The 109886-nt window shown below is 36.6% G+C and overlaps 2 protein-coding genes and 1 pseudogene across 6 annotated transcripts; 1 reads left to right on the plus strand and 2 right to left on the minus strand.

Moving 5' to 3' along the window:
- Window positions 1-1030: 1030 nt before the first annotated feature.
- LOC149792450 (secretion-regulating guanine nucleotide exchange factor-like) lies at window positions 1031-38052 on the minus strand. 3 transcript variants are annotated; one of them, XR_016423569.1, is made up of 11 exons: window positions 37938-38052; window positions 36162-36297; window positions 34836-34991; window positions 32852-32934; window positions 27576-27651; window positions 24089-24187; window positions 18823-18894; window positions 12145-12312; window positions 8223-8372; window positions 3771-4018; window positions 1031-3729 (listed from the first exon to the last, which is right to left on the minus strand). XR_016423569.1 is itself a non-coding variant. In XM_089971030.1 (10 exons), the coding sequence occupies exons 1-10, from the start codon at window positions 37998-38000 to the stop codon at window positions 3834-3836; spliced, it is 1188 nt and encodes a 395-aa protein (XP_089827156.1). In that variant the 5' UTR covers window positions 38001-38052; the 3' UTR covers window positions 1031-3833. The 3 variants fall into 3 exon arrangements, 2 of the variants coding, with proteins under 2 accessions (XP_089827156.1, XP_089827157.1); XM_089971030.1 differs by having other exon boundaries at window positions 1031-4018; XM_089971031.1 differs by lacking the exon at window positions 34836-34991 and having other exon boundaries at window positions 1031-4018.
- Window positions 27943-30199, minus strand: LOC149792451 (uncharacterized; annotated as a pseudogene).
- A 293-nt stretch (window positions 38053-38345) lies between the features above and the next one.
- Window positions 38346-108208, plus strand: LOC149792452 (nuclear transcription factor Y subunit alpha-like). Of its 3 annotated transcripts, XR_016423570.1 has the most exons (11): window positions 38346-38445; window positions 49625-49726; window positions 70975-71258; window positions 74395-74550; window positions 76827-76886; window positions 84093-84321; window positions 86492-86655; window positions 89263-89433; window positions 91731-91865; window positions 99412-101434; window positions 101496-108208. XR_016423570.1 is itself a non-coding variant. In XM_089971032.1 (10 exons), the coding sequence occupies exons 3-10, from the start codon at window positions 71046-71048 to the stop codon at window positions 99505-99507; spliced, it is 1224 nt and encodes a 407-aa protein (XP_089827158.1). In that variant the 5' UTR covers window positions 38346-38445; window positions 49625-49726; window positions 70975-71045; the 3' UTR covers window positions 99508-108208. The 3 variants fall into 3 exon arrangements, 2 of the variants coding, with proteins under 2 accessions (XP_089827158.1, XP_089827160.1); XM_089971032.1 differs by having other exon boundaries at window positions 99412-108208; XM_089971034.1 differs by having other exon boundaries at window positions 70975-71195; window positions 99412-108208.
- Window positions 108209-109886: the final 1678 nt, after the last annotated feature.

Genomic DNA, 109886 nt, shown 5'->3' on the forward strand with positions numbered 1-109886 from the left:
TACATGGAAAGAGAATTATTCTAAAATTCTAAATGCCAAGGAATGCATGTACCAAGATTTAAATGACCCTTTTGAATGGTGTTACAATGTACATGCCAACAATACCCATGCCTAAGAATAAGATTAATGTATGTTAACTTGAGATGAGTCTGTTCTAAGGACAACAAGAACCTTTTAATAATTAATGTTACTTTTAAATGAATATATTAAATGCTTTGAATTTATATGTAGCTTTCTTACTGCATTTACGCATTTCTCACAGATACGTTCCCCTTCTGGAAAGGCCACCCATCTTATGTGCCCACTTTCCTGGTGTAAAAGGGGTGGCCATATAAGAGGGGGGGACTGGTCTTGTAGCACAAGAGTCTCACTGGTAGAGTATCTAAAAATTCACTGGTTAGCAAGAGAGTCAGTGGTAGAGTTGTTGTTGTAGGGTTTAATGCCATTTTTCAGCACACGATAGGCTATACATGGCGGACAGTATTAATGGTGGAGGAAGAACCCAGGAAAACCCTGTAAAGAACCAACGACCCACAAGAAGCTACTGGCAAGCTTTCTTACATACCCACATTAAACGAATCCGAGATTCGAACCCACACAAAGGTGAGATGGCAGTGATCCATAATGGAGAGTGCTTTAGACCACTCGAGGCCCCCCACTGGTAGAGTAAAAATTAACTGGTTAGCAAGAGAGCCAGTGGTAGAATATAAAAAAAATCACAGCTCTTATAGAATAAGAAGAATGTAACTATTCACTTGCAAGTTTTAGATAAGACAGACTTTGTGGAGTTGCGACTAATATAGCTATCCCTTGTATACAACTTTAGTTTGAACCAGACAAAAGGGTTATTCACTAATGCATAGACTCTCCATGACAGTGGTAGGGTATGCAGTGTTAGCCATGTCAATATGTCCCTCACCTTGCTAAGGCTTTGCAATTGTGTTTTAACCACTATGGTGGGGCATCTTTGTTCTGTCAAGTATTTGGAATGTTTTTTAAGCAACAAAACAGAAAAGCTAAACTTTTAAAATCAAATATTTTAAAATTTATTTCCATGGGCAATGAAACAGATTTCAACACAAACTATTAAAAAGACGACTTTATAATGGCTGTACATAATGACCTATAATATGTACTGGCAGCCTCCCTTAAGACGTGTAGCACTTTTGACAGAGCAATGTAAAAACGATCATCTTCTACCAGCTATATCGTCATTGTTAGATGAACCACCAATATTACAATTTATGCTGAAATAAAGTTCATTTCTTGCTCTTTTTAACTGTTTGTTTGGTTTGTTGATAAAAATAAGAGAATGAACAGTAATTTTCATCAAAAAGAAAACCACAGTTTCATTGTCGGGCACGATTCGGTCAGCTGAGCGCCTCGCAGTGAAAGCAAGAAATATTGCCTTCGCTAGGGAAATTCCATTTAAACTCCGAAGTCACCGGGTCAACACCTAAAAATAGCACCACATGGTAGAGCAGGGAACGGCCTTTATTTTCATATAAGTTTGAAATATGTATGTTTAAATTAACTTTTCTTGGTAAGCATTCAAAAAATAGGTTCATTTTTCCGGCTAAATATCTCGGCCATTTTAAAAAATTGATATATGATACCTATATGCGCTAGAAAGCCCAATTTTCGCTGAATTTAATGATATGCATGGCTTCGAGATCTTATTAAAGGCAGCCAATCGCAAGCATGTAAACCGCAAGGTCATATTCAAATATCTCGAGTCATGCCCTGTGAGGTGATTCCGAATGAAATGGCTGACCTCTCATCGACAGGTGGTCCAGATTTTGGTCTCATTTGTGAGAAATTGCAAAGCACATTGGTAAGTATTGTTTTTCTTGCTTTTCCAAACATTCATGAATATTTTTATGCATTTCTTTTAATTTTAATGGATTAAATAAGATACTCTTCGATAAAATGCGTGTATACTGCGACAGGAAGTTCACAATTACCGTAATTTAACCTATCTTGCATTCAGAGACTGCGAGAGTGATTTAATTTTAATAAATAGCAACTACCTATATTGATTCGATGAATTAGTACAATGAGTGAATAATTAATCATTCTGTTCATAAATATTTTGTTTTTTTGCTCATTTCCTCACAGCTATTGGACGTTTATAAACCGGAAGTAGGTTTCTGTTACGATGTATTTCTTCGTTCTGTTGTTTTCATCCAAACATTTTTCTTGGTCGAAGTTTCGTTGTTATTTTTAGTTGGTCTCTCTGGGAAATCAACACTTTTATACTGTTATCATACACAAATAGTAATTAATCTCTGTATGTCTGTCTGTTTCTTTGCTATAAAAATAAATAAAAAACACATTTCCATCCTCCCAATCTAGCAATCAATCATTCAATGTCATGATTTGGTATTATGTATAAATATATCAAAACGCTTTTTGGTAAAGTAAAATAAAACAAAATATGCTCACAAAGTTAAACATTTAAAATTCTACCACCTGAAGATCTCAATCTAGAATATACACAAAAAAAATATTAAAAGTTTGATAATTTTTGTTTACAATGTTTAAGTTTCAAACTGTGGAAGAAAAAAAATCAGTTTCCCAAATCTTGCACTGATACAGGTCTTATAAATTATTAACTGTGCTGTTTTGCACTTTTACAGAGAATGAAGACTTCCACCGTATGTCTATGTGGTTCATTAAAAAGGGCAAAGGGATAAAAATAGCCCTTGAGCATCAAGAGCAAGATGTCATGACCTTCAAGTTTTTGATCCAGCTCCATCAGCTTAAAAGTAAATTTCCGGTCACTTCTGATCAAATTAAAGAACTTTTTGAAAAGATTTGCTCAGCCTCATGTCAAGATGATTTTAGGCATACAAATTTGCAGAAGGAGATACATCATGCGCTGACAGCTGCTGCAGGAACAAATTTAGAATCAATTTCTGAATCAGATGTTTTGTTATTTCTTAAAGTTTTCCTGCAGTATTTGTTTTATTGAGATTTTGATATTATGCAAAGCTGACTGGGAATTTTCCAAACAGACATGACATTTTGATATTGAATTTGTTATGTAACATGAATTTTTATATTTCAATAAAATTTTGTTATTGGTTGTGCAGATTTTACTTTTTTGTGTGGTTGTATGTTGACGTCATGTAAGTTCTGCCCAGGGGGTAGGGAGATGTTTTTTTTTTAAATCCACGGAATGTAGAATCATTAGATAGATTACAGCAATCTGAACACAATACACCTTAAATTTTAAAAATTGATAAATAAATGGCCAAGATATTGAATTTTTAATATTTGCGGCTGTATTTGCCGCTGACCAGTTTAGTGAAGATCGTTAATTTGGGGGGGTCTGCTACATTGTTATTTCCGATAATTGAGTTCCCAAAAAAACTGAGCAATGTCTCTGTATAGAATGTAAGAGATCTGGAAAATTCCAGACTTAAACTGCAATTAGTTTCGATAATATCAACTACTTAATTTGGCCATTTATGTAATTTGACAAATTTGAAGAAAATCTCTGCATTTTATGAAGAATATTTTTACCCATAACTTTTGAACCAGACGAGGTAGACATGTAATCTTTGTTCTGTTCTCTTAGTTTTATAAAGATCTATCGATTGGATATAAAATTCACACAGAATTTCTAAGTTGAAATTTTGGCTGCCAGTACACACCTATAACCTATCAATAATGAACTATAACCTATCAATAATGACCTACAACCTATTACCGATCAATAATGACCTATGACCTATCAATAATGACCTATGCATATACATAATGACATATAACCTACCAATAATGACCTATAACCTATCAATAATGACCTATAACCTATCAATAATGACCTATGACCTATCAAGAGGTTGCATATTATCTGTCATCATGAATGAGTGCCCTGCTCCACAGCCAATAATTTTTAGTTGCATCTTGGGTGGAAGCAGAATTCTGAATGGAACGTGAACATTAGTTTCATCCTCCGTACCACAGATGCCGTGTTCATTCCAGCCCCATGACAGAAGATCACCTGATTCTGCAAATGAAAAATATTGATTCACTTCAAATTTGTAAAGTTACTGAAAATTTCCTGGTATTGTAAGTAAAATTGTAAATAAATGTGTTTTTAAAGAAATACTTATTTGAAGTTTGCTTAACTGTGGTAAAATGTCAAGTCCAAAAAGTTTTTAAAGTAGTCTAAATAAGGTCACAGTCTTCATACTGTAACAAGGCATTAGAACTACAGATATTAAATTTGGTTTACTTTTGCTAAAGTTTTGTTTATATATCTTGCTTAGATGTTAAATATACATGAGACATTTCCAAAAATAAATTCAGAAATATTATTTTTTAGATAGTGGGACAAGAGTCCCAGGTGGGCCTGACATCACTCACTTAGATGTGATATGTTAGCTTGTGAAAACAGAATCACAAATGTACTGAAACTGTAGAGAGAAAAAAAACTTGAATCTAAAATTTGTTACATTTTTAATGTTGGCATAATTCATCATCTTTCAAAGACTATCTGACCAAATATATCCAAGAATTTCAAATGTGGTCAAGTTTTAGCAATAATTTTCTGCAAATAAATTTATAAACTTAGTGTTTTTACAAGAAACGTTTTAAAGCAAAAACTTTTTGTTGCATTTTATTAAATATGTAAAGTAATTATATACTTATATTTATTGGTGTGTATCAGAGATGCTTTTAGTTGTTCAGCCTAGAAGATATATTTCATTATTAGTAAATTCCCATACTGCTTTTTGTGTGCTAAAACCCTCTTCATCCACAAGACTAACAATTCAAGCTAGTCTTGTGTACTGTCAATTTACTATCAACCTAGAGTGTTACTTGCTGTATCAGTTTTTATATTTTTATTCACTTTAAATAATCATTCAATAAATGCTTCATAACTTGTTCTATTGAAATGTATGCAATTTGTAAAATTATATATTGTATTGTCCTCTGCCTTTTCAAAGAAAATAGGGAGCATAGCTTTTATGTTTCCATCCATCCATCTATCACACTTTCATTTCCAGTCAAAGACAAGTCATTTAAGATTTTGGTATCATTATATTTCACTATCAGCTGTGACATGCATCACATTCCAGGTGCTATCTTCAAGGTTCTATTTTCTATCCACTTTAGAGCTCTTTGAGATCAGGTGGCACTCAACAATTTTGTTTCTTGCATAGGTTTAGATTTTTAAAGTAAAAAAATTTTTCTCGGTTTTCCACAATTGTTATACAGGATATTTAAAAAAGATCTTTTATATATTTGCTATTGTTCAAAGAACTTTTAGTTCTATTTATTTTGGTGTATGATTAATGGGTGTAATATGGTTTACAAAGTAAATACAGCTTGGCCTTACTTCATATGTGAACCTATAAAAAAAATAGCTAACTCCGCTTGGACGTTTTTACTTCCTGGACAAAAGAGTTAAATTGTAAAACAGCTGACAACTTTTTAAAAATACATTTTATATGGATGGTAATTCATTCAGTGCACTTTCAGAAGATGATACTGTCCAGTCTGACAAAATTTGTTTTGCCTATTTTAATAACTGCTAAGGATGGTGTACTTTCAGACCGATTCAGGCCGATTTTTTTTTTATGGTTAGGGTTAGGGTTATTAGCGGATGCTATTCCAGGAACCATATGACAAAAGAGGACAGTCATTTTGGTTAGCAGTGTACTTAGATCATATACATGTATAATTTCCACAGTAATTTCAGCCAAAGTACATGAGAGTAACATAGATGTATGCCAACATTCTCTACACTGTGCATGTTGCAAATGTGAACAACTTCACCTTGCATTTGTCACTCAGAAGTTCATAATATCTGGTAAGTGCTCCCTTAAGTAATGAAACCTCATATATTTATACATCATTACCAGATTCTGTTTAGGCTGAACCAGTCAGGCAACCAGTCAGGCAAAAGATCCCCTCATCAATACAAGACCTTGATAACATATATTTATTCACAAACTCTAATCAAAATCCAAGTGGAAATATAGCCTTCAGAGTGTTCACAATTTGAACCAATCAGACGCTACATTTCCTCACTGGATGTCACTCATAACTGAATTCATCCATGATCCTGATCATATGAAGTTTCATCAAACTATGATCAGGAAATAAAGGCTATTGGGTGTTCAATAATGAGTGATGACAGATAGATGAAAATGAACAAAAGATGCAGGGTGAAACATTTGGCCAAGTGAGCTAAAAATTGCTTTAAGTCTGAAAATCGAAATCGGCTCTCAGCCAAATTTCATTATGCAGACTTTAGCTCCATCCAGAAGAAACCTTTAAAAAAAATCAATTCAAACAAGTTCAAAAATGTGGAGGAAACAAAATGAGAAAACTGCTAAAATGGCCTGAAAATCTAACTGGGTCATATTTGCCACAAACCATGCTAGCAATCAAAAAGTCGAAATAGTTTTGGTAAAAAGAAACTAAAATTTAAAAACCAAGAAAATATTCCAACTGTTAAATAGTGGAAGTTTTAAAAAACCAATGGCAATTTTTTGTTCAATGCCAAGCCCATCCCTGGTTGTATACCGACTAATCTTATTCATCAACCTTCTATGTACAAGGCTGAATGACTACATTACAGGGTTCATATTTCCACACAAAAATGAAATTCAAGGACTTTTTCTGGACTTTCCAGGACCTCAAAAATTAATTTCCAGGACTTCAAAGTTAAAGTGAAAATCATACATGGCAAGACAAACAATACAAATCCAAAAAGCTGAAATACAGATGAAACAACCATGCTGATATTCCAGGAACCATATGCCCCCCACCCCCAAAAGGTCCAAAATTATTTTATCGTGTGTGTCATTTGGATTTTAATATAGTTTTAACAATTTTCCCATCATATTGCTACAATGTCTGCAGTGTGACAGCTTATAGTGATGTCTAGCTCCAGGGCATCATGCGGCAGACATGTAGTGTAATGTCCCGCCCAGTCACATTATCCTGACAGAGTATGAATCCTGCTGTGAGCTGATGTAGAGTTCTTCACCGAGTTACAGAATCTTCAACTCTATTGTTCAAATCAAGTCAAGATCACTGAGTGCTGGAACTCTGTTCTTGTTGCTTTGAAATAGGATTCTAAATATCTGTACCTAATCCGACTTATCAATTTACATTCTTGTACCACTTCATTGAGAGCAACGCCTCCTGGAATGTTGCAGAATAAATTCCTATATTTACTGGAATTGCATATTTTAATTCTTCCCCCTTTTCTTGTCACCAGTCCTACCAGGTACCACTTCCTCGATGAGAACTCAATAACAATACCCCTGACAAAATTTGCTGTGACCCAATTTAAAATTACGACTCCATAACATCTGGAACTCTGAATCAAGTACTCTAAAAAGTATCTTCCAAGACATCACCATTACAAATTGATTCTCAAAAATCGTTCAAACCTGTAATCGCTATAGTGATAACCAGATTTATCGGACAATGTTAACGACATCATCCTGTATCTCATACACAAAATTATATCATTATTTCACTTAGACTTGTGATCTTATGGATAAATATGAAAGTCCAGTTGCTTTTATTGAACAATTTCATTTTACCATCAATTACTTATTTTGGATAGAAAACATTCGGTCTATAATATTTATGCTTATGTGGAAATTTACATAAGGGCAAGTGACAAAACTTGGTCTTGTGTACATGACAATCATTCATATCTGATAAAAGAAATGGTTGGCCAGATCAGTGAGATTACAAACCTGAAATAGCTAAGCTAGGTTTGGCCAGATCAGTGAGATTACAAACCTGAAATAGCTAGGTTGGCCAGATCGGTGAGATTACAAACCTGAAATAGCTAGGTTGGCCAGATCGGTGAGATTACAAACCTGAAATAGCAAGGTTGGCCAGGTCGGTGAGATTACAAACCTGAAGTAGCAAGGTTGGCCAGATCAGTGAGATTACAAACCTGAAATAGCTAAGCTGGCCAGATCAGTGAGATTACAAACCTGAAATAGCAAGGTTGGCCAGGTCGGTGAGATTACAAACTTGAAGTAGCAAGGTTGGCCAGATCAGTGAGATTACAAACCTGAAATAGCTAAGCTGGCCAGATCAGTGAGATTACAAACGTGAAATAGCAAGGTTGGCCAGATCAGTGAGATTACAAACCTGAAATAGCAAGGTTGGCCAGATCAATGAGATTACAATTCTGAAATAACAAGGTTGGCCAGATCAGTGAGATTACAAACCTGAAATAGCAAGGTTGTGCTCAGATCCACAGCACAAGGCACGAGGATGTACTAATTCCAACTTGCAAGGCACCCAGTCACATGACTGATCATGTGATCTTCCCAGCTGTCCATAGTCGGCACGCCCCCAGCTGTAGATACTCCCATCTTCTGAAATACAAGGATCTTTACAACTGAAAACAGACACTGGAAGGAAAATAAATGGCTTGTAACAAACATGTTTTATTAAATGAAAAAGAAAAACAACCTATTAGATGTTTACCAAAGTTTTGCTTCTGGAACACTTGTAAAGGACAGTTTTCCACTTTTTTAATGCAATCAAATGATTTTCTAATGTTTGTCACCCATGAAAGCATTACTTGTCCATACCATGATGAAGATAAGTCCATTCCAGTTATGTAACATGTTATCATTCGGTTTATGTGACAGTTATGTAACATGTTATCATTCAGTTTATGTGACAGTTATGTAACACGTCATCATTCGGTTTATGTAACAGTTATGTAACATGTCATCATTCGGTTTATGTGACAGTTATGTAACATGTTATCATTCAGTTTATGTGACAGTTATGTAACATGTTATCATTCGGTTTATGTAATAGTTATGTAACATGTTATCATTCGGTTTAAAGTGACTCCAATGTTTTGATGAATTTATAAAGTTGTTTATGATAATTTTGATGTAATATTGATTTTGTATAAAAAATACAAATCAAGGCTCACAATGGCTTGATAAAACATTGAGTTTTGAATCAGTAATTATTATTTTACTGTATTGAAAAGAGGTAGATTCCCAGTCAGCTGCAATTAGTTAGCATCTGTATATAGAGATGTGACAGCCTTATAAACAGATTTGACAGCCTTATAAACATACATGACAGCCTTAAAAACAGATCTGACAGCCTTATACAAAGAGTTGATAGCCTTATAAACAGATCTGACAGCCTTATACAGTTTTGATAGCCTTATAAACAGATCTGACAGCCTTATACAGTTTTTATAGCCTTATAAACAGATCTGACAGCTTAATAGTTTTGACAAACGTATCAACAGATCTGACAGCCTGACAACCTTATAAATAAATCTGACCCCCTCTTATGCAGATCTGACAGCCTTATAAACAGATTTGACAGCTTTATAAACAGTTTTCTCATGTCTCCATAAGCTTAATTTAATTTTATTATTTTTACTAAATAGTTTAAACTCTTTGTTTGATGTGATTTTTGTTGCCAATATTCTGAATCTTTATTGCCACAATGATTCAAATTTATAAATCAACAAATCACTGACATTTCCATGTGTAAATTGCATTGTGTCCATGCATGAAGGGTAAATATGAATTTTGTGCACTTACATGGATGTTGAAAGTGTGGCCATTTTAGAAGAGTATATTTTAATACAAACTCATCAGTACTAAATGATTCTAGCCTTACAGTGGCCAACCACTGGACGTGGAGGGGGAGGGGGCAAGCCATCTAAGATTGGATTGCTGCACCATGAAACAACTCATAAATACCTACTGTGAGGCAACTAATAAATACCTAATGTGAAACAACTCATAAATACATACTGTGAAACAACTCATAAATATCTACTGTGAAACAACTCATAAATACCTAATGTGAAACAACTCATAAATACATACTGTGAAACAACTCATAAATACCTAATATGAAACAACTCATAAATACATACTGTGAAACAACTCATAAATAGCTAATGTGAAACAACTCATAAATACCTACTGTGAAACAACTCATAAATAGCTAATGTGAAACAACTCATAAATACCTACTGTGAAACAACTCATAAATACCTACTGTGAGGCAACTCATAAATACCTACTGTGAGGCAACTCATAAATACCTAATGTGAAGCAACTCATAAATACCTAATGTGAATCAACTCATAAATACCTACTGTGAGGCAACTCATAAATACCTAATGTGAAGCAACTAATAAATACATACTGTAAGGCAACTCATAAATACCTACTGTGAGGCAACTCATAAATACCTAATGTGAAACAACTCATAAATACCTACTGTGAGACAACTCATAAATACCTACTGTGAAACAACTCATAAATACCTACTGTGAAACAACTCAAATACTTACTGTCAAGCAACTCATAAATACCTACTGTGAAACAACTCATAAATACCTACTGTGAGGCAACTCATAAATACCTAATGTGAAGCAACTCATAAATACCTACTGTGAAACAACTCATAAATACCTAATGTGAAGCAACTCATAAATACCTACTGTAAGGCAACTCATAAATACCTAATGTGAAGCAACTAATAAATACATACTGTGAGGCAACTCATAAATATCTACTGTGAGGCAACTCATAAATACCTAATGTGAAACAACTCATAAATACCTACTGTCAAGCAACTAATAAATACCTACTCTGAAGCAACTCATAAATACCTACTGTCAAGCAACTCATAAATACCTACTGTGAAGCAACTAATAAATACCTACTGTGAAACAACTCATAAATACCTAATGTGAAACAACTCATGAATACCTAATGTGAAGCAACTCAAATACCTACTGTGACACAACTCATAAATACCTACTGTGAGGCAACTCATAAATACCTAATGTGAAGCAACTCAAATACATACTGTGAAACAACTCATAAATACCTACTGTGAGGCAACTCATAAATACCTAATGTGAAGCAACTCAAATACATACTGTGAAACAACTCATAAATACCTACTGTGAAACAACTCATAAATACCTACTGCGAAACAACTCATAAATACCTACTGTGAGACAACTCATAAATACCTACTGTGAGACAACTCATAAATACCTACTGTCAAGCAAATCATAAATACATACTGTCAAGCAACTCATAAATAAATACTGTCAAGCAACTCATAAATACCTAATGTGAGGCAACTTATAAATACCTAATGTGAAGCAACTCAAATACATACTGTGAAGCAACTCATAAATACACAGGGTGAGGCAACTTATAAATACATGATGTTTATGTAGCATTCTAAATTGGCTTCTAAGGTTTTTATTTCTAGAGTTACTTTCTCATATCAATATTTCTTCTGTGGGTTAGATGCAATAATGAAGACTTTTGAATCTGTAAAGAAACTGGGCCCTTGAGGTAAGAATTAGATATGACATTTCAAGAACTTACAATGATTCAAATTGTAAAACTTGATTTGTTTGAAAACAAGGATACAAATAAGCTTTAAATAAGCTTTTTAGCAGATGTATATATTTATATATTTTGCCAATAATGTTCATAGTGACTAGCATTCATTATTTAGATACTAGCTTATCAATGGAGTCGGTCTCATCTAGCTGGTGCTGATGTGGATGTAGTGTTTACAGCCAAATCAAGGTTTGTCCAGCCACTGGTCTAGTTGGTGACTGGTTTATCAATGGAGTAGGTCTCATCTAGCTGGTGCTGATGTGGATGTAGTGTTTACAGCCAAATCAAGGTTTGTCCAGCCACTGATCTAGTTGGTGACTGGTTTATCAATGGAGTAGGTCTCATCTAGCTGGTGCTGATGTGGATGTAGTGTTTACAGCCAAATCAAGGTTTGTCCAGCCACTGGTCTAGTTGGTGACTGGTTTATCAATGGAGTAGGTCTCATCTAGCTGGTGCTGATGTGGATATAGTGTTTACAGCCAAAATCAAGGTTTGTTTGACCAATGGTCAAATTAGTGACTGGCTTATTATTTATGAGCCACCCTAACTGGAAATGGTTAAGTACTGTTTAACGGACACAAGAATTCCCATATTTAGGCCACATTGCAAGAAGATGTGTGCCCCACTACAAGGCTGTTTGTGACTGGCTAACAACTACCACAGATTTTGTCAAGTTCAAGGAGTGGGACATATTGTTTTAAGATACTGAACTTATTCCCATACTCACTTGTAACAGCCAAAAGATGAGTCCAACCACTGGTCAACTTTGTAACTGGCTGATCACCAAAGTAGCTATTGTCCAGTTGGTAGGGGGTGGGAACACACTGGACGCTTCCAGGGTCCTGGGTGGTCTGGCCATACTTGTTACAGCCCCAGATATACAACACACCAGCACCTAGGGTAAGATCAGAAGGATAAACATAACTAGTATGTATATATGGGATTTAACAGCAAGTCACAACAATCCTGGCTAGATAGTGCTGATGTACATTACAACAATCCTGGCTAAATAATGCTGATGAAAAGTTAAGTTCCAAAAACATGTAAAGGTGTGAATTAACATAAAAGCTTTCGGAAGGTAAACCATTTCAAACAAGACTAAACACGTCCTACAAGAACAAATATAAAATGTAAAGTTGTTATAAAATTCTTTAAAAGGTATACAGGTGTAATAAAAGATAATGGTATATAAGTGTAATAAAAGGATATACAGGTGTAATGAAAGATAATGGTATACAAGTGCAATAAAAGGATATACAGGTGTAATAAAAGATAATGGTATATAAGTGTAATAAATGGATATACAGGTGTAATAAAAGATAATGGTATACAAGTGTAATAAAAGGATATACAGGTGTAATAAAAGATAATGATATACAGATGTAATAAAATATCAAGGTATACAGGTTTAATAAAAGATAAAGGTAAAGGAAAAATAAATCTTCAAAGTATGAAGTCCAAATTATTTATACAAACTACATTCTTGTTTAAAAAGTACAAGACTTTCTAAAGTGGTACATCATCAAGAAGTGTCTTAAGAGTTCATATCCAAAACCGTGTGTCCCATAGATAGGGAGTAAAAGGAAAGTCATCCAATGCATCAATCAATGTAACAAACAATTTGTCTTGTCCAACTGGTCAGATTTAAAAATTTCAGCAGCCCACAACAATAAATATATTCCAGTAAAGGTGATATCACTCCATGTTGGGCAGAACTATGTAAAATATCTTTTCTTAATTGATTAATGTGAGAACTTTTTAAACAGCAGTCAGAATGGGAACAAAATTGTGGAATTCAGAAACTTACATGTTAAGTTGGTGCTGACAACTGCCAAATAAAATAAATAATTTGTGATTGAAATATTGTTAGTCTGTCTATTAACCCTTTACCTTATAGAGTGTATGGCTTTGTAGCCATTCGATACAAATGTAGCAAAGTTACCCAGTGCAGTGTGCTATAAATAGAACACCTGTTACCTATTCAACTCCATACACATAGGCCTGCATGGTGACTATTAAGCAATGTAGTGTATGTTACATTTAACATCAATTTTAACCATTTTACATTTTAGGTACACATCTATTATGTATGGAAAAATCCATGAGATGAAGGGTTAATGAATCCACAAATTTCTTTCTATCATCAATTTTGTTTGACAATAATTTAATGATAGGGTAGCCTGTGTTTTTTACCTTGAAGTTGCTGATTTCTGCTAGTGTAATGTATTTTCATGACTGCAATGGTCAATTAATGGTTTAAATTTCTTGACAAAGGGACATCCATAAATGTGGAATCCAGAAATAAATACAACTCTATTTTTTACAGTAGTTTGAAAATAAAACTTTCAGAGAAAGGGGAAATTGTACAAGATAATACCAGCTGACAATGGATACTGAAAAAAAATCAGTACTTTTCTAAGCACACTATACAATCATGTCACTACTTTTCTAAGCACACTATACAATAATGTCAGTACTTCTCTAAGCACACTATACAACCATGTCACTACTTTTCTAGCACACTATACAATCATGTCAGTACTTTTCTAGCACACTATACAATCATGTCAGTACTTTTCTAAGCACACTATACAATCATGTCACTACTTTTCTAAGCACACTATACAATCATGTCCCTCTTTTTCTAGCACACTATAAAATCATGTCAGTACTTTTCTAAGCACACTATACAACCATGTCAGTACTTTTCTAAGCACACTATACAACCATGTCAGTACTTTTCTAAGCACACTATACAATCATGTCAGTACTTCTTAAGTATTGCAACTACTTAAAAAGTTCTAGTGCCAATGTAGCAATGTCTTCAAACAGCGAAGCATCAAATACTCCAACAGGATTTTGTTAAACACCAAATATTTTAGGATTTTGTTTTACAAACTTGTTTAAAATGGGTTTCTATACTGTGCAAATAAGACAAGTATATATCTTCATAAATCTCAGAAATACAGATTTGAAGTCAGTTTTCCTAATGTTTGCCTAACTTAAACTATCACCATTACCACAAGACATTTAAAATATGCAACTTAAGCTGAAAAAAATGTAAAATTAATCTAAACTAAAAAGTAGGGTAACTCTTACTACAAGTGACCCATCTCTAATGACCCTTGACTAATTACCTTTCACTAGTGACCCTTGACCTTTTTGACACTGTAATTACTTGGTCTCTTTGATATCCACTGCTTAAAAAATTATTTGCAAGTGTATGTTAACAGTAATCTATTGATATAAACTGAACACAGTCCACTGCCATAAACCAACTGTAATACACTGCCATAAAACAGCTGTAATACACTGCCATAAACCAACTGTAATAAACTGACATAAACCAACTGTAATACACTGCCAAAAACCAACTGTAATACACTGCCATAAGCCAACTGTAACACACTGCATAAACCAACTGTAATACACTGCATAAACCAACTGTAACACAGACATAAACCAACTGTAACACAGACACAAACCAACTGTAATACACTGCCATAAACCAGCATAAACCAACTGTAACACAGACATAAACCAACTGTAATACACTGCCATAAGCCAACTGTAATACACTGGGATAAACCAACTGTAATACACTGGCATAAACCAACTATAACACACTGCATAAACCAACTGTAACACAGACATAAACAGGGATGGTCCTGGCTTTTAAAAAGTTGTCGCCAAAAAAATCGCCAACCTCAATATTTTGTCGCCAATTTTCAAAAAGTGTCGCCAGAACAAGTAGTGTACATTTTTTCAAGTGTTAATTTGGTCTATTAATGTAACAGGCAATGAAAATTACAAAAGATGGGTTAGTTAATACTCTAATTACAACAATCATTAACAAAATGTTACAAAGTGTTACATGAAGATCTGTCGCGATTTTAGGGCTGCCCACTTGTTGAATGTAGTTTCAAAGTCTAAATTTTCACATCTGTACATGCTGATTCTCATTAAATTCTCGAGAGATGAGATGCAGAGTTTATTTCTGATGTCAGTTTTTATGAGGTTCATCTTACTGAATCCACGTTCACAGTCTACAGTGCTGACAGGTGACACCAGTAGTCTCTCAGCAGCCCCCCCCCCCCCCCCCCGGCTAGCTTCACAAAACTTGTAGTGAATTGCTTCCTAAATCCCAAGAATGATCACTGAATGCTGTATAAATTTTCTCGACAAGCAAAATAGGATCTCCATTCCCACGAATGAAACTTACTCGAGTCAACACCTGGCAATACTGGACCGTATATATAAGCATAAATTCACACCCAATTTAGGGATTCTTTCACTCCTGTATTTTGAGAAATAAATAATTATTATTAATTATGCAAAACCGTTTTTTTTTTTTTGCTGTTTCTTGTTGCGGAGTGGTAACACGGATTGATGGCAAAAGGAAAAGATCAATGAGTAAAATGCTGTACTGGCGACAGATATAATTGTGATTGAGATTTTTTCCATTTGCTTTGTATTTATACACAGTAGTCGGTACTTCAAAGGTTATCAGTTTTCTATGAAGGTTCAGCAATACTATTGTATTGGTATATGTAAAAAAAAAACAAAAAAACAGAAGGATTAGCCATTCAGTTAATTGTATCTGTTCTATTCGCGTCTTCAGAAGTCGGTCAGTTGTAGGTATAGTTCGGTAGCATGATTGACTGTATCACAGCATACAGTACTCAGCCCAGATGTCAGCATAAGCTGATTATGATGTAACAATGCACTGTAAAGATGGGGTTGTCAATACGAACAAAGGATCGTTTGTGTAACAGATTGATTCCAATGCATTGCTTAGTCAAGCTTGTGGCTTCCTTTCGTTCTCCCTTTTAATTTATCCAGTCCAAATCCATGATTGTATGTACAAATTAAATAACCAAAAAGTATGTCGCCAAAAAAATCGCCAGATGGGATATTTTTGTCGCCAATAAGGAAAAAAAATCGCAATTTGCGACATTGGCGAAGCCCAGGACGATCCCTGCATAAACCAACTGTAATACACTTCCATAAACCAACTGTAATACACTGCCATAAACCAACTGTAATACACTGGGATAAACCAACTGTAATACACTTACACAAATGAACTGTAATATACTGACATCAACCAACTGTAATATGCTGGCATAAACCAACTGTAACACACTGGATAAACCAACTGTAACACAGACATAAACCAACTGTAACACACTGCCATAAATCAACTGTAATGCACTGCATAAACCAACTGTAACACACTGACATAAACCAACTGTAACACACTGCATAAACCAACTGTAATACACTGAATAAACCAACTGTAATACACTGAATAAACCAACTGTAATACACTGCCATAAACCAACTGTAATATACTGCCATAAACCAGCACCAACCTATGTACTGACAAGCTAACAGTAATCCACTGATATAAACTAATAGCACTGTACCGACATAAACCAACTGTAATATACGGACACAAACCAACTGTAATAAACTGACACAAACCAACTATAATACGCTGACATAAACCAACTGTGATACACTGACATAAATCAACTGTAATACAGTGACATAAACCAACTAATACACTGCATAAACCAACTGTAATACACTGACATAAACCAACTGTAATCTACTGATATATGCTAACAGTAATCGATTGACATAAACCAATAGTAATTCACTAATATAAACAAACAGTAATCCACTGATATACAGAAGTAATTTACTAATATAAACTATCAGTTACCTAATGATATAACTAACAATAATCCATCGGTATAAACTAACTGCAATCTACTTATATAAGAAATAGGTATCATCATTTAAAATATTTACTTAGCACAAGTTTTAATAAGAAATATAATACAAATGGAATCTCATTAAAATTATATAAAGTTACACCTTTAACAACCTGTACAGCAGTTGAAACCTTACAGATATTAAACTTTAAAACAAACTGTTACAAATTAAATACTTGCAGTGGCCCCGGTGTTGGGACAATGTTTCAAAATAAATCGTATTTATAGAGGGGTGTACAGTCATGCAAAGGAATGAGATTCTGCCCTTGACATATAATCTCAAAGTGGGATTTTCTTATCTCAGGCACAGACATGGCTGATTATTATTCTCATATTCTGGATCAAAATGCATGGGGTGTACACAAAATGGCCCCCAAATGGTAAGGTTTAAGTATTCAAAATCATCCCGTAAACATGTTTTGATCTTGAAAAAGTGTACAGGATGCGGTGAACACTGTAAACCTGGCAAGCATGATTAAGCATACATGGAAAACTTCAGTTCTGAAATTAAACAGAAAAATAACAGATGATGAGATGATATGACATCATATGTAATGTCATCAAAAGAAGTCAGAGCAGCAATACACCAATCAAAATGCTATTATGGCATCATATAGTAGGATAAAAGCCATGTGAGAAACAGGATAAGGATTTTTTGCATGGGTGTTCTGCCTGGACAAACTTTATCCACAGTGACAGGGGATGTGAGAAAATCACAACATGGCTTCTCAGGGCTATTGAGAAAAAGCAAGAAAATCATAGGACAGCTTCTCCAGAGCATTAAGACAAGGTGAAAAAGTTATAGCATGGTTTTGCCAGACTGATGAGACATGGTGAAAAAGTTGTAAAAAGTTATAGCATGGTTTCACCAGGCTGATGAGACATGGTGAGAAAGTTGTAAAAGGTTATAGCATGGTTTCGCCAGACTGATGAGACATGGTGAGAAAGTTGTAAAAAGTTATAGCTCAGTTTCGCCAGGCTGATGAGACATGGTGAGAAAGTCAGAATATTGTGTTCTCTCGGCTATAGAGACAATGGTACCACTATGGGAACACATCTGGCAAGTGTTTACCACCTTGTCTTGATTGTAACACTTTGTCTTGATTGTGACACCTCGTCTTAATTGTGACACCTCGTCTTAATTGTGACACCTCGTCTTAATTGTCTCACCTGTCTTAATTGTCACACCTGTCTTAATTGTCACATCTTGTCTTAATAGTTTGTCAATTTCATAAAACTATATGAATCAATATTAAATTTCTATACATATTAAAGATACCAATTTTTAATAATCAAATGATAAATGATGCCAATATCAATGTCATAAATTTCCGTACTTCAACAATAAATAAACACAATCTGTCCATACAACTCACATATTAAATGCAAATATTCCTTGGATTTTTTTCCTATAGACAAAAACACATTTTAGAGATGAAGGAAGAAGGGTAACTTAGCAGGATCATGTACATTGGTTAGTTAACAGATAACTCTTACATGTGCTGGTTAGTTAACAGATAACTCTTACATGTGCTGGTTCTTGGGCCAATGAAGTTTGAATAGTGTTTTCCATGTGCTAGCCAGGGCCCAAAATAATTCAAAGCACATTTTGAATTTCTTACCTGTGTTCACACCTGTGTGATAGGATCCTGCTACAACATCGAAGATCTGGTTGACATCCTCAGGAAGTTTGACTGAAATATATCTTAGTCGTTACCGGGCTTAAGTATTCTGATGTATTTTCATTGAAAACATTGTTTGAAGGTCTAGTTTAAATATAAAGAAAACATTTCTATGTCAGTGTCTGACCTATATTCCATGCTATGATATACTCCCACCACATCCACCCCAACATGTAAAACAGGCAAAAACATAAACAGAAACAACAATACCTTAACTTAATCTTGATACATGTTACCACCGGGATATATAAGGGTGTGACAATTAAGCAAAACAAATGAAAATCAACAAATCATAATTTGATTACAATTTCAAATGATCAATCATGATATATGAACTATTCAAGTTTTTTTCTTTGGACTATTTTGTTTTTACGCTTTAAATTCTAACTATTTCACTGCATCACAACATCTGTATTAAATCAATGACAGACCATTTCAGACTTGTACTCTTATTGGTCCTGAATCACCAGTATCAGCCAATCAGGGTTTCTGCCAATCAGCCAATCAGAGTTTCTGCCAATCAGGGTTTCTGCCAATAACCCAATCAGTTTCTGCCAATCAGCCAATCAGAGTTTCTGTAAGCTTAACCATTAATAATGATGTAGAAAACAAAACCACCGTATATACTCGCATATAAGCCCGTTCACATATAAGCCGACCCCCCAAACTTAACAGGTATAAACACTAAAAAGTGCATGACCCGCATATAAGCCGACCCACAACTCTGAGACATCTCAAGATGCATGAGGTACGTTCTAAATGTGTTTATTTAGGCAAACTTATATTTAACAAAAATTACATGTATACTTAAGTAATTTATTTAATTTTCTGTTTTCTTATTGTTTCTGCGTAAGTTAGATTTGTGTATAATCTGATCAAACAGTGACAAGAATTTAGCAATCACACTACCTCTCCCTTTTGACTCGATTATATTTTGTAAAAGCATTATTGCATTGGACATCATCACAACCTCACAACAGCCAATCAGAGTTTCTGCCAATCAGCCAATCAGAGTTTCTGCCAATCAGCCAATCAGGGTTTCTGCCAATAACCCAATCAGAGTTTCTGCCAATCAGCCAATCAGAGTTTCTGCCAATCAACCAATCAGGGTTTCTGCCAATAACCCAATCAGGGTTTCTGCCAATCAGCCAATCAGAGTTTCTGTCAATCAGCCAATCAGGGTTTCTGTCAATCAGCCAATCAGGGTTTCTGCCAATCAGCCAATCAGAGTTTCTGCCAATAAGCCAATCAGGGTTTCTGCCAATTAGCCAATCAGGGTTTCTGCCAATCAGAGTTTCTGTAAGCTTAACGATTAATAATGATGTGGAAAACAAAACCACTGTATATACTCACGTATAAAGCCGTTCACATATAAGCCAACCCCCCAAACTGAACAGGCATAAACACTAAAAAGTGCATGACCCACGTATAAGCCGACCCACAACTCAGAGACATCTCAAGATGCACGAGGTAATTTCTAAATGTGTTTATTTAGGTAAACTTATATTTAACAAAAATTACATGTATACTTAAGTAATTTATTTAATTTTCTGTTTTCTTATTGTTTTTGCATAAGTTAGATTTGTGTATAATCTGATCAAACAGTGACAAGAATTTAGCAATTACACTACCTCTCCCTTTTGACTTGATTATATTTTGTTTATGCATTACTGCATTGGACATTTTATATCAGTGCACCAGTAATTACGTTTTTTCTTTGCTTTGAAATTGTAATTACCCAACACTTTAAAATGTAATCCCAGTATGACAAAACAACGAATGTCAATACGGTTTGATTCAATGCTCGCAATTAGACTACTGTACGTATTTATATATTGGCGCCACTGCATGTACATTGTAGATTTGATTGCGTGCTGAATTAAGCACATCCCATGGAGTCGAATCATGGGCACCATAGCGCTAAACTTTAATGATATTTTCATAATACAATATTGAAGTTTCAGAAATAATGCTTTGAAAATTATGCTGATATCGCAAAAAGATGAGTTGTAGTTTGCTTTGAAGTAAGTGACCTTACACCGTACCTGTCAACTTTCACGCCAGAAGGGAAAAAAAAACCCTCCTGATTTTGAGAGTCGCTCCATGCCTACCTCCTGATTTCATATCTTCCGATTTTTTGCAGAGAACTCTCAATTATTACATTATGTCTTTGATTTTCATTTCTTCTAAACAAGAAAAGTCTTACATGTTCTGTTGTATCACCTGTGAATTATTGTTGTGACAAAATAATTACTTTACCAGAAAGAAATCGCTTCTTCACTAAATAGAATGTTACGTTTAAACAGTATTCACATAAATTACTTTTTATTCTAAAAAAAAATAGAACAAAAAATAAACCACAACATATATAAAATCGTTCACAATTAATTTCAGTCCCAAGAGTGATCACTACGAATGCTTTAACTCCATATGCTAAAGCGCCATTCCCACGAAAGAAACTTATACCATATATGCCAATGTTAATTACACTGCTTAAACTAAAAGAAGGAATGAAAATATATACCATGCAGCAACTGTGTCATCAAAAAACTAATTCGAAACACGTTTTATAATAAACAATACTAAATGCTTTGCGAGTTGATAATAATGAAATAAGGTTGGATATACAAAGAGGGGAAAATAGTTGCAACATGTAAGGTACCATGAGGCTGGTTATTTTGGTAATTTAGTTCAACAAAATTGGGAATCCTTTATTTGCCAATCAATTGCTGGTGCTTGCATAACACACAATAGTGTAGAACATGGTTTCTTTGAATTCTGATGGAGGGCCAGTCGTTTTCACAACATAGCTGCATCGATAAGGATTAACTTTTAATTAGTCATGCTAGCTTTCTTGCTTGTTTATTTAAGACTAATCTTAGCTATTGTGCAGTTTGACCAAAGCTGACCAAAATATGAAAATATGTCATGTCCTGGGGTAAAATATGGTGCGTCACAGGGAGAAATTGGAAGTCTTTTTGCGAATTTCACGTATATTGGACCAGGAAGAATGATCAATATTTAGTGAAAACAAGGCTTGAAAAATGCCATGAGAAACCTCCCGACTTTAGGTCCCAATCTTTTTTATTCAGTCTCCATACTTGGCTTTTGAAAAGTTCACAGGTATGCCTTACACTCCATTTTACAAAATTATGGTAATTGTGTTAATATTTTGGAATGAAAGGCAATTACACATAACTGTACTTGTATAGTTGCCAGTCAAAATTCACTCTTATCAGAAGCCAGTTTCAGGGTTTTGATTAACAGGCCTGTATTGCTGTCACAAAACGAAAGACAAATTCGCTGACTATCAACATAGGATACGCTGAAACATCAAGCTTTCCGTTGTGTGGAAAGTTATGATGTTTGTTCAGCTAAAACACAAGACTAAAATTGATTGATGTTGATCTTAGTTGATCTCTGAGAATTTTAGCCTTTATTATTACCCCTCTTTGTGGTTTTGTGCCTTGTACAATTAAACGTGCATACCTTTTTTAAAATATTACCTCAGTTTGTAGGACTGCTTATATCATTGAAAATGAGTAACTCATGAGCACGTGATCCAATGTAAATGAAACAGCTATTAAGGACTAGCCGAAATGTCATCTGGAAGAATGCAATTTGGTTGAAACAATGAATAAACCAAAATCTGCATCTCATATGTTTGGGAATAAATAAGGATTTAAGTGATGCTATGCATGCTTTGCACTGTGTAAGGACTGTACATTATAGTTCAGCCTAGTCTCCCAGGTAAACTCAACTGTCCTGCAAATTATGAAGTCTGTATTTACCTTTATTTAATTTCATGTTAGAGAAATCAGAAAATATGCACTTGCAAAATAATAACAAATTCAATCATAGTACTTTATAACAGTTTAACAAATGTCAGGTTAACGAAAGTTATTTTTTATATGCCTGTGTCTTATAACATGGAATTTTCTTTTTACTGTTTCGTGTCCTAGGATTTACAGCCATTACAGTAGACACCAAAAGTATCTAAAAACTGTCAAGTTTAGACATCGGTCCGCAGAGAAGCTGACCCACTTACTTCAAAGCCTTTAATTTTTCCTAAATTATTCAGCTTATATGCAAGTATATACGGTATGTTTTCAAGTTTGTAAAAATGACATTTTTCGTAACAAAAACAGAAAATATCAAAATCAATTAAAAGAAAATTACTGGCTTATTTGTCGATTTTTAACTTTCATATAAATACTAATACAGTAGTCCCCCTCTTATAAGGCCACCCCTAATGCAGCAGGGAAGTGGCCTTATAATGAGGGTGGCCTTTCTAGAGGGGGATGACAAATGCGAATAGTAAATACATACGAAGAAAGTCACAAGTACATTTAATTCTAAAACATTTAATATTTTCATTAAAAAATAACATGCATGTTGTGAAATAAATGTAAAAAAAAAACTGTTTCATCATTTTCAAAAGAATGCTATGAATAACCATTGATATAGTTTTAAAACTATAATTATGTTACAGATCACATCATCTGTCACTTTGTTGGCAACAGTCTAAAAAACAAACCAGTCTCATCACAATTAAAAATATCCTTGCAGTCATATCCCCTGCATATATCGTTTAGTCTTTTGTTCCAGTCTTCGATGACTTCATTATTAACATCAGTTGATTCTCCACTAAGGATAAAAAACTGGCGTCCAAATACGCATAATTAAGCGTTTTCGAGATCTCTGAAATTAATTCTTATTTAGAACTTGCAAATTTTAAAATATGGATTATATTTTTACGGGCATTAATCACTATTTTCAATGATAAAACGAGCAATGTATCAAGGTTTAATTTATCAATTCTTATCGTAATTTTTTCATGTTCAGCATGTTTTAAAGATATTTTAAATACATTTTCTCTGGAAAAAATCAGGAGCCAAGACAGACACCACGTTATAAGCGGGATCGCGAGTTATCCAGGCATGAGTTATCGAGGGAGCGGTGTAATCAATAACGAACAATGAAACTGCCCCCAAAATGGCTGAGTTTTCATTGTATTTTATATTTAAATCAGAGGGTGTCAGACAATTCATGTTTTTCAGCATATAATGGTGTGAGGAGATGAGAGAGATTACATAACTATATACATAATGAGAGGCTATTTAAACTGCACTGTTTTTATCTTATATTCATATTGCTTCCATCTGGAGCATAACTGATAGCAAATTCAATCACCTGCACGTAATACCTTGGTAAGGTGTGGGTAGTTTGTCTGGTATTTCTCCTTCTATTAGTATCCCTAACTGGCCCCTTTTACCGTGGCCCCAGGTAAACACCTCTCCTGAACCTGAAATGAATAAAATAAAAAAAGCAAAGCATGCACTTCAAAATTCAATATGTACTAGCCAAATATCATGCAACAGTCCAATAACAGTCCATGTAATGACAATACAATCCAATAACAGTCCCTGTTATGATAATACAATCCAATAACAGTCCCTGTTATGACAATACAATCCAATAACAGTCCCTGTTATGACAATACAATCCAATAACAGTTACTGTAATGACAATACAATCCAACAACAGTCCATGTAATGACAATACAATCCAATAACAGTCCCTGTTATGACAATACAATCCAATAACAGTCACTGTAATGACAATACAATCCAATAACAGTCACTGTAATGACAATACAATCCAATAACAGTCACTGTAATGACAATACAATCCAACAAGTCACTGTAATGACAATACAATCCAACAACAGTCACTGTAATGACAATACAATCCAATAACAGTCACTGTAATGACAATACAATCCAATAACAGTCCCTGTAATGACAATACAATCAAATAACAGTCCCTGTAATGACAATACAATCCAATAACAGTCACTGTAATGACAATACAATCCAATAACAGTCACTGTAATGACAATACAATCCAACAACAGTCACTGTAATGACAATACAATCCAATAACAGTCACTGTAATGACAATACAATCCAATAAGTCACTGTAATGACAATACAATCCAATAACAGTCACTGTAACGACAATACAATCCAACAACAGTCACTGTAATGACAATACAATCCAATAACAGTCACTGTAATGACAATACAATCCAACAACAGTCCATGTAATGACAATACAATCCAATAAGTCACTGTAATGACAATACAATCCAACAACAGTCCATGTAATGACAATACAATCCAATAACAGTCACTGTAATGACAATACAATCCAACAACAGTCCATGTAATGACAATACAATCCAATAACAGTCACTGTAATGACAATACAATCCAATAACAGTCACTGTAATGACAATACAATCCAACAAGTCCATGTAATGACAATACAATCCAACAACAGTCCATGTAATGACAATACAATCCAATAAGTCACTGTAATGACAATACAATCCAATATCAGTCACTGTAATGACAATACAATCCAATAACAGTCCATGTAATGACAATACAATCCAATAACAGTCCCTGTAATGACAATACAATCAAATAACAGTCCCTGTAATGACAATACAATCCAATAACAGTCACTGTAATGACAATACAATCCAATAACAGTCACTGTAATGACAATACAATCCAACAACAGTCACTGTAATGACAATACAATCCAATAACAGTCACTGTAATGACAATACAATCCAATAACAGTCACTGTAAAGACAATACAATCCAATAACAGTCACTGTAATGACAATACAATCCAACAACAGTCACTGTAATGACAATACAATCCAATAACAGTCACTGTAATGACAATACAATCGAATAAGTCACTGTAATGACAATACAATCCAACAACAATCACTGTAATGACAATACAATCCAACAACAGTCACTGTAATGACAATACAATCCAATAACAGTCACTGTAATGACAATACAATCGAATAAGTCACTGTAATGACAATACAATCCAACAACAGTCACTGTAATGACAATACAATCCAATAACAGTCACTGTAATGACAATACAATCGAATAACAGTCACTGTAATGACAATACAATCGAATAACAGTCACTGTAATGACAATACAATCCAACAACAGTCACTGTAATGACAATACAATCCAATAACAGTCACTGTAATGACAATACAATCCAATAAGTCACTGTAATGACAATACAATCCAATAACAGTCACTGTAACGACAATACAATCCAACAACAGTCACTGTAATGACAATACAATCCAATAACAGTCACTGTAATGACAATACAATCCAACAACAGTCCATGTAATGACAATACAATCCAATAAGTCACTGTAATGACAATACAATCCAACAACAGTCCATGTAATGACAATACAATCCAATAACAGTCACTGTAATGACAATACAATCCAACAACAGTCCATGTAATGACAATACAATCCAATAACAGTCACTGTAATGACAATACAATCCAATAACAGTCACTGTAATGACAATACAATCCAACAAGTCCATGTAATGACAATACAATCCAACAACAGTCCATGTAATGACAATACAATCCAATAAGTCACTGTAATGACAATACAATCCAATAACAGTCACTGTAATGACAATACAATTGAACAAGTCACTGGAATGACAATACAATCCAATAACAGTCACTGTAATGACAATACAATCCAATAACAGTCCATGTAATGACAATACAATCCAATAACAGTCACTGTAATGACAATACGATCCAACAACAGTCACTGTTATGACAATACAATCCAATAACAGTCACTGTAATGACAATACAATCCAATAACAGTCCCTGTAATGACAATACAATCAAATAACAGTCACTGTAATGACAATACAATCCAATAACATTCCCTGTAATGACAATACAGTCCAATACCAAGGAAATGACAAAATCTATGTTCAATTCTGATTGAAATTTCTCAAATACTGATTTCTCGAAAATGCAAGATTTGTATTTTAAACAGTGAAACTGTAGTAGCTCAGTTGGTACAGCGTCAGGCGTGTAATCCAAAATTCACAGACACTCTACCTCTCCAGGTCAATCAGGGTTGGCTGCCTATGAGTGACTTTAGAAAAAACAAACATGTAGCACACATTTCCTATAGTCCAATCAAGTGCCACTAAAAACAAACCAACAATCCTAGAAGGGCCCAGAGTGGTTGAGTGGTCTAAAGCTCTCTCTGTTACGGATCACTGCCATCTCACCTCTGTCTGCATGGGTTCAAGTCTAGGATTCGGCCAATGTGGGTATGTGAGAAAGCTTGCCAGTAGCTTCTCGTGGGTCAGTGGTTCTTCCCAGGATTTTCCTGGGTTCTTCCTCCACCACTAATACTGGCTGCCATGCATAGCCTATCGTGTGCTGAAAAATGGCGATAAACCCCACAATAACAACAACAATCCTATATTTTAAACTCTTTATCAATAGACCTGTGCTACACATGGGTTAAGGACTCAAATATATTCATGACAATCTCCCTATTTATCAAGTAAGCAAATTTCAGAAAGCAACTTTAATGTGGGAAACAACTTTCATGTGGGAAACAACTTTATTGTGGGAAACAACTTAATGTGGGAAACAACTTTATTGTGAGTAACAATTTCATTATGATACATTCAACCTACTTTCCATTCAATTGGGTCCAACATTTCCTCATAAGATGCAATAATTTTTGACAGATGTGGAATCACCCAACTTGTTTAATAAATTCTGTTTTGTTCTAATACCTGTGATGGCTACAGCATGCCTCATCCCTGCTGCAACGCTGGTTATATGATAAGTGGAGCTTATGGATACACATGCCTGAAAATAAAAAATACAATCCCTAAACACGACAAAAATTAATATTACACACAGTATCAAATGTAAAATTTAACAATTAATGCTGATAAATGAAAATAATGTTTTTACTAGCAACAAATTTTGGTTTTAATACCCTTTAGTTAAAACCATAGAGTCCAAATGCAGTTTAACATCTTGCTTCAAATTACTTCCCTTGTTGGCTGCTTTAGGATCTAGGACATTACAGATTTAATGAAAACCACAGCAATAGCAAAATGGAGATTTAATCTTAAAAAAATTATTAATCTCATCTCAGTCGTCCTAATAAAGAATATTAAAACTATTGAGAGAAATATGTAAACCAGATTTAAGTAAAATGTGGGAAACCCAAATGAGACCCATATTACTGAGACCGCTAATGAGACAACATACCCAAATGAGACCCGTATTACTGAGACTGCTAATGAGACAACATACCCATATGAGACCCATATTACTGAGACTGCTAATGAGACAACATACCCAAATAAGACCCGTATTACTGAGACTAATGAGACAACATACCCAAATGAGACCCATATTACTGAGACCGCTAATGAGACAACCAAATGAGACCAATATTACTGAGACCGTTAATGAGACAACATAACCAAATAAGACCGATATTACTGAGACTGCTAATGAGACAACATACCCAAATGAGACCCATATTACTGAGACAGCTAATGAAACAACATAACCAAATGAGACCCATATTACTGAGACAGCTAATAAGACAACATAACCAAATGAGACCCATATTACTGAGACCACTAATGAGACAACATAACCAAATGAGACCCATATTACTGAGACAGCAAATGAGACAACATACCCAAATGAGACCCATATTACTGAGACCACTAATGAAACAACATAACCAAATGAGACCCATATTACTGAGACAGCTAATGAGACAACACTCAAATGAGACCCATATTACTGAGACAGCCAATGAGACAACATACCCAAATGAGACCCATATTACTGAGACAGCTAATGAGACAACAAACCCCAATGAGACCAATATTACTGAGACAGCTAATGAGACATAATAACCAAATTAGACCCATATTACTGAGACAGCTAATGAGACAACATACCCAAATGAGACCCATATTACTGAGACAGCTAATGAGACAACATACCCAAATGAGACCCATATTACTGAGACTGCTAATGAGACATAATAACCAAATTAGACCCATATTACTGAGACAGCCAATGAGACAACATACCCAAATGAGACCCATATTACTGAGACAGCTAATGAGACAACAAACCCCAATGAGACCAATATTACTGAGACAGCTAATGAGACATAATAACCAAATTAGACCCATATTACTGAGACAGCTAATGAGACAACATACCCAAATGAGACCCATATTACTGAGACAGCTAATGAGACAACATACCCAAATGAGACCCATATTACTGAGACTGCTAATGAGACATAATAACCAAATTAGACCCATATTACTGAGACAGCTAATGAGACAACATACCCAAATGAGACCCATATTACTGAGACAGCTATTGAGACAACATACCCAAACGAGACCCATATTACTGAGACAGCTAATGAGACAACATACCCAAATGAGACCCATATTACTGAGACAGATGAAACAACACTCAAATAGACCAGGTTGATTTCCTAAATACTGATCATTATTCATCAAACCTATGAAAAGTAAGGTCACATATGACTGGAAAAACAAAGTGTAGGGTACAGAACATTTACTTGCCATGTACATATAATCAAAAAAGTGTTTTACTTTCCTCTGGAAACAGATCACCCATAATTAACTCTAGCATTTACAACATGAAGTGCAAAGCATGCATGAATAGTGTGACCCATAATTAACTATAGTGTTAGTGTCATACATCATTACTTAGTTGCTGTTACAACCTTGTTACATACTCTTAACACTTATCTTTCCTACAACCTTGTTACATACTCTTACCTTTCCTACAACCTTGTTACATACTCTAACATTTACCTTTCCTATAACATTGTTACATCTTTAACATTTACCTTTCCTACAACCTTGTTACATACTTTAACATTTAACTTTCCTACAACCTTGTTACATGCTCTAACACTTACCTTTCCTACAACCTTGTTACATACTCTAACATTTACCTTTTGTACAACCTTGTTACATGTTCTAACATTTAATTTTCCTACAACCTTGTTATGTACTCTAACATTTACCTTTCCTTCAACCTTGTTACATGCTCTTGTTGTTGTTGTTGTTGTTCTAGGGTTTAACGCCATTTTTCAGCACAAGATAGGCTATACATGGCGGCCAGTATAACTGGTGGAGGAAGAACCCTGGAAAACCCAGGGAAGAACCACCGACACACGAGAAGCTACTGGCAGGCTTTCCCACATACCCACGTTAAATGCTCTAACACTTACCTTTCCTACAACATTGTTACATACTCTAACATTTACCTTTCTTATAACCTTGTTACATACTCTAACATTTACCTTTCCTATAACATTGTTACCAGGGATCATCCTGGGCTTCGCCAATGTCGCAAATTGCGATTTTTTTTCCTTATTGGCGACAAAAATATGGCATCTGGCGATTTTTTTGGTGACAGACTTTTTGGTTATTTAATTTGTACATACAATCATGGATTTGGACTGGATAAATTAAAAGGGAGAATGAAAGGAAGCCACAAACTTGACTAAACAATGCATTGGAATCTATCTGTTACACAAACGATCCTTTGTTCATATTGACAACACCATCTTTACTGTGCATTGTTACATCATAATCTGCTTATGCTGACATCTAGGCTGAGTACTGTATGCTGTGTTACAGTCAATCATGCTACCGCACTATACCTACAACTGACCGACTTCTGAAGACGCGAATAGAACAGATACAATTAATTGAATGGCTAATCCTTCTGTTGTTTTTTTTTTTTTACATATACCAATACAATAGTTTTGTTGAACCTTCATAGAAAACTGATAACCTTTGAAGTACCGACTACTGCGTATAAATACAAAGCAAAATGGAAAAAATCTCAATCACAATTATATCTGTCGCCAGTACAGCATTTTACTCACTGATCTTTTCTTTTGCCATCAATCCGTGTTACGGCTGCAGAGACTTAAACTCCGCAACAAGAAATAGCAAAAAAGAACAGTTTTGCATAACTAATAATAATTATTTATTTCTCAAAATACAGGAGTGAAAGAATCCCTAAATTGGGTGTGAATTTATGCTTATGTATACGGTCCAATATTGCCAGGTGTTGACTCATGTAAGTTTCATTTGTGGGAATGGAGATCCTATTTTGCCTGTCGAGAAAATTTATACAGCATTCAGTGATCATTCTTGGGATTTAGGAAGCAATTCACTACAAGCTTTGTGAAGCTAGCCATGGTGGGGGGGAGGGCTGCTGAGAGACTACTGGTGTCACCTGTCAGCACTGTAGACTGTGAATGTGGATTCAGTAAGATGAACCTCATAAAAACTGACATCAGAAATAAACTCTGCATCTCATCTCTCGAGAATTTAATGAGAATCAGCATGTACAGATGTGAAAAATTAGACTTTGAAACTGCATTCAACAAGTGGGCAGCCCTAAATTGCGACGGATCTTCATGTAACACTTTGTAACATTTTGTTAATGCTTGTTGTAATTAGAGTATTAACTAACCCATCTTTTGTAATTTTCATTGCCTGTTACATTAATAGACTAAATTAACACTTGAAAAAATGTACACTACTTGTTCTGGCGACACTTTTTGAAAATTGGCAACAAAATATTGAGGTTGGTGATTTTTTTGGCGACAGCTTTTTAAAAGCCAGGACCATCCCTGGTTACATACTCTTACATTTACCTTTCTTACAAACTTGTTACATACTCTAGCATTTACCTTTCCTACAACCTTGTTACATACTCTAACATTTACCTTTCCTATAACCTTGTTACATACTCTAACACTTACCTTTCCTGCTACATTGTTACATACTCTAACATTTACCTTTCCTACAACATTGTTACATACTCTAACATTTACCTTTCTTACAACCTTGTTACATACTCTAACATTTACCTTTCCTACAACATTGTTACATACTCTAACATTTACCTTTCCTACAAACTTGTTATGTACTAACATTTACCTTTCCTACAACCTTGTTACCTTGTTACATACTCTAACATTTACCTTTCCTACAACCTTGTTACTCTAACACTTACCTTTCCTACAACCTTGTTACCTACTCTAACATTTACCTTTCCTACAACCTTGTCACATACTCTAACATTTACCTTTCCTACAAACTTGCTATGTACTCTAACAATTACTTATCCTAAAACCTTGTTACATACTCTAACATTTACCTTTCCTACAACCTTGTTATATACTCTAACACTTACTTTTCCTACAACCTTGTTACATACTTTAACATTTAACTTTCCTACAACCTTGTTACATGCTCTAACACTTACCTTTCCTACAACCTTGTTACATACTTTAACATTTACCTTTCCTACAACCTTGTTACATACTCTAACAATTACTTTTCCTAGAACCTTGTTACTCACTTTAACATTTACTTGTTGACACAACCTTGTTACATACTCCAACTAGGGGTGAAACAATCAATTGATATAATATATTTTCCATATTGATATATCAATACAAGAGGCAAAGAATTGATACAAATCTTACCTGAAACAATTGTTTGCCTTTTTATTACTGTTTGGAAGCATTTTTTCTAAAAACCTGGATGACAATGGCATACAATAGGTCTATGTTGCCTATAATCCGCATACTAGAAATACAACCATTATGTTAGCACACATAAAATGGCACCACCCTACTGCACAGATCTTCTAAAGATAAAAAGACCACCAAGATGATATGTGTAATGATAATGTATCGTATTGTAATGATATTGTATTGTATTGTAATGATAATGTATTGTATTGTAATGATATTGTATTTTATTGTAATGATAATGTATCGTATTGTAATGATAATGTATTGTATTGTAGGTTGTGCATCGTGAATAATATGGATGTCAGGCAGAGGCGTACTGTTTCACCACTATCACTAACATTTACTTGTGCTACAACCTTGTTACATGCTTCAACATATTTTACTTTCTACCTATTCTCTGTTAACTTTGGCTGCGTTACCTACAGGAAAAGGTGAAAACTTCCCTCTGTCAGTACTTCCTAGCTGACCAAATGCATTTGATCCCCAGCTGTACAACTTTCCTGTGGCTGAAGGGAGAAAAAGCAGTTTTCACACATTTACCATATATACTCACTTATGAGAGTTCAACTACAAATTGCACAGACCCAGATTTGCCATCCAATAATGCACCTACAGACCTGGATTATGCATTACATTAAGAGTAATTGAGAATATACAATACATTCTATAAAGAACAAGTGATTCCCCCATAAGGCCCCTGATTATTCTGCTGCCATGGTTACAGGCATGGATCCTACTAAATTAATCCATCTTAATCATCAAATAGTTCATTTATTTCATTTTAATTTATGTTTTTGGTTAATGAGAACCAATTATAATGTAATTCCATACCATTAAATACTTAACATTTGTGTCTGCACTATCAGGACACAGCAGTCAGTACATCCCTCAATATAAGGTGCCCTCGCTTATAATGCAGGTCCCTTTGTATGACTTCCACAGAGGGCACCTTCACTTATAATGCAGGTTCCTTTTATCACTTCCAAAAACAGCACTATAAAGTAGAAGCACTGTTTTTATTACTGGACATGAACATCATACTACTGAGATTGACTTTCCTCTAGTAGCTAATCCAATATGATGTTTCATTAGTAAAGTGACTGCTTGAAACAAAATCCCACAACCTTTATTATTCCTTTGTCACATATGACTAAAATTTGTCAGCAAAAACCCGAAATTCAAGTTCAAATCCCAATCCATACTCCCGAATTAGATGCTGTATCAAATTCCTATCAAAACCAGTCTTCAGAGTCCTAAAAAAATCAGCCAATCAGATACAAGACCATATCATGGATATGCAAAGTTGCATTCATAGTCATACTCAACTGACCAAGTCTGATCAAATTCCTATCAAAACCAGTCTTCAGAGTCCTATCAAAACCAGTCTTCAGAGTCCTATCAAAACCAGTCTTCGGAGTCCTAAAAAAAACAGTCTTCAGAGTCCTAAAAAAAGTCTACTGATGAAAGATAAGCTTAGTATGGTGTAAAGAGTCAAATGATGAAAGATAATTGGCTTCATTTCTTGAAGTAGATGACTCTTTAGCTTTAAAAAAACATGATAGTTGGTCAAGTATTCTTAATGAAACTTCAAACATTCTACTTCTAAATAAATAAATAAAACTTTAATAATCAACTTGAACATGTACTCTTGGAATTATTAAGCATGAAACTCATGCTAACTATGTTACTTCTGGTTTAAATTTATGTAATGAGAGTCACACTTTATCTATCACATTGTTAAAAAAGATTTATATTCCCACTTGTAAGTTAATCACAGACAAACACACACACACACACAATTCATTGAAGCAAGTGTTGTGAAAGAAGTCAGAATAGCTTTGTAGTAAGTAAGTGGGCAGGTGTAATAAGTTGGTGGGTGTAGTAATTAAGTGGGTGGGTGCAGTAAATAAGTGGGTGGGTGTAGTAAGTAAGTGGGTGGGTGTAGCAAGTAAGTGGGTGGGTGTAATAAGTCAGTGGGTGTAGTAAGTGGGTGCATTCAGAGAGGAGAAAAGATTCTAATGTTCTCTCGACATTATGGCATTTAAAACCAATTATTTGACATATAACATACCAGTGGCAGCCAAGGACATGTAACATACCGGTGACAGCCATGGACATATAACATACCAGTGACATCCAAGGACATGTAACATACTAGTGACAGCCAAGGACATGTAACATACCAGTGACAGCCATGGACATGTAACATACCAGTGACAGCCAAGGACATGTAACATACCAGTGACAGCCATGGACATGTAACATACCAGTGACAGCCATGAACATGTAACATACCAGTGACAGCTATGGACAGGTAACATACCAGTGACAGCCAAGGACATGTAACATACCAGTGACAGCCATGGACAGGTAACATACCAGTGACAGCCATTAACATGTAACATACCAGTGACAGCCATGGAGAAATCCCAGCCTCCTGTTACTCCTACAACAGATTCATCTTGTAGCCTAGTAACCAGTGTTGGTACAGCAACATCTGATGTGTTTCCCAAGCCAAGCTGACCTCTGTTGTTAGAACCACACAACCATATCTGATGTTTACCTGCAAGAAACACCAATCCCAATTAAGCCAATATTCCCATTCATATTCAGTTAGTGCTCTACAAGGTCCTTGTGCTATCAGTAGTGTTCTACAAGGTTTGTTCTGCCACTAGTGTTATATAATATTCTTGTACTGGCAGCAGTGTTCTATAAGGTTTTTGTACTGGCAGAAGTGTTATATAATGTTCTTGTGCTGGTAGTAGTGTTCTACAAGGTTTGTTTTGCCACTAGTGTTCTACAAGGTTCTTGTACTGGCAGTAGTGTTCTACAAGGTTTGTTATGCTCTGTGTTCTACAAGGTTCTTGTACTGGCAGTAGTGTTCTACAAGGTTTGTTCTGCCACTAGTGTTCTACAAGGTTCTTGTACTCTTGTACTGGCAGTAGTGTTCTACAATGTTTGTTCTGCTCTAGTGTTCTACAAGGTTCTTGTACTCTTGTACTGGCAGTAGTGTTCTACAAGGTTTGTTTTGCCACTAGTGTTCTACAATGTTCTTGTACTGGCAGTAGTGTTCTACAAGGTTTGTTATGCTCTGTGTTCTACAAGGTTTGTTTTGCCACTAGTGTTCTACAAGGTTCTTGTACTGGCAGTAGTGTTCTACAAGGTTTGTTATGCTCTGTGTTCTACAAGGTTTGTTTTGCCACTAGTGTTCTATAAGGTTCTTGTACTGGCAGTAGTGTTCTACAAGGTTTGTTATGCTCTGTGTTCTACAAGGTTCTTGTACTGGCAGTAGTGTTCTACAAGGTTTGTTCTGCTCTAGTGTTCTACAAGGTTTTTGTACTCTTGTACTGGCAGTAGTGTTCTACAATGTTTGTTCTGCTCTAGTGTTCTACAAGGTTCTTGTACTCTTGTACTGGCAGTAGTGTTCTACAAGGTTCTTGTACTCTTGTACTGGCAATAGTGTTCAATAAGATATGTATTCTGCCACATGAAGCAACAATTAGTCAGTTGCACTTGCTATTTTAGGCTCTGTCCATTTCAAATTATTTTTGTTAAACGATTTCATTTGGAAACATTATTCTTTAATCTTTATTCATATCAAACAAAATTAAAAATTTGTTCCCTTTTAAAGTGTCAAATACTTTATAAGTGCATGTCATTTTTAAAAAAATGTTAACTTATTTACTGTTACAAAGTGGATTATATTTGTTTAATAATTCAATTAGCCACTAACCTGTCAAGATCAAGGTATGACCACCACCTCCAGTTATCAGTATGGGAAGATCTGGCAAGGGAAAAGGAGTTATCTCCCTTGGTTTCAGAACATCTTCCTGTGTTCCATTGCCTAGCTGCCCATAGGAATTTGCACCCTGAAATAAAGAACAGTAATAATTAAATCTAAACTCAATAAAATCAGATGCATACAGAGCAGAACCATGTATATCTGAAACTCAGAAGCATTTTCAGGGAATAATGTTAACTATGTAACCATGGAATAACGTTAACCATGGCATAATGTTAACCATGTAACCATGGAATAATGTTAACCAAGTAACCATGGAATAATGTTAACCATGTAACCATAAAGAAAACTTACTCCACAAAACATTCAGGTTGTTTCACACTCATTTTTAGGAGAGGGGGCACATGACATCTCTGCGTGCCCCCAACCAATAAGCTCTGGTATTGTAAAATTTACCCCCAGACATAACATCATATGACAACTGCTGTTCAGAATGTACAGCCTCATTGGCAACTGTCATACTGTTGAAAAAAATAATTTCTCTGGGTTGCTGTCATTAAATTGTCTTTATTTTAATGAAGACATTGAGATCAATTATGTCACTTGTTTATCCAACTGTGTATTCTTTAGTCTGAGTACCAGCAAATTCATTGACCAGTTTCTCTCGTACAATATTTGGTGCACATGAATAGTGTATCGTTTTTCTATACTTGCCCATCTGTCTGTTTGGAAACTGTCAAAATGGTCATATGGATGGACACTATTTTTGAACATGGTAAATTGTGACAAGCAGCATACTGTCACAGTTTGACAATGGCTTTCAGATGTGGTATTCTTTGTCACTTACCAGCATTTAATGTCATTGCCTGTACATTTACCAGCATCTATTATATTTACATTGTCCACATCATTACTGGCGGTAAATATGACTATTTCTATGTATGCTTACCTAACATTAAAAACATTACCAGTATTGCTACTTTGTGACATTTAATGCAACACACTGCACATTTAATGTGACTCATATCACTATTAAATGTCGTATTTATTGATGGTCACAACATTTACAAGTTGTACAGATGTCTCTATGTAAGTCCGATAAATGACACACCACCCACCCTCCCATCCGTATCAATACTGGATGGCTTCTATCAGTATCAGTACAGATTTGGGGGGATGAATCATCTGGCTGCCAGCATTTTCTATATGCAAAATCTTCATCATTGTGGCCATAATTATCATAATTTAATTATTATTTTCTCATTTACATATCAGATTAACAGATTCAACAAGGTTAGAGTCAGGGTTATGACAGCAAAAAGATATATTGTGTCATACAAAATAATAATTAACCTTTTAAAAAAAAAAAACCAGAATATTCCTTCTTTGCTCGTTTATTTAATTATATCTTTCAAATTATGTGGCGCAACTATGTGAATAGATTAAACGTCATTAGCTAAATGTTTAAGACAGCATAACCCCGACATAGTCCTACAATGTATGACATCTACCATGATATTGATGTTTTTGAATCAATGTCTTGCACTGTAGCACTACCCCAGCACAGCGTGAAAAAGCTGAAAACAACCCTATAGAGCCCCATCGCTCAGAGATAATCAATAAGTATTGCACGATTCGCGTATGTTCAAGGTACTTTTTACTACGCGAGATAAAAGTCTCCTTTAATCAGCTTGAGTACCAGACGATGAACAAACTGTTGCTCAATTTTCAGAGAACCGCCTAACAATGCCACATGAGCGTGCCTACCCATGACCACAGCGACAAGCGTTTGTCTGTCTGTTGCCCAGCCCACTCAGCCCTCCCCGCCATGCAAGGCCAAACGAGCAGCGAAACAAGCACCTTGTTGTCATTTGATAGGAAATAAGCAACAATCACGTGACCAACATCGCAGCCGTTGATTGGCATTGAATACTAACAACAGAACGATTTAGCCATTCTATCTAGTGAGAAACATTTTAGTAAGTGTGAACTGAAATAGTATTTCTGACACCGATTATTGCTTTCAATGAAATGAAAACATAATTTATTATTATTCGAATATTTTTATATAAAATTAAACAGCACTAGAAAACATATTGAAGAACAATTAAAGCTATAAAACAAAAGTAGGTCACTTTGTATACGACGTATGTCTGGTAAATGGAATAGCACCAATGGCGACTGAGTTGGAATATCCATTTGGCCATGATTCGTCGTCCATTTCGTCTTGATTTCCCTAGCCAATCACCTCCGGAGGGGGCGATTTTGTCCCTCTGTAAGTCCTTTTTATTCGCTTAAGCAATATACTTAATGTTTTGAAAATAATCTCTCTTCCATAAATGTCTTATCACTAAATTTTGTTAGTGACCTTTCTTTATTGTATCGCACCAGCTTCAGTCTGTTTCATGATGCAGCTTCGTTTGTAGAGACAAAGCTATTCATGGTGATACATTGTAATAATCAATTTAACAGCGGTAAAAAATGTCACACAAGGTTTTCACGCTAATTAAGTTATTAGGTTCAGTTTTAGTTCTCAATTTCGGTAGTATATTACCCACTTTCTTTGACAATTACTATAAATAGACCTCGGTCTGCTCAGGGAAAGTTTTATTTCCCAATCTTGAAGAAATTAGGAAGTAGGATATCCAATTAGTGGCACAAGTCATTGTATTCCGTCTTCCTTATTGAACTAACTTGAGCATTTATTTCCTGACGCATAAATGAATGCTAAGTAAGTTCATTAATGTCTTATTTTTAATTTTGGTTCGGAACTAATGGTTTTGTATTGAGTATATGATTGGTTAGTAAAATCACAGGTACTCGTATCGTTGCTTACAATTGACCTGTCATACATGTACTTCATAGTTATTATATAGTACATGTATGGCAGGTCAGTCTTAAGCAACGATACTAGCACCTGTGAGTACAATGTTAGTACCGTTTTTGTCACTGACGTTTGTAATGAAGAAACAGGTTGTATGTTTTAATGTTTCCAATTGCTTACTTTAAGGTTTTCATTTGCTTACTTTCTGAATGAACAGCTGAGATAAATGAACATCTAAAAATTTACTGTTATTACTTCTTACATTTGACAATACAAGATGTTCTTCATATTTACACAACTTTGATACTTTTAAGTTATTTCTGGGTGGGCCTTTCATTTGCTTTAAGCTGTGATATTATTATTGTGATAAAAACAGCAAAACGTGCTTTTGTTCCATACATTATCAATCCCAAAGTGATATTATTATTATGAAAAAAAAAGAAAGACGTGCTTTTGTTCCATACATTATCAATCCAAAGTAAACTTTTAAAATCCTGATAATGATACGATGCATGGCTTTGGTTTTGAGAGGAATTTCCTTATAGGTGCCCACTATGTTGATAATATTAAATAGTATTAGTTTCATTGCAAACCTACATATGATTACAAACATTTATTTTTTTTGTTCTGTAATTAGTTCACCAATCAGTAACATTCATTCTTTTAAAATGAAATTTAATATCCCCCCTCCTCCACATATCCTGATTCAGTAGCTGGTAAAATAATTAGATGTCATTGACCTTGCTGCTGTGCTTAATGGCTAAACATTTTAAGTGTAAAAAGAAAAAAAAATCTTAATTAATATGAAAACTTTCATGCAGTCTTTAAGATAATTCCACAGGTACTGCAGTGGAGTTCTATGAACCTAACTCTAATGACAAAAGTTGCTGACTGTTATTGATTAATATTGTAATGAAAATGAGTGACAAGATTATGGTTACGTGCATAACAAAGGTAGATAATTCTAATCTGTTTCTAAATTTTTGATTTATGTAACATTGTGTATTTTACCATAGTCTCCTTACTAAATGAATCTACCTCATTAGTCTTACCTCACCTCTATTTGCTTTTTTAAAAATATAACGTGTCTCTCTTGAAGACGTTATCAGTAAAGAACTTCAGTCAAGATACTTGAACAAAATTTGCATATGATATGTCCATGGACAGACAAATTCAGAACAAAGCATGACCTTGCAAGTGTGGTGCTAATTTGTCCTATTCAGTTGTATTCAGGTGTGGTGCTAATTTGTCCTGTTCTGTTGTATTCAGGTATGGTGCTAATTAGTCCTATTCTGTTGTATTCAGGTGTGATGCTAATTAGTCCTATTCTTTTGTATTCAGATGTGATGCTAATTAGTCCTATTCTTTTGTATTCAGGTGTGGTGCTAATTAGTCATATTCTATTGTATTCAGGTGTGATGCTAATTAGTCCTATTCTGTTGTATTCAGGTGTGGTGCTAATTAGTCCTGTTGTATTCAGTGTGATGCTAATTAGTCCTATTCTGTTGTTTTCAGGTGTGGTGCTAATTAGTCTTATTCTGTTGTATTCAGGTGTGATGCTAATTAGTCCTATTCTGTTGTATTCAGGTGTGATGCTAATTAGTCTTATTCTGTTGTATTCAGGTGTGATGCTAATCAGTCCTATTCTGTTGTATTCAGGTGTGGTGCTAATTAGTCCTATTCTGTTGTATTCTCAACTCGTATATACATTTTTCTCAGGGTAAATTGTATCAGCATGGTGTTTTTATTTAATTCCAGTCTGCATGATTAAAATTTTTGTTTTGAAATTCGGATTTTATTCATGGACCAATAGAATCACCATAGTCAATTTTTTCTGATTCTGCATAAATTTCAGTGATCCAACAAAATCTCAAACAAGACAGTTTAGGTATTAAATCATTTGTTATTCATCTACATCAATTTCAAACACTACTGCATTATGCGATCTAGGTCCATCCTTATTTTACTTGGACGGCAGAATGCCACAGCATGATGTTTTTATTGGGTTTATTGTGAGTCAAAATAGATTGGAGGCATCAGAGAACCTGTTCACAATTTCCTGTAGGTGAGTCTCTTCATGGGCCGTGATGGCACAGTCGTCTGCAAAGAGTGCTTCAGTGATGAGTCTTTTTAGCATCTTGGGTTTTGCAGCTAGGCACAGAGATCACACACTGATCCATCCAGTTGATATCTAATGTAGATACCAGGGTCACAGATGGCATGGAACAGTACCTGTGTGAAGAAGAGGTTGAAGAGTACTGGAGTGAGTACACAGCCCTATTTGACACCATTAGATATGGGGAATTTTTCAGAGGGTTCACCGTCAGAAAGAATCTCTCCAGTTATGTCATCGCGAAAGAGCCAGATAAGGTTGGTAAACTTCTGAGGACAACCAAGCTTCTTGAGTACTACCGACAGGGAATCTCGGCTGACTGTATTGTAAGCCTTTGTCAGGTCCGTGAAGACAGCATACAGATTCATGTTTTGCTCAAGGCACTTCTCTTGGACTTGTCTCACTGCGAAGATCATATCAATGGTGCTGTGGTCTGGGTGAAAACCACACTGAGACTCGGTAAGGTTATTTTCTGATACTGCCACAATATGCCTGTTGAGAATGATGTGAACAAGTATTTTGCCAGCTATGGAGATGCCTATGTAGTTACTGCTGTCCACTCGTGTGCTTTTATTATTATAGAGGTTCGCCTTTGTTGCGTTGTGGAGGTTGTCTGGCATCTTCTCTTCCATCTGGATACTGATTAGCACATCGTGAAATGCCTCTAGAGTCTGTTGACTGTGAGCCTTGTACATCTCCGCTGCCCTGCCACAGTTCGTTTGTTTAATGGCCGTCCTTAACTCCTCTATCATTGGTGGAATATCCAGTTGGTCGTATGTTGGTTGCTGGGGTTTTTGGTCAGGAACCGATTTGCTGACCGAGGAAGGCAGGTTTAGGGGCTGACTAAAGTGTCTTTCCATCTGTCCTTAATGCCAGCCTTGTCTTTATTAGCGTACTGCCAACTGCAGGAAGCAAGAGGCAGAGCCACACTCTGAAGGGCCGAAGATTGGCTTGATGGCATTGTATAACTCCTTGGAGTTGTTTGTGTCGGCTTAGCATTAAACTTAGCTTACCTTTCCCATCACTAGTCATGCATCTTGCGGATTTCTTTCTGAGCCTCAGCTTGATAGGATTTCAAGCAGTCTTTCTTGGGGATGGAGTTTGGGTCATTCTGCTATTCCATGAATTCTTTGTTCTTTCTGGCAAACAGATCTTCAATGGCACTGTTGTTCTTGTCGAACCAGTCTTGATGGGTTCACTTCTTGGGGCCCAGAGTCACCATAGTTGTTTCTCTTATCATATCCCTGAGCTTGTTCCATTTCTTGGAGGCATTTACATGTATAGGTCCGTTGGTGGACAGCTTGTCATCTAGGCTCTTCTGGAAATTAAGCTGGGAGGAAGGCTGCTGGAGTTTCACAACGTTGAATCAGGGATGGTCCTGGCTTTTAAAAAGTTGGTGCCAAAAATATCGCTAGCCTTAGTATTTTGTCGTCAATTTTCAAAAAATGTTGCCAGAACAAGTGAATATTTTACCAAGTCTATTGATGTTGTTGTTGTTATAGGGTTTAACACCATTTTTCATCACTAGAGATAGAAAGAACTCGGAGAAAACCCAAGAAAGAACCACTGAACCATGAGAAGCTACTGGCAGGCTTTATCACATGCTGGCCAAGTCCGAGTCTTTTAATGTAATAGGCAATGAAAATTGAAAAAGATGGGATAGTTATTACTTTATTGGCAACAGTAATACAGTCATAATATTACAAAATAAACCATTCCATGACTGTTTTGCACTACTTCCATGGTCTTTGCATCCTGCATCACCATTAGTGCATAGGTATGGTTGTTGTCACCTGAAATAAATGCATTATCAAATGTAAAATATCTACTTTCCTGACATCTACAGTTTGTCTGTCTGTTTCTATCTTTTAAAAAAAATGGAAACATCAGGTATTAAGCAAATCTGTTATGTATATTATTTTACAAATAATAGTTTTGTAAGGAACTTTAGTTAATGACATTTTAATACTAAAATCTATGATCGTACTTTGCGCTATAAAATAAGTGACTATAATGCGACCGTCCGTTTCATGCATTCATGAATGAAATGCCCTCCCCCCCCCCATTTATGGCTAGCTTCACAAAGTACAGCTCCACCAACCAGGAGTTCAGAAATTTGTTTTTGCCCCACTTTACTTGCATTTGCTTATAGTGAATTGCTTCCTAAATCCCATGAATGATTACTAGATTTTTTCTTGACAAGCAAACTAGGATCATCATTCCTACAAATGAAATTTACATGCATCAACACCTGGCATTAATGTACCGTGTATAAGTATTAATTACCATCATTAAATTAAAAGAAGGAATGAAGAAACACATCACAGAGCATATGTGCCCCCCAAAAACTAATTTGGAATAAATACGCTACTTAGTAAAGAGTTTTATTTGCATATATGAGTTAACAATAAGGAATAAGGTGGGATATAAAATATGGGAAATACTTATCACATGCATGGTAGGTTGAGACAACATTTGAACTGTTAACATAAATTCCCACCCATTTCAGGCATTGGTAGTTACAACAAAAAAAAGGCATTGTTTATTTGTGAATCAGTTGCTAGTGCTTTCACTCATTGTAGAACAGGTGGTTTCTTTGAAGTATGTCACCTTCAGCTGTTGTGCATTTTGGGGACAGCAGACCAGAATATGAAATGGGGACATTTTGGTGGGGTATAACGCATTGGACTGGAAGAAATGGCATGTCCTTTGAGAATTTCGTGTATATTGGACCCAAAAAGTTGGTGAATGTTTAGTGAAAACTATGTCTAAATATGCTGCAAAATACTTCCCGATGGTAGGCCCAAAATTTGTTTTTGAAAAGATTTTACAGTATTAACTAAATTTATTCAATTACTATTCAGATTTTTAACAAATTTCTCTGTACATTTGAAACTTCAACACAGATGGGGCATTTTTCGTTGGAAGTTGAAAGTTATTGAGATTTCTTGGAACTATTGGAATTGAAAAGACTATTAGAAAATATGAATCAATTGAATTCAGTTTCATTAGTCTCTCATTGATACCAACTGGCATGTCCGTATGCTGCTTCAGAAGATTTGATTTGATAACCAGGTTGACTCCGTGGATCCTGTCTTTGTTTTGGCCTTTTCTTTTCCAGAAGAAGGTGTAGCATTCTCTTTATCCATGAGAGTATGGATGAAATTTTTTGTTTGATGGTGTTGACCTTAGATATGGATGATCTTGCCAGCCATGGCAAGCTGGCCAGATTTTGAAGGGCAGGTTTTTTAGGTCACCTTTTCTAGGCCCCTCCTTATGCAGGGTGAGCAGTGCTGTCCTTAAAAGGTCTGCTCTTTCACCCTGGATGTTATCGAACTGTTCTGCTGCCCTGGATACAGAGCAGAGCGACCACTTGTCAAAGGGCCGCCTACGTGCAGGTATCTGACTAGAACTCCCACTGGTCATCTCCACCTATTGCTTCAGCCAGTCACCCATCACCGTAGGACTTTGGTAGATGCAGGTAGGGAGTGATGAGTGTCGTGATGGGGATGAATGATAGGTGCACAACATAACCTTTGCATGAAGGAGATTTAAGTGAAACAGCCTTTGCACAGAGACAACCTAATTCTCATTATTCCCACTATAAAAACGAAGTCATGTGGACAACGTTCTTTTGCATACCAGGGCCCAGCCACATGGAATGAATTGCCCACTGAACTTAGACACAACGACACAGTGATCCCATTCAACAGTGCTCTTAAAACTCACTTATTTTGACTGCAAGAACAAACTTAAAGACCTAATAATGTTTCCTACCTTAAATATTTTCTAATTTCATGGTGTTTGATTTTTTTTTTGGTAATATTATCATTATATGTTTTTTATGTTAAAGGTGTTGTTTAATGTTGTAAAGCGCTTAGAGCTTCTAAATATTAGGCGCTATACAAAGTCCTCAATATTATTATTATGTTTATCAATCACTCTGTACCGTCACTATCTACTGGTATCTCTGTCTTTTGTTCTCTTTCTGAATATATTTTAAAGTAATTACATTGAATAGTTCATACTGTGCTCAGCAATAGTTATTTTGCCAAAATATGTCGTGCAACAAGCACGAACGGCAAATAAACCTTGACATTTAAAAAAAAACTTTGTTGTAGCATAAATTAAAACAGAAAAAGTTGAACTCATTCTCATATGCACAAATGATTAATTCTTACCCGAGTTCTTGTTCTTAGCAAATTTGCATGTAGAACGAAAAGTGTAAACAAACAGCACTCACCGCATTTTCTTTTGTGTTTTGTGTGTAGCATGATGTCCCACCCAGTCACATTATCTTGACACCAGGCTGACCAGTCCTAACACTAACCTCTTAATGCTGAGCGCCAAGCGAGGCAGCTGTTAGTACTATTTTTGTAAGTCTTTGGTATGACTTGGCCAGGGATCGAACCCACGACTTCCTACATCTGAGGTGGACGCTTTAACCATATCATAGCGATATGACTGAAATATTGTTAAAGCTACATTAAAACTCCAAATCACAAAGTATTGGAGCTGAGTAAGTGTTAATGGAGGTACCAGTGAGTGATCTTGAGACCAAAATGCAAGTCAGATATACATGTTAGATAAGCATGACGGACAATCTCCCTTTCAGTGGTATTGTGAATTAAATGTAGAAAGTACAGAAAACTGATACCAATTAAAATACAATTAAAGTAATATGCAGTTTTCATTTCTTTCTCAAATCAGTTTAGCCCTGCAGATTGTCTGCTACAAAACCATGTGTCCATATGTAGGGTTATGATGAACTGAATAAATAAGGGGAAATAAATGAAAATAAGAAGTAATGATATTTAATTGAATCCATCTTTCTGCACACAGGTTATGGTATTGAGGGAATAAAAACCCTAATACAGCATTATGGAACATATCAGAAATCTGGCATAGTAGTCAGTAAACGACTGATTGGAGAAAGTAAGCTTATGTCAGTGACAAATTCCATTTTAGAGCAGACGTATCCAAAAGATAATATCTGTGAGCACTGGACAGTTGTACATTACAGTCATAAATACCCATTTCCGAACATCTTCAAGCAGACAAAGCTAGCTATGCATATACCCCTTCAAAAGGAAAAACAGAACAATATTCATAAACAGAGAAAGAACAAAGTATGCTCAGAAATAATTAACAGATTAATTTTTATACAAATAGAGGTGACATCTTTTAATTTTTTGATTTCTGTAGAGCTCTAAGAAAGTGGACAGATATTGAAGTGTTAGGTAAATATTGAAACATTGCCGTTTCTTCCTCTCCTTCCGTTTTTCTGCTCTCCCTTGTTTATTTGACAAAGGAGGAGGTCCTCCTTAAGATGACATCCTGGAACTGTCCCTCTTTTAATTATGCATTGGGAGCAAATTTGGAGTTTCTAATTTTAAGCAGAGATATTGAACCAGCTAATAAAGGTACCAATGGAATAAATAAGGAAAGAATCAGCGATGGGCCAGATTTCAAACCACTCTAGTTTATCACCTTGTGTAAATTTAAAACAAAAATATTTTATCGAATAGGACTGTGTTGTCAGTACAGTAAAACCTGTTATGAGAGACCGCCCCTTCTGCCAACCAAAAGCGGTCTCTCAAGACAGGTGGTCTCTCATAAGAGGTGTGTGAAAATGGACTGGTTTTCAGGGTCAATAGTTAGCATTGTTGAAAAATAAATAATACCCATACTCACTGTACATGTATCATATCCTTTATTCATGAATCTTGTTAAATAATGCATGCATTCCTCTCAAAATATCTTTATATAATAAAGATATACATCTATCAAACGAGAATAAAATTTATGTTTCAACATCACATTAATATATACAAAAAATTAACAGATATGATGTATATATCTTATTTTATACACTTATTCACTTGTTTTTTTTTTTAAAGAAATCCATTATACTTCTTTGTTGACATGTTTTACTCAGCTATTTGGTCTGAACATGTATCTCAGTTATTGCCCTTTCATGAATCAACTTCCCACTTACTGGTATGTTTTTACTCCTTGCGACACAAAACCACTCCCATACTCGCTCGTTCAGATCTCCGTAAACTGTCCGTCGTGCCGTGGCATATTTCCTCTTTGCTTGTGCACCTTTCTGCCATTCGTTTCTAATGGACTTCTTGTCTTTGATTACATTTTGAACTTGCGTTTTACGGACGCTTAAGCTGACAGCTATTTTGCGAGTGGTCTCGTCTTTTTCATTTCTTTCAATGACATTAATCCTTTCTTCCAGTGTTAAAATTTTTCTTTTTTTCAGCGGAGATTCTGCCGTTGTTATTAGTGTTGACGTTATAAAGACTATCGGTTTTGATCAGGTTTTGGGGAATTGTGGAATAAATATATATTATGTACCAATGAATGAAACCAAAAGACATAATTAACTCGTCAGGAAACAATACTGTACATTTATTCTGAGACGAAGTTTAAATCAACAGCGTTATAGCTCGATAAACAAATGTTCCGACCATCTGCACCCACGTAAACAGATTGTGGCTTGGTGAAACACTAACAAAAGAAATAAAAAATAATTTTAAAAAAATCCGGAAATGATTCTCACTTACTAGTATTAAAGACAATGAGCTCATTCACCGTCCAGGCATTATGGATTAACTGGAAAGCAAACGACGTACTCAAACCAACACTGAAGCCCTTTCAAACGATTTCTCACTTGGACATAAGGACTACCGGCGTTTTGTGAGTTTTCATACAGATAAAGAAAAAATACAAACCTCTAAATTGACTGCGTATATCCATCATTACTCCCTTTGATGTTACTCTTACTGGCTATTCACATGACTTCGGCACTACAATGGCGGTTAGTGACATGTACTTTAGTCTGGTTTACTGCAGTTTACAAATGACACCGTACGCTGGAGTTGTAAATTTCACAAAACTGGTAAGACAAATTATTTTTAAATACTTTATTAGAGCAATCTTTGCTATTTATGCAGTCTTTGTTACAAAGGATTAAATGATGGTTAGAGGTGTTTATCCCGATATATGGTTGTTCAACTATAGTGTTATTTAATGTGCACTTTGTTTGCATACTACATTTATCCCGAGCTCTAGTGTTTACAAAGGATTAAGTTAAGGTCAGTGGTGTCAATCTGTTTTGATTTTTTGGCGATGCGGTCGTTCATAGCAGTGTCAAAATGCATATTTTGCCAAGAAATCGCGGTCGCTGGTCGCGTTCAGCAGGTGGTCGTTCATAACAGAGCGTTTATATAGTAAAATCGATCCGTGCATTACGATTGTGGTCGGAAATGACAGGTGGTCGCTCATAGCAGAGGTCGCGCATGACAGGTTTTACTGTAGTTTTCCTTCTTCACTAATAAATGCAAGTACTTGTGGTCACACCAATCTTTTGCATTTAAAAAAATGTGATAGATTTTGTTGGCATTCATCCTCATGCCTGTATCTGGATTTGTTCTAGAGGAGATTTCTCTGCATTATTTCTTCTGTTCTGAAGATAGCATCATAATATCTTCCAAATTTAATTGAGACATCCACAGATCAGAGATGAAAACATGGTTGGCAGTTAATTAGGTTCTCACAGAAATGCCCATTGACATGTTTGTAACTATAGATTGACATTTTTCATGTTGGAATACAAGAGGCACATCACATTTATGATTATTAAACTGAAACCAAATTAAATTATACAACTAAAACACAAATTTCACTTTACAGAACTTATTTCATTGCTATTTATATCTTACAGTGTTGCCACCAGTAAGTATTAGTGACATTATCACTGGTTGAAAATAGACTTCATCTGTATTGGCTAATAAAGGTAATCCTTGATGTATAAATTGCTTGTTTTACTGTCTACAGCTCCATGATTATTCAATGCCGTCAAGTTACATCAAGTAATTTGATTTGGTTGGTTTTAATGGCACATTATTGGCCATATCATGCAGAAGAAAATGGGAGCTAGATGCTTTTCCAAAGGATATAGACAGCTGATCTGTATGGGAATTGAACCCAAGACCCTTGGATTGTGATCTGTGTGGGAATTGAACCCAAGACCCTTGGATTGTGATCTGTGTGGGAATTGAACCCAAGACCCTTGGATTATGATCTTTATAGGAATTGAACCCAAGACCCTTGGATTGTGATCTGTATGGGAATTGAACCCAAGACCCATGGATTATGATCTTTATGGGAATTGAACCCAAGACACTTGGATTGTGATCTGTGTGGGAATTGAACCCAAGACCCTTGGATTGTGATCTGTGTGGGAATTGAACCCAAGACCCTTGGATTGTGAGTATAACACTACTGTGGTAAGCTGAACTTAATTTCTGGATCATCAGATGATGTTAACATTTACAGTGGCTACTGGAGACAATTAAAAGCTTAGTAGCAATGTACTCACATTTATGCTAGTTATGTTTCCACTCCCAAAATTTATTTATTGATTTGTCTCAATATGCACTTTTTGTTTGTGATGTTGTTTTATATTCTGATTCAATTTTCATTACGTATTTCTTGTTCTTTCAGGTTGTTAGCAAGATTAAGCCAATACAAACCCAGGGAAAATGATTCCTGATTGAAAACCATCCTGAGATACATATAGTTGTCGTTCAATCATTCGGTTTAAAGGTTAGTGATCTAAAACAATCATTTAACAAAAATTATTAATTGTATAAAGTTGGTATGCAACAATTCAAGAGTAATTGTTTATTGATTTTTTAAAAAGGGCTTAAAATTACATTGATTGTTTGAATTTAGGGTGTCTGGTAATGATGAACCATACTATAAACTTTAAACTTGTTCACGTAATAAAAATTGATTACAGAGACCATCATTGTGGTCTGATAGGGCGAGAAAAAAAAAGCACATTTTGATGTGAAATTTATCTCAAATTAATAGGGAGACCATGTTCATTATGTTTGCTTATGCCATTTATAAGGTTGGAGCATATGAGAATGCACTTCAATGTAAAAGAGTTTAGGAAGCCACATTGTTGTTCTTGTAGTATTAATAAGCCACCATTGGAAGTTCACCAAAACTGCTTATCAAACTGGGCCATTGGTACTTATCAAAATTAGGCTTGAAATTAAAGATGCCAATAGATACCCGGAAACCTGCCCATTAATAATAACCTGGGTAATAAAATGAACAAATGGGTACCTGTTAAAAGTGTTCCAAGTTCAGATTGAGACACAAAATAATGATTACAATTCGAGGCTTGTGTCGTGTGCTCATTTATTCTTCATCACAGTGGCTCATATTATATTGCTTACAATTGACTTGTCATACATGTACTGTATAATAATACAAGGGTGGACACCTCATTTCTTGCGTGACCTATTTAAGAATCAACACTGATATTTAAAGCTAGACTGTCCTAAATTTGTGTCTGTCCATGGTTCATGCGCCATTTTTCTTGCGGTTTTTTTTGAGATCCTGATGACATTACTAGGTCATTACCTTTTTTTGACAGTGACAGTAAGTACTGATTAAGAAATATTTGATGAAATAACATTTAAATACGTGTTTCAATTCAGATTAAAGAAGCACAGTATAAATGTGTGATGCCATTTTTCCTCGTTTGTGGCCTTGGAGTGAGTACTAGCTGTTCAAGTCGGCCACTGTTCACGCGTTTGTTTACTGGACTCTTTTTTTTTTTTTCTTTTTTTTTTTAAGCGGTAATTCAGGCATACTATTTTCATGGTAAAGGCAACACAAAAACTTGATTACCGTAACATGCACTTTTGATTCCATGTTAGGAAAAAATAAACAAAATGAAACCACTTGTCATAGATTCATCCTATTTTAATACTACATACATAGCTGACCTCTTTTCAAAAAATAAATGGCTCCAGATAACATAAAAGAACAGGCTGTTTCGGTGTGACAGTTGGATGATATATGACTGAAAATGTTTGAGGAGAAGGGATTTTGTTAAATGTTAAAAAATGCTGCACCCCACCTTTGTTAAGGGACGAACCATGTCAAGTCGACAATACTTCAACAGTCATCATTTGTGGACTTATGACTATTTGCGAAAGTTACTGTAGACATGTAGACTAGTTAAAGTGAGTGTTATGCATAAATAATTTATCTGTTTCTTTCGTGTCTATATTCTTTTACTAACTACTAATCCACATAGATTTATCCAATTTGTGAAAAAAAATTAACTGCAGATCCAGGTAAGAAGCGGATGTAAATTATGTTAAAAAAATTAATCTGTATTTTTTCATATAGTTTTCTGTAATTATGGCATGTAATATATAGATTGCTATATTAGTAATAAATTATGCTTATACCTCTCTTGGAGGTTGGCATGTGTGAACCTAACAACAAAGCAGTTCAGGTTCACATTTAATACAATTTCCCTTTGATTGGGTACCCAGGTAACCGATTGTTAAGATTGACAGGTACCAGGTAGAAATTTATTCTTACCATGAATCATTTAGTCAAGTCCACAATGGTGGGAGACAAGAAATAGCAGTCATAGTCAGTAGTTTCTTGTTTTTTTTAAAAAGAATTTTATTTGCAAATATTCCCTTTATTCTTTTTGACAGATTATTGTCATACTTGGTGTAGATTACTATGAATGATAATAATGTGCTGTGTTTGTGTGTGTGTGTATGATTTGGATTTTTAACATAGTTTTAACAGTTTTTCAGTCATATCGCTACGCTGTCTGCAGTTTGACAATTTATAGTGACGTCTAGTACAGGCATCATGCCACAGACATGTAGCATCATGTCCCACCCAGTCATGTTATCCTGACACCAGGCTGACCAGTCCTAACACTAACTTGATGCTGAGCGCCAAGCGAGGCAGCTGTTAGTACCATTTTTGTAAGTCTTTGGTATGACTCTGCTGGGGATCGAACCCATGACATCCCACATCCAAGGTGGACACTCTAACTGCCAGGCCACCAGAGCAGTCCTAATAATGTGGTAGCTTACCCTGTTGCACTGTAAGGTCAAGGACATAGTCACAAGCAGCAGAGGGGGGGAACAGACCGAAACTATTTTCACAATAAACCCTTTCACGGAAACTTTTCCCGATAGAGGGCTTATTTCGACAAATAAACCCTTCTATTCAGAATACAGGACAAAAAAAAATGTCCTTGAGAAATGCTTCGCATTTCCGCTGGCGCGCGAGTTACTTCAATAAATCCGACTCGTATCTGATAATTTCCACGGTGAGGTATCATTGAAAATCAGGTGTAGTTTGCGCCCCCTCTGCTGCTCTACGAAATGAGTTTCCGAGCGCGTTAACGCGCCAAGAAAACATTTTTATGTTAACCATACAGTGTATCAAGTCCGATACGGTATCTTGTTCTGGGATCGTGTAAATTTATTGTCACAAATCCATGCTGGTTTCTTCGAGCGTGACTAAAGAAATTCTTAAACTTATTAATATCCATATCGCCGCTACACCATGTCTGATGAATATTTCTCAGCGTGTGAACATCAACTCCATTAAACACAGCAAGAAGATTACAGTTATCCCTGATTACTTTTGGAATTTGTGTGTAACGCTGAGTAACATAAATCACATCGGTGTTTTTATGACGACCTCGTGAAAATATTCTTGCAGGATTTTTTTGCTTGTCCAGCATCACATCATCGTACACTACTAGGTTATTTATTCCCCCGTCGAGGTCTTCCACGGACGGAGCTTCTTCAATATCAGTTATAAATTCAACAACATCCTCGTCGCTCAGCGTTTTTGCACTCTCATTAAAATCTTTTATAACATTATAGCATCGCTGATCGTCTACAGATGGTGCTACCAAATACAGCTTATCCCATTTCATCCACTTCATTATCATGTTCAGTAGCAGTTGCGTTTTACCTGATCCTGACGGTCCTATGATGATCATTCTGATAGAATTTGGTAGCACGGAATTATGCTTGACTGGTTCTTTCCTTCGCGTCGCAGAAAAATCAGTGATCTCCATTTGTATATAAGGAATAATAATTATGGATCTATATTGTGTGAAGTGTCGGGCACGAACCCCTACGAATGATCTAACAACGGTTACAACAAAAAATAACAGACTAGCAACTTCAGGTACGTGTACGCGATGTGGCACAAAAAAATTTAGATTTCAAAAAAAAAGCCTGACAAAGTCAGCGGAGGTGACATTGCAGCCGCCCTCGGACGACTTCCAGGTACCCCTTGGGGAAAGTATCCCGGAGAAAAGCATCTCCCAGGATACAATTACTGCGGTCCGGGAACACGACTAGATATCAGGCTTGACAGCAACGATCAGCCCAAACCCGGCGAGTATCCGATAAACGCTATCGACGCAGCGTGTCACATACATGATATTGCTTATCGAAGTAAAGATCTACAAGACAGGCATATCGCGGATGTGAAATTAATTCATGCACTAAGCGCCATAAAAAATAAATCATTTAGGGAGTCACTCGCTAATTGGTTAGTAAGATCAGCGATGAAATCTAAATTAGTAATCGGGGCTGGATAATTAATAACGATGCAGACAAGTCCAAGGACTTCCAACGCTAGTGTTTCCATGCAAGCGATTTATTATTCCCCAATCGGATACTGGAGAGGTAACTCAGCAATTAATAAACTCGCCAACGCGGCATCAGTAACACGCGAGGTTGCCAAAAAATGGCTGTCAAAACAAGCAATATGGCAAATCTACTTACCACCACCTCGACAAATCAACTTTGCACATTTTGATGTTAGTACCCCCAATGAAGTTCATCAGGCTGACATACTATTCCTGCCTCATGATACTGTCCGCAGAAAAATATACAAATACGCGCTAACAGTAGTTGATGTTGCTAGTAGATACAAAGAAGCAGAACCGTTAGCGACTAAAACAGCGTCCGAAGTCGCCTCTGCGTTTTCGCGAATTTATCAGCGAGGACCTCTAAACTGGCCACGATTATTACAAGTTGATCCTGGTAAAGAATTTCAGGGCGCGGTGTCATCACTGACAAAGCAGCATAACGTTACCATACGACGAGGACATACTGAAATTCATCGGGATCAGGCAATTGTTGAGCGATTTAATAGAACACTCGCTGAGAGATTATTCGGATACCAGTACGCGAGGGAATTCATTTACGATACACGATCTCGTGAATGGGTTGCAAGACTGCCAAACGTGATCCACGCACTGAATAATGAAATTACCAGAACAACAAACATGAGACCTGTAAATGCAATCACAAAAAAATATATACCCCGCGTCAGTGAACGTGTTTCAACGCAGCCAACGACGCTAGCGTCCCCGTTGCTGGGTAATGTCACCGTTAGGTATTTATACGAACCCGGCGAACTCGAAGGAGGAAAAAAAAGAGCAACCGATCCCACATGGAGTGTTACCACGCACAAGATATCTAGCATAACCAGATCAACTGGGAGAAACGCAATCTACAGATTAGATTCAACTGCTCCTCAGCGTGGGTTCACACGCGAGCAACTTCAGGTGATCCCCGCGGATACACAATTACCACCTCGATCACTTAAATAACTGCAGCAGCACCTCTGCGTCGATTACACTCAAGACAGGTCAACATCACATTTTCACGCGTATGACCGCGATTACTATCTATTCTATCTACGGTAAATTGCCTTGGATTATTTTTCGAATACTGCCACAGCAATAAACAATTACAACTCGCGCAGTGATTATTCTGCTGTTGTTGTAATTGTATAATAAATGTTTCGTCGAGATCAAACTCGTTGCCATTTTTTTTGTCGCTCTGTTTGTAACCGGCTAATTTCTTTCTTATTGTATCATCAGCGATTGATCTGTTGATGCTGTCGTTGATAACATCATCTAATACAATTCTTCGTAACTGACCTATCCTTCTTACTCTTGACACGGCTAAATAAACTAAATTTGACCACTCGATGCGATCATCAACAATCCAAACTGTTGTATCTGAAATAGTTAGTCCCTGCGAACTGTGGATGGTCATAGCGTATCCTAGCGTCCACGGGGATTTGCTCATTTTCAGTGCCTGTTCAACAGCATCAATATCAACTGTGACAATATCATTTAATACTAAATTCTGTTTTTCCGATCTCCCAGGTATATCAACGTCGGTATTCTGCAATCGCGTATCAGCTGGTCTATAACACAACGGCACTGGCAACATGGGAAATTTCTTCTGATGTAACTGAAATAACCGCTGCTGAAGTGTGTCCCTGACTATCTTTCTACTTGCCACAATTAAATCACCTGGTTTCCACGTTTCCCAAAAGTCGCCCAGGGACGTTTCTGGAATTATTTCACGCATTATCTCACATTGGACTTTATTGGTTTGTAGCCTGATCAACGCCTTAAACTCTTTCAGCGTTTCATCGAGTGATCTAACATCGTTAGTTATTTCCTCATAATAATCTACAAAAGTTTTCAGCCACGTGTGTGGAGATTCACCTGTAAATGGGGGTGGTTGACCATGATCGCCGCACATCACCACTGCGGTATTTTTCTTTAGCAGCCAATCCAGAAACTGTTTTAATGTATCCAACGGCACAGTGTCTATCTCATCCCAGATGATTTTCTCGGGAATATATTTCGTTCCCATTCGTTCAGGTGTCCACGTGCCGCCGCTGTATTTGAAAAAACTGTGATACGTGCACGCGTTAACATCCCGTTGTCTCATCTCCCTGGCAAGTCTGTGTGTGGGTGTTAGCACAATCATGTCAGAGTTTCTAAATAATTCAATCGCTCGAGTTGTTTTACCAGAACCACCAGGACCGTTCAGATAAACTGTTTTGTGTCTTGTAACAGGATCGTGCACCGGCGGCAGCGAAGTTGTCGTAGAAATTGAAAATTTCCCAGATATTTCTGCGCCGCGATATTCATCCTCGATTTCAACATCAGCCGATTCACAATATCCATGCAACATTTCATTTTTTATTCTCCATGAACCCCACGATGGATCATTCGGTATAACCTTATTCAACGCCGCTAAGTGTTTTTTATCGATATAGAATGAATCCGTTGCAACTCTCACTGCGTCAACGGGAAACCTATTAATCATCGACAATAGGTTTATTGATACATAAGCTAGCATCGAAGATCTCAAATGTGTGTACTGAGATGATTCTCCGTCGATATAACTAAAAACAGTTCCTAATTTTTCCCCGTTTGACAGAAACACATCTTCGCGGGTACAAAACGTATTATTCGTGGCGGCATCAGCGACAATAAGATCCAATTCGGCCTCGTCCATGATTAATCGACTATGATGTAGTTTATGATCATACGCTCCACCTTGAGTAAATTTTCCTATTATTCTTCGTCCTAGATCTTTTGCGGCGCTTTCATCAGTTTGGGAAATTTTAGGAGTTCTTTCGATGATAGTGTCGATAAAAGATTCTGGATACTCCTGGAAATTATTAGTTTCTTCGATGACTTGCGGAGTTGGCAACCAAACTTCGGTTTGACGACAATAACATATAATCGCTTCACTGACCGTCAGCGACAGCAGTATTCGACTGTCAAGCATGTATCGCAATAACACTATTGGGGCCCATCGCTTCTCAACGAAATGTTTACCAAACCAAGCATAACACACAGGATGTAAACCCGTAGCGAATTTAAACGACGACACACAAGCAACCCCGGTCAGGTCAAAATCAGGTAATGGTCCGTTCACGGATACTCTTGTCATCGAGCTTGTAGGATGACCAAACCGCGCAAAATACTCACTGCATTCTCCACGCCCAAGAAAACTTCCTGGATAACACGCCGTCATATCCACGGATATCATATCGCGGTGATCATACTGGGTATTCCACAAACCACCGTGCCCGTATTCGATACAGCTCTGTTGAATATCCTCGAGAAAGCTCTTCGGGGTTGGTCTCCATGAATTTCGTTCTCGGGCTATATGCGTGACAACACCCGGGACAGTAAAACACTGCGTCAGTAACGTATCAGTGTTCGTCGCATGATATTTTTCTGCGAGTTTTTTCATTTCGTGATGTAATGCCGCCGTTCTGTATACCTCCCCGTTGGGTTTCACAAACTGATCAAACTCTCCCTCGAGGTCACTTCGGAATAACCACACCGACACTGGATCGGTTTTACTTATCTGATAAATAAAATCAAACATGGAAACTCTTCGAGTTTCAATGCTGGCATTTCCGCTCGTGGAACCACTAGCATTTTCCAATTCCGGATAATACTTTACAACACGGTCTCGAGGAAATATCCTAACCGAGTCAGTCCAGGCGTGACTGTTATGATCGATAATAGTTATTGGTGCTCCACGGGAATCATATTTACTCTTGTACAATACCTCACCGGTCAACGATGAAACCGTTATAGGAAATTTTAGTAATCGTTCGAGCTCGGCAACATCATTTATTGACGCTCCTTCATCCACTACTTTTGCCGCCCACGCTGCTATTTTAGTCTGTCTTAGCGGTGTTAGGCCGTTTCCTCGCGCGGCATTTTTAAAATGTTCCATTACTCGCTCGGCTACACAATTCAACCCTGGGGATTTTATCAATGACTCTGACATCTTCATCGGGGCGAGTTTATCAACGCGTGGTTTCTTCATCGGATAAATTCCATAAATGACTGCGGTCACAGGATACGCTCTGGCATAATACGGTGTATCAATCCCAACAAGTACTCCCGGGTTTGAGTCTTTGGTTACGACGACGGTTTTTCCCCGTCGGGCATCAAGAATAGGGTCTAGTTTGTCTCTGATAATCCATGTTGTTTCACCTGTTTCCGTGTCGTCGACGCCAACGATAAATTTTATCTGAATGAAATATTTTTTATCATCGAGATACCCAATTATGTTCGACGCGATTGTATCGTTGATGGTACCATCAATGATGGCATTTTCAGAAATGATTTTATACGAAGACCACACATGTGCGGCACCATCACGACGAAACTCTTCTTTGGCGTTCTTGATAACACCAATTACGAGTGTGAGTTCTCGTCGTCGTCGATCAAAAGTTAACCGGTCAAGATCGAATCGACCTCGGGGAAATTGGAGATTTCCAGGTTTTATTCTGGATAGTCTTTCAAAACTCATTATTATAATTAAGACAAGTATTTAAATAGACAAATATATTATATGCACCAATGCAAGTGGATTAAACTAAATTCATCAGCGCCGTGTAGCAAACCATGCAGACACGAATACTGTGGACAACATGCTCAGCAGGTCCGCCGTGGAAGTCTAGGACCGATACCGTGTATCAGATGCGGCATTGGAACACGGGGAAAAACGCAATTATGTTCATCATGTGGTGGGAAACGCTATCGAGAGCTGAAACGTTATTATGATAAAAAAAACTGTGATAACTCTCTGAGTTTCTCCGAGCGTGATTATATAAATAAGTTTTCAGACAAATTATGAATTAGACAATGATTTTGCTTATAATATAATGAATCAAGAATTCGTCCCCGAACAAGAATTTGTTCCCGAACAAGAATTTGTTGCACATCCAACTATTAAAAATTATGAAGCAAACCGCGACGGAGTAGTACGACACTGCAGACTGAAGAAACCAGTTGGTTTTGTAAGTAATACTGGTTATCGTCGATTTACTGCTCGAGGAAAGAACTATTCATGTCACCGTTTCGTCTATGAATGTTTCCATGGACTGATCAAGACCGGGTTTGTCATTGATCACATTAACGGTAACCCCCTTGATAACTCTATAAACAATCTTCGCGTGGTCACTCAGAGCAAGAACTGCCTACTGGGTAACACAGGGCGTTGTAAAACAGTTGCAAGAAGAGCTATTAAATCTATAAACGCAACCGGTGAAGAAATTGTATTCCAGTCAATAAACGCCGCCAGTAGGTATTTCGATATTTTTCCACCTGCTGTACAGTATGTCGCAGATGGGATCCGCAAAACAGCATTTTCAAAGAAGCTCAAACAGAAGATCACATTTAGTTATGTACCTCTTATCGTTGACACAAACGACGATAACTCCTCCACGAGTGTGTAACGCTCTGCAGAGTTGTCGTCGTCAGAGGATTTGCTCCCCTGAGAAAGCCACCTTGATAAAATATTTTATCGAGTTCATAACATGTAATCATTTATTTACCGTAGAATATATATTTTTTTACAAACAATATCCTCGTTTTACTGAATATATCCGACTGTTTTGCTCTTCTGTGCTTGTTATATGACCGCGCTCAAGAAAACATACAATTAAAATATTTTAAACAAGTCCCGCCCACTGCTAGAGCGAATTTGGAACTCGCAAGTAACAGTTGGGTTATATACGAAATCGCTCCCTAAGACCTTTGGGTCGATCGAAAGTCAGCACGCGCAAGCAAAACCATAAATTTAATCCGCCAATGGCGGGTGTCTTTTGTGCACCATCCAATGGTCGATTCAATGGATGGTTTTGCTCTGCTGCTGACCGTAGAAAATGACCCCCCTGCATGTTTGTGTCGTCTTAGGATAAGTTAGGATAAGTTAGGATAAGATTACATGTTCATTGTGCCTTTGCCTGCTATGACACTCGAATCAGAGGTAAAGGTTGTTTGTGTTGTCAAATAAATGTTTGCCGGGCTTGCTAGAAAACTCGATCCTAGAAGCCAGGATGTCTCGTTTTGTTTTTTGGCGATGCTAGTATTTTTCATGCATTTAAAAATATGAAAATATATAATAATATGAATCACGAAAATATAAATACCATACTTGTTGAAATTAAAGAATTACAACAGCGAGGTTTTAATATTTTACTAGACACTGAAACAATTATGTCAGATTTTGAATCCTTGAATGAGCTATCACGGCAGGGAAAGAACAATCTCTCTGCGAGATATAGGTTCATTAAGGGTTTGCAAGATCGCATTTACAGATCACTTGCCACGATAACTGAAAATCAGGTATCTGAATTTATTCCACTGTGCCGTGCAGTTGAGAAGATTCGTCTTGTATTGTCAAGCGAGTATGAGACTCGAAAATTAATTAGCACCAGGGTGAGGCAGTTAAAAGGTTATATAAAGGACACGGAAATGCCTGAAAATACTAGTATTTGTGACTACGAGGCCGACAAGGAAGTATAAATACAGCCGCGTGTGACTCACAGCACAAAGTGAAAGTAGAACCTGAGCTAGCGTGGAAACTCAAAGCGGAAGCGAAAATGCAGAGCATTTCACAAGCACATTTCACGGGTAAAAAAAAAGTGTATTATTTTTTTTGCCCGAGCGTGGAAACTCTTCGAGTTTTACATGAGAAATGCTTTGCATTTCCAGAGAAGTCCTTAGACTTCCAGGATTTGCTTAAGCGTTTCAACATCAATACAACAATGAGAATAGTTCATAATCTGTTCTCGTTGACACCAAACTGTGATTGTATTATTTTGCTGTAGCTGTGTTAATTGTGACGACGTTAACAAGAAGTCTTCGTCGCCGTACACGTCAACGATTATTTTAACGGGGAAATACTGTTCTGGGAATGTCTGTATTTGAAATGCGGTTTTTATTGCCTCGTGAAGAATTTGCTTATCATGAATATGAACTCGTGCGTGAATGTATTCACACATTATATACAACTGTTTTTTTTAAATGCGCGCCTGCGTGCTAAGCACTCGCATGAGAAGTCCTTTGGACGAGAAATGCAAAGCATTTCCAGAGAAACTCTTCCAGAAATGCTTTGCATTTCCAACGATGCCGGTTTTGATGGGGTATTTGCACGCGATGACGAAAGTGGACCACTGCAGAAAAAAAACTATTATTATGGATCCGTTGACTTGTCCTTGTCCTCGAAGAGTTTCAGGACTTCACCAGTAAGTTCACGGAGACAGTCTCGCCACGCAGGTCCAACAACCCCCCCCGTTGGTCGGTGAGTTTAAAATTTATCGTTGACAACCACGGATTATTACACCGCAGATAGACCACATTGATTGGTTCTTGCACATTGGTTCTTGCACAATCAGAAAACCAGGAGGGTCTCTTGGTGTAAACGTATACAGGATAAACCCCTGTTGGGCCGTCGTTGTGTCTGCGCTGTAGCTACCGTCAATGACGTCACATACAAGATTGACCGCAATAACATCTGTGATATTTACGATCCCGGGTGAGATGTGTCTGCCATCGGATGCTGTACTGTTGTCGTGCCTGAGAATAGTCGGCTGCGGTTTTGTTCGCGCGTACGCGTCAGTGATATCCTTGTAGGATTCCGCGATAAGATCAGAGACTGATTTTCTTAGTGTGTGTACGTTATATCCAGGAAGTTTAAAATCTGAAATATCCTTCACGGGAATACCAAATAGGGTTGCAAAATTCGATCTTTTTCGGTTTCCATAATCGCCCTTGAGATCCAGTAGATGTTGAATTACTTTTTGATTCATAAATTCCATCGTGGATGCGAGTTTGTTTAGTTTTTCTATGGTGGTGATAATGTTCGTGCGAGAATGCAAAGCATTCCGAGAACTGCTTGCAGAAACGCTAGCGTTTCCAGTTCCAGGTTTTGTTATATCAGAGATATAATCTTGGAAATGTCCCCGCAACAGGTCTAGCTGTTGTTTATGTGCTTGTTTGATCGGATTAAAAAAATGAGCTTCTATGTCTTCTGGCTGGTAATTCCGGAATCTCCCGTCTTCGAAACCTACCCCTATTATATCCAAGGGGAGTCTATCTGATGTTGAAAACCGGGCTTGGTCTGATCGTAATTGATCTGGAAATAATAAATGCTCGCCGTACACGAGGTCGTGTAGTTCTTCCTTGGTGGTCTCGAAATCCGACTTCGATGGTGGCGGTGGACCCGGTTCGACCTCGGGTCGTTTTTGTGGCCATCCTAATACTGTTCGGATTGAGCTGCTATAAATATCCACGGCGTATCCCGGTGTTGAGATTTCAATGACCGCAGACAGCGTTGGTTCGTGCGCGGCTATAGATATTTTGGCTTCCTTGCCGGTGATTCGTTTTATTTGGCGTTGTATCTCCGCGTTGATTTCTTCGATCTGATAACTCCCAGTGGGTAGCGTAATTGTATCCCATTCAAATTCACGTTGTGGGTCCGCGCTGGGTCTCCCGAACACAAACGAATTATTCGGCTGCTGACCGGAAAATGATGCCGACCTGATATTGGGCCAGCTGTGATACGCACTGAGCTTCGACAACGCGATTTCGTTCACGGCAATTGGAGTTCGAAAATTAATGCTGAATTCTGGTGTCGTCGAGGACACTGAGATCATTGTGGTCCTTACCGGTGTTGTGTTTGTGACTATTTGCTGAAGCAGTTCCTGTGGCGTTGCCATCAGTGACATTATTTATTTGTTTAGTTTTCAAATAGTCATTGTACACATCTGACATTAGTTTGAATTCAGAATCTGATATCAACGCAGCGTCGCTGGATTGCGCGTCTAACGATGATGATATCAGCGATGATAATTTCTGATATGCGGTCGTGGCTGTATTTAATTTTGTCGTGTAATCGTGTAATTTTGTGACCGCGCACGAGGATATTTTTTTTGCTATGATGCCGAAAACTCCTGCTGTTGCTGTAGCAGCGGAAACAGAAATCGTGGCAGCGACTACTGCAGTCACTGGAGTGACCGCTGATAGTATTACTCCCGCGGATGCAACAACGGCGGATACTGAATAAACCATAACGTCTAACACTGTTATGCGGCGCTTGTATTTTTTTACTTTTTGACTGGTTACTTCGATGACAGTTTTTAACTCAGATTGCCACTCACGGACTTGATTGTATCGATATTGTTGAGCATCTGGAAATGTTTCAGATTTCAACGTTGACATTATTATTTAAAATCGCTGCCGATTTTCAATTACGCGGTGACCAATTGAGGTGTTGAAGCGACGAATTCCAAACAAAACCAGTAAGATGTTGCTGTTAAAGTATCGTCCTCGGCTTCAAGCATAAATGTTTCCTCGGTTCCGCTGTTTAGTATTACAGTGCAAACCCCCGAATACTTATCGGTGGAATATCTCCAGGGAAACGTTGTGAAGATTTCAAATTTAGCGGCTGAAAACACAGACAACCTGTAAACACCGGTGGCTGTTGCTGTATATTTGATAGTGTTATTTTGTCGTGACCATGTTCCGAATCCCGATGATACCGTGAATACGATGTTGGTGATATGCCCGGGAGTAACTCCAGTGGGAACTTTAATCAAACTGGTTTTGTTAACGATCTCAGGAATACCCGATACTATATTCTGCTGTGTTTGTTTGATCGTGTTAATGTTATTTTCTATTATCTGAATTTGATCTGAAAAACTTTTTTCCGTTCTGACTACACCTAACCGGGTATTAATCTTATTGATATCGTTGGCGTTATTAGTAAGATTTGGTATGATTTCAGAAAGTTTCGTGTCGACGACTGGAGGATCCCCAAAGAACTTATCCACGGCCTCATCAGTTTTTGAGAAGTTTCTTCGAAGTCTTGTAAACGCGCCCACGTGAACATCATACTCTGCACGCAGCGTATTTAGTTTACCGTTGACGATGTCCACGTATTGTTTGTTTGACGCATCCTGGTCGGATTCGGGATTTGCTAACGCGGTTATTTTGTTGCCGCTCATGTCAAGTCCGCCGGTCATTACGTCGCCGGATTTTGTTACTTTATCGCTGACTAGGTCAACAACGAGTTTGTACTGCGCGTCGACGTATTGTTTATTTGCGGCATCTTCGAGACCTTCCGGATTTTTTAGAACGGTTATTTTGTTTCCATTCATGCTGAGTTCGCCTGTCATCGTGTCACCGGCTTTTTTCACACATTTATCAACGCCGCTATCAATACTGTCTTTGATGCTTGCGATTGATATGTTCGAGTCCTTGATCCGGCCGCCATCACTAAATGCGGCGAAGTTATCCTTGGTAGCTCCAAGAACTCTGCGAATTATGTCATTCCACCTAATGTTGCTCGTTCTTAGTTTTCCCTGCTTGTCTTGGAAAATAGCAACTTCATCTGGGTCAACTCCAGCTATATTCAAAAGATTATCGACTTCATCTCGGGTCGCATATTTTGAGAGATCAGCATCTGTGCCAGGTTTGACTTTTCTTGTGAAAGGTCTTCCGTAAATATCCACCATTATTCTTATTGCTGTTTTTCAAATGCGTGAGAAGTCCTCAGAAATCGGAGATTTCCAGGGACTTCCAGAAATGCTAAGCATTGGAAACGCTAGCGTTTCTCGATGCGGTATATTCATACACTACTCGATGCGGAGACGTTGCTGGATTTCTTGAGATTGCATCAAGAACATTTAAAACCTCGCTCCCACAAATGGGCGGATCAATTAATGTTTGTGTTGGTAGCGTCGACTGCCACACTGGAACATTAGAAAATCCTTTGGATTTCTTAGAAAATCTGCTGTTGAGAGTGCGAGGCACTCCGCGGACATACTTGAGAAACTCAACTGGCGGTGCTAAACCGTACGAATCGAAATAGATAATTCCACGTGGATCGATCGCGTAAGCAACCCAGTGAGTTCCCGGACCATCTTTGTTGTCGAGATTGATAATGCCAGTTTCCGGATTCCGCGGCCGCGTCGGTAATTGATCTCGCATAAATACTCCTCTGAAATGTTTTATACGCAATTTTTTAACAGCATCGAGTAAATCAAAATTGCTCATTGGAAACACTTTGTGTTTCGGCGTTAGAATTTTTTTGGATACCATGATGGTGGAGTTCCTGGTAGTCTTAGCCCTGATCCGCGAGTGGATCTCCCCTTTTTTTTCTTGTATCCCTTTCCCGTTGCCTTCTTTAGTGCCATTCCAGCTGCGGTTCCAACTGCACCTAACGCTGCAGCTTTTGCCGCTGCGCCAAGTAATCCTGGAATTGCAGCAGCTAGTATTGGGATGAGGGGAAATATTCCACCGGTTTTAGTCATGTCCTTGATAGCTGCAGCAGAGAAATCAAGTCGGACACCGGTTTTTGCTGTTAGTGCCTTATTAAAATGTTTAATCTGAGTGGCCGTCAATGACAATTTGTTTGGACCACTACCAAGTTGATCTCGTTTTAGTGTTATTGATGTCCCGCACGTGCTTGCGTGTTTCGATTGCAATTTCTTCGTTTGACCGGAAGTCAAGGTGACATTAACATGACTGTACGACATTATATTTCAGAAACTAATCTAATTGTTACATGTTTTCTACGGGAGCGTCAATAACTCTCATTCGTCCGCCAACACCTTCAAGCAGCATTGCTTTATCGGAGAGTATAACCGCGACAGCTCTAAAACCAGCAGGGCCTGCCATTCTAGTTGGAACAACAGGGGGACCTGCGGCCTCGTTTGCACCAATGATTTCAGGTGGAAACACAGCGACGTTAGCTCGAAAGTAAATATCAACAACAGTTTGTTTAGCCAAATCCATATGCTCGAGTGAAAAGTAGTAAATGGGATACAACGTTGTAAAATCCAACTGTGATATTTGCAGACCAGTGTCGACATTCTGATCGCGACCCATAAATGTCATTAAACGATGATATGCACGAGCAACTTGATTATTCCTAAAATTTATGGTTATGTCTTCGGATGGTTCTTGATGACCGTTTATCCGCAGCGAAACATTAGTGACTCCAAGATTATCAAATATCATGTGATTTCTTGTTTGTTCACCAACTCGGCTGTTATTTTGAAGTGCAATAAAAATGTGACGCGGCGCTGATATTCCCTGTTGTGATGATATATGCCAAGTAAACTGTCCAACGCCAGAACCTTGAGCAGAATCTGTTGTTGTTGTTAACCATGATATTAATGATTTGCCGCCTTGGTCCATAAAAGAAAGTAATCGTTGTTCTTCAGCGAGCGACGGGGACATCACTGGCATCCACAGTGCAAGTTTTGATAATACTACTTTACCGTTAAGTGCTGTCGTGTTAGCAATTGTATCAGCTACTTGATGCCAGAGAGCGTCATTGTCGTCACCTTTTCGGGTGAGTACAACTGAATGCTTGGCTCCAAAAATAACCTTTCGGACATTTCTGCAGAACCCAAAAATGTGAGACAGCGGAATTGCGCAGGAAAAATCTCTGCGATCTCCTGTTAGCATTAATTTACGCGTAGAAAATCCAAGATTATAATCAGGATTTGTTGATATTACTGCGGTTGTATCTGCTGCTCCTCCTACTGCTCTTACAGGACCTATAATAACGTTTCTTTGATCGGGAAATTGACTATTATCCTTAGCGAACATCATTGTTGGGCCAGCTGATCTAGTGTAATCATCTGAATATCGTGCTAATCCAAGAATAGTTGTAGCAACGTCAACATTATCCTGAATTGTTTCAATCTCCCTCCCATCAATGCTATATGAAGCATTTCTAAATAGCGCCATGATGCCATTATTAACAAAACCAACTCGGGTATTAATGTCGTAGTTGGTATCATCATTTTTCAAAATAATACCTTCGACTTCAAGAAATGCTTCCGCGGGCAAGAAATATCTACTTGTGTCTTGGACTTGCAACTCAATTCGACCCCGTTGATCAGGTGTTCGCGCTTCATAAGAATAATACTGATAGTCGCGCACGGACTCATCTTTTAGTGTTGGTGCATCCATGTCGAACGCGGGATCAGATACACGTTTGAACATTTTATATAAAATTATTGTCTTCTAAAACGAAATCCGCTTCCTGATATCAAGCTTGTATTTATTTGTTCGGGTGTTTGGGTTACAAGCTCTGCAAGTTTTTGATTGGCAGCCTGATTTATTACTTTACTGACGTCCGCGGGCATAAGTTCAGTACTGGCCAGTTTCACCGGTGGTGGTTTTTTTGATCTGCGAATTAACCGTGACAGTCTGTCCTTGATTGACGCGAATGCTTTCCCGGCGAGATCACCAACAGATCCAAGGGCTTTATCCTTGATAACATCAATAGCTTTCATCGACAATTGTTTTGCAATCGGTAATGCCTTAGGGGCTATTCTTGAAAACAAACCAGTAATTGTATCACCGAGACCATCTCCGTAGGTTGCTCTGTAGACTGGTAATCGCGAGTTTACTACGCGGACTTGTAACACACGAGCGTGTCCGGGTTGAGAATTGTGCACGATCATTTTATTTAATTATTGTTTCTCTAACTAAATTTGCTAGTCGCTGTGGTAACCATCCGCGAGTTCATCAATGAGTCCCCGGTAAGTACTAATATCCATAATTTTGCGCTGAAATAGTCGTTGACAGATATCTGCGGCTTCATTTATAATTTCCCGAGAGTTGTTTCCGGCGCGTCTTCCTCCGATGAGAACTTCTAACCGGGACACATCATTAATGATATTATCAGGACAAATGTGGTTGTTATATCCGCTACCAGTGCGACTTTCTTCTTCTTCTTCTTCCTTTTTTCTTTGTTCTCTCCTTGTCTCTATTTCTTTTATTATTTCAGTAAATTCACCAAACAGTTCCCTTTCCTCTTTTTCTATCTCTTCTAGCTCACGTGTGGTCTTCGAGTCTGGTATCCTCGCTTCTAATATTTCTCTTCTACCTTTTAAATCCTGCAGTCTTTTTCTCATACCATCTCTTATTTCTTCTAGTTTGTATTCCACCGATCCCACCAAAGAAGGGGAAGTGTGAGGAGGAGTAGGAGGCCGGGTAATCCTATATTCTTCCTGTTTCCGAGGAGAGAGAGGGCGTGGACGGATAAGTCTAGGTCTACGTGGAAGTTGTTTTATTAACTCACGTTCAATTTCAACTGGATCAGACGATGCAAATACCGGATCTGATCCAATATCTGATACTTTCTTCTCCCACCCTTTTGTCTTTTTTTCCATTTCCGTGTCTTCCTTTTTTTTCCTTTCCTTGTCTTCCTTTTTTCTCTTTTTTTCTTCCTCCCTTTCCATTTTTAATTTCTCCCTCATTTCACTTATTTTTCTTTTTTCTTCATCCCCCTCCTGCTTTTTTATTTCCTTTTCCTGTATTTTTAGCTGTCTTTCCTTTTCCTTTGCCTTCATTCGTTGGTCTCTTAGTTCCTTATTAACCCCAATTACGCCAGTTTTTATAAAATTATAGGTATCATCAGTGCTAGATATTCGAGAAATACCCCTGTTTACTTTGTAAACATAATCCCTCCAATCATTCAGGGTTATACCCGAGGCAGCTCCTGGTTTTAGAAATTCTTGCCGGTTAGGATAATTTAAGACAATCCAAGCAGAAAACTCCCTAAGCTCATCCACGCTAGTAAGTGGAATATTTTTTATATCAGTAATACCATCTTCGGTAAATTTATTAATAAATGTTTCCTTAGCAACTGTCACTACTCCGGCGGCACCTGGATCAACTACAGCACCTTCATCTGCCTGTTGCTGTTTAAGTTCTTCTATTGCTTGAAGTAACCCTCGTTTTGTTTTGGTAGGGTCAGCAGGATCAGGTTTTCCTACAATTGCAGTTTTAACTTCACCAGTAGCTGCTGTAATAGGCTTAAATAATTCCTCCGCGGATGTTGCAAACTCAACCTGCGCTTCTTGTCTTGCTTTTAATTTTTCTCTGACGGAATCACGGACAGGAATAAATTTTTTAATCGCGGCTAGTCGTTGTCGTGCCAATCTAGTTGTGAATGCTTCTCCAATATTTGCCATTATTTATTTGTCCACGATTTAATTTCCCCGCGAAAACTCTTCGAGGGATCGGGGACATTTTTTTTTGTCCTGTATTCTGAATAGAAGGGTTTATTTGTCGAAATAAGCCCTCTATCGGGAAAAGTTTCCGTGAAAGGGTTTATTGTGAAAATAGTTTCGGTCTGTTCCCCCCCTCTGCTGCTTCACATAATTTATTTTAAAAAAGTTTTGGTTAAAGCATTTTCTTAGATAATAAATTCCAAACTCCTTTAAAGATTTTTATCATGCTTGACTTTAATCATTCTGAAACTATGCCACTCACCCCATGGGGTCAAGGATAAAAGTTTTTGTATAAAAATCTTAATTTCAGCTTTCTTTGAAAGGAACAGTGTCTCAGCAGGGTGTTGTTAGGTGTGCTTACATGAACTCTGCTTGGGACACATGCCCACTTGCTTATTTTGTGCAGGCTGTGAGAGGATGGATGGTTGTCCCTCTTTCAGCCTGCGGTTGGATGAGGTCTGGTATCTCACAGAGCATAGATGTACCTTTAAAGTGAGGAAGAAGGTTCCTTCCTTTTGTTCAGAATATTCATGGCTCTTTTTTCCGAGTCCCTCAGGTCGCAGAGAAAGATGGAGAGTCTAAGGGTTAGTGTAGCCTCCCCAGCTAAGAAGTCAAATCCTACTGCCCCCCGCCACCCCCATTCCATTGGCAAAATTCTTTACAGCTGCACAGCCACAATCAGAGCTCCCTTCTTTGCAGTCAGGCCCTAAAATGGCCAATGAAAAAATACAAAGGACAATGATGGACAAAAGACTTGCTCCCTAGCCAGCAAAGTGTACTTCTTCCATTGGAGCCATACTAAGCCTCTTTGCAGAGGCTTGGTTTAGAATAAAAGCAGTGGCTGGATTCTTTCATTCATTTTCTTCCATCAGTTAAATCTGGTGCTCTTAACAGAAGATGTTCACTCCCTTCTTGAAAAGTGTACATTAGAGAGTGTGTTAAATGACCAATCTCTAGCTTTCTGTTCCCTGATTTTCCTGGTTCTCAGGAAAGGGGGAGTGGAAACTGCACTGGGACCCTTTGAATTCTCCAGTTTATCTCTCTTGGGATTTCCACTACTACCTGATTTGGTAACATCCAGCACCATCTAATTTGGTACAGATTGGGTGCTCCTCTTTTATGTTTTGAGTCCACAACCAGTGGGCTTGGGCATTGCATGCCTTTTACCTGAAGTGGGATTGTCTGTTTGCTAACACCTTTCAGTATGATCCCGCAGATTCTACAAAGTCAGGCACTCCAATGCTCTGCTCATTTCGATCTCCTTGATGCCTCAGTGATCATGTTTCAAAAATATTTTCAGACTGCTGTTGGACCATTGCAGGAGGAGGGACCTCCTGTCGCAGCACGGGGACTGTCTCCTACAAAACATTTTCCATATTCTCCACCTCCATGCTTGTTCTATCTCATACAATCTCTCCGCCCAAAACGTTTTACATCAAATTTGCCAAGCGCATCAGTCAGAGCAGAAGATCAGCATCTAAGGCATATGAAGCCAAATGGAGAATCTTGTGCAATTGGTGTAGTAGGAAATGGGTAAATCATAGCTGTCCTGATTTTAGTGCAGTGACTGATTTTATTCTCCTTTTCAAGGAAAACAGTGCTCAGTTTCTATTATTAAGTTTCTATCAAGCAGCCGATTCCAACACTTCAAAATTTTCAAAAGACCTCGGTCATTTTTTCACTTAGCACACCTGCTCAGTTATTTTGAGTGGCTAAGACCAGTGTCTTGCTCTCTAATGCCTAAATGGACTGTTTCTTGTGTTCTGTGGTCTCTAAAAAAAAACTTGTGTACCTTTGAGTGAAGCTTCCTTCAAGAACTTTACCCTCAGGACAGTTTTTTTGCTTGCTTTAGTGCTTGCAAGATGGAATAAGCCTTGTGTTCTATCCATAGAGCTGGACTGTGTCAGATTCAATAGGAATTATGACTTGGTTTGTTTTCTTTGCCATCCAGATTTTTAAGCAAAAAAGCAGCTTCCATTGGTTGCTCCACCCCTGATTGAGATTCCCATTCTTATCTTTATCTGTGCTGGGGATGATCAAGATAGACTTTTACCACTTACCACAGTATAGGAAGTGTCTTGTCCGTGCAAATAAAGGTTCAACTGATATTTCAGCTTCCACCATTTCTAGGTGGATTGCATTAACTATCAAGTAAGATTTTTTTCTCACTAAAGCAGTGCACTATTTTCAGGTATTTTTATCTTTATGATGTGATATTTAATGATGTATATTTAACATTTTCAATTATTTTCATCATTTGTGTGATATTTAATGATGTCATTTTAAAATATGAACATTACAATTATATTAATTCTTTTTTTCAGCATTTTGGTGTGCATTTTTATAAGATAACGGCATGTAGCTTTGCAGATGATGTGAATTTGTTTATCTTGCAATGGAACAGTACCAACAGCAGTCTGCCATCACAATGGAAAATTCCGTTCCAGCAACCACAGTTTATCCCCAGATGGCACAGCCAGTCATGATGCAGGGAGTTCATGGAGGATTCCTCCAGTTCCTCCAATCAGGAATGCAGCAGTTTCAGGCAGGAACACAAATCTCTGCTCAGGGGACACAACTACCTCTAGTTCAAGGGGCACAACCCCAGGTACTTGTAGCTCGACTTGTCTGGTTCCAAGTTATGCCTTTATATAAGACTTGATATTTATTTTTGTGAGTAATTCAGGGCAGACTACAGAAAGAATATGCCTTGGTATGCTTGTTGTATTTCCAGGATACAAGATGTCTGTAGATTAATCAGACCAGTTTCCATTCCATGTCTGATTTTTGCACATAAAGAATTGGCAGTACCCCCTAAACTCCTTTTTTTATTCCATGTCTGATTTTTGCACATAAAGAATTGGCAGTACCCCATATCCTCCTTTTTTTAATTGCAAGATATGCTTTGCTGTTCCTTGAAAGACTTGACTAGAAACTGTCGATTCCAGAGTCAATTATTTGCTTAATTGTAGGAGTTAAATATTCTGAAGTGTATTTGTGAGGAATGTAGGAACCAGTCTGTTCTTACATGTGTGTACAAGGAAAGTTAGACCATAGAAATAACTCTTACCTCATGTAAATGATCCTGGAAGTGCAAATAAAGCACAAAAAAAATTATGAAGCTTCATTGCTCTTTCTTGTCACACAGTATAAATATCATTTGAATCTGAAAATTACGACTAGGACCCAGACAAGTCGAGCTGGGGTTATTGCCTTGGGTGATGAAAGTATTAATATCTCCGCTCTTGCATGGGAATGGTTCGGGCCATTTAAAAACTACCTAGTGTCAAATATTAGAAGGGGTGGGGGTGGAGGATTGATTAATCAAGTTATGGACACTATGGTAGACTATACCATCAATATCATGATATCAAAGGAAGAAAATTTAGATGAATAAAAAGTTTTAACATCTTGTGATCTAAGGTACTATAAAATCTCATTGTGTTGGTCGATCATCTTTCAAGATATAGTATTTAAACCGTGTTGTTCAGTGATTTAAACTGATTTAAATTAATTATAGACAAGAACCCGTATGATGATCCTGCCTCCAAGTTTGAAAATGAAATATGGGACATACAAGTGTTAATCAAAAAGCTCTAGAAACAATCCAGTTTTGTCAAACAAAGCATTCAGATTTTTAAAAAATAATTAAATCTTTGATTGAAAATACCCTAATTTAGGACATGATGTAATTTTCATCATATAGACTAGCAAAACAAAATGAATTGAGAGTCTGAAATAGCACTGGTGTCAGAAATGGCGGTCAGATTGGGTTTTTTAAAAAACTTGGTGACAAAACTGATGGCCAAAAATTTAAAAATTTAGGGATATCGGAAACACAGTTGAGAGTGAAGGGAAACACTGCAAATGGCAGATAGGTGCTTTTTTAACAACGGGATTAAAATAATGCAAAATTAAAAAATCCATTAAGGGACTTGCAAGCTGATGCAGATGTTGTTTATGGACCAAAATCACTTCCAATATTTGGAATAAAAATAAATGGATGAAATGTTCAATTGATGATAAGGAGACTAGAAAAGGTCAAGGACATATGTTTTTTAAAGAAATAGTGTATTCTTTGGAAAGTATGTTTGAAGATGGACATGTTATTGGCCAAAAGGTGGGAGACATCTTTAATATTTTATGTAGATGTGCAGAGGAAATTCTGATCAAAGAATTAGGAATGCACAAGGTTTGTTGCATGACCAAACTGCTTGGTAAAGAACAAGTGGGTTTGACGGTATTAATGTTAGGATTCATCGTAAGAATGCTTATGGATTGCCATCTATTTAAAATGTCTTGTAAATATTTCTTTCAAAGCTAAATTTGTGTAATTAAAATCTGATGTGAATAATGTTATTGAAGAAATGTCATGGATGAGTTTGAGAAATTGATTTGGGAGCTTAAATTAGCATAAATTTTTTGCATTTGATACAAGTCTGCTGTATTTTTATGTCGTCATGGGATGCATACAGTATTAAAGTAATGTCTGTGTGTCCATTAACATTCACCAAGCTTGGCAGGTAAGTTGCTTATTAAGGTTGTCGTTGTAGGGTTTAACGCCATTTTTCAGCACACGATAGGCTATACATGGCGGCTAGTATTAATGGTAGAGGAAGAACCCGGGAAAACCCCGGAAAGAACCACCGACCCACGAGAAGCTACTGGCAAGCTTTCTCACATACCCACATTGGCTGAATCCGAGATTCGAACCCACGCAGACAGAGGTGAGATGGCAGTAATCCGTAACTGAGAGCACTTTAGACCACTCGGTCACTCGGGGCCTTGCTTATTAAGGTCCTGGTATGATCAGTTGTAAGAAATTCAAGGTCAAGGTCAGTATACCTAACCAAAGCAGCTTGGTTATTATACAAGAACATGAGTACAACTTCACATTCCTTTACTAAACTTTGAAGGTTGTTTGCCCAATAGGAGAGAACTCAACTGAGTTAGGTTATTAAAGTCAAAGTTCAGCCTCATAAATAAGAATTTTCTGTTCTGCTTTATATACATCCACTGGACTTGGCAGATAATTTACTGTACATGAGAAAAGAAATCTTGTTGATGAAGGGTCCAAAAGATCAAGATTTGAACTTCTGTTTGACGTACCTTTACTAAAATTAGGCGTAGCCTGAGGTGATATAAAAATGCCATTGCTTTGGTGTCCAGAGGTAAAAGATCTATATCACCAAGATCAGTAGAAGCACAATGGTTTTCATGCAATAAATCTAGTTCTATTTAACTATTTAACCTTGGCCAGAACTATGGTACCAAGAATTCTAATGATTAACTTAACATCTCAAGGCTAAAGGTCAAAATCACTGCTGTCTGACAAGAGCAAAGTATTTTCATAATAGCATGCATGCTTCACATACACACATATTAACAAAAATTCCCATGATGCCCCTGATGTGTCAAGGAAACCTGATGATTTAGGATAAATAGGTCAAGGTTAAAGTCATCGAAATCAGTAACATGGAAATGGGAGGGAATATTCTAATTAGGTCAAGGTTAAGTCAGTAAAGTCAGCAATATGGACAAGTAAGGTTAACATAAGGTTGGTCACGTTTATACACCTGCCAGAAATGAGGAAAAAGTTTAAACATAAAGTTCACTTCTGATGTTTATTGTCCTTAACAGCTGTTCTAGTAAATAGATGAACTTGGCAAACATATATTTCTTCATCATGCCTGAAACACTTGGTGAGGCACTTGTTTGGACTTGTCTTTTCTTTTTTCCATCAGGTGATCCAACTGGGTCAGAACCAATTGATGCAGCCAGCCTCCTCTCCAGGTCAGCAGATATTTGTCCAGACTCTGCCTCAGGGTCAGCCCACAGGCCTGAACCTCCAGGGACAGGCTGGTTCCATGTCCACACAGAACACACAGCAGTATCAACCAGTGAGTCTTCCCAGTCAGTTGTTTTCATCTTTTATTTTATACGTGTCTTGCTACAAATGTGGAAGGGGTGCATAGAGTTAATCCTGAAGGGGTTGAAACTTAATTCATCTGCATTTTCCAGTATGATTCTTGTATAATTTTTAACTAGTTGTGCACTTCATTGTTTAGTTTAGCTGCTTCTTGATTCTGACATTTTCTGTTTAGGCTTTTTATTTTTATCTGGATGCAACATTGCATTCTATTTTTTCAGGAGGACTCCTATTGTCCAAACAACCTCTACTTTAATGCATTTTATGCAAAGTTTGATGTCATAACTGTATGACATGTAAAGCACCTTGAGAATATTGGCCCTGTATATAAAGGACACCTGTCTATAAAAGACACCTTGGGTGTGTATTTTTACTGTTATTTATATACATGTTTCACTGTACTTAAGCTGGAGTTAGAAGAGTCACAGAATATGTTCCAAAACACTGCCTTCATATGATCAAATTAAACATGATCAGTTTTTTCTTTTCTTTAACAGCTGCCTGAGTAGACTTTATGATGGGCTAGCAAATATATTTATTATTTGCCTGATAGGGCAAGTGGATTTGTAGAGCTTTTAACACAACTTCTTTGTTAGCTTTACATTGTCCCAATCATTGTTTGTCCCTGAGATATGCAATTCAATATTTTTATTTATTTTGTTACCCTATTGTCACAATTAGGTCACAGCAACTTAAAATTTGCTCTTCATTTACCTCAGTTAAATTTTGCATTTAACTAAGTTTCTGAGGCATTATTGTCAAGATGTGTAACTTGGTATGTAGATGCATGTTGTTGACTACAATGCCATCTGACAAAATTGGGTCTCTGTTACCTACATTTTGTGTTTCATTGATTTGGTTGAGTTTCTGATGCATACTTGACATCAGGGTTGTACAAAATGGAGTAGGGTGAGGTGTGTATTCATATTGTTATGGCTCAATGGTCTTTAAGTAACTGAAAAAAGTTAAACCAAAAAATTCAGTAAAATTCAGCAAATATATTTTTTCCATAGATTACAATGTAAAAATATAAAGGAACAGCATTGTGAATTAAATTCAAATAATCCTAAACGTTCTGTTGCAAGTAAACAAAAGTATAGAGTGTTCCAAATAAATACCAGGGCGTGAATGTGATGATGTGTCAATAGCCTTAAATAAGTTGATGTGGCAACAGTATTGATGTATCACGATAATATATATTCAAGAATATCTTTAAATAAATTCACAATAAATCTAGATTGGGAAAAGTCCTGAAATCATTATTATGTGCTCGGTTTAAATTTATGATCAGGCATAAACATTTTGTTTCTGACTCATTGATCCATGAACCAGTGGGACCCTTGACTGCTCTGGTAGATCTAAACCAAGAGTTTGACAGTCAAACAACTGTGTGACACAAAATCCGGTAAACCCATACTACAGATGATGCGTTTCTGTTAAGGTTGAGGAAGACACATTTGAATTGACCATGATCATGCTTAGACAGGTGTTCAGTGACATGTTTGGATTGACCAAAAACAAGCTTAGATGGATGTTCATTGACATGTTTGTATTGACCAAGATCAAGCTTAGATGGATGTTCATTGACATGTTTGGATTGACCAAGATCAAGCTTAGACAGGTGTTCAATGTATTGCATTCTAAATGTGCTGATTTCTGGCAATACGTTACATACTATCGAACAATCGACTTTGAATTATAAATGATTGAGTCTGGACAGTGGAACACCATCGTTTTTAGGCCTTACATGACAGATCCATCAATGTTTTGCTCCTACCTGTTGTTGGTAACATTACAATCATGTCATAAATCTTTCATATCTCTCAAACAATCCTTGGACACATAATATTTTAATACTGTCCCCAACACTGTGTCGTCAGGCACCATGGTGCCCACCAATGCTTTTTTTTGGGTGCCCATGTTTCATGCTCCTAAATTTAGTAACGAGATTTAATATTCATTTTATGGAAAGAGGTTTAATGAAACATGAAGTCCATAGTAAGAGTGCGGAACATACATTAAGATTATAAACTTCCATGGTACAACAGTGCTGTGCGTATGTAAAGGCATATCAGAGTTTGTAAGTAGTAGTGGTAGGTGCCCACCACTCTCTCATGAACTCTCAAATGTGCCCATAATCACAGAAAGGTTGGGGACCACAGTTTTAAGACATTTTCTTTTCCTTTTTGTGACTTTACATATATTTTTTAGTTGGACCAGAAGAATGAATGCTGTGACTTTGTGTAGTTTCAGATTATTACAACCCAGTCCGGACAGCCGATGCAGACCTTTGCACAACCTCAGCAGGTAAATACATATATCATTCAGGCTATCTGTTTATTTTTATTTGGGTTCATCATGGCTCTTTTCTATTGGTTGCCTATTGATAGATTGGTGTCCATAGTGATATGTTAGTAATATGCAGATTGTTTTTTTTTTTTTTGTTTTTTTTTTTCTTACATTGGTTGTAGGACAACTTGGTTAGTCATGGCCATCCATCTGTCCCATAAAGATTGTTAGCAGAACTGCACAAAACCCACTCAGCATAGACAAATTTAATTTTAGCAGCATATTTTTATCTGTATGTAGATGACCCAATTTGATTTCCAAGTTAGGTCAACATTTTTTTTCAGAATTTTACTCATTTTAAAAACTTTTTGGGATTACTTTCTTTTAAATGAAAACTTTGTTGGCATAATTAAGCAGATGCCACTTAAAATAGACAAACTTGTCAGATGTTTAAAAAAAATTATTAAAATTTTGGCTTAGTGGTGAAGGCATATATGTTTTACAAACCAATGTTAGCACAAATTTGTTTATGCTACTCTCAGCATGAAGTTTTCACTAAGCCACATCAACATGAAGTTTTCACTAAGCCACATCAACATGAAGTTTTCACTAAGCCACATCAACATGAAGTTTTCACTAAGTCATATCAACATGAAGTTTTCACTAAGCCACATCAACATGAAGTTTTCACCAAGCCATATCAACATGAAGTTTTCACTAAACCACATCAACATGAAATTTTCACCAAGCCATATCAGCATAAAGTTTTCACCAAGTCATCTCAGCATGAAGTCATCTCAACATGAAGTTTTCACCAAGCCATATCAACATGAAGTTTTCACTAAGCCACATCAACATGAAGTTTTCACCAAGTCATCTCAACAGGAAGTTTTCACTAAGCCACATCAACATGAAATTTTCACCAAGCCACATCAGCATGAAGTTTTCACCAAGCCATATCAACATGAAGTTTTCCCAAAGTCATCTCAACATGAGGTTTTCACTAAGCCACATCAACATGAAGTTTTCATCAAGCCACATCAACATGAAGTTTTCCCAAAGTCATCTCAACATGAGGTTTTCACTAAGCCACATCAACATGAAGTTTTCACTAAAATACTTCTGATGATGTCTCATTGGTCCTAAATGAAAATGCTTCCATTTGGACATCTAGAAAACCATGATAGTGGCAATCTTCTAAATTTTTTCTCACTACTCATTCCAAGTGGATGGTCATATCAACATATGGGTTTTACTAAAAGTGTTATTTCTAATTGGTCCTAAAGCAAACTATGCCAGTCTCACATCCATTGTGGATGCAAAATCAGCCACCTTGACAGTCATGTTTTTGGTTCTCCTGAATGGAATTAATAAGAACATGTGGTTTTCACCAGAAGATGACTTAACACTTTATGGTTGGTCCTAAATAAAAATGGTGCATTTTTCCATCCAACAGCGGCTATGTTGAAAATATTATTATTGCTACTCCTCTTGAGTTGATGGTCATATCAGCAAGGGGTGTCTGCTTGGTCCCAGATGAACATAGTGGTGTCTGCTTGGTCCCAAATGAACATAGTGGTATCTGCTTGGTCCCAAATGAACATAATGGTATCTGCTTGGTCCCAAATGAACATAGTGGTGTCTGCTTGGTCTCAAATAAACATAGTGGTGTCTCCTTGGTTCCAAATGAACACAGTGGTGTCTGCTTGGTCCCAAATGAACTTAGTGGTGTCTGCTTGGTCCCAAATAAACATAGTGGTGTCTGCTTGGTCCTAAAAAAACATAGTGCCGATTTGACATCAATTATGGCCACCACAGCTGACAATTTATCATCTCTGCTACTCCTGAACAAAATGTCATATTGACTTGGGGTTTTCACAAGACTTGTGACGTCTTGCTAAATGGGATTTTCACTAGACTTCTTGTGATGTCTTGCTTGTCCTAAATGGGGTTTTCACTAAAGTTCTTGTGAAGTCTTGCTGGTCGTAAATGGGGTTTTCACTAGACCCCGAGTGGCTGAGTGGTCTAAAGCATTCTCCGTTACGGATCACTGCCATCTCACCTCTGCGTAGGTTCAAGTCTAGGATTCTGCCAATGTGGGTATGTGAGAAAACTTGCCAGTAGCTTCTCATGGGTCGGTGGTTCTTCCCGGGGTTTTCCCGGGTTCTTCCTCCACCATTAATACTGGCTGCCATACATAGCCTATAGTTTGCTGATAAATGGCGTTAAACCCAACAACAACAACAAGTAGACTTCATGTGATGTTTTGCTGATCCTAAATGGAAATACTGCTCAGATGTCCAATTTTCTTGATTGTAATTTTTGTTCAGACCAGTCTGCCTGAATGGATGGTCATATCAAAATGGGTTTTAACTAAGAGACTTTTTATGAGTTTTATTTGACCCTAAATGAAACTGATGTTAACTGAAAGTCTTACCAGCATGGGATTTTCACCAGAAAACTTAATATGGTATCAAGTTGGTATTAAATAGAAATGTATTGATCTGTTGTCCAATATGGCCATGATGGTGCCCATTTTCAAAATCTTGTTGCTACTCGTCCTAGATGGAAATCAACATTGGATTTCACCTGAAGACTTCTTGTGGCACCACAATTTGTACTAAATGAAAATAGCCATTATGGTAGTCATCTTGAAAATCTTCTTATTGGTATAAATGGAAAGTGATATTGACATGTTGTTTTCACCTGAAGATTAATTATGATATCTAGTTGGTCCCGAATGAAAATGGTGCCAGTCTGACTTCAGATTTGGCTGACAAAATAAACATTCAGAAACTTTGATCATATTAAAATGGGATTTTCACCCATAGTCTTGTAATGGCGTCTATTTTGACCGAAATGAAAACACTGCTATTCTTACATTCAAAATGGCTGCCACAATGGCTAATTTGAAAATTTTATTGGTTAAGAAATATCAGGGAATGTTTCAACACTTGGCAGCTAAAAAGAAGAAATGGTCTTATGTTGAATTCTCAGAAAAATTTATTCCAACAGTAGAGCATTAGTCCCTCAAAGGCACTCTCATTTATAGAACATTATTTTAGTATTCTCAACGGGGCCCAGAGTGGTCGAGTGGTCTAAAGCGCTCTTCGTTACGGATCACTGCCATCTCACCTCTGTCTGCGGCGGTTCGAGTCAAAGATTCAGCCAATGTGGGCATGTGAGAAAGCTTGCCAGTAGCTTCTCGTGGGTTGGTGGTTCTTTCCGGGGTTTTCCGGGTTCTTCCTCCACCATTAATACTGGCCGCCATGTATAGCCTATCGTGCTGAAAAATGGCGTTAAACCCCACAACAACAACAACAACAACAACAGTATTCTCAACCCTGCTTTTTTTTGTTGGCACAATTAAGTGAAAATTCTGAGGTATACAAATGAAATTTAACAGCTGTGTGCATCGTAGGTAAATTATGTTATTTTTTTTTAAATTAAAATTTTAAACTGTTTTGGACTTTCTGGTCAGCATTTGGGGTATAGATGTTTCTACACACAGTGTGCTATGGAGTATTTGTGGTTTTATTCTCAGGTTGGTTCCCTAATAGGCATTGACGTTTTAAAAGTTAAAAATTGAGGTATTCACATTTTTTAAAAATTAAGAATACCAAAGTCAGTAATCTGAAATAAAAGCATTTCTCTGCACTACCCTATGTACTCACTTATAAGACATAAGTCCAACTGCAGGCTGCACAGCTTCAGATCTGCAGTTGCACAGTGCTGCAGTTCTGGATCTGTGCAGTTTGTGAGGAGTAATCAGTAGAACAAGCAACATAGACCCTGATTTGCAGGTGCATTATGGAATGGCAGATCATGGTCCAGGATCTTTGTTGTTTGTAATTTGACTGGACTTGTAAGCAGGTATATACGGTCAACTAACATGATGGCTATAGACTACATTGGTCCTAACTGCCATTCACGATAATCTTAATTTGTTATCCATCCAAAATATTCAATATCATCTATTCATTCTTTAATGTGAATGCAATATGCTGTTTATGATTAGAGATTCAAATAGGAATGGAAATTTATTTATGATTTTCTACTAATTCTACAAAGTATATGATTCTGTCAATAAATCACTTAAAATTGTACGCAGTTATAGAAAACCCGGATCCAGCAGAATCAAGTAGCTTGATATGGAAAGCGAGGTCTAACTAGAGATGGAACACCAGATCTAGCATAATCATGTGACTACAGATGGAACACCTGGTTGGCATCCGTTAGTCTTGAGAGACAATGGAAGTGCGCCCATGAGAGATGTCCCGGTTTGTGATTGTGCAGCATCTGCTCTGGCTGTGTAGCCCAACACAGGAGTGGCAGTCCTTGCTGCATTTGCTGCACTTGAAGGTTGAGTCTGGTGTGGGTTGGAGCTGCTTCTTCCTCTGTGATCGCTTTTCATCAGCTAGCAAGCATAGCTTGTCCTCGCTGGCTTTCAGACCAGTGATCAGAGCATGTCGCCAGCTGGACCTGTCTAGAGCAAGCTCTTCCCAGGTGTTGACATCGATGTCAAGGGCTTTCATATTGCGCTTGCAGAGATCCTTGAAGTGAATATGTGGCTGTCTGATTGACCTTTTGCCATAGTCAAGTTTCGAATAAAGAATGTCTTTGGGGATCCATCCATCATCCATCCGACGTACATGGCCCAGCCATCTGATGCGACGTTGGCGGAGGAGTATGCCCATCTGGGAATCTTGGCACATTCAAGCACCTCATTTTTTGTTACTCGATCGCTTCAGGTGATCCCAAGTATGTGTCAGATCATCACGCGTAAGGCGTTCAGTCTTTTCTCTTGTGAGGCGTACAGAGCCCAGGTTTCACTGGCGTACAGGAGAGTGCTTAGCATGCAGACACGGTACACAGAGATCTTAGTGTTCAGGGTCAGCATGCTGTTATTCCACACTCTCTGCGACAACCTAAAGAAAGTTGTTGATGCCTTTCCTATCCGCTTGTTGAGCTCAGAATCGAGCGAGAGGTTGGTGGTGATGGTAGAGCCAAGGTACGTGAACTGACTGACTACTTCAAGTTGATGATGATGCCTAGGAGGGCTGCGTCCTGAGCCATCACGTTTGTTTTTTTTTAGGCTGATAGTCAGCCCAGCCCAAGCTCATCGCATGCTTTTGCAAAGCGGTCCATGAGGCGCTGTAGCTCAGCTTCTGTGTGAGTGGCTAGAGCATCATCATCTGCGAAGAGCATGTCCCTGATGGTTCCTTCACGCACTTTGCTCAGTTGTGCCAGGTTGATGGAGAAGATCTTATCGATTGTGGACCTCTCTGCATGGAACCCACATTGCAACTCTGGATACACTCTGTCAGAAAGTGTCTGCAGTCTGTTAAGGATGATGGGTGCAAAGTTTACCCACAGTGCTGAGAAGGGATATGCCCCTGTATTAGTTGCAGTTGCTTCTGTTGCCCTTGTTCTTGTACAGAGTTATGATGTTGGCATCTCTCATGTCCTGAGGCACTGCACCCTCATCCCAGCACTGTCAGAGGAGGTCGTGCAGGTGTGTGAGCAGCATGCTGCAGCTGCACTTGATGACTTCTGCTGGGATGCCACCATTCCCTGGGGCTTTAACTAACTATAGTTTCTCTAAGACCTTCTTTAGTTCTGCCACAGTAGGTTTCTTGTCCATTTCAGCCAGTTCAGATGGAACACCAGATCTAGCATAATCATGTAACTAGAGATGGAACACCAGATCTAGCATAGTCATGTAACTAGAGATGGAACACCAGATCTAGCATAGTCATGTAACTAGAGATGGAACACCAGATCTAGCATAGTCATGTAACTAGAGATGGAACACCAGATCTAGCATAAATCATGTGACTAGAGATGGAAAACCAGATCTAGCATAGTCATGTAACTAGAGATGGAACACCAGATCTAGCATAGTCATGTAACTAGAGATGGAACACCAGGTCTAGCATAAATCATGTAACTAGAGATGGAACACCAGATCTAGCATAGTCATGTAACTAGAGATGGAACACCAGATCTAGCATAGTCATGTAACTAGAGATGGAACACCAGATCTAGCATAGTCATGTAACTAGAGATGGAACACCAGATCTAGCATAGTCATGTAACTAGAGATGGGACACCAGATCTAGCATAGTCATGTAACTCGAGATGGGACACCAGATCTAGTATAGTAGTAAGAACTGTATATTGAACTGTCTTTGGAACTATGATATTCATTTGAATTCTCATATTATTAACAGATGGAACAAATTATTCTTTAAATGTGCCACTTAATTTCATTCTTAACAATGCAGGGCACAGTAAATTGTGTAGATGTATCTGTATACTTGTATGTATGATATGTATGTTCTATTATGTTTACAATGTTTTTAATTTATATCTATTTTTTAATTTAGATGTATGGACTATGTAGTCTGAAATAAAGAATTATCATCTCATCTTATAATCATGTGACTAGAGATGGAACACCAGATCTAGCATAATCACGTTACTAGAGATGGAACACCAGATCTAGCATAATCATGTGACTAGAGATGGAACACCAGATCTCACATAATCATGTGACTAGAGATGGAACACCAGATCTAGCATAATCATGTGACTAGAGATGGAACACCAGATCTCACATAATCGTGTGACTAGAGATGGAACAACAGATCTAGCATAATCATGTGACTAGAGATGGAACACCACCAGATCTATCGTAATCATGTGACTAGAGATGGAACACCAGATCTCGCATAATTGTGTGACTAGAGATGGAACACCAGATCTAGCATAATCATGTGACTAGAGATGGAACACCACCAGATCTATCATAATCATGTGACTAGAGATGGAACACCAGATCTCGCATAATCATGTGAATAGAGATGGAACACCAGATCTAGCATAATCATACAAGAAGAGAGGGAACACCAATCTGCCATAATCTTATAACTAGAGATGAAACACCAAATTTTACATAAGCATACAAGTAGAGATAGAATGCATGATTTTTTTAGTCAGGTAAGTGGCAACAACAGTCTGTGATGTTAGCCAGTGGACTGGACTTGTAAGTGAGTGTATACATTATATGTATTTGACTTATATGTCATTATATGGTATATGTATTTAAATTATAAGTGAGAGTATATGGTATATGCATTTGACTTATAAGTGAGTGTATACAGTATTTGTATTTGACTTATAAGTGGGTGTATACGGTATATGTATTTTTCTGTATTTCAGATTATTATTCAGCAGCCTCAACAACACCAGGTATTGAGTCCAGTAAGTGGAGTTCAAGGTCAGTACATGACCTCCAACCTTGGTCAGTTTTTTGGTCAGATAATTCAGACTGCAGATGGACAGACGATTCTCTATCAGCAGCCACAGACCTTCAGTACTGCACCAACAGTAGATACCTCTAACACACAGATGATGTCTCAGGCTGGACAACAACAACAACAACAGCAGAGTAAGGGAGTAGAGCGATTAGTGTTACATTGCATGTCAGAACATTACAATACAAAAACACACACAAACAAATTTATATACAAAGGCAGATACCACTCAGATCTTTAAAACAATTGCGCTATTTGCTTACTTGACATTTTTCCTTATTCCAATTAGATAGTTTATTACATAATAACTGAGCTAAAATGGAATGATGGATACAGTACATAACAGCCAAGACCAATAATTCTTGCATAGCATTACACTAAATACTTTGTATAGAGTTAATATAATTTACAAAATTAATGTCGTTGCATTGGACCATCAGAAAAGGTAATAGTCTCCCTTTGATGCATATGGGTCACTTTTCGTATAGAGATGTTGTTGTAAACATCAGCATAAAGTTTTGCACTAAGTGGTTTAGCATTAATTTGAGCCCCACTATTTCAAGATCCGTAAATTTGCTGTTGGATCACTAAAACCCCATCCGTCATACATTTGTTGAATCAGTTGGAAGAAAAATATTCGACTGGTTGCTGTCGTAAGTTAAGAAGTGGTGTTGTATTGGATGTATCTAACAGAACATTGAATAGTATACCCTTTTTTTATGAGTTCCTGTCAAAAAAACATTCCACTGGTTGCCAGCCCTTGACAAGATTCGATGAATGCCTTGGTAGATATGTCAAGGTGTTCTTCCTTTCATCAAGTAAATAACTTGACAGTGCACTAATTTCAATCCTGCCTGTATGAAATGATCTGGCACATCAGTCTGGCACTAATGTAAAATGGTCCAGGGTATTGGGCTGGTGCCCATATAAATTGATCAAGGGTATCGGGCTGGTGCCCATATTAAATAATCTTGGGTATCAGACTGGTGCCAAAACTTGGTCAGTTGGAAAAGATGTTGATGGCGGACTTGATGAATAATGAAGAACAATACTGAACAACAGCTTTTATTTTTGGACCATTGATCTGCATTTGCCACATTGTGAGGTTCCATCTGGGATGATGTGGAAGCTGATGTAAGGTGTACATCCGCCACCAAAATATCAAGTTATTTGGTGAGACAAGAGTTGAATCATAAATGTCAAGTTATTTGGTGAGACAAAAGAGTTGAATCATAAATATCAAGTTATTTGGTGATCAAGTTATTTGGTGAGACAAAAGAGTTGAATCATAAATATCAAGTTATTTGGTGAGACAAAAGAGTTGAATCATAAATATCAAGTTATTGGTGATCAAGTTATTTGGTGAGACAAAAGAGTTGAATCATAAATATCAAGTTATTTGGTGAGACAAAAGAGTTGAATCATAAATATCAAGTTATTTGGTGAGACAAAAGAGTTGAATCATAAATATCAAGTTATTTGGTGATCAAGTTATTTGGTGAGACAGAAGAGTTGAATCATAAATGTCAAGTTGTTTGGTGAGACAAAAGAGTTGAATCATAAATATCAAGTTATTTGGTAAGACAAAAGATTTGAATCATAAATATCAAGTTATTTAGTGAGACAAAAGAGTTGAATCATAAAAATCAGGAGAAGATAGCAAAAGGACTACAACAAATTGAATTTAATTAAGTTTTACAGACAGTGTTTTTGTACAGTCATGAAATGGATGTATTCTTCTCATTTTTGCAAAAATAGGTCACAGTGACCAACCTTTTTGATACAGTGGTTACATTACATTTTTGCATTTAGTGACATTTTTTATGTTCAGTATGAAACATGATAGGTATCTTCTTGAAAGTTACTACCCACAAGCAAATGTTGGTCACATTGACCTACTTTTTTCTTGCACTATTGACATTGTATAAGTCACCGTGGAGCAGGCAAGGCAAAGCATTCTGTGTTATTCTTGTACATCATAGTCTAATGTATGAGTACATACCATTATCCAATAAAGAAGGAGACAACAGCTTGGCTGTCCTCATCTCTGCCCATGCAGTTGCCAGGAGGAAGCATTGTACAGCTGGAGCATGCCTTGTACAGCTGTTCTGGTTCGGACTAAATTTATCAGAGAGTCTTAAGTTTCTCCTAGTTTTCACAGGATAAAACTGTTTCATCCAGATGTGATATTCAACCATTATGTAAAGAATGAGTCAGAACTCCATTAATAATCCAGGATCATTTGAATTGTATTAAATTGAATTAGAATTTTGCAAAGTTATTTCCCTGTTATATCTTTTCTAGGTAATGGTGTTATAACAAACAGCACAACACTCCCAGTCACCTCAGCCAATAGTCCATCTGCCATGACAAATGGCACTCCACAAATTGTACAGGTGGCTTCAGGGGTAAATGGTATCTCACAGATCTTCCAGGTTCCAGGAGCTGGTGGGATGCCACAGATAATGGTCAGTCATATTCACACCACTATGTAACCTTATCTTAAAAATTGTTTTATTGTGCATGTATTATACAAAAGATTTACTAAAATGTCATGAATATTTAATCAGTTGTCTTTTTACTGGCATTCAGCCAGTCAGAAAGCATTGTTTTGGATTAACTTAATAATTGGAGGAGGTAATTTACCTGGTTTTTTGAGGAGGTAATTTACCTGCTTTTTTTGAGGAGGTAATTTACTGTAATGCATACCATGAGATCTGCTGACTGATGGTGGATGAGGTCCTTCTTGATGATCACTTTTTTTGTGGACTAAATATTGATATTCAGTTGCATGCTTATATTCACTTGCATGTTGATATTCAGTAGCAGTAGTGTGCTGATATTCAATAGCATGTTGATAGTAGTAAGCTGATATTCAATAGCAGTAGTGTGCTGATATTCAATAGCATGTTGATAGTAGTAAGCTGATATTCAATAGCATGTTGATAGTAGTAAGCTGATATTCAATATCAGTAGTGTGTTAATATTCAATAGCATGTTGATAGTAGTAAGCTGATATTCAATAGCATGTTGATAGTAGTAAGCTGATAATAGCACTATTGTGCTGATATTCAATAGCATGTTGATAGCTGATATTCAATAACATGTTGATAGTAAGCTGATATTCAGTATCAGTAGTGTGCTGATATTCAATAGCATTTTGATAATAGTAAGCTGATAATAACAATATTGTGCTGATATTCAATAGCATGTTGATTGTAAGCTGATATTCAATATCGGTAGTGTGTTAATATTAAATAGCATGTTGATAGTAGTAAGCTGATATTGAATAGCATGTTGATAGTAGTAAGCTGATAATAGCAGTATTGTGCTGATATTCAATAGCATGTTGATAGTAAGCTAATATTCAGTAGCATGTTGATATTCAGTAAAAGTAGTTTGCTGATATTCAATAGGATGTTGATAGTAGGAAGCTGATAATAGCAGTAGTGTGCGGATATTCAATAGGATGTTGATAGTAAGCTGATGTTAAACAGCATGTTGATAGTAGTAAGCTGATATTCAATAGCATTTTGATAATAGTAAGCTGATAATAGCACTATTGTGCTGATATTCAACAGCATGTTGATAGTAGTAAGCTGATATTCAATAGCAGTAGTGTGCTAATATTCAATAGCACCCCTTTCATTAGGAGCAATAAAAAATTATAACAAGACTTTTTGTGAAAACTTCTTGTTCATGCGACATCTGTTCAAGAGGTAGCAAGATTTTCAAGATGGTCACTTGGCCAGTCATATAACAAGATTTTCAAGATGGTCACTTGGCCGGTCATATAACAAGATTTTCAAGATTGTCAATTGGCCGGTCATATTAGTTATTAAAACAGGTGATAACCCCATGTTAACGTGATTTGTATTCAGGAATAGTAGAAATAACAATACTTCCAAGATGGTTGTCATTGCAGCCATATTGGACATCAGATGGACATCATTTTCTCTAAGATTAATTAGTCATCATCTGGTGAAACCCCCATGTTGATTTGACCATCCATTCAGGAGAAGTAGCAATAACAAGATCTTTCAAGATGGCCATTTGATGTCCATGCAGGACCATTTTCATTTAGGACATAATTGACCATGGGATGAATGTATTAAGTTTCATGGCAATGTTCCAAGTAGTTTAGGAGGAATAGCAATAACCAACTGACAGAGGGACAACATTCAAACCATCCCATGATCTCTTCTGGTCTGTGATCAATAGAGCTAGAAAATCATATCTGAAAACAATCATTTTGAAATTAAATCTAGTTTTAATAAACATAATTAACCTGTGTTTGTTTTTTACCATTCTGTTCGACTGTTTGCTTATTTAGAAATTCCCAGATAATCTGAAGTAATTAAGATCTCTTAAAATTCCTTGAGAATAAATACCCTGGAAACTAATTTATTTGTTAAGAAATATTACTGACAGTGTTTGAAAGGACCATTTTATATCTTTTTAATACATAGATTTCAGCCAGCTCTAAACTTATGAAAATCCAAACATTGCAGCTGTAATGACCTTGATTAGATACTGAAGGCAATAATCTTCACTTATGAAGAATGGGAACTCAGTATTTTTCTAGTTTTATTGTGCAGTACAAGATAGTATTCTGCATTACCTGCATTACCTGCAACAGCTGGGTATCACTTGTCAGACTGAAAGTCTACATGATATTAAATTTGTGAAATTTTAGAATATCATGCGACATTTCTGCATGTTTGATAGGCATGATAAAGTGTTTCATTGAACTGTTCTTCATTCTGCATGGGATGCCAGCATCCAATACTCACTTGACTCGTCATACTGTGTGGGATGCTAGCATCCAATACTCACTTGACTCATCACACTGCATGGGATGCTAGCATCCAATAATCACTTGACTTGTCACACTGCGTGGGATGCTAGCATCCAATACTCAATTGACAAGTCACACTGCATGGAATGCTAACATCCAATACTCGTTTGACTTGTCACACTGCTTGGGATGCTAGCATCCAATACTCACTTGACTTGTCACACTGCGTGGGATGCTAGCATCCAATACTCACTTGACTCATTGACTCTTTTCATAGGTTGTGGGAGGTAACCTAAGTCCACAACAGAGAGTGGCAATATCTGGTCAGCAGGAGACCCAAGAGGATGAACCTCTATATGTGAATGCCAAGCAGTATCACCGAATATTGAAAAGACGGCAGCAACGAGCCAGGTTGGAGGCTTGTGGTAAAATTCCTAAAGAGAGAAAGGTGAGCTCATAGCATTAAAAGATAAATTTGAATTGGGTTCAGATTGTGAAAATAACTAAATGCCTGTTGTAAAATTTCTCCTTTATTATTTTGCAGTCATTGCATTTGATTTATGTGTTTAATTTGTAGCTCAGGTAAGCTTATGTATGGCACTGCATATTCAATGTTTGCTGTTTTGTCCCTCTCCAAAACCATTGAACCAAGCCAAACAATATAATTCAACCAAATTTGACAGAATGCATCTTGGCATGAGGGTCTTTAAAGTGTGTACACATGAGGCTTATTTGTTACCAAGTATGATACCATTATTAAAGTGTGGCCAAGTGGTCTAAAACGCTCTCCATTACGGATCACTGCCATCTTACCTCTGCGTGTGTGAGTTCGAGTCTCGGATTCGGCTAATGTGGGTATGTGAGAAAGCTTTCCAGTAGCTTCTCGTGGGTCGGTGGTTATTTCCGTGGTTTACCTGGGTTCTTCCTCCACCATTAATACTGGCCACCATGTATAGCCTATCGTGTGCTGAAAAATGGTGTTAAACCCTACAACAACAACAACAACAACAACCATTATTAAAATAGAAAAACCTGTCAACGACATCTTTTACATAGCTCTACAACAGAATTTGATTGCATTTGACAAATCATCCTGGTATGGAGATGTGTGAAGTGTAACCATTGCTCAGTGTTCTTAAAGCTGATCTGCAGAATTTGACCCTATTTTTCATAAAGCACAAAAGACTTTAATGTTTTTATGTAGATATGCCATCATGTAGATATGGATGTTATTACCAAGAACGGTAGAACCTTAAATTGACTTCTCAAAATCTTTTTTGTACAGAATTTGATGGAAAGCAGCTTTCTCTACAAGTTTGCTCAGCTAATGCTGTACAGTATGGCTGTTGTTACCAAAAATAGAAAACCTTTTAAATGATTTCGTCCATACAGTATGGCTGTTGTTACCAAAAATAGAAAAACTTTTAAATGATTTCTTCCATACAGTATGGCTGTTGTTACTAAATATAGAAAAACTTATAAATGATTTAAACAAGAAAAGTGCTGAACATGATTTCAATAACTTGTGTGCGAAACATCCTTTCAATTTTGTACAGATGATGCTGGTTTATGAACTATGGCTGAAGAGAGATGAAATAAGAAAACTTTTTATAACCAATTGACAGAATTTGATGAACATTTGGCAGAAAGAACCTTAATGAACCAGATCTCTTTTCATACTGCTTTTGTGTTTATGTCAGTCAGGTGAACGATCTCAGGACTCAACCAGCCTTTTTTCTGATATTTTGTAAAAATATGCCAACAAAGTTTGTGGTTTGACTCTTGTCTTTTAGAATCAAACTGTCTGTGCCTTGATTCATGTAAGTGTCCATGAAATATTTGGGATAAAATTCTCAATATCTTGTTATAGGTACAGCAGCATCCTTGACAGACAATGGTGAGTCTATACAATCTGTGGGTGATTTTGCAAAGACTGCAAAACTATTGAAATGAATGTTTGACATTTAACGTAACACTCTAGCATCTAAGTTATTTTTATGTAATTTTTTCAAGCAAATTTCAGCTTTAAGATTTATATTTAAAATAAAAACAGATAATTTCAAGATTAAATGCATTAAGACTAACTAAAACAAATAAAGTCCAACAATTTTATTATAAACCTATGAGGACGAAGCATTTTATGATAAAATACTTTTTAAAAACTATTTCTAACATACAAGTTTTCAATGAAATCCTGCATTTAGAAGTAAAGTTAATTAGGTACCACTCTCTTTGAAATTACATATGGTAGTTTCAGATCTAAAGACAGAGTCAAACCAAAAATATATCTAAAATTTTTAAATGCTTAGAATGCATCAAAAATTTATACAAGACAAGAGACCCAAATTAGCATAGAGTACCTGATTGACATCTACATAAACGTAAAATGCAAGAGCAATATGTAAAGAAAGCATAGGTGTATTACATTGAAATTCCATTGATTAGTAATTATAAACATTCATCCCTATTTGATGACAGTTCAAGATATAAAATGTAAAGTGTATTTTCTATATATAAAAAATTAAAATCTGCTCAAGTTTTGTTTTATATAAATCATTAAGAGCTATATTGCACATTAGATTATTTAAACAAACAGACTTGAAAAGCTTTCAGACCTCAGTGTTCATAACAGTAGTTTTGAAATCTTTGCAAATTATCTGTAGATTTTAGACTTGCCCATGTTTGTAAAGGATATTGCTGCAGCTAGAATTAGGTGTATTGGGATTTTGGTCTCGACTATTTCAGAGGTACTTGCATGAATCGAGGCACAAGCATGCCATGAACCGTGTGCGGGGACAGGGCGGTCGATTTCACAGCATCAAAAAGGAAAATGAGGACGACGAGGATGAGAGTACAATAGAAATCAAGCAAGAGGCAGAGGTAAGGGGAGATAACTGCTTAAATATAAGTTCTGATTAAAGAAAGTGAATGTTGACTCTTCATCAGTCATTTGCAGGATATTGGTGAAGAGTGAAAGAGGACAAATTAAAACTGTTAAAAATGCAGATGCATGCTCTTTTTATTCTTCATGTATGTCATCTTATAACAGTAACATTAATTCAGATGAGTTCTTGAGATGAAAGGCAAACTCTGCATTTATAAAAATGGGTTGAAATCTGTGCAAAATTTTGTGCCAGTCATAGACCAGAATGAAGGGGAGATAACTCTCTTTGAAACAAGAATAATCAGTTACTGCTAAAAAATATGTTTATAAATGAACGATAGATACCTCAGACATTAGCGAGTTGATGGAATTGGAGTCCAAGTTTATAATTCTACATACTCTTGTATTAAACCTGTCCATGAATTAAAATATCATTTAGTTTACTTGAATATCAGTAGTTCACTTGGAAATGGCAGTTCAAGCTCCATCTCTAGTCACGTATATTAATCTTATGAACTCAAATCTCAGTCAGTTTACTTGGAAATGGCAGTTCAGACTGAAAATAGCATTTTAGGTTTACTTGGAAATGGCAGTTCAGGTTGAAAATAGCATATTAGGTTTACTTGGAAATGGCAGTTCAGGTTGAAAATAGCATTAAATTTACTTGAAATGGCAGTTCAGGTTGAAAATAGTATTTTAGGTTTACTTGGAAATGGCAGTTCAGGTTGAAAATAGCATATTAGGTTTACTGGAAATGGCAGTTCAGGTTGAAAATAGCATATTAGGTTTACTGGAAATGGCAGTTCAGGTTGAAAATAGCATTAAATTTACTTGAAATGGCAGTTCAGGTTGAAAATAGCATTTTAGGTTTACTTGGAAATGGCAGTTCAGGTTGAAAATAGCATATTAGGTTTACTGGAAATGGCAGTTCAGGTTGAAAATAGCATATTAGGTTTACTTGGAAAAGACAGTTCAGGTTGAAAATAGCATTAAATTTACTTGAAATGGCAGTTCAGGTTGAAAATAGCATTTTAGGTTTACTTGGAAATGGCAGTTCAGGTTGAAAATAGCATTTTAGGTTTACTGGAAATGGCAGTTCAGGTTGAAAATAGCATATTAGGTTTACTGGAAATGGCAGTTCAGGTTGAAAATAGCATATTAGGTTTAGGTGGCGCTATACAGTTTCGCATTTTGCATAGGGTTAGGAATTTAAAGAAAAAGAATGTCCCCGGCTTTCCTCACTGGTTATACTGGCTATTTGAAAAAGACCTTGTATATCTTAGGTATAATGCAAAGAACCTTTAATTCCCTTTATTTTGGTGTATGATTGATGGATGTACTATGGGTTATAGAGTATACAGCTTGGCCTTACTTCAAATGTGCACGTTTCAAAAAAGTGCTAGCTCTACTTGGTCATTTTCACTTCCTGATCTTCAGAGGTCAATTGTATAAAAAAGAGCCGATAACTTTTTTTACATTTTATATATTTGGTAATTCATTCATTGCACTTTCAGAAGCCGGTATTGTCTAGTCTGGCAAAATTCATTTTCCCTATTTTAATAGCTGCTATGTATAGTGTACTTTAGACTAATTCAGACTGATTTTTTAACACAAGGGAGCAGTCATTTTAGTTAGCAGTGTGCTTAAATCATGTAAAATTTCCAAAAGTACAATATCCAAAAGAAATATCATCCACATTACATTAATGTAGCATAGAGGTATGCAAACATTCTTTCCACTGTGCATGTTTTAAATGCGAACTACTTCACCTTACATACGTCACTCTCTCAAAAGTACATATTATCTGGTGAGCGCCACCTTACTCGAAATGGCAGTTCAGGTTGAAAATAGCATTTTAGGTTTACTTGGAAATGGCAGTTCAGGTTGAAAATAGCATTTTAGGTTTATCAGTCCACACATCTGTAAGTAACTCTGTCCAGGAATTCAAATATCAACAAGTTTGCTTAGAAATGGTAGTTCAGAGTCATCATTGGAGATGCTGCCAGGGCACATGAATTGCACAAAATTAGTTTGAATTTATGCACTTGAAGATCAGTGATATGCAAGATCTCCGGCAAAGTAGCTTAAAGTTGCAAATATGAAATGTACTGTGTGCAGCATATAATTTTTATTTAACTATAAAAATTTTAAATGCTTGCTACAATGCAAGTTACACAACCAATATAGGTCTCATAGTATGTCTTTTGTTTACATACCCGAGTACTTCAGCATGGCATTAATTGTCATTAAACTTAATTTGATGGCATATGGGGCCCTCAGACAAGCAGACTTAATCTTAATTTGATTGGTGTTTTGGGCCTTCTAACAAGCAGCACTTAATTTGATTGGCATATGGGTCCCTCAAACAAGCAGTCTGCCTTAATTTAAACCTTGCAGTTATCCATTCAGTTTTACAAATGTTTGTTTAAAATATGGGCAATGTAGAAAACCCAAAGTGGTTGACTCACAACAATGTTTATCTTTCGCTGACTATTTTGTTTCGCAAATACTGGCTGATTTTAGCGATGAACACAATGACTTTTACAGTTTCAAAGTATATCATACTAGTGGAGCTGGGAAAGTGTTACTGGAAATGCCACTGAGTGATTTTGAACCCAGAATGGATGTTGGGTGTGAGTCCAATGTACATAATGGATGGACAAAGATAGCCAGCAAGGCTGTCAGCCCACTATTCATCAGTATTTTAAAAGTATATGTAGAATATTAAGCCTAGCATAGACAATTTAAAATTATAGTTTCATTTTGATTTCTTCCACAAACAATTCAGGGATCACGTGCTCCAAACTATACAGCACTCAATATTTAAGAAAAGTTAATAAATAAGAATGTAAAAAAAAATTAAAATTTAAGGATATTTATTTGTCAAAATAACTCTGAAACAGCCAGCTTTGGCATTCATCAACTTAAAGCGTTAATACAAGCAACTGGTAAAAAAATCGGGCCTAGCAGTCAGTAGTGCACTGATTTAAGAAAGCCAGACTTTAGGCCATTTCCCAACTTGTTCAAGCTGGCTATGCATATGACCCTTTAGACAGCAGACTGTGAAAGGGGATTCTCAAACTGAAAGGGGATTCCCAACTGAAAGGGGATTCCACAACTGAAAGGGGATTCCCAAATTGCTTGATTTGGACCATCTCAACATCATTTTGTCTTTTTCAGCCAACATTTCTGTTTTTGTAATTCTATACCATTGTAACTTCTAAATTTTACATGTGTACAGGATCAGATGTTTTTTTGTTGTTGTCCACTTGTATGTTCTTGTATCCATCCCACATTCTTTTCCACACAGTAGCTGCCTTCATTATTATTAGATATTGACCGAATTTGGCATGCAGCATGAAACTGTTGTTCAGACCCTGGTTCCATTTGAATTTTATCATTCAGCACCTCGTTTAATGTGTGTTTGTGCGTGCGATTTGGTTTTTTAATGTAGCTTTAACAATTTTCCAGTGATATTGTTACAATGTCTGCATTGTGGCAGTTTATAGTGATGTATAGCATTGGGGCAACATGCTGCAGACATGTAGCATCATGTCCCACCCATTCACATTATCATGACACCAGGCCGACCAGTCCTAACACTAACCTCTTTATGCTGAGTGCCAAGCGAGGCAGCTGCTAGTACCATTTTTATGAGTCTGGTATGACATGGTCGGGGTTCGAACCCACAACCTTCTGAATCCAAGGTGGATGCTCTTAGGCCACTGGAGCAGTTTCATTATTTAGTAGAGTTATCATCTCTGATGGTCTTAAATTTTCACACTGCAACTCCTTTAATTGTTACTGCATTTCAACCACATTTGATATCAATTTTGATATAGATTTTTTATCTTGATTTGAACTTAATTTTTCAAGTGGCTTGATATTGTCAGAATTTGAAGTCGTTTTGTAGAGTTATAGTCCTGATTGTTAGACCTACCAGTTATCATTTACTCATGTAAAGACCCTTCTGCATTTTATCCAGATTTTGTCCAGAGCTTGATGTTGGAACCTTGCCTGAATTCATTTATCATCTTTCTGCATGATTATGACACTTTGTTTCCATGTAACAACTCCCTTAAATACTACTGGCATGCAAAAATCTTTTAGTTGATATGACCAAGATTGTCTGGGTTGATTGGGTACACATTCAGTATGAAAAGGTCTTTTAGCAGTTAGGGCCCTTGATCTTGACTGTTGCTTTGTTACTTGTACAACATTTAGTTGCAGTGTTCAGCATTATCTTTTAGTGAGTTATTATCCCTGTTTTAAAGTTATCCCACCTTCTTTTGGTTTTGAACAAAAGAGGGATCCTGAATGGTCAAAGGCACTTGCCTTTACAGATTATTCACACATCACCACTCGGTGCAGTGAATTAAAGTTGCGGCATGATCAGTGTGGGTATGTTTGAAAGGTTGGCAGACATTGGTTCTTTCACCAGACCTAACTGAAAATCGTAGGAGGTCTAATATAACTGGCTGTCTGGAAAATCTTGTTAACGATACTTCTTCTTAATGAATGGTCATATCATCATGGCTTTCCACTAAAGGACTGCTCTTAATGTTTTGTTGATTCTGAATTAAAATGGGATTGACCTGACATCCAATATATAGCCATTTTGAAATTCTTGTTTTCACTACTACTCTTAAATGGAAAGTCGTTTTGAGATGGAAATTTCATCAGACAAGTTTTTAATGGTGTCTTACTATGGTATCTAATTAATGACAGCAATTAACCCTCAGTATGGCCACCTTTAAAAGTGTTTGAAAATATCTCTACTCATCCCAAATGGATGGCTACATCAACCTGAAAGTCTTGTCCCCCGCCCATTCCCCGATTGGATGATTTTATGACACAAAATCTACTTTGTCCTAAATGAAAATGGTGTCAAGATGGCATTCATTATGTCCAACACAGCAACTAGTTTGAAAATCGTCATTGCTGAAGAATATAGTTTCAGCACACAGCAGTTAAAAGGAAGAAATAGTTTTATCTTAAATTCTTGGAAATTATTCTTGCCCATCAAAGTGTCAGTCCCGTCAAGTGGTTTGTTCATTTTAGAGAAAGAATTGATTAAAACAACTAAGATGTTGGTCTTGGATATTTGCACATTAATGTTACAATTTAATACATAAAACTGAATAACATTGACAGTTTTAAACATAAAGCTGACGAACATTGACAGGTTAATATGTAAAACTGAGTAAAATTGACAGTTTTAAACATAAAGCTGAGGAAAATTGACAAATTAATACATAAAGCTGAGTAAATTGACAGTTTTAAACATAAAGGTGAGGAACATTGACAGTTTAACATGTAAAATGAAACTGAATAACATTGAGTTTTAGACATAAAGCTGAAGAACATTGACACTTTTAAACATAAAGCTGAGAAACATTGACAGTTAACACAAAAAAAAACTGAGTAACATTGACAGTTTTAAACATAAAGCTGAGGAACATTGACAGTTTTAAACAAAGCTGAGGAACATCGACAGTTTTAAACATAAAGCTGAATAACATTGACAGTTTTAGACAAAGCTGAGGAACATTGACAATTTTATACATAAAGCTGAGGAGCATTGACAGTTTTAAACATAAAAAGACTGAGTAACATTGAAAGTTTTAAACATTAAGCTAAATAACATTGACAGTTTTAAACATAAAATTTTAAACATAACATTGACAGTTTTAAACATAAAGCTAAGGAACACTGACAGTTTAACAATAAATAAAACTGAGTAACATGACAGTTTTAAACATAAAGCTGAGTAACAGTGACAGTTTTTAACACCAAAAACTAACATCAACTGTTTAGCACAAAAAACTGAATTGCATTAACAAAACTATAACTCATCTTCAGCATATCATCATTGTACAAATTAAGTATTCTGCTTTTTCCTTAGATAACCTAGTCATCACTAGTGACAATACCACACCTAAATTGTGTGTTCAGTTTCATCTCCAGGGACAATACCACACCTAAATTGTGTGTTCAGTTTCATCTCCAGGGACAATGCTGCACCTAAATTGTGTGTTCAGTTTCATCTCCAGGGACAATACTGCATCTAAATTGTGTTCAGTTTCATCTCCAGGGACAATACTGCACCTAAATTGTGTGTTCAGTTTTATCTCAAGGGACTATACTGCACCTAAATTGTGTGTTCAGTTTTATCTCAAGGGACTATACTGCACCTAAATTGTGTGTTCAGTTTCATCTCAAGGGACAATACTGCATCTAAATTGTGTTTCAGTTTTATCTCTAGGACACTTGTTTACACCTAAATTGTGTGTTCAGATTCATCACTAGGGACTATACTACACCTATATCGTGTAGTCAGATTCACCTCTAGGGACAATACCACATCTAAATTGTGTTCAGATTCATCACTAGGGACAATACTGCACCTATATCGTGTGGTCAGATTCATCTCTAGTGACAATACTACACCTATATTGTGTGTTCAGCTTCATCTCTAGGGACATTATCAGACCTACATGGTGTGTTCAGATTCATCACTAGTGACAATACCATACCTGAACTGTGTGTTCAGATTCATCTCTAGGGATGATACTACACATAAAATGTGTGTTCAGTTTCATCTCTAAGCGCAATATCACACATACATCACTAGGGATTATACTACACTGAAATTGTGTGTTCAGATTCATCTCTAGGGGCAATATCACCCCTAAATCATGTGTTCAGATTCATCGCTAGGGATGATACTACACATAAATTGTGTGTTCAGATTCATCTCTTGGGAAGATGCTACACCTAAATTTTGTGTTTTCATATTCAGTGAAGGACTATTTCTTTTTAAAATTTATATATGTTCTAAATTATGATGTTTTTTTTTACATGTAAGTAGGGGCCTCGAGTGGTCTAAAGCTCTCTCCGTTACAAATCACTGCCATCTCACCTTTGTTTGTGCTGGTTCAAGTCTCGGATTCAGTCAATGTGGGTATGTGAGAAAGCTTGCCAGTAGCTTCTTGTGGGTCAGTGGTTCTTTCCAGGGTTTTCCCGGGTTCTTCCTCCGACATGTATAGCCTATCGTGTGCTGAAAAATGGTGTTAAACCCCACTACAACAACAACAACAACGTTTTAAGTACTTTTGTTTGCATAACATCCATAAAGCTTTTTGTCTGCAAGAATTGTGTACAAGTTTCATTATCAGAAAGTTGTACAATATCATCTGCATACAGAGGAATACAGTCTTTGTTAATTCATTTTTCGTCTTTTAATGGAGTTGTGGCCTCTGTATGTTAGACCCACATTTTGATTGCAGTTTTATTTGAGTTGCAGCCCCAGTCTGTTAGACCAACATTTTAAATGCAGTTTAGTGGAGTCGCGACCCCTTTGTATTAGACCCTCACTTTGTATGTAGCTTTATTGTGATGAAACCGCCCCTTAGATACTTTGTTACCTCCCCTTAGATCCTTTGTTAGTGTTGTGCATCATCAGTAATGTCCTCCTTTACAAATGTACCTTAATTCATTTACTGTATCACCATTGTTACAAAGTTTTTTCCATATTTCCAGGAGGACAGTGAGGTGCGGCAGTTGATGACCATGACCCACCATTATGACGGCCACTTTAATAGTATGGCCACCAACAACAGTCGTAATGGCAGCTGAGACTTTAAGCCAATCCGTCCATAGCAACCTGGAATTTCATGCCCATGGCATGGTGAAAATTTACCAAAGACATCAACCTTGCCAAAGGCATCATTTAACCTTGTTGCCACAGGCATCATTATATATCAATTTGAATGTCATGCCCATAGCACCGTTTTATTTTTATCATTATCATCCTACACAAAACGACCTTGGAAAATCCACCCAGTCCTATTGACCAAAACATGCCAAGATATTCTTGGAAATTATTATATAGCTTTACGTTTGATGAAAGATAAAATGTTTTCAGTTTGCTTTGATAATGGTAATCACAAAGAGACCATATTGATGCATTCCATTGTATGTTTTATGCAGAGGAAGAGTATTCATTGACCAAAGGATTACCCTTTTGACAAGTACAAGGATAGCATATTATAGATACACTTCACAAAAAGAGGATCTTTGAATCTGCCACATTAGAAAAGGCAATGTATAGTTAATGACACTCTCCGATGGCAAAGGCGTCCTTTTCAATAAACGTAAGATTATATGCAAATTTGTCTTAAAATGTTTGCAGTTACAGATATGTGACATCCCAGTTTGTAGGCAGGGAACAATAATCCATGGAAACCGTGTCACTGAGATGTATTCTGTGGAAACTGTTATCTTGCTATATTCTGTGGAAAGTTTGTTGCCAAATTCAGTGGAAACCATGTTATCTTGAAAATCATGGGAAAAAAATTTCATGACATATATAATTTTAACTTTTTAAAAAATGTACATCAGACTATTGAGGCAAGTTGATATTGATTTTATTTTATTAATGTATATTAAAACTTGTCATGTTTCTGGTCATACGTGTGTGCAACATTTTTGTAGTAACGTGATGGATTGTGCAGAAATTTGGTTCACACTTGTATTATATTGTATAGACATGCATGTTGTTGAGTTTTTATGGTGTAACAAGTTCTTACAAAGTCTTGTTACGAAGGGCATATCTTTCCTCTGCACACATTTCAGAAGTTCTGGTGAAATTGTACGTGAGATAAACTGCAGTTATATTTTGTGAGGAATTACTACATTAGCCATGTATAACATGTACCCAACCATGACAGCTCTGTATAACATGTACCCAACCATGACAGTTCTGTTACACTGCTGATGTTGTGCAGATGTAAGAGCATAATTATTTCACATAACAAGTTATTTTGTCATGTTGCATTACTTAATGCAGAAACACCCTGTTAGTCATCAAAATTTTATTTTAAATTCAAGAAAAAATAATTTTCAGATAATTTAATGAATTATATGTATATATCTGTAAATTTACCAGGCATCGTCCTATATGTATACATGTTTGAAGTGACTTCTAGTTTTATTGTGCTGGATGCTTATAATGATATATATGTATTATTCTTATTAATTTATGGTTTTCTAATGTGTTATATCGTCACTATAATAAATAATCCTTTCATTGCACAGTAAGACAACCAGTCAAGAATTTGGTTTTCAGTATGCCTTTAATATCAAGCAGAAAGCATCAACCGTGATAGGACACAGTATTATGCACTGGTAGATCTCGGTCTGGGCTGTTTGCTAGTGGGTTTGTGTGGAATACCTGAGACATTTTATAATGTTGTTTGTTTAACTCCTGCAGAATTATTCATTATGCACAAGAAACAGGCACTTTTGTTTTAATGTAGGATGCATCCATTTGATAGAGATTTCCAAAGTGTGGTGCACTTATTTGGTAGAGATCTCTAAAGTGTGATACACATATTTGACAGATATAGAGACGTCCAAAGTATGATATATGTGTCTGATGGAGATCTCCAAAGTATGGCACACAAATTTAAATGAGACAAGTATGAGACACATATTTTACAGAGATCTCCAAAGTATGGTACACAAATTTAATAGACAAGTATGAGACACACATTTCACAGAGGTCTCCAAAGTATGGTACACAAATTTAAAGGAGACAAGTATGAGACACATATTTTACAGAGATCTCCAAAGTATGGTACACAAATTTAATAGACAAGTATGAGACACACATTTCACAGAGATCTCCAAAGTATGGTACACAAATTTAAAGGAGACAAGTATGAGACACATATTTCACAGAGATCTCCAAAGTATAATATATGTATCAGATGGAGATCTCCAAAGTATGATAAATGTATCAGATGGAGATTTCTAAAGTATGATATATATATCAGATGGAGATCTCCAAATTATGATATATGTATCAGATGGATATGAGACACATATTTCACAGAGATCTTGAAAGTATGATATATATATCAGATGGAGATTTCTAAAGTATGGGACACATATTTCACAGAGATCTCCGAAGTATGATATATGTATCAGATGGAGATTTCTAAAGTATGATATGTATCAGATGGAGATCTCCAAAGTATGATATATGTATCAGATGGAGATCTCCAAAGTATGAGACACATATTTCACAGAGATCTCGAAAGTATGATATATGTATCAGATGGAGATTTCTAAAGTATGAGACATATTTCATAGAGAGATCTCAATATTTGCACATACTGGATGAATAATGTACAAGAATATTTCATGATGGGGGATCATTTACAGTGTTTTCTCATGCATTATGCTTGCCAAACTAGCAATAGAAAATGAGGAAAAAACCCAGATCTGGTAGTCTCATACAACCAGACATGACATGTCTCTATATCTTGGCCAAATGAGAGTCTGTTAATAAAACAAGTTTTCTTTGCAACGGGAACAAGGCTTTCCCAAATTATGGAAATGCAGTATGATTGGCTGATGAAATTAGGTAGTGCAGTTTGATTGGCTGATGAAATGAGGTAGTGCAATTTGATTGGCTGATGAAATGAGGTAGTGCAATATGTAATTGTCATAATTAAGATGACGTCATGTTTCACTTAAACATGTACAGTTTCATTGGGGGATTCAAACACACACACAAACACACACAAAGTCAGTATCTATTTGCAGAGTGATATTTTATATCTTTTAGGTTTGCAATAAAATATTTGGCAGAAAATATGTGGTGATAAATTTTAAGATGGCAAGTTATGTTTGTGTTGTTTTACTATTACAGCTTTCATTAAAAGGTTCAGTGATCATTGAAATGTTTTGCCACATCCTTGTATGCCAGAGATCTTGCATAGTTGTGCAAGAACTGTTGACTGAGACTTGCTATGGCAGTGCATATTTCATGACAAGATCTCAGAATTTCAAGTTCGATCACCAATACTTTCAAGTGAACAGCATAGACTCTGAACTGCTTGTGGAATATGGAATATGTATTTATGGGGTTTTCAGTTTATAAAGTGACTTTGATCCTTGGTGTGTACATACCACTGCTTGTGGAGTGGAATATGTATGTAGGGGATTTTCAGTTTATAAAGTGACCATGATCCTTGGTGTGTACATACCACTGTCACAAACTTAAGTTATCATCTGCTTTATCACCATTATTTTCCAGCAAAACATGAATTCATTTTAAGTTAATGTTTCTCTGCCAATCACTGTTCACATGTTTGCTGTTAAACTATACATCACTTGAATCATTCTCACCATGTTAATATTTTCATGAACTAGTTTTTCTTTGTTCATGGACTTTAGTTCTACTTTGTTCTTGGACTTTAGACTAGGGCTAATTTGTCATGGACTTTAGTCCTAATTTGTCTTGGACTTTAGTGTTAATTAGTCATGGACCTTAGATTAGTCTAATTTGTCATGGACTAGGGATAAGTTTTCATGGACCTTAGTGCTAATTTGTCATGGGCTTTAGTGTTACTTTGTCATGGACCTAGGCTTCTGATTTGTCCTCTTTTGGGAAGATGTTTTTAATCCATTAATCTCGTCGACAATTATGGCAATCGATCCTTGTGCAAATAAATATAAAATATTTTATTCAAGTCTTGGGAACAAAAGGGACTCGTAGAAGAATATTTTACATGGCAGGAGCCATATTTTAAAGCAGAAAGATAAAAAAGACTGTCTATCAGATTGTCCAGAGTTGGCTCTATAGATCTATTGTACATTTCTGTGCCTATACAAAGAAATGTCGTTACATGTTTGGTGCTGTTATTTGAGGTGAATTCTGTTTGAGGATCATTATTAGTATTATTATTAGTAGGATTAGTATTGAATATGAATGCACACAACACAGGTCATTTTCCCAGTATGTTTATCATCTTCTGCTCGACCATCATGTTTAGGAATTAATGGATACATAGGAGATATTTATTTCAGTTGATAATCAGTGTTGCAAACTGTCGTAATTATATATAGATGGTGACTATGGAGATATATGACTTTTTTAAGTCTTTATTTCCATTCTTAAATGCATTATTTTAAAAAATTAACAAAATTCGTCTTGCTGGTACAGATAGCATCGTCTTGAGCTAGCACTACAGCTTGTAAGCATTGTGCTCATCAATTGTTCAAGCACTCCTGTGTAGACATTGTAGTGTCAGGTCACACTGATTGCACTTTTGAGCTAGCACTACAGCATGCAGTTGTTGTACTCATCTATTGAGCAGTCATGATAATGTTGTACTGTCAGGTCACACTGATTGCACTTTTGAGCTAGCACTACAGCATGCAAGTGTTGTACTCATCCATTGAGCACTCATGATAATGTTGCAGTGTCAGGTCACACTGATTGCACTTTTGAGCTAGCACAACAGCATGCAGGTGTTGTACTCATCTATTGAGCAGTCATGATAATGTTGCAGTGTCAGGTCACACTGATTGCACTTTTGAGCTAGCACTACAGCATGCAAGTGTTGTACTCATCCATTGAGCACTCATGATAATGTTGTACTGTCAGGTCACACTGATTGCACTTTTCAGCTAGCACTACAGCATGCAAGTGTTGTACTCATCCATTGAGCACTCATGATAATGTTGTACTGATTGCACTTTTCAGCTATCATTACAAATGATGCACATACTTGTGTGATATTATTGCACTGTTTTATTTTATAAATGCCAAAGTATGCAACTATGTTTGCATCAAGGTTTCTACAAATGTTTGTGTTTTAGTATTTATGTAGTTGATTCTTTTAGTTTTGTATAAATATTATATTCAGCTGCAATTTGTTGTCACATGCACATACATTTCTTCTTGAAAGGGAAAATAATGAATGCGATTTTGCAGATGCATTTTAAAGATTGAAAAAAGACAATTGCGAGTTTAGCTCCCTGTGTAATAAAACAGTTCTTACTCAGTTCTTTTTATAACTCCATTATCACTATCATGCATTATTTTATTGACAGACTGGTGTTGGCCAAAAACTTGCACTTGAGTGATGTGTAATTTTTAGCTGTACTGGTCTTTGACCAGAAGAGGCTATGGGATGGCCTGTTGTCCATTATGTTTTATCCATCCATCAACTAATACCGGTTTGTTATTGCCACTTCTGATAAATAGAAAGTGATATCAACATGGGGTGTTTACCAGAATCAGAAGACTTCTTATGGTATCCAGTTAGTCTTAAGTAGAAATGACTGACCTGACGACAAAATATGGCTGCCCAGCTTTGCTAGCCAGATATCTGATGTGCTAACCCTGTCAATCATGTTCAGATTTGAACACTGTTCCTACAGGATTGAGTCGAGGGGAGCACACAACTGGAATGGACTCATAAATAAGCAATTTTCTACTGTTTGTCTGTGTTTTTACAAATACATCCTTTACCTCATATACTTCTGTAATGGCATTGGTCTGGTATGTTGTTATATGTTTGATGTTAAACTTTAAAATATCCTTTTTGAAGTTAATTGCTTCCACCATTTTTGACCCATGTACAGTGCACTACCAGGGCATGCTTTTGGTTAGTTGGCATTACATACTAAGGGAGACAACTCATGGTGTCCAATGGATGTCGCTAAGACAAAGCATAGATATATCTGATGGATCAGCCAGTGCATAGATAGGGTTAACTCATTGGCACCTTGGCTAGTGAAAATGATGGCTGCCATGACAGTCATATTGAAAATTGTTGTTGTAGGGTTTAACGCCATTTTTTACCACAAGATAGGCTATACATGGCGGCCAGTATAAATGGAAGAGGATGAACCCGGGAAAACTCTGGAAAGAACAACCAGCCCACGAGAAGCTACTGGCAAGCTTTCTCAGATAACCACATTAGACAAATCTGAGACTCGAACCCACGCAGACAGAGGTGAGATGGCAGTGATCCATAATGATGAGTGCTTTAGACCACTCAGCCACTCGGGGGCCCCAAAAATATTTGTTATTACTACTCCAGAACAGATGCAATATCATGATGGGGTTCTCACCAAATGACTGATTATAATATCTATTAGTTGTATATGAAAATAGTAACAATCTTACATCCAATATGGCTGCCTTGAAAATCATCTTGAAAATGTTCTTGTATCTAATTCAAGTTTGATCATAGTATTGATGTGGAAGTTTTACCAAAAGTTTTCCAATGATATCTGGTTGGTCCAAGTTTTCTAATGATATCTGATTGGTCCAAGATGAAAATGATGTTGATCATTCATCCAGTAACACATCAGACCTGCCAATATGAAAACCTTGTCCTCAAAAATATTGGATGGTTTCAACACTGCAGTCAAAAAGAAGAAACATTTGTATCTTAAATTTCAGGAAATTCTTTTTGTAAGTAGAGCAGAAGTCCCTTCATGGGTCTTTTGTTATCTCCATAAAATACCGATTCATAATTTCCATGCATGCATCTTGATGCTTTCGGCAAATAAATGGGTAAACAAGCAAAACTAATCTCTGGCTTCTCTTTGAATTATAGATGTTTTAGAGAAGTTTTAGATTTTATTTTTGTGTCTTAAAATCTCATTATTTTATCATACAGGAATTATGTTGTGAAGAATTAATGTTGTATTAAAAAAGAAAAGTATCCATTTTGCTATTTATTTTGTGTAAATACTAACCAGTAATTTAATTGTATGGGATAATGTATCGTACCAGTCAAATTGTGCTATGTGAGTAGTATGTCGAGAAGAATTTAATGCCTAGTGATATGTGTAAATGTGTACATATTTGACTCGCCATTTGTCGAAATGCTGGAACCACTAGTGTGTTATTTGTTTATGGAAGATAATTATATGCAATGGTTCATATTCATACCGGTAATATTTTAAAAAGAGAACAGATGAAGAAATAGAACTAAATTGGGTTTGGTCTTGGAGCAAATGTTTCTATATTCTTTTATGAAAAATGCATTATTATTATTTGCATTATTATTATTATTATTATTGACATTTTTTTTTATACAAGAAAAGGCATTCAGTTTTTCCCTCATTTATCAGTGATCAGCACTATCCGATTATTGTCAGTTATAGGTATATTCTAATAACAATTACTGGACAGAATACTGTACTACAGGAGTAAGCTGAAAGATCGAATGTGTAATGTATTAGTGGAATAAGCTGAAAGATCGAATGTGTATTGTATGAGTGGAATGAGCTGAAAGATCAAATGTGTAATGTATGAGTGGAATGAGCTGAAAGATCGAATGTGTAATGTATTAGTGGAATAAGCTGAAAGATCGAATGTGTAATAGTGAAATAAGCTGAAAGATCAAATGTGTAATGTATTAGTGGAATAAGCTGAAAGATTGAAGGTGTATTGAATGAGTGGAATAAGCTGAAAGATCGAATGTGTAATGTATGAGTGGAATGAGCTGAAAGATTGAATGTGTAATATATTAGTGAAATAAACTGAAAGATTCAATGTGTAATGTATGAGTGGAATAAGCTGAAAGATTGAAGGTGTATTGAATGAGTGGAATAAGCTGAAAGATTGAAGGTGTATTGTTTTAGCGGAAGAAGCTGAAAATTTGACGGTGTAATGTATTAGTGGAAGAAGCTGAAAGTTTGAAGGTGTATTCTGTTAATGGAATAGCTGAAAGATCAAAGGTGTAATGTATGAATGGAATAAGCTGAAAGATCAAAGGTGTAAAGTATTAGTGGAATAAGCTGAAAGATTGAAGGTGAAATGTATTGGTGGAATAAGCTGAAAGATCAATGGGGTAATGTATTAGTGGAATTGGCTGAAAGATTTGGAGTAAGCTGAAAGGTCAAAGGTGTAATGTACAAGTGGAGTTAGCTGATGAACCGAAGACGTAAAGAATTATGTTTTCTGATCTTTAAATATCATTTATTATGATTATCTAAAGGATATTAAAGAAGTGTATAAAATATTAGTGAAATTAGGTCAGATTTGAGGAAATAATTTAGGATATTGATTTATCTTTACTTACATATAGCTATATTCCATTGAAATTATTCATGTATTAGTGGAATATTTGTTCCAAAAATTTTCTATTTAAGCAGCTTTTTGGAATCTGCCTTGATGATAAACTGTTAAACAATGGATATCCCAAACAACTTTGATGTTGCCATAATTTGTGGGTTTTGAATATCTCAATGCTAAAGTGTGTACAGTTTTAGGGGATTCAGCAGAGAAGATACAATTCTTGAAAACTTTGTAGACTGATGTACCTTTAATATAAGCGATCGTTGTATTTGCCAATTTTTTTCTCACAAGTTTGTTGAAGTTAATACGTTCATAAAAACTTAATGGCGATACAGTATTGAGATAAAGTGTAGATTAATACTGTTTGAACATGTATCAATGTGTCTTTTGTTCATGTGTAATTTATTTAAAACATGCAACTGAAATATATTTTATGGCCAACAATAGTTCTTTCTGTTCTTTTAGCCCTGATTGATTTCTGTTGTGGGAGGGGATCAGCATTGTAAGAGATGATATGCCTCTGTAATTTTATTGAGCTGTGGAGGCCTCAACTTTTAAAATCCTGCTAGCATCAGGTCCCTATAGTCGCACTAAATCTAGGACAAAAATGTTTGTTACGAAAATGCATGCAAAGTGATTTCATTAATGAAAACTTGACGGAAAATGGCCAAAAATTGAATAGTCGTGGAAGATCACCACAGGCCGGCATTTCAAATTGATAATTTCTATGTTATTGTTCCAGTTTTTGGACTGGACTAAATCTGGATTGAAGTTCACATTAATCTCCCTTTATTTGTCAGCATGTGGCGTTGAAGTGGGGGATAGAATAGTTTTCTGAATATGACCATCATGACAAAAATGCTGATTGTATGGTTATCTTTCCTGTCATATTCATCAATATTATTATTTCCAGCCTTTTTCTTGTGAAGATAAAAGATTTGTGGAAAATTAGAAATATGTTGTGGAAAGGTAATGGGGGGAGAGAAAAGAAATGAAATTTGTGTAGGAACCCTGTAACTTGGTGCCTTTAGCAGAAATTGGAAAAGAAGAATTTCTTTAATATTTTATTTACAGCTAGAGATCAGAGGTCCAGTATAAAAATGGTGCCCAGGTTGATCCAATATGGCCACCACAGCAGTCATTTTGACAATCTTGTCGTCACTACTATTAAAAACTAAATGTGGTTTTGACTCTAAGACATTATATGATTTCTAGGTCATTTCAAATGACAATTGTGATGTTATGACATCCAGTATGGCTGCAGTATTCTCCACCTGAATCGATAGATTTCACCAAAAGACTTCTTGTTATGTCTGGTTGGTCCTCTGTGAAATTTGTGAAAATTTGATCTTCGGTACGGTCACCATACTGACATGTTTTTGCCAAAAGACTGATTATTGGTTTATTGGTTTTAAATGAAGATGGTGCTTATCTAACATGAATATGACAGCTATGTTGAGAATGTTATTACTACTCCACAGCTTTATGAACATGGAGTTTTAACCAGAAGGCTTTTATAGTTCTAAATCAAATTGATGTTTATCAGATCTCAAACATTTCGGCATTATGTGGTTGTGAACCAGATGCAATACTTACTTGCCTCTTAATTGTAAGAGCTTCGCAACATGTGAAATCTACCACCTGAATGGATTTTCAATATCAGCACAAGATTTTTGCCAATGATTTTCTTTTCGTCCTAAATGAGAAGGTTTCCAATCTGGAGGCCAATATGGCTGCCATGGCAGTTGTCATGAAATTCTTGTTATTTCTATTCATGATTGGAAAGTACTATTTTGACTTGGATCAGAATGTTAAAGCTGGGTGGGAGGTGGGAATCTTTGCAATAGTAGCAAGTAAGTATTACGTAAAATTGGTTTTACCCTGTACACCATCACCACCAAAAGAAATACAAAACACATTGTAATAGGCGTAATGCAATACCTGCTTCTATTGCATTGCTGATTTTACAAGTTGGGAGGAAGGCTTAAAGCTTGTATAGAAAACTAGTTCTGTACCAGTAAATCCCAAATAATCCTAAATGTCCCATACTAAGTCCAGAAGTATAGAATGTTCCGAATAAATTCAAATAGTCTTGAATGTCCTGATGTGCAAATAGTCTTGA

The sequence above is a fragment of the Sinohyriopsis cumingii genome, chromosome 9 (assembly GCF_028554795.1).
Source record: "Sinohyriopsis cumingii isolate HCF-2022 chromosome 9, ASM2855479v2, whole genome shotgun sequence".
NCBI lineage: Eukaryota > Metazoa > Mollusca > Bivalvia > Unionida > Unionidae > Sinohyriopsis > Sinohyriopsis cumingii.

Bases quoted from the DNA above. Each gene is read 5' to 3' on its own strand.
- LOC149792452 (XM_089971032.1), top strand. From the start codon at position 71,046: ATGGAACAGTACCAACAGCAGTCTGCCATCACAATGGAAAATTCCGTT. The intron at 74,551-76,826 runs GTGAGTCTTCCC...GACTTTGTGTAG, and splicing joins ACACACAGCAGTATCAACCA to TTTCAGATTATTACAACCCA. The intron at 86,656-89,262 runs GTCAGTCATATT...CTCTTTTCATAG, and splicing joins GTGGGATGCCACAGATAATG to GTTGTGGGAGGTAACCTAAG.
- LOC149792450 (XM_089971030.1), bottom strand. From the start codon at position 38,000: ATGGCGGGGAGGGCTGAGTGGGCTGGGCAACAGACAGACAAACGCTTG. The intron at 34,992-36,161 runs GTTAGTGGCTAA...TGTTTCTTGCAG, and splicing joins TCATACCTTGATCTTGACAG to GTAAACATCAGATATGGTTG. The intron at 18,895-24,088 runs GTATTACGTGCA...GATATATTTCAG, and splicing joins ACTACCCACACCTTACCAAG to TCAAACTTCCTGAGGATGTC.